Source organism: Miscanthus floridulus, chromosome 8 (assembly GCF_019320115.1).
Source record: "Miscanthus floridulus cultivar M001 chromosome 8, ASM1932011v1, whole genome shotgun sequence".
Lineage (NCBI taxonomy): Eukaryota > Viridiplantae > Streptophyta > Magnoliopsida > Poales > Poaceae > Miscanthus > Miscanthus floridulus.
The window spans coordinates 45,859,589-46,001,772 of record NC_089587.1 but is presented as its reverse complement, the minus strand read 5'-3'; the positions used below and the strand labels follow the sequence as shown (position 1 = coordinate 46,001,772).

Sequence of the window (142,184 nt, the reverse complement as noted above, 5' to 3'; positions counted from 1 at the left end):
GTTTCTCATTGACTTTTCTTTTTTCAGATTATTTACACTGCCAATTTTTAGTGGTTCCGAAATCAATGAGTTGAGATTTTCCCATGGTTTTTGTTGGCAATGGTTATTATATGTTAATAATTGGTTGAATAATTTTGTCACAGCGGTCAAGGATGGCTAATAAACCTGGAGTTCTGATGTCCAGTGTTGCTTGGATTAGCTTTTAGTCTAGTGAGGGAATCAGTAAAGGTTGGGAATCTCCAATGGTTCTGATGTAGTGTTCTGGTGTGAGCTCATTTTAAGCTGCCTTACTGTTGGGAACTCATTGAAGCTGTTGTACTCTGCAACAATTTTCTTAGTCCGCTGTATCTAGTCTTGTTTTTTTGCTATATTTTGCCCTATGGCATCTGATACTGACTGCTAGATTATTGATATCCCTGTGCAGGCGGTACCAAATTTGATGCATCACAGTATGCTTTCTTCGGCAACAATGCCGTGGAGGAGGTTGAGCTAGGTGGATTGGATGATGATGATGGTGGTGGTGATGCTGCATTTGTTGAGCATGAAGATGAAGAAAACCCCCTTTATGGGAGGGATAATATGTTGGAGGTAGTGTAGATGATCTTTTTTTTTTGTGCTTCACAGAGCTCACATATGTTTGAAGTGATAAATGTTATCGATTTTTTTTTGTTGTTGTTGAAAACAAAGATGACGCAGTGAATAAGTTCTATGTTTGTGACTTTATAATCCAAAGAAATGTTAGATATTATGAAGCTTCGTTTTACATGAGAAGGTAGCATCCTCACTTTTCAATTTAGAACTTGAGGGATGTGACTTTAAGGAGTTAATTTGACCATTCTTTGCTTGCTCTCTATTATCATTTTGGTTTGTGTCATCTGGAGCCTGGTAGAGGATACCAACAAATTTTTTGTTATGATTTTTTTTTTTTTTGAGAAGGGCAGGCTTGGTGCAGTGGTGAGAGCTGTCTCACTGAGTCACCAGGTCGTGGGTTCGAAGCAGCCTCTCCGCAGATTTGCGGGGGGAAGGCAAGGCTTGCCTCGGTTTTTCCCTTCCCCATACCCCACTCATGTGGGAGCCTCCGGCACTGGGTCTGCCCCCCTTTTTAAAGTTCTTTTTTGAAACAAATGTTATGAAAGTTCATACATGCTGGCATTGTCATTTTTTGTGATTCTGAAAACATTCAACGCTTATACAGCTGAAAGCCTGGGAAACAACAATCATATTTTTGGGGTTGGTATACATTACCAAAAATATATCGCCTTGAAATTTAGGAAGGTGGCATTGTGGCTTTAGCAATAATACAGTCGTTAACCATTATTATGATGCAGGCAGCTAAATCCTGTGTACCCTAGAATTACAAAGCTAATGATGGTGTTGCTTTTCTTGTACTGGAGCTAGTTCCACTTGCACACTAAGCAACCTTTAGCTGTATATTATGTCACGAAGCGAATATGGCAATTTATCATTTAGGCTGTGTCCTGTGAACTCTTGTTCTTCTTTTGTTTATTATACCCATGGAACCTCAGTTGCATCCAGTAATGTTTTAGGCATGGTGTACTGCTTCTTTTTTTAGATTTCAAGCTGCAGGCCTGCAGCATAATTTCTTTATGTCAACACAGGAATGTATCACTACTCATGTTGATGAAAATTCGTTTTTGCAGGAGGGTGTAGGTTCATTTACTGACATTGATGATCTTGCTGGAACTTTCTCGAAGGTGTGCCTTATTTGTTAAATATGTACATGCATAAGTAAATATATGTAGGTCTTGAGATTTATTCCTTAGAATAATGATGCAACTGAGTTCTTTCGAAAAATATTATAGCACATGGATTTAAGTACTTATAAGCCATCACATGAGCTAAAAAAAATATCTGTTTTTACTTGTACCTCAACAATTGTGTACAATGTACCAAATTTACATGTTTGCCTTGTTGCATTTACTCGTTTTTTATTGTTATATAGATGATTTACTTATTTCATGTTTCTCCATTTTCAGCTGACCAGAATAGTCAATGAACCAAAGCAACCAGGATTAGTTAGTCATAGGGGATCTATTTCTAGACAAAGTAAGTAGCTCTCTGTATAGTTGGATTGGATTGCCTTTAAATTCTTAAGTTGTTGCTGATATGGTTCCTCAGTCCATATGAAGGCTTCATTTTTCCTTTTCTTCATTTGTGGATATGCTTGGTCCATGTATTATGAAATTATAAATTTGTGTTTCAACAATTAATGTGTAGGTAATTTGTTCAAAAATAAACCAATGCCACATGCTTGGTAGATTTATGTGAATTCCTTGCAACTTCTACAACAGCCGCCATCTTGTTTTTTTTTTCCAAATTATAAGGCATGCATATAGTTTCAATGTCTTTTCCTCATTAATCTTCTCTCCACTTATAATGAACGCCTACACAACTATATCCTCTCTTGTTCTGAAGACCATAAACCCCTGAAACATATGGTCATTTCTCTCCACTCCTCTCTTGGTTTCATACCTTAATCCTCCTGCTGAACCAGAATATGTGTTATAAAAAGACAACTCTCTTGGTTTCATACGTTAATCCTCCTGCTGAACCAGAATGTGTTATAAAAAGGAATGGCGGGAGTACTTAAATGATTCTAATCTTCTATTGCTAGAATGACAATTTCAGTTAACCAGTGATCATGATAATCTTTGTTCTCTTGTCTGTTTTAGGCACTAGGCAATGCTCTCCATCTGCTTCTTTAATTAATATTTATTCTTATTCTGCAATATATAGGTTCTAATGCAGAGTGGGCGCAAGAGTCTGGACCTTCATATTGGCCTACACAGCCTGTATTGGACACTGATCACGGGTTGGATAAGAAGAACTGGTGGTCCCAACAACCCCATTCAGTCAACTTCATTGACTCTAGACTGCAGAGAACATCGTCGTCCCCACAGCAAGATGCTCAGTACAATCCTGTTGAACCTATTCTTGGAGCAAAGCCATCTCCTTTACACAGAACATCATCGTACCCACAACAAGAGCCTCAGTACAGTAATACTGAACCAATTCCTGTGCCTAGGTCATCTTTCATTTCGTACCCACCATCTGGTGCAGCATCTCATTCTTCACCTAGTCAACCACATCATGTGAGCATGCCATCTCCTCCCACTGCATTCCAGTTGCCTATGTCTTCTGCACAAAATGATCTACCCCTTCCTCAGTTCCATCATGGAGGTACCCCTCCAGGACCTCCATTTGGTAGACAGAATCATGTTTTAAATAGCGGATCAATGCATGGGAACGGTCCTAGGTTTATGCCAGGTTTGATGCCTCATCAATTGCAACGTCCCAATGGACTGATGCCACCTCAAATGCAGCCACCTGGTCAACATGGAATGCTGCCAATGCAACAGTCCTCACCACAGTTCTCACAACTACATGCACAGATGATTGGTCCCCATCATTCCCCACCACAAAGCATGCAGATATTTGGTCCTCAGCATCCTTCACAAGTGATGAGTAGATTTGATGCAAACTTTGCTATGCCTGACTTTAGTGATCCAAGAGCAAGATCAATGTTGCAACATGGAAGGCTGGGACAGCGATATCCTCACCAAGGTTATGAGCTCAATAATATTAGGATGGATAATGGATGGCCACGGTTCAGATCCAAGTACATGTCTACTGAAGAAATCGAGAACATTGCAAGGATGCAGCAAGCTGCCACACACATCAATGACCCATATATTGATGATTACTACCATCAAGCTTGTTTAGCAAAAAAATCAGCAGGCGCTCAACTAAAGCACCACTTTTGTCCAACCTTGATTAGAGATCCATCTTCGCGTGCACGCAGTAAGGATGAGCCACATGCGTATCTACAGGTTGATGCTCTTGGGAGGCTTCCATTTTCTTCGATCCGTAGGCCTCGTCCGCTTCTTGATGTTGAACAAGCCTCTGCACCAAGTGATAATGCTGAAAAATCTGTGTCAAAGCCTCTTGACCAAGAACCCATGCTTGCTGCTAGGATCACAATTGAAGACGGACTTTGCCTACTGCTTGATGTTGATGATATTGATCGTCTGCTGCAATTTAGCCAGCAGCAAGATGGTGGTTTGCAACTGAGAAACAGAAGACAGGGACTCCTCGAGCAGCTTGCAGAATCACTGCAGTTAGTTGATCCCCTTGCACCAAATAAGAATTCACCTCTGTCTCCATATGATGATTTGGTGTTTCTTCGCATAGTCACTCTACCAAAGGGCCGGAAACTACTTTCCCGTTACCTTGAACTTGTGACATCAGGCAGTGAGCTTGCAAGGATAGCTTGCATGGCAGTCTTCCGGCATCTAAGATCCATATTTGGAAATATGCCCTCTGATATCAGTGCAGCGGAGACAATGACTAGACTTGCAAGAGCTGTATCCACACGTATTGTTCGGATGGAGTTGAGTGATCTCAGTGCTTGCCTTGCTGCTATTGTCTGTTCATCATTGCAACCACCTCTTCGACCCCTTGGATCCCCAGCAGGTGATTGGGCTTCTGTCATCATAAAGTCTGTACTGGACAGAGCAACAGTTCTACTCACTGATCAGCACGTGGCTTCTAACTACAGTATGCAGAATCGAGCTCTATGGCAGGCATCATTTGACGCCTTTTTCGGGCTTCTTACACAGTACTGCATGAGTAAGTTTGATAGTGTGGTTCATACTGCCCAATTGCAACCTGCTGCGGCAGCAGTTATAACCAGGGAAATGCCAGTAGAGCTTCTGCGTGCCAGCCTCCCCCATACCAATGAGGATCAACGGAAGCAATTGCTCATTTTTGCTCAACGCACTGTGCCTGTTGGCACCCATAGTTCTCATGGGTCTGGTAGTGGACCCATGACATAAGATTCTCAGAAGAAATGAGTGGAAGCATCGAGTTCTTATTAGTAACGAATACTCGCTAAAAATGGCTCTTTAAGGGGCCTGTTATGCTTTCCCCTGAAAGAAGAGAAGGTTAAACTTGTCATTTTCCCCTGAAAGGAGAGAAGGTTAAACTTGTCACTAGTACTATGAATATCAAGAAACAAGAGTAAAGATGGCTGGAGCATCAATGGTAATACACAGCTTCAAATTTTGTGTCACTCAAACATGTCTGGTATTGATTACTTTTGTAGGGTAGCCAGATGTCTGCATCTATTTTGCCAATACCTGTGTTGGTTATTGCAAAATGATTCCTGTGGGTCTGTTGCTCTTAATAGGAAACCCCAATTGGTCTGTAGCTGTTACTTGAAGACACTGTTTAATTGCTCTTCAAGGTGGTTCTTTTCATGGAGTAGTTGCCTTGGCCTCAAGATGTGGAAGTTGGCATAGCCATAACACGTCCGTGAGTCATTTTAGTTCTTCAGGAACAATGCGGTTGCTATGGAAGTTGTAAAATGGTTAGTATTGTTTTGGGGACGGCCTTTTGCCTTTTGAGAACATCATTACAACTGATGTTGCCCGTTTCTCTATGCTTGATGTGCAGAAAGTGGATAAGCTTGCAAGTATTATCCTTACTGAATTGTGACTCTTTTATTTTTAAGCACTGATTTTGTACGGAAACTCCGTGTTTGATGAACATCTTGATCACAGCATGATTTAGGTATCAATTTAGCTGTTTTGATATCATACCTATGTCATTTTTGTCTCTGGATTGTATTGTACTTGACTAGGGTAATATCTGCCGGCCACAAACGGAGACAAACAACATTTTACTTTATAATGTCTTTTCTTTTTCCATCGCTAGTATACCAAATCAAGGGGTGGCTGCTGGAATGATGGGCTAGAGACGATTTGTATCTGAATTCGTATATTTTTTTAATTTAAACCAAAGGCTAGCTTAACTGTAGCAATAGTAAATGCCCACTCTGGACGCGAATGAAAGAATTGAACAAACTTACAATAAAATGTTTTCTAAAAGTATTCTTCAAGATGATATTTGAATAGTTAGCGATCGTGAGAGTTGCAAGAATTTTACTAGATTTTTTTTTCGGAAGCTAGAAGCTTAGTATTTGTGAATGGAGGGGGGATACATTTGAGTACTCCTTCGTTCACAAAAGGATATAACTATAAAATTTGTGTACGTTAAACTTGCTTAACTTTAATCAAATTTATGGTGAATAGCATATTAGCATTTGGCCTTGGTAAGTCAAGAATCATGAGGTACAGGAGCCAAATTTATGTCATTTTTGCACAGTAATTCATTTGACGCCTTCAAGATCTGTTACAGTCAAGCTTTACAAACGGGAAATAGGTGTGGCAGGCTCGTCTTCACTTATGCAGCACCAACATGGTGTTTGGTTATTAGCTTGCAGCGTTCAGGTGTATCAATTACAGTCACTACTGGTTGAAACATATGGAAATAGGCGTGGCATTTGTGAAGCTGAGAGTATAATCTATGATGCAATTTTTATTGGTGCAACTGGATGTTGGATTGCTAAATCATTGTTGTTGGTTGAGAGCAAAAATTTTGCAGTCACATATATTGATATGAAGACTTGGTCGGAACTCAATTCGACATGTCTTTGGCAAGCATCTGAAATCTACTTCTTCACTGAGGACCAATTCAACAGCTAGTAACTTGAATATTTCTGAGACTGAGGTTATCGCCAAACTGCAACAGCCATAGCCAACTCCTGAAATACTTCATGCTAACATTAACAATGAGTTGGTTGAGACATGTTCAGTTGCCAGCCAGCTGCTTGTTCTTGATCGTGTAGTGGTGGCCAAAGTTCAACTGGAGATCCATGTCTGATGGAGCTAAGCTGCTGCCAACACCGTGGCTCTCTTTCAGTTCTATAGATACCATCAAGTTGCAGTGAAGTTCTTCGAACAATTGACATGTGAAGAATTCAATTACAGGAATATGAATTTTGTTCCAGCCACCATGGCAGTATTAGCATCAGTGGAAGCTATGTTCGTGGACCATCTTGTTAAACAGGTGGAGGATTCACCATTGGATGACCCAATGAGATGCTTTTCCCAAGGACATTGCTGGTGGCATTGTGATCTTTGATGAAAGTTTCTCTACATTGGCTTGAGGGCAAGCCAAAATTTAAGAGGGAGGGGATGTTAGTGACTATGTACTAGTGGGCCAACACTGCGCCATGGGCCGACATGTACAACCCGCAAGCCCAAAGCGGGAGCAGACAAGAGTACAAAGGAAGAGGTGGAAGTCATCGACGTTATTCAGAAACAGACTTCCTGTTCCTCCTCCTATACTACTATTCCTCTTCCTCCTCCAGATTTCCCTTCCAGCTACCTTTCCTGATGTATCTCAGTCTATTTCTTTGATCCTGTGCTTGCTCTCTTCTCTATTCTGTCTCTCAGATTGTATCAAATCATATTACCAGTGTGTTGGATATTGGATTGTGTGATTAGGTTGCTAACAGATACATATTGAACACATGGATAGGCTATTTAGAACACTATATCAAATCGGTAAAAGAGCTTGCAGTACCAGCTACAAGACGATAACAACGGGGACAGCTGAAATTCGAACTCAATGGCCTGTGGCGCAATATATAAAATTCGTAGTTGAGTAAATAGAAGTAGCATAACCTAATTTTTTGCACTTGGGCTACTGATTGACACAATGACATCCCCACCGCACCAAGATAGCTAGATGGAGACAAATCGAAGTGCATCCTAATTCATCAACCCACGATAAGAGTTGAATTAGGCAGTTAACTTACATAAACCTTATGGAACGGTCACTCAGCCTGATCAAGTGCACCATTCAGTTGTGGGAAAGTAGGAGACCATTTACCATCATAAAGGGATGGATATCAAGGTCCAATATTTCAGACTCCTGCAAGTGATGCACCTTCTTCACCACCCTGCTCCTGATATGCATGTAGAATACCTCAAGCTCTATTTGCGAGAACACAAAATCAGTATGGTCCCCGACGGCAGTCACTCGAACAGCAACACCCTGTACTAGCCAAGTAGAATTGGCAAGATCACCGAACACCTGATGCAGGCATATGGAATCGACCAGTTCCCAATTGCCATTGCTGCAGCCTGTGCTATGGAGCCATACATGGATGTGAGTGGCATCCAGTGAACTTGTAGAGCTCTGGGACGGCGGAGGAAGGCAGGGTCGGAGGCCTGGCGGAGCCACCATTTGGAGACGGCGGCGGCGCTGACGAGGCAGGTGGGCAAGTCAAGGCGGAGGAGAATCTCGCGGAGGAGGTCCCCGTTGCCGAGCACCGAAGAGATCGCACCTGGGCCTGGGTGGGCCGGGCCCTCTTCCTCTTCGGGTGCATTGCGAACACGCCGCAAAGATCGATGAGGCGGGACGCGTTTGGGCGAGGCCGTGAGGACAAATTTCAATACGGAAACGCTAGGATTACGACGACGTCCGGACGGTTATCCATGCGTCGGACGTCCACCGGTAACTCCCCAGTCCCCACTCCCCAAGTTAATAAAAAAAATCCCCACTCCATGCTCATCAGATGCCTGCATATCCTCCTTTTCCTGCTTGCTCTGTGTGCCACTGATCCATCATGTCTTCCTCGCCTCCATAGAAGGCATTTGTACGCACGGATGAGGCTGCACCCCCGCGACTCCCCCACCCGCCTTCTGCACCACCGAGGTACGCGCCGCCAGCGAGCACACTGGCAACCTCCACGTGCCGCCCACCTGCCCTATATGCCACAGACGCCCATACCACCCCCACCCTACCCTCTGTGCGCCGCTTCCCCAGCTCCGCGTTGCCGGCGAGCTCCATGCTGCCGGCGAGCACACCGATGACCTCCACGCGCCGACGAGCCTCCATTCGTTGAAGCAACAAAGAGATGTTTTGCGCTGAAATCGCATGTTGCGACCGTATATTTCAAGTGTTTCAGGTGTTTCAGAGGTATGTTGCAAGTGTTTTATATCGATGTTGCAAAGGTAGATTAAGATGTTGTAAAAGTAGATCGGGATGTTGCACATATTGCAATGGCTATACACGTATGTTTCAAGTGTTTTCAGACGTATGTTTCAAGTGTTTCATCTGGATATTGCATATATATGCAAATTACAAGCGTATGTACCAAGTGTTTCAGATGTTTTATACATATGCTGCAAGTGTTTTATCTAGATGTTGCATATGTTTTGCAATGGCTACACATGTGTTTTTAAGTATTTTTAGGTGTTTTTAAGTGTTTCAGATGTACATTACAAGTGTTTCAGTTGTTTTGAACATATGTTGCAAGTGTTTCATCTAAATGTTGTAAAAGTAGATCTAGTGTTGCACATGTTGCAATAGGACCCACTTGTCGGCTTGTCGCAGCTACCTGCAGCTGCTGAGGCGCCGTCGTGGGTGGCCGTGCGAGGGCCCGAGGCTAGCAGATGCATCCACGGCACGCATCTAGAGGTGGGACAGGTGACTCGCCCCAGAGGTGTAACATGCAGACCGTGCTAGACCCTCGCACTAGTGGTTGGGTTATGACTTACGCCCGCGGGTCAGGACTCGTGCGGTCGTGCGCAAACAAGGAGGGGAGGCCGGTGCAGTGACATTACCCACGACCGCGATTGGATCGTGCACAGGCCGTGTGAGCTGATCGTCCGATATTTGAAGCTGCGCCGGATGTCTGAACGCCATTAACTCCTATTTCAATAGTTGACCCTCAGTCAATGCGTCTCTTAATATTCGACATCCAATTCGCATGTCTTTCGATATTTGATCCTACGCACGCGAATTCCTTGGATTCAAAAGATTTCTCACATTTTCTCTCTTTTTCTATTTTCAATATTCTCTTCTCTGTGTTGGGCCACCATAAAAAGACCGACGCGCCGACACCCGAGCTCCAAGCAGAGGTGGCACGTCTACGAGACGACGTACATGGACGGCAGCACAACGGGAACCCACTGCTATGCTGCTGCTCCAACTACTTCGCAGTGGCACACCCTCCTCGTCGTCATGGTCCAGCAGTAGCCTCTCGTAAGTCATAGGTGGCGTTGCCGAATGCGGCGATCACCATGACTGGGCAGGCCAGAGGCGGGCAGCGGCCGGCGCCTAGCAGGTCACTGGGCAGGCGGCGACGAACTGTGGCCTGGCGCGGTCCTCGTCGCGACCGGTGAGTGGCAGCCAGCACCCAGGTCGCTGGGCAGGCGGCGGTGAACGGCGGCCTGGCACGGGCGTCATTGCGCTGCTCGAGCGGCGGATGGGGGTAGGCGGTGGACGGTGGACCGGCGCTGGAGTAGCCGGGACCAGACGGCGGCTCGAGCGGCGCGTGCTGTGCGACTCGTGACCCCATGATTGGTGTTCACGAGCAAACCAATCAAAGCCTGGGAGTCTTCTTTTCCATGGAGGTGCAGTGTTCGCGAGCGAACCAGGCGGACCCTCAAATTCAAAGAATTCGCATATATTTTGAAAGGCTCGTGAATTTGGTGTCAAATCTCGAGAGGCGCACATATCGAGGGTCAAATATTGAAATTTCTAAGTCGCGAGAGTGAATTTGTTATGATGCCGTGCATGTCTGTTTCTTTTTTTCTGTATATTAGTAAGTTTTTTTAAACCAAAATATCATGGGTTATGGTTTTCACTTTAGCCCATGACACGACAAAATTATGGGTCAGTTTGACAAAGCTTCTTCAGAGTGGATTTTGTAGATCTCTACAAAACACATGAAATTCAACTAGATTCTTATGCAAAGGTGACGAGAATCACTTCTCTATTTACACTATAAGCTGTGAGCTTAAAATATGTACTCTCTACTGCTCCTCATTCAATCACACTATAATCACTTCAGAATTGATTCTCACCCGCTCTCTACCCTGCTGAATGCTCCACCAAAATAACTTTATTGAAGAATAAAGAAGTGAAGTTCGAGAATCGAGAAGAGGAGCTCTGCCAAACTGGTCATGACTTTTTAGAGCTACTCCCTGAGCCTTTTTATATCCTACAAAAATAAAGATTTTGGTGAAAATATACTCTCCCAACAGCATGTTTAATTTGATCTCTCAGTGTCATACAAGAACAATCAATCGTGGCGGCCCCAGCATGGCGAAACCTGGTAGGGAGGCCCTGATGCGGGTGCAAACCCTACCCCCTCAAGCGATGCTAGCCCTAGTGCAGTGGCTGCCCCCAATCAAACCTCGAGCACCATCGCCCCCACCATTGTTTAGAGCACGCAGGTGCCTACATCTCCCCCAATTTCTCTTTTTCTCTCAGATCTCACCGGATTTCCCTCACCCTCTCTCAGATCTAGTGGCGCCATTATGGCACGAGGAGGCAACATGAAGAGCTAGGAGATGGCGATGGTGTGGACAACGACTACTGTTCGTAGCTAGATTTTATTCTGCTTATCACCGATGGTGATGAAGATTATCATCACCGTCCACTTTTACCACCGAGGCCCAAAACCGAGGGTGAGCTATTTGGAACCGGTGGTGATGAGTTTTATGTAGTAGTACATTACTTAAGTGCATCTAGCCCTTTAGTGGGTTTTGGTAAATTGAATGACAACATAATTAAAAGTCTAATAAGTTTAATAAGTGTTGAACAGGAAATTGAGTCTATTACATATACTTGTGAGTTGTGTATTAACAAGTATATACAAGGTTCAACTAGTAGGCAAACTTGATGATATGCCATATTGTGTTAAAGTGAATGCCAAACTGTGTATTATTGTATTGGAAGTTTTTGGAAGCAATCTAGTTCAAGCAAAAGACAACAATGCAAATGGAATCAATGAAATGGCTTCTATGTTATGGGATATCATAGCATCATGTGAAAGCAAACATACTTGGTAAATGACAATGTATAGTGGATATAAGTCGGTCTCTACATTGGTTTGCTTACATAGATGAATATATGAAAGATCAATTGGAATGTCAAGCCAAAATGAGAAGGGGATAAGGAATCGTGAATTAGCTTGACCATATTGATGTTGATCCATGTATGTCTCTATGTGAGACAAACTAAAGCTTGATTAATCTCAACATTCATATCTAGAAAATATTCAAGCAAGGATCAAAATATTGAAAAAAATGGTTTTCAATGGATGCTTAATATAATGTGACTTAAGTATGGCTTGATAGGGTGAAGATAGCAAGGAAAGGGCTTCGAGGTACTAAGCGAAGGTGAAGGGCAAGCGACGGCTTGGTGACCGAGGTACTATGGCTAAGGTGAAGAAGAGAGTACTTGCATTGAGTTGAGGTACTATTCAAGCTATGAGTAGTCATATTGTGTTGAGGATCAAATCATTAGTGGAAGTGACTTGAAGCCATGAAGGTGAACTCATATGTATGGAAATGGTTCAAGTCACATAATCAAGGTATAATGAGAATGAGGAAAACATATTCAATAATAGAAGTCCTCAATTGCCAAATAAAGTGGCAACTAGCTCAAAGGCATTTATATTCTTTTATGCTTTGAATTTGAGTTTAGGAAAAGTCGTACTATAAAGAGAGATTCTAGTACAGTTGGTCAACTGTGCAACCAGATGCTCAAAACTACAGATCTATATCCTCTTACCTAGATAAAGCAGCCAACCAAAAATCTCCAGATTCTACCTATTTTGGCTAGGGCGGCAGTACCGCCCTATGAGGGCGGTAGTGCCGCCCATAAACGACTGTTGGGACCCAAAAGATATAAATACCATTTGGGCTGGCCCATAACGAGATCCATCTTCTCCAACGGTTCAGTTTGAAACTGAATAGACCAAAGCTCACCTCACTTTCCTCCATTGTTGCTCCTTCATCCCTCAAGCAAATCTTTGATTCCAACCATCAAAACTTGAGAGAAAGGCAGCAAAACTTGATTGGAGAGAAGATCCACCGATTCCCAAAGTCTAAGAGCATTTGGTTCATGTTTGGCTGGCGGTTCTAGGGTTTGTTACTCTTGGACCTTGCTCCTCGCTGGCTAGGCGTCGCCCTTGTGCTTGCCAACTTGTGTGGCAGCCTTGGGAGATTTGTAACCTCATCCTGCAGCTAAGAAATTACCCCTCACTTTAAGAGTTCATTCTCTTGATTTGAGAATGAGGGCAAGGCAAGCCTTGGTGGTGAGCCAATCTTTTTGTGGATGCCTCGTCAATGTGGACTTAGGCAAGCCTTGGTGGCGAGCTGAACCACGGGATAAATTTTATGTCTCGCGTGCTTCACTTTGTGTTCTTGCTGGCTCAGCTCTTTGCTAGCTGTTGTTATGGTTTGGTAGCTCGATCCTCTCTTGTGTGAGATTTCTATGGTATCCAGTCTTCGAACTGGATTTTTTTGTTGCAGGATTAAGCAGTCGAGAGAGTTAGGTTACTATCTGTGAAATCTCAACACTATCTGCTTTATTTTTGAAGAGCGGTAGTGCCGCCCTATAAGGCCGGCAGTGCCACCCTCTGTTCTAACAGAGTTTCGAGTTGAATTTTTACAGGCCTATTCACCCCCCCTCTAGGCCTCCTAGGCGACATCAAGGTCCTTTCAATTGGTATTGGAGCCTGGCTCTCAATTTTAGGCTTAACCGCCTTGAGAGAACGATGTCGACAAGTGAGGAGGTATCTCTAGAACTTTTACTTTTAGATAGCTCAAATTATACATCTTGGTCTGCTAGTGTGCTTGATGTTTTTAGGACCATGGGTCCTCAAATAGAGCAGATTGTAGATATGAGCATTTCACCTCCTCATGGTGATTTGATCTACTTATGTAGAGAGGAAGTGAAATGCTTACAACTCAATGCTCAAGCTGCTAATGTCTTATTTAGTGCTTTGAGTGAAGATGTACTTGATGATGTCATATTTGGATATGGTAAACCACTTTTTGATGCTCATATCATTTGGACCTCGCTCAAGGAAATGTACGGCAACTCCAAATGTGAAGAGAGCAACCTCTCATTGGAAAAACCACTTGAGGAATACTCAACTTCATCGACAAATGATGAGCCTCAAGTGATTCTCTCAAAAGGCCTATTTGATCATGTCACATCCACTTCCTCGCCAACATATGACTTATTGGATGGTAATGAAATAGTTGAAGCTTGTGATCGGTGGAAGCCAAATGATGAATCCACCTTACCAAGAAGCTCAACTCTCTATACCACTTCACATATCGGTCTCATGGCAAAGAAAGAGAAGAAAGTGGCAAGTGAGAGTGAGAGTGACAGTGACAGTGGTAGTGATGATGATGAGATCAATCAACACCTTGCACGTCTAAGCAAGAAAGACAAGTTGATAGTGATCAAGTTCATAGAGAAGATTCAAGAGAAAGAAGAAGATCTCTACAAGCAAGAAGAGCTTCTCGTTGAAAAGATTAAATGCTTAGAGAAGTTGACCAAAAAGCATGAAAAGCTTAAGTGCTCTCATGCTAGCTTGATCCAAAGGTATGAAAACTTGTTAATTGAGCAAACTCATACTATTAACTCTCTATCTTGTGTTGCTCAATTAGAAGATCAGAATTATATGCTCAAAAACAAGTTGGAAAGGCTTACTAGCGAAAATGAGACTTTGCAAGAAAGTCATGATGGGCTTTTGTGCTCTCATGAGAAGCTTATGGAGTCTCATCTCATGCTAGAAGTGGCTCATGAGGTTGTGGTAACAACAGTAAAATCATACCAACCTCACACTCACAAATGCACATATACACAAGTTTCATCTATTTTATCATGTGCTAACAAGTGTTGCTCTCAAGCAAGCCAACCTTCCGTTGAGCATGTAATTGTAGAAACTTGTGATGATTTCATTGCAAAAGAAAATGAACAGCTCAAGGAAAAAGTTGAAATGCTAAAAAGGAACTTGATTCAATGGAAGGGCAAGTGCAATGCTTAACCTTCTCAAGATAACCATGAAGACATGGTGAAGAAGCTTGAGAAGGGATCAACCGATGCATGCATCAAGCCTTATCAAAAGGGTTACAAGTCCAACAATGGCAAAGTGAAGGGGATACTTAAAGAAGTGCAATCTGTCTAGAATGTAGTAGTTCAGCTAGCTGCACAGACTACGGCAGTGCCGCACCCCAAGGGCGGCAGTGCCGCACCTAGACAGAACAGGAAAGTTCTCATGGCCATCAAGGTGCAACGTTAATCAAAGAAGACTCTCATCACTTGCTTCAAGTGCAAGAAATACGGTCACCATGTTAGAGATTGCCCCTTGAAGAAAGAAGAGAAGGGCGTGAGCAAGATCCAAGAGAAGAAGAAGATAGCTCATGTCAAGTTCTCCAACATGGGACACAATGATTCTATGTGTTCCAACAAGGTCGATGATCAAGCCACACTTCCAAAGAACAAGACAAGAAAAAGCAAGAGGAAGTGTTATGGTTGTCATGAGAAGGGACATGAAACTGGCTCATGTCCTAATAAGAAAAGTGAAGGCTTGTCATCATCAACAAAGAGGTTCATTAGCAAGGTAGCAAGCAAAGTGCAAGAAGAGAAGGCTAGAAAGAACAAGAACCGTCTATGCTACACTTACAAAGGAAAGGGACATTTAAGTAAAAATTGTCCCATGGGTAACACTTCTAAGCTCAACTTGTCAATTGATTTAAATATGCTTAGGAGGCCCAAAAATGACACTTGTGCTAGAAAGGTGATTGGTTCACCATGTGCTAGCACACAGGCCATTTGGGTGCCTAAGTCTCTTGTGACTAACCATAATGGACCCAACATAGTTTGGGTACCAAATTGTGCTTAGTAAGTGTTGTAGGTACTTGAAGGTGATATGAAGCTTCAGGATGCTTGAGCAAGTTGATTGAAAATATTCACTCAAGCTATCAATCAATTCACATTACATATTCTTATATGGTTGACCCGAAGATGAATCAATGGAAATACTTCAAACTTTATATTAACCTCGGTAACTAGTACCTAACCCTTGCTAGCTATCCACTTGACATGTGTAGTCTCTAATAGTTCACAAATATATGTGTGTTTGTGAATTATTAAGAGTGGCTAGAGTACTTCAAGTCTAAATGAATCATTTGCCATATGATGCTTTTAATGGCTCTCTAGTAGAGCAAGATCTTATTTATGTTGTAGATAATAAGGAACCACCTTGTGGGGCAATCAAGAAAATGGCCATTGATGATATAAGACCACAAGAAGTACATGCTACAAAAGTAGAAGCTCCTCAAGTTGATGCTATACCAAATTCCACTGACAACTCTGATGCAGAGGTGCAACACACCCCTGCTGCAAATCAGCAGGGTGGCAGTGCCGCACCCAAGGGCGACAGTGCCATCCCTCCTACATAGTAGCAGCTGACTCCACTCTAGTTTGTGGACAAATCTACAACCTTCATATGTGCAAGATGAAGATGAAAAGACCACCTCATCCATTACAATCAAGAAGGGTGGTAACATCTAAATCTCAAGTGCAATTTATTTGAAACTAAACTCCTTTGTATCTTGTGTAGCCACTTAGGATAATAGAAGCACTTGAGGATATTCATTGGTTGTTGGTCATAGAATAGAAATATAATCAAAATCGAATTGATCATCCATATCAAGCAACATAGGTGACTTGACTTTCCTTTGTGGACTTCAAACCAAGAAAAACAAGATGAAGCAAGTTTATGTTCGTGCACATTATGAGTTGGTTTGATGGATTTGGAATCTTGGTACACATTGGAGGATACAAGTAGATTTCAAAATGGCCAAGAATAAAGAATCAAGCTCAAGTCAAGTAAAAGGACTTATTACTCACAAGTCAAGAACTTCCTACTTGATGGAATCTTGTCATATGTTAGATTGTCAAATTCTCATTCTCATCTTATGGGCATCTACATGCTATAATGGTTGTGAGTATCTCTTGGCATAGTTCAAATTGATTACACTATTGTTGCCATGACCTAGACATAGAGTGAAAATCTCAAGTTCTTAAATGAATAAAGTGCTATGTGAGAAATTCAAATACTTAGAGCACTTATAAAAGGAGACTTTAATCTATGGCTAGAGTTGTGAGACTAATCTTTCTCTCTAAGTGATTTATGTAGTCTCACTAAATGAGAATGTGTTTCTCAAATAGAGTGTGCTATTATATGAAGGCTATCAATCCAAAACCATGTGATGTATTTTCTCTCTAGCTAATTTGGATTAGATTTGTCTATGTTAGCCACTCACCATAATATGGGTTAAATCTGCCCTTTGGACTTAAATGACCAACCATGCATATTTACATTTCCATTCCACTTAAAAGAATGTGCATAAGACATCAAGGGAGATTTAGTCCATGTTATGAGGTTTCTCCATTTTGGTAACCCACTTGTCATCCACATATAAATGGTTACTAAATGGAAAACTAGTGCTTGTGTTACTAATGTCTTTTTGTGATTGAGCTTATTCATAGAAAATCAATAAGAAGATGTTATGCTAATTTAATTCACAAGCTTCAAAGTTATTCTTCACCTAAAGAAAGATATTGATGCTAAAGGCTATTTAGATCAAAAGTTTCAGTTTCGCTTGAATCAAGTTTGAGGTTGATTTGAATAAGCTATACAAGAAGAATTCACAAGATTATGAGTGTTGATGAGAGGACTGAATGGATATAACATCTTGTATGTATTCTCAACTGAAATCACCTCAAAGATTGGACAGGAAAAGAAGAAGAATCATCGATCATCAAATCTGTCTAGAAAATTACAAATCTGAGTTGACTGCCTTCAAGCATGGATTTAGAGATTCAAATACTAATAAATTGACCTGAAACTTTGTGAGCATGCTATACACATCTAGTACTTGTTGCTGTACAATTGGTATGAAGATTGGTTTTGAAGAAAATCAGTTTTGAGTTGGTTTCTGTCAGCTTCAACAGTGCAGTTTTAGATTTGAGCAGTTATGGTAGAAAATTATTTTCACAGACCAAATGGAGTTCAAATGAGCTAAATTTTTTAGAGAAGTTAGAGGACTCATAGATGAAGATCTCTACCAAATTTCATGCATATTGGGCTAGTGGTCTGAGAGATATGGATTTCTTTTTCCTTTCTGAGGATGACAGAATCTGAAAACTGACTGAATGGAATTGGATTGTATTGTGGCAACAAGATTGAGTTAGCTCTCAAGTTGGTCATGAAGAATCAGTAAATATGAGAAATATAAATTTGGTCTAAAGGAGTTTCAATAAAAGAAAAGAACTCACTCAAGGGTCCAAATAAGTTGCAATCAGAGTACAAGCAGCAGCAAGTGATTGCAGCTGTTGGAACAAGAAGTAATCAGCTGAGACTATTGAATTGCAAGCAGTTTCAAGGAGTTCAAATCAGTTGAAGTATAGTGCAAGTCACTCCCTTGACCTCATACTGTTAATGTGCTTAAGTAAACTTTGTGTACTCTTGTATGCACAAATTTAGGGGGAACTTAGCCTATATCTTGTGGGATTATTGGTTTCTTTCAAGTGTTTGATGTGCAGTCACACACATAGAAAAAGGAGGATGGGTAGTTCCTTTGGATTCTCTAAGTGTTTCACAATTATTCTAGGAGGTCTCGGTCTTTATAAACCAAGTGCTCCTGGTTTAAATGTTGAATGTCCCAATCCTTTAAATGGACCTAGATTTGGATGAGATGGAGAAAATAATTGAAGAGTGGGCTTTCATTGCTATTTCTCCTCTCCAAGTGCTCATCAAGTACCTATGATCCATCCCATTGATCTCCCATGATCTTATCAACAAAGAGTGGTAACTCCTAGTTCATAACTTGCAAATTTCATGAATTTTATCTTTGCTCTCTGTGTGAGTTGCTCTAGGTAAAGAAAGAACTAGGAAACTAATATGGATCTTGGATGATCACAAGAGCTTAGTTTTACCACATTTCATCAAGTGAGAACTATAGCCATCCAAATCATTGAAGTCTCACCTATGATGGTCATATCGATGAAAATTTATGTGGTGATCTATCTACCTTGGTGGTGGTATATTTCCTTGGCATAATTTCAATTGTTGCAAATTTATCATGCCTTGACCAAGATATAGGATGAACTTCCCTCGACTCTTAAACCGATTCTAGTGCATTTCACAAGTAATTCAAGCACTTGATGCACATATTAAGGGGGGAGCCCATCCTATGCCTTGTGTCTTTTAAGACTAACCTTTTCTTCTAGTGAATTTGTGTAGTCTCTTGCTGAGAATGAGTCTCTCATGAGTATGCTACATTGACTCAATCCAAATTGGTTATCTCTCATATTCACTTGGATTGTATTTTTATCTCTTAAGTAGCTACTCTCCATAATATAGCTTAAATTCCCTTGTTTGGACTTAATTGACCAAAAGTGCCTATATTCTTGCCTTCCACATGTATATGTATGCACTATCAAAAAAGGGGATTTTAGTCTATGTTATAAGGTTTTGCAATTAGTGATCTACATGCCTTCCACATCCAAAATGATCACTAGTTATGAAATTCTCTTGTGTAATTTAATGCTATCTCTTGTCTTTATGAGCATTTCCTAGGTGACATTATAAGATACGGGCATTCTTTCCAATTGGCATCAACTAGTGAAGATCCTTTCAATAGAACAACACTCGCACTTGTTGATCTTTGGGATTTCTCTTGGTTGGGCTGGATAGCTCTCGAAACAAGCTTTCCAGAAAGTCCAAGATCACTAAAAACGGAGTTCGGAGTAAAGAGATATGACGTTTTCCGTGAGGTGACCTGTGCTGTTTCTGAGAGCTGCGATAGTGCCGCGCATAAGGGCGGCAGTGCCGCACTTGTACAGGTCTTGATGGCTAGTTTTTGAACTCCAATGGCTAGTTTTGGTTTTGGGTGTATATATACTCATCCCATGGCCCCTGGACTAGCTGCTGACGACCAAAACATTACAAAGCCTTGTGAAGACTCTCAATTGGTGTCAAAATTATGACGATCATATTTCAATTGGTATTGATTGATAATCTTTAACTTGGTATATCAAGAAATATGTCTTCAGCTGATATCTCAATATAACAACAAGAGCTAGCAATGGACTTTCAATTGATATCAAGCACAAGTTTATGATATCTCCTTGAAGATGATGATGATGAGAGATGGGCACAAATGAAATTATCTTGCATAAAGAAGTACTAGTCCCATCAAAGCACTAAATCTAAGTATTGAAATCATCTTCATAGTGGAGATTATGAGGCTTAGAACAAAGGTATATCGCTCCATGAACTCATGTATTAACTTTGTGCATCTAGGCCTTTACATGCTAGTGTGTGCATGTGTATGCAATATTTGAGTCACACCATAAGTTTGTTCTTGTGGTGGCGATTAGAGAATTCTTTAGATATTTGGTTGATACCTCTTGTGGTTATGGCATGAGTTTGTCTCATGTTATACTGTCATCTAAGTGAGGTATGAGCCAAATATGCTAACCTCTCAAGAATCTTGACCTAAAAGTTGCATACTTTGTTTGGTAGAAAATAGGTGAGAAATTCTATATGCTAAACTTTTACCTCTCTTGCCCTCACTTGTCGACCATCATTTCTTCCTTTTGGTGGAGAGATCCTTTTTGGAGATTAATGCCAAAGGGGGAGAAATTTTGGAGAGAATGTAAGGGGAGAGAGATTAATATGAGGATGGAAAGGGGTAAAGGAGAGGCATACATATAAGGTTTAAAAAATATATATATTATTGTGGTGTGTGCAAGGATAGTTTAAATTGATGCTCTTGATAAGGACTATTTATGCTAGTGTGTGGCATTCATGCCTTGAGTGGTGCTTGTTTTCTCCTGTGCTGGTCAGGCAGGTGCGGCAGTGCCGCCCTCTACTGGTCAGCAATCTTTGAGTGCATGAACTGTCATGAGCATCACAGTTATCATGTTACACCTTGCATCCCATGGATGCTAAGATATAGGAGAGTTCTCACACTTTATCTTAAATATGTGCATTTGGCATTTGAGGCCAAAATTTAAATTCCTTCAATGCACATATTTAGGGGAAGCTCACTATATAATAGGATTCAAAATCTTAATGTTTATCAATCTCTTGTAAGCTTTAGTTGTGTTATCATCAATCATCAAAAAGGGGGAGATTGTAAGTGCATCTAGCCCTTTAGTGGGTTTTGGTAAATTGAATGACAACACAATTAAAAGTCTAATAAGTTTGCTAAGTATTGAACAGGAAATTGAGTCTATTGCATATACTTGTGAGTTGTGTATTAACAAGTATATACAAGGTTCAACTAGTAGGCAAACTTGATAATATGCCACATTATGTTAAAGTGAATGCCAAACTGTGTATTGTTGTATTAGAAGTTTTTGGAAGCAATCTAGTTCAAGCAAAAGACAACAATGCAAATGGAATCAATGAAATGGCTTCTATGTTGTGGGATATCATAGCATCATGTGAAAGCAAACATACTTGGTAAATGATAATGTATAGTGGATATAAGTCAGTCTCTACATTGGTTTGCTTACATGGATGAATATATGAAAGATTAATTGGAATGTCAAGCCAAAATGAAAAGGGGATAAGGAATCGTGAATTAGCTTGACCATATTGATGTTGATCCATGTATGTCTCTATGTGAGATAAATTGAAGCTTGATTGATCTCAACATTCATATCTAGAAAATATTCAAGCAAGGATCAAAATATTTAAGAAATGGTTTTCAATGGATGCTTAATATAATGTGACTTAAGTATGGCTTGATAGGGTGAAGATAGCAAGGAAAGGGCTTCGAGGTACTAAGCGAAGGTGAAGGGTAAACGACGGCTTGGTGACCGAGGTACCATAGCTAAAGTAAAGAAGAGAGTACTTGCATTGAGTCGAGGTACTATTCAAGATATGAGGAGTCATATTGTGTTGAGGATCAAATCATTAGTGGAAGTGACTTGAAGCCATGAAGATGAACTCATATGTATGGAAATGGTTCAAGTCACATAATCAAGGTATAATGAGAATGAGGAAAACATATTCGATAATAGAAGTCCTCAATTGCCAAATAAAGTGGCAACCAGCTCAAAGGCATTTACATTCTTTTATGCTTTGAATTTGAGTTTAGAAAAAGCCGTATTATAAAGAGAGATTCTAGTACAGTTGGTCAACTATGCAACCAGATGCTTAAAACTACAGATCTATATCCTCTTACCCAGACAAAGCAGCCAGCCAAAAATCTCTAGATTCTACCTGTTTTGACTAGGGCGGCAGTGTCGCCCTATGAGAGCGGCAGTGCCGCCCATAAACGACCGTTGGGACCCAAGAGGTATAAATACCATTTGGGCCGGCCCACAACGAGATCCATCTTCTCCAACGGTTCAGTTCGAAACTGAACAGACCAAAGCTCACCTCTCTCTCCTCCATTGTTGCTCCTTCATCCCTCAAGCAAATCCTTGATTCCAACCATCAAAACTTGAGAGAAAAGGCAGCAAAACTTGTTTGAAGAGAAGATCCACTGATTTCCAAAGTCTAAGAGCATTTGGTTCACGTTTGGCCGGTGGTTCTAGGGTTTGTTACTCTTGGACCTTGCTCCTAGCCGGCTAGGCGTCGCCCTTGTGCTTGCCAACTCGTGTGGCAGCCTTGGGAGGTTTGTAACCTCATCCTGCAGCTAAGAAATTACCCCTCACTTCAAGAGTTCATTCTCTTGATTTGAGAACGAGGGCAAAGCAAGCCTTGGTGGCGAGCCAATCCTTTTGTGGATGCCTCAACAACGTGGACTTAGGCAAGCCTTGGTGACGAGTTGAACCACGGGATAAATTTTATGTCTCGCGTGCTTCACTTTGTGTTCTTGCTGGCTCAGCTCTTTGCTAGCTGTTGTTAGGGTTTGGTAGCTTGATCCTCTCTTGTGTGAGATTTCTATGGTATTCAGTCTTCGAACTGGATTTTGTCTTTCTGTTGCAGGATTGAGCAGTCAAGAGGGTCAGGTTACTATCTTGAAATCTCAACACTATCTGCTTTATTTTTGAAGAGCGGCAGTGCTGCCCTATAAGGCCGACAGTGCCGCCCTCTGTTCTAACAGTGTTTCGAGTTGAATTTTTACAGGCCTATTCACCCCCCCTCTAGGCCTCCTAGGCGACATCAAGGTCCTTTCAATTACCCATGCTGTTAAGGTCAAGCACAAAGGTACCACAGATATCTACAGATCGCAAATGCTCAACATTTATACATGCAACAATTTAGGAACAAATTAAACCCTAAGTGCACAAGTCTCCATAATGCTCACCCGATGAGGACATATACTTATCCCAATTATCAATGATATGCAAGATTATTTAGCTAGTTACGAGAGTACAACATAGGGGGGTATGCTAAGTCCTCCGGAAAATATGTGATAGTTCGAATGACCCCCGACCGACTCTCCGAATATATCAGTCAGGGGCTCAAGGGTTGTACCTATGGGGTACGCTCGTGCGTAACCTCTAGCAGAATAAGCCAATATTCTCTAAGAAGCCTGTAAAAATAGGCTAGGGGTCAGTGCCGATCCGTCTTGATGGCATTCAGGCATGTTTCACCGTAGACAAAATAAACCAGGTCATTAAAGAAATGTGAACCAGCCACATCCCTAGACCAGAGGGTTTCAATGATCTTTTCATTAAGAAATGCTAGACAATCATCAAAGAAGACTTTCAAAGGATGTACATAGATTTTTGCAATGGCAACCTAGATCTTGGCATTATTAACAGCTCCCTTATCACTCTGATTCCCAAGAAAAGCAACTGTGGAACTATTGATGACTACATGCCAATCTCTTTACTGAATTACTCCATGAAAAGCAATTGCCAAGTTGATGTCAACTAAACCCCAAGAGGTAATCCCACAACTAGTGCATAGAAATCAGTACGAGTTTGTCAAAGGTAGAACCATACAAGACTACCTAGCTTTGCCTTCTAATTTCTGCACCAGTGCCACCACTCTAGAAACTAATTGTGATCCTGAAACTTGACTTTGAAAAGGCTGTTCGTAAATTGGAACACCCTGTAATCTTCAAGTGTTTATGCACGAAAGCTTCCCTAAAAATAAATCAAGTGGATTGAATGTATCCTCAACTCAGAGACCTCCTTGGTCCTCCTTAATGGAATTCCAAGTAAAAGCTTCAAATGCGAAAGGGGATCCCTCCTCTCCTGTTTAATCAACGTATACTTAAAATCTTATACGAGACTAAAACTATATTATACCATAGCATTAAATATGAACCTATAATTTATTAAATTGAATTGAACAATATATTTGCCAAGCCCACATTAAATCCAAGAGTCTTTTACGTGTGTGCCATTATAAAAGATTGCGATTGCCTACAAGCATTAAAAAATTCGAGCGGTCACAGGTGCTACTGCGCTAAACTTTTTTTTCTTCCACGTCATTCTGTCCACTTTTACATCTAACGGTGAAAAACTGTAGTGCAAAAAGTCTAAAATGCCCTCAGATCTGGGAGCCAAACAAAATTTCGTTGTTCCTCTTGTGCCACCGACTTCCGCAGCACCTCGAACGTGGACGCTGGCTGACGGTTGTTGTGGCTGCCGCTAATGTGTGAGCTTATGCTGTCCGTTGAGTGTTTGACGAGATTTTGTACAAAAGATTTCTCACATGTGTATGCATATATATTTGCTATTAATTAATGAGAAGCATTTTGTACTTAAGGAGAAGAAAAATAAATAGGCAATATGTGCATGTATATTCACGTGCGCTAATTAAATGGAGAAGAAAATAAGAAGCAAGCAAACTAGCAGCTAGCTAGCTGCATGAAAACAAACGTGCATACATGCTAGCAAATGCGTATCTGAACTCACGCTACACATATCTGGACAGCTTTATGGCGTCCATGTATTTCTCTCTAAGTAAGTCGTAGTGTCGTACGTCGTATGTATACGCGGAGCGATATACGGCGCGAGAATTGAATCCGCTGCCAACATATGAGCTAGAACACGAACTGGCCGGGGCATGGCACTAGTTTGATGGATGGCTTGATCGATCATACGAGCTATCAAGAAGCGAGAAATCGGGAGAAAAATTAAGAAGAAGCTAGCAAGTGTACGAGCTTCTATGTGATATACGGTCTCATGCATCTATGTGAGCGTTCACGATGTGCTAACTGCTAAGCTAGTATAGCAATGCAAGTGCTTCCGGCTAGAGGCAGTATAGCAATGCATGTATGTGAGCGTTCACGACGCGCGCTGGAGGCAGGCCCGGCTCGGACCATTCTAGAAGCCTTCGCCATCTACGCACAGCCTGTAGATACTCAGGCTGGCATAGTCCGGCTTTTGGAGATCGGCGCCCCCGCCCGATTGACGGTGGCCGTGAGTACAAAATCGACGTGCCGCCACGGCGTTCCTTTGCCGGCGATCATCGAGGACCTTGGCGGCCACACGGACACGGCCCGCTTCCCCGTAAGGCCTTCCCGTCGGCCATCAAGCGCGCGAGACGGAGCACGCGGGACGCGGGTCGCGCATTCGAGAAGGAAACGACGCGCTGAGGGCTGAGGCGGTCCGCCGGTCCGAGGTTGTGGATGATGAACGACAGTACGACACGGCCTGTACGACCAGAAACAGCTTCTGGCCACGCATACTGTTGCTGAAGTCGATCACTGTCACGAGGTCGAGCGGCGCTCGCTTCTCGCCGCCGACCAAAGCCGCGGCCGCCGGCTCCGGTGCCCTGGCGTGCAGAGCACCCCGAATCTGCCCTTGGACGCGCCATGGTTTTGAGACACCTCGTCGGCCGCCCAGTCCAGGTCTTGCGCCGCATTGACGCTCTCCTCCACTACCTGTTCGTCGTCGTCGTACGAGGCAGGGAAGGAGGCCTCGCGGGTGGACCATGGCTGGCATGCGATGCCGCCATGGCCTTGGCAAGCGGCCAGGAGCGCCGCCACCCTGCCGCGGCTGCATCCCGTGAAGCATCCGGCCTCCTGTGCCAGCGCGCCACGCCCGCCCGCGGACGTCCCCTCCGCCGGCGCCGGAGGAGTCGAGCAGCTCGGCCACCGCGCGCGGAGACGGTTGCGCCCGCGGAGGACGCCGGCACCGCGAGCGCGAAGCACGCCAGCTCCTCCAGCGCGGCGGCGCGGGAGGCTGCAAAGTCGCAGACCCAGACGGAGCCGGGCAACGAGCGCATCTGCGACCAAGGCTCGCGCGGGCGTCTGAGCGCGAGAGAGAGGACAGAGGTGGGGGAGAAGTGCATTTTTAGACATCTTTGTTAGGTGGGCCCACGTGTCAGAACAGTTAAATGATAAAAAAATCTAACGGAAGATGGATGAAACGGTGTGGAAGACCAAAAAAAATTAGCGCATGATCGCTAGAATTTTTTAATAACTTATAAACAATTACATTCTTTTATAATTACAGATAAAACTCTCTAAATCCAACACTTCAATCCCGATGCTAGTAAAAAAAGTTTGTTGTGCTTTGTCAAGTTTGGCTGCTTGCACTCGAAGACCTTTTTGCTTCTTTTCCTAGCTATGGTTTTCGGAAGCTGCCAGTATACCCAACGTGTTGTAAATTGTTTTCTTATTTATTTTTTATCCATTTATTTATACTTTAGGTGTTGAACAAAAATGGCCAGTGGCACTGCCCCAATTTCCAAATCACGGTTCACCAGCCATTTCCAAGACACGCCGCCGCACGGAATGGAAACCGAGCGTCCGCCGCGACGTCAGCAGCCATGTCGACGGTGCTTGGCGACGACAATCTCCTGCACGAGATCCTCCTCCGCGTCTGCCTGCCCGGCAGCCTCCTCCGCGCCGCTCTGGTCTGCAAGCGCTGGCTCCGCCACGCCGCCGACCCGGCCTTCCTCCGCCAGTTCCGCGGCCGCCACTTTCCCTACCTCCTCGGCGCCTACCTCTCCACCGCGGGAGGCGCTACCCCACGCCCTCGCTTCCTCCCGATCCAGCAGCTGCCCCGCGAGTTCGCCGCAGCCGCACGCCGCGCTGGCTCCTTCTTCGACGCCTTGTTGACCGACGACTCCTCCGCGTCCATCCGCGACAGCCGCGGCAGCCGTCTCCTCGTCACCACGCTCGAGACGAATTACGGCCACTACGACTCCACGCACCAGGTGTGCAGACCGCTGTCGTCCTCCGCGAGGGAGGACACGGTGGTGGTGGTCCCGCCGCCGACCCCGCCGCTCCCGAGGATGGTCACCAACCCCGAGGTCGAGGACAGCATCGTCTACGGTCGGTCTGCGTCCTATTCCTGCGTGCTGATTGCACCTGTACGAGCTGCAGGACTGGTGCTGGGTCCTCAGGGCCTCGGCCGCCGCGCAGCTCCGGGTATCGCCGCCGAGATCAAAGGTTGTGCTCGTCGACAACACCAGGTTCTACATGTTGTCCACCATCAACAAAATTCTCGTATGCGATTTTCTTTCGTCGAGCATCTCAGCCATGGAGCTCCCGGACGGGGTGGAAGAAGGTCACACTGGGCGCATCATGCTGTCGCGGGGAGATGTTCTGGAATTTATCTGAGCCATGTCGAAGAATCTCATCTTCGTGTCTTCCGCAGCGATAACGCGGGGAGCTGCTGGACGCTGGAAAATCATATTAGCTTCCAAGACCTGTGCGCAACTCTGGGAATTGCATATAGGCCACCAGTGGAAGGAAATGGTGCTGGTGTTAAGATACACGCTGTTGGGGACAATGCCAGGTTTGTGTTCTTGGAGATATTACAGGCAAGCAGGCAAATAAGATTTATGAGATGACTCCAAGGATATTGTTACCTTCCGTGAACACAGTAAGGGGAAAACGACGTCAAAAAAGTCCCCTGCTGTGATACTGTAGCCGCTGTAGGTGTAGGCGTCGAACTGTTCACCTGCAGCACTGTAGGCACATGCAGTGTTCGGCGCAGAGTCAGCCCTATACGTTATCTAGTTACTGTTACAGCATGTGCGCTGTACTAGGACTAAATGGATAGAGTTGTATAAATAGACTACCAAGACAACTCAGTACAGAGAGTTTAGATTTACCATCTCACAGACAGGGCTTCGGCCAACGTTGGTGTCTTGTATTATGTGTGCTTGCTCTGTTCTCCCTTCTTCTTCTAGCTTCAGCCATAGTGTGTGAGGACGGACAACACTTGTTTGTGGTCGGCACGGCTAGTGGGTGCTTGGCAATACTAGCGGGTGCTCGACAATACTAGCGGGTGGTTCACTCACCTGAGCCGGTGATCCTGTGGGCCAACAGGTAGTATCAGAGCCGTATAAGCGTCGTCGCCAGACTAACCGCTGGCGATGATGGACGGTTCGAAGATGGGCAACAGCAGTGGCACGGCTGTGGTTGCCCAGCCACGACCGGAGGTCGTTGTTCGTACAGTGCGGGAGGTCAACGGCACCAGTTGGCCGACGCTGACTCGCACCAACTATGGAGAGTGATCGGTGACCATGAAGGTCAAGCTCAGAGCCCGACGGCTCTGGAATGCTGTTGACAAGGGCATCGACAATGAAGAAGATGACATTTCAGCGCTGGAGGCTATCCTCGCTGCTGTACCGGCGGAGTACAGGGAGCCGTTGGGGGCGAAGAGCTCGGCTAAGGATGCGTGGGAGGCTATTGCAGCGATGCGCGTCAGTTCCGACCGCACAAAGAAGGCAACGACCTAGCTTCTGAAGCAGGAGTACGTCAACCTCAAGTTCAAGGATGGTGAAACGGTGGAGGACTTTTCCCTCTGCCTGCAGACGCTCATCAGCAAGTTGAAGAGCCATGGCGTCACCATCGACGAAGAGGAGGCGGTCTCCAAGTACCTCCACTCCGTGCCGGCAAAGTACATTCAGATCGCTCTCTCCATAGAGACGGTGCTGGACTTGCCCACCCTCACCATTGAGGATGTGACAGGCCGTCTACGGGCGGTGGACGAGCGCCTGGAGCAAGCGACAGCAACGAAGGATAGCGGAAAACTCGTGCTGACGGAAGAGGAGTGGGATGCTCAGAGGGAGTCCGGGAAGGCAACCTCCTCCAGCCACGGTGGCGATGGCAAGCGCCGCGGCAAGGCTTCTTTGAAGAAGAAGCAAGTCGACCCCAACGCTTGTCGACGTTGCGGGAAGATGGGCCATTGGGCACGGGAGTGCCCAAACCGCAAGCAGGAAAAGAAGACTCAGGCTCACTTGGCGCAAGCCGATGATGAGGATGAGGTCACTATCCTGATGGCGACGTTCTGTGCACTGAACGACGTCGAGGCCGAGGAGAGGGAAGAGGCGACGACGGTGGAAGGACCTGGGAAGGCCCTGAAGACCATCAACCTCGACGAACCATGCGCCTAAGTTCACCTCGGACGTGTGGGCGTCGACTAGGAGCAGCGGTGGTATCTGGACTCTGGTGTCAGCAACCACATGACGGGCTCCAAGGCATCCTTCTCCGAGCTCGACGACGATGTTACCGGTACGGTGAAGTTTGGTGACAGCTCAAGGGTGGCTATCCAATGGCACAGCACCATCATCTTCAGGTGCCAGAATGGGGAGCACCGCGTGCTAATGGATGTATATTACATTACGCAGCTGCGTTCCAGCATCATCAGCATTGGTCAGCTGGATGAGCGCGGTAGTGAGGTACTGATCAAGGACGGAGTCCTTAGGATCAGGGACCGGGAGCAACAACTTCTTGCCAAGGTGAAGAGGTCCCTGAACCGATTGTACCTGCTCGACCTGAAGGTAGAGCAGTCGGTGTGCTTGGTGGCAAGGCACTCCGAGGAACCGTGGAGCGGAAGTTCTTATAGGCAAGGTGTCAGTTGCCCGCATTCGCCATCGGTTCTCGGCTTCCAGTGTATAATAATTCTCATGTGAGGACTTTGTGTTACATGGATGCTCTTTTCTACGGTGAACATGTGTTAGGTTCTGTGTGGATGATATGTGGTTGGCACATTCATTTGTCATCCTGTTGTCTCTTCGCTTTTCTTTTTGTTCGAATTGGAATGTGCTTCGTCCCCCTAGTCTTGTGCTCATGGGTGCGCATGTTAGCCTAGGGACTGGCCCGCACGGCTAATGGGTGCGTGGTCTATTGGAGCGGTGTGACGTTGAGGGTAGATTGAAGATCCAGTATGATACGAAAAGAAAGAGAGCGAGAGGCTCATGGCTTCTTTCCTTTCGTTCCCTTTGCCTTGAGCGAGCGAGTTCCCCATTTCCTTTCAAACTCATGTGTGGGTGCCTATTCTTGCCTAGGATTTGGTCCGTGAGGCTTGGCTGGAGCGACCTTTACTGTGAACGAGAAATCAAGACTCGGGTCACTAGTTCATCGCGGTGAGGGACACGGTCGAAAGAAGTTTGAAATGGGTCGGTCGCTAGGACGATGACAAATAGTGCTATGCTGTGGGTCATGTGTATGTGCCCCGTATGAGTGTAGCCCCCACGAGCGAGTCGTGTCCGGTTGTGAGCGCGAGTTGGATCGAGTCACCAGGGAGTTAAGCGCTATTGGGATGAAGTGTATGGGCATCATGCTATCTGGTTTGCTCTATGGGTCAGCCCTAAGTTTCTACAACTATTGGTAGGCTCGTATATGTATGTGGACGTGCTTAGGTAGAGACTCTAGGGTCAAAGCGAATGTGACTGACCGATGTGCCGAAAGCTATCATGGGACTGGTTGCCGTTGCTCGGGGTGCGGTGAGCCCCCGAGCATCAGCTTGTGACGAAGTTGTCATAGCCCCTGGGCCATGAACTGATGGGGACGCTTCTTTATCGCTTGGAGCGGTCGTATCCGATGTGGGTCGACCTTTCGGACGTCCTTGGGTCGACCTTTGTCAGCTCATCATCTTTGTCGGGCCTACGAGCCCCGGGGATAACTTCTCCGCGTCCAGCTTGTTGTAGCTTTTGGACGGGAGGGCTCATGCGTTCCGGTGCTTGAGTCCTCCTGGCATGACGACATCGCTGTCGTCGCGTCTCCACCTCTAGGTGTAGTTGTTGCTCTCGACGGAGAGCTGGCATGACTTGTCGCTATGAAAGCTGGCTCTGAGTGCGACGCGGTTTGATCCGCTCCCCATGGCGCGTGGTGGGCTCAGGGAGCCTGCTTCCTCAGATGCACGTGCCTCCGAGTGACAGCTGATAGTTTGCTGAGACGTAGCGAACGGTCTATTCACCGTGCAGGACTGGGTCCTAGTTTTGAGCTTGGCCTTGCAAGGCGTGGTGTCGGGTAGCCACCTGATACTAACGATGACACTGTGTGGTGGTGGGTGATTTTGTTGTTCATGTGGGCCCTAGCACGCTGTGCTCCACTAGTTGTGGAGACGCAGCTCGGGTCGTGGTTCTCCAATCGGACCTAGGCTTTCCATGCGGTTGGCCTAGACAGAGTGAGAGTTGGTGATGAGCGCTAGCCCATTGGTTGGAGCGACCTCATGATTCCCTAGAAGGATGTGGTCGCCACGAGCCATTCCATGGGTGAGCTCGCCATGAGCCACGGGCCTCTGGCTTCCTAGGCGGAAGTCTCGGCCATGGCCAGTGATAAGAGAGGATACTAGCCCCCTACGTAGGTGAACTCTGGGTGCAGCACCTGAGGGCAGTTCCAAGAGTATGTCCGCCATGGACCATGGGATCTAGATCTCTAGGGTGGAGGTCCGGGCCGTGGCCAAAAGCGGACGCGGGCGCTAGCCTTGTGACGCTGACGAACTCGTAGTTTTCATGGCGGATGTGGCCGCCGTGGGCCATTCTGCGAGCGAGTCCACCGACGGTGCGAGGAGCCATCGCTTTCTTCTTAACAAACGAGAGTGTGCGACTGTCCCCTACCTGGCGCACCAACTGTCGATGTTTTATAAACCAGACTAGTAAATTTATACGATTGTCGCGCTCCTCTAGAAATATGATGGTAGCATCGAAAAGACATGAGAATTTATACTGATTTAGGCCGGAGCCCTACGTCTAGTCTCAGAGATGATCGAATGCTTATTCCTCGCTTGAATGCTCTAAAGTTCTTACAATGGAGGGTGCAAGAATGGTCGAAGAGGAAGAAGAGCTAGAGCTAGGAGATGGGCTACCCGAAGGAAAGCTTCAGGAGCCTTACTACGATGGAGAATGAGTAAAATAGTAGAGAATGTCTTGAGATGGTGCCCTGGTTGCCCTTATATAGAGTCCGGGGCCAGGGCACATACAAAGTAGTAGGTTCTCCCGACCGAAGGGTCGTGAACCTGAGGAATGGCCTAGCTAACTTGGTTTGCAAGCTACGCCATCTTATGGAGCATGTCCGGGCTTGGCTGTCGTCATGGTCTTGTGGCCACGTCACGGCATGGTGTGGCGTGGTGCTACTGTGCTGGCCATGGCAGCACTGTAGGCACGCTTGAAGTTCAGTAGCCGTCCTATGTGACGTGGTTTCCACCGTGATCTTTGTCATCGTCTCCTGGTTTTCTAGGGCGTCATAAGGAGTTGGTAGCTATCCCCAGGTCATCGATCGCCTCATTGGCTTGAGGAGCTAGGGACCACGATCCCAATCATTGGGGTCGTGGCTCCCACCGGTCTGGATGGCGTCTAAGTCAAGACCCTCGTCGTGGATCCCATCTCGTAGGTGGAATCGTACCTACGCAGTGTGGTGTTGTCTTGTCTGTGCAGTATGGCATAGGGATGGCATCTGATCGGACCGAGGTGATTGTTGTTCCCTCGGTCCTTGCGGGGTCAGTGTGGCATGCTTGTTCTTATCAGAGCAGGCATACTTGCCTGGGCTCGACTCTCCCCGTTCCTCCCAGGGGTCGTGATGGGGGAGAGGTCGTGCGCCTCCGAGCGTCGTGTGGCTAAGGCAGGAGGAAAGGGTCGTGATGGACCCCGGCCTTGGCGTCCGGCCTAATTCGCTTGGCTTAGCTGGGCCTCGGTCGTTCAGGCCTTCATTAGCAGATATATTGTGGGCCGCATGGCCTGCTAACTAATCGATGGCCTGAGACATCCCGGGTTATAACCCCGACGCATAGCATCCCACAAACATATATCATTTCAGACACACACATAGATAGAAACATACACCATCGAAAGACATATATAATCTTTACCAATTAATAGATGGCATGATAGCTGTCATCTACAAGTTCTAGATAAACAGTTAATAATAATAATAGATGTGTTGACAACCAAAATTGTTTAAAGTGCATAACGGTCTCCATCATCATTTTTCTATCATCAAGATGGTCCAAAAGCATACTTGGATCATTGCATTTGGAACCCGGGCGAAGAAAACAACTTTTTGGAGATTGGCCCAGCCAAAATCGGCTTAGCCGACTCCTTCCCAACTTTCTCAAATACAGGAATGGACTGCATCATTGAGTTCCTTTCGTTGAGCTGATCGAAAAACATATATGGTTCACCTTATTTGGAGTCCCAATGATTTAACTATGAATTTCAAAATCTCTTTGCCATGAACCTACGGGAGTCGGCTTAGCCTGACTTTGGCCATCCTAGATCGGATTTAAAACGTGTTTTTACGTGTTTTGCAAGTACTTTCGACCCCTTATGGAATAAGGCAACCCTTACGTTATAAATATAAGGTTCACGACCAATTGAGGTGCGCCCAACACATAAACCAGTCTATTTTTATCTCTCTTTGCCCTAGTTGAGAGTTCCAACACTGATTGAGAGAGAGGAATGAAGGTGCAGCGGTGAATATTTTATCTACCATATATATACATATATACCCTTATTTTTTATACCATTTACTGCCTCCTCAAATGGCCACGTCGACGCTTTGTTTGGTCCGTCCGATCTTCGATTCAGGCCATCCACTGCCCTGCCATCTGTTTATCCCCCCCTCTTTCGACATGGCCAGAGGTTCCCAAATTGTCAGGTACTCCAATTTTCCCTCTTTATTTTTCTATAATTTCACTTTGCCGCTCTGATTTTTTAGAACGACCACTCTAATTTCCCCCACCAAAATCTTATTGCTATATACCAAAATTTACTTGGTTTACTATTGTTACTCTAGGGTTTGGGCTTCCATGCCTGCTGTGGCGCTATTGGCCACCTCCGTCCGTCTACTAAGAGGCTGTGACCAATTGAGAGTCCAGAGTCCAGAGCTCATACGTAGGTGCTCTCATCTGAAACACCTCACACCCCTTTTACTTTAGTTATCTGTTGTCTTGGTGATGCTCCCCCCTATGTATGGTTTTAGGGTGCTTTACTGAAATTGGGTTACGTGATGGAAATAGAATTGTAGTGCTTCTTTCATATGTCAATTTATAAGGAAATTGTCATTGTAGCCCTGTTTGATTAGGGGTATGCCATTACTGTGATTCCATAATTCTGTGATACCGTGCAAAACTCATAATCTCATGTAAATGTCAACGAACTCCTGTTGCAGCGTGGTATATTGTGTCCTTCGAACTAATAGAATCCTAATATCTATTTCCTAAAATAGATTGATTTGAAATGCTTTATGGATCCTCTACTCATAATAGATAGCATTTTTGGGGGTTTCTGTTTGTGCAGGTCATTAATGATTGCTCCAGTTCCAACTATGACAAAGACCAGGTCGTCTGCCGCTGCTACTGGCGAGCTGTTTGCCACACAATGTACAGGTCAATTGTTTGGTTCTATCCAATCATATCGAGGTGAATTATCGAACTCTACAAGTTTTTGTTGGGTCCATCTCATGGAGTGTCAGACTCTCAGTTTACATATGCCTCCATGTTCCAACATTTGCTTCAGTGCTTTCCACAAGATGACTGAACATTGCCAACTTTACATAGTCAACTTTGGTACAACCATCTCCATGTATTATCAGAATTTAGAAACAGTCCAGTCCTCAAAATTAGTAAAATATGTTTTCAAATATAATTTAAATCCCTTGATCCATTCATATTAGTATAGTTTCTCAGTTTAACTTGAAGCCCAACTTGATTTACTAATATATTAGCTTCACCATTTTCGAGAGTACCTATAATGTATCCTTCACTCACTTTCTTTTTGCATATTTAGGCTTTTTACCCATACTAAACACACACATCTCCAGGATTTTGATTTTACTTCCTGTCACTTTTCAGATATGTCAGCGAAAGCTTCCATTGAGCCATTACCTACAATTGAGTTTGTTGCATAGCTGCTGAATTCTGAAATTTACTCCAGCCCACTCTCAGATGCAGAACAGGTGAGGGTGTTCTCACTGATATGTTATTTTCCTGATATTTCATCTCATACGAAGAACAATTGCTCAAATGAAATGTTGTGTATTGCCTTCAGCGTAAAATGTATAGTTATCGATGGTTGAATCTAAAATTGTTCGGACATAAAAAATAGGCAGCGCATGAACTTAATATATGCATTTCCTTTTTGGTGCAATGAAAATTGGGGGTATGTCCACACACCAGTGCTCTAATTTTTTGTTTCTTGACGTTGACATTTAGTATAATGTTTCATACTGTTTGTACTTACGATTGTTAATACAAAGTCATTACCTGTGTTTCACTCATAACTTTTTGTAACCAGAATTGTGGACTTCAAACTGCCGAGCCTTTTCCTTTTGGTACTCATATGTATCTTAAATACATGATCCCATTGTTTAAAAAAATGCAGAGCTTTGCATAAGTGATTCGACTTTTGCCTTTTATTTTTTTCATCACATGCAGCCTCTTGCATAAATTAGTTACCAAAAAACTTCAGTTAATGATTAAATCTATCTTTTTCAGTTCAGTTGCCAATTTGGAGTTGCCAATTTGATCCATGCCAGTGTCAAGAAATCAGATACTTCAAAGTTACCATGATTACTGTGCTACTAAGTACTTCTAGATCGCCTAAACATTTTCCTTTTATAACAGGTCATAAATTTATCCATGCTGTTCCTTCCCAGATTTAGTTTGTGTATTCTCTGCTGAATCATTTCCTTTCATACTGGAACTTCCTGATTTTGAAGCTATCATTGTGTTCCAAAAAAGATAAGGGGTTATCTTGCCTCTTTAAATCTCATATTTTTCCCTGTGTTGATCGAAATCTTAGTGTTTGCCTATGTGTCGTCTTCGTGTTCTCATTCCTCCCAGAGCACGGTAAGGTCCCTAGCTGCTGATTCCTCTGCCCACAGCACTTAGTTCTTGAACAAATACCCCCCAGGACTAAAGCCTGCTTTTTTAGCAAACAAGGCCGTGTGTTCCATGCCAAAACAAAATCAACGCAGATTAAACTCTTCGTTTCCGCTTTTTGTTACTCGGTACTTTAGTGTGTTTTTCATGATCATCGTAGGTTATCTAGCTTCTCGGACAGATTTGAACATAGAATTACTATTTTTTGCCATAGCTAAAATAGGTAACCAATAGAGGAATTACAAACTAAAATAAATCTAGCGTGTTATCTGAAGCTGCTGACCCTATATGTGCATATATAAATGTCTTAAACATCTTTTGCTAATGTCTGTGCTAATCTTTTCATTTTGCTTCACAGGAAAATCAGCTCCATAGATGGTGCCCTATTTTATATTCTTCGAATAGAGACTGCTCCAAAAAAAAGGTGCCTAATGTTTTACTTTTGCTTGCTAAATTGACGTATTCTTCATCTATCGTTTACCTAAATGTACCTTTTTTTTGGAAGTACCACATTTCTCATTTGAATTACTGTCCTCCTGGTAGTATTCATTTCTAATTACGCTGATTGTACAGCAATCTGATCCCTCATGCTATTCAGTTCAGTCAGTTTGGATAAACATAATCTTCATGCAGTGTGCTACCTTACATCGCCATACAGTTTAGTGCTCACTGCTCAGCCATGGAACTTTTCGCATTTATAATTGCTTTGGCACCTCACAATATGTCGTGGGCCACTGAACTTTTCACTCCTTTACAGGTGCTCTTCAAAGAATACAAAGACTGCTTCGCCTTTTACTGTTCAATCAGCGAGTGACGGCAAGATGCCAGCCTGAAATCACCTATACAAGATACCATTTCAAGACTTCGCTTAGATCTCTGTCCAGTGTCCACGTGCGAAACTTTGGGTTTGGTCCGAAGCTGTCCAACTTCCATCCTTCTGTTTGTGCTTCAGTAACCATGTAGTTTAAACCTTTTATCATCTTTTTGAATGTCAATAGCTAAGATATATAGGTTGCTAGCTATTCTCGCTCCTGCCCGCGCAATGCGCCGGGAAAAAAGTGGTAGGCCCCTTAGGGGGTTTTTTCAAAGTGCCTCGGTAGATGAATGTACGATCTCTAAAGTTTACATTTTTTGAGACAATGTCAATATTTTTATGTTTGAAGGGCGGACCTAGTGCAAGCGGTAGAGTCTTACCGCATGTGATAAGAAGGTCCCAGGTTCGAGTCGCGATCTCCTCGTATTGCACAGGCGAGGATAAGGTTTGCCAACACTCTTCCTCAGATCCTGCACAGAGCGGGAGCTCTCTGCACTGGGTATACGCTTTTTTTCTATATAAATAAAATTGCCTATCTCCCGAAATCCTACTGCCACTTGCGGGCGGCGGCGATTTTTCCTATTGCCTCGTGCTCTCACCCGTCGCCACCAATGCGTGTACGTCTAAATTCATCGGTGATGAATCTCCTTTCAAGTAATTCTCATCCCCTAATTCGGGTGATCAATTGAAATATCTACTACTTTCATCCCAATACATGCTCATTTTGCTCCTAATCCAAATTGAGTGCGCCTTATAATTCCCAACGGAAGACATTCGGCAGCATTAAGTTGTAAAAATATTACTAAACTCGGAATGCTTGAAATTTCTACATCTTGTGTTTTTTATATTGAAAATGCCATGGGTAGGACGTCCGTTCCTTCGGAGGCTTGCGTTGGTGGGCCTCGATGTCCGCCCGAACAGCCAAGGTCACACCTATCTTGGGTTCCTAAAAAATCTTCGCTCTCACTTTCCTCTCGAAACATAGCCGCGCCCACAACCATTCTTGAACCCACTCTCGAATTGCAGCCGCGCCCGCACCGCTGCAGTGTGATCCACAGCGACCGCGTTGCCTTGCTCGCACTGCCGCGACGTGCTCCACTCGCCTGGCCGAGACAAGGCCGGTGCTGGTGGCACTGGTGGTGCTCGATGCTCGCGCATCGCCGCCGACATTAGTGTTGGTGGTGCTTGTTTCGCCTGTCGCGCGCGCCGATCGGCCAGCCGAGCCAAGCCTGGTGCCGATGGTGATGGTGCTCGCACGCCACTGGTGGTGGTGCTCGCGCGCCACTGCTCGCCGCCAGCTCCAATCCCGACAGCTGGAATCGACTGGCCATGGCCTCCTCCATGTTGCAAAACACATGTTTCATGTGTTTCAGATGTTATATAGGTATGTTGCAAAAGTATATCGAAATATTGTATATGTTGCAATGGTTGTACACGTATGTTGCAAGCTTATTCTCAATGTTTCATCTGTTTTTTCACATGTATGTTACATGTGCGTTTATCTGGATGTTGTTGTAGGTGTTTTATCTGAATGTTGCGTATGTTTACAATGATTTCAAGTGCTTTTTATTTTCAGTTGTTTTTGCAAGTGTTTCAGACGCATATTTCAAGTGTTTACGTATGTGTGCAAGTGTTACATGTAGATATTTCAAAAGTAGATCAGATATTGCATCTTTCTCCTCGTCTTTTGCTGCCTCGCCTCGGTGTCTCCTCGTCCCGACGCCGGTTGGGCATCCGATACGACGCTTGTGTCGCCCCTCCCCTTCTTTTCAATGTTGGTGGGCACGTCAAACGGAGTGCAAGCATGGGCTTCTGGACGTGGGCGTCCGTTTGGATGTCCGGACACTAGCACTACTGTTTCTATATATTGTGTTAGTTTTGTACCAATTCTAACATGTCTAGCTTTAACCATAACTTTAAAAAGTCAGTATAGTATAGGTTACCAACATAAGATTTGGCCTTAAAAAACAAGATAAGCTTTATATTTTTAGATTTACTATGAAAAATATTATGGTACTATATATTCCCTACATCCCAAATTATAAGTCATTACAAGAATCTTGAGAGTTAAAGCATCTCAAGTTTGACCAAATTTATATGATAAGATAATAACATTTATGATATCAACTAAGTATCATTAGGCTCTTCATTAATTATACTTTCATAGTATATTTATTTGATGTCATAAATATTTGATTTTGATCAAATTTGAGATGCTTTGACTCTTCAAAATTTTTAGAATGACTTATAATTTAGGATGGAAGGAATAGTTTACATATTCTAGTATATACTACATCCGTCTCAAATTATAAGTCGTTCTAGCTTTTTTGGAGAATTAAATCATTTCAAGTTTGACCAAAATTATAGAGAGAATTACAAAAACTTATGACATCAAATAGGTATACTATGAAAACATAAAGAATCTAATGATACTTATTTGATATCATAAATATTATTATTTTATTATATAAATTTAGTTAAGCTTGAGATGCTTTGACTCTCGAGAAAGTTAAAATATCTTATAATTTAGGACGGATGGAATAGATTTTTTTTAAACTGACAGTTAAACTTAGAAATACTTATTTGACGACATGTGTAAAATAACGGAAGGAATATTTGAGGTGTTTACCTGCAATGGCTGTTTGTTGGTGCGTGGTGCGGTTGTCCCTTTCAATTCCCCTTCCTACCTGAGGCTGAAGCCTGGGGTAGCCGGTCCACCCGAAATTCCCAAACCCGTCGCCGCACGGAAATGGAAATCGAGAGGCCGCCGCAGCCGCCGCCGCTCGCCGCTGCTGTGGCTGCGGCGGCAGCCATTTCCACGGTGCTCGGCGACGACGACCTCCTGCGCGAGATCCTCGTGCGCCTCGGCCTCCCCACCAGCCTCCTCCGTGCCGCTCTCGTCTGCCGGCGCTGGCTCCGCCACGCCTCCGACCCGGCCTTCCTCCGCCGATTCCGTGACCTCCACCCGCCCCGTCTCCTTGGCGCCTACCTCTCCACCTCGGCGGGCCCCGCCCCGCGCCTGCGGTTCCTCCCGATCCGTCCGGTCCCGGAGCTCGCCGCCGCCGCCCGCCGCGCCGGCTCCTTCTTCGACGCCTTCAAGGGATCCTCGGCCGCCGTCTACGATAGCCGCGGTGGCCGCCTCCTCGTCACCACCTTCGACGACCGCCACGACTCCACGCACCAGGTCTGCCGCCCGCTGTCCCCGGGCGGGGACACCACCGTGGTTCCGCCACCCCCGCCACCGCCGCCGATCCAGCTCAACAACGACGAGGAGTGCCTCATCTACCACTACGGTGAGTTCCTTCGCGACGATGGCGACGGCCGCTCCTACTTCTGCGTGGTGATGGGGTTTAGCGAGCTGCAGACCACCGTGTACTTGTACGAGTTGCACGACATCAACTGGGTTGTCAAAGCCTCGGCAGCCGCGCAGCTCGCTTTATTGCCACCCAAATCAAGGGTTATGCTCTTCGATAGCGCCAACTTCTATATGTTGTCCACAACCAACAGGATCCTTGTGTGTGATTTTCCATCCTCAAGTATCTCAGTCATGGAGCTCCCCAATGGGGTGGAGAACAAGCCCGGTGGTTGCATCATGCTTTCCAGGGGAGGTAGTTCTGGAATCTTTCTGATCTATGTTAAAGAGTCTCAGCTTCTCATCTTCCACCACAGGATGGGCGCCAATGATCCAGGCAGCTGGTCCCTAGTGGATTCTGTTTCTTTGCGTCAGGTGTGCGCTAATCTGGATACGGCAAGGTGGCCATCTGTGGATGGACCTAGTGCTGGTGTTAAATTATGTGCTGTTGGGGACAACGCGGAGTTTGTGCTCTTGGAGATATTTGGTACTATTGTATTCTTGGATATTACAAACAGGCAAGCAGAGAAGGTGTATGAGCTGACACCAGAGGATAAAGAGTTGGTCAGTGTCCGTCCCCTGATGTTGATATGGCCTCCAGTTTTCCCTCAGTTGAAGAATGCATATTATGACCAAAAGGGGCGATGCGAGGTTTGCTTCTTTGTTCCTTATGTACTATTGGTGTCTCTTATCCAGTTCATGATGTTTTGCATTGTGTTTTGTGTTAGTTCCTTCTCTCTTTTTTATGATTTTTGCTGATGTGCATAGTTTGCTTGACTGCTATATTATCTAGCTTACAATGTGTATATCGTCGACTGTGGCAGAGGTTTGGATCAATGCCACACAATAGGTCAGGTGCAGAAAAAAAAATGGCATGGCTGCATTGTTAGTGATTAAAAAACCATGGTATTGTATAACCATGCAATGGTGTAGTGTAGGTGGAGGCAAAATTCGCAATGTGGTTTCATCGTTAGTCTAGTTGTTGATGCTGACACAAATGTGTTGGTTGTTGGAGCATTTGATGGTATTTTGTGTTCTTAGAGGAAGTTGTGCCTGGAGTGTTAAAGACTGTACTTTCCTGTTTTCGTTTTAATATGATATTTTACCCGAGTTAGCCTTATAGTTTTAGGTGTTGTTTCATGTGGATGACCTTATCGATCTGGAGGAAATATGTCGGTACTCCGGAGGCTAGGCTGGAGCAGCAGTCGTGTATCCTTGTCCACTACTTGTGTGGCAGGCCCAGATTAGGTTCGTGGCTAGGCCGTGTGCGTGTGAGGCTTTGGCCTCAGATATATCATATATGTGTGCCTGAGTCCGTTCAGGAGAGCAGACAAGTTTTGTAACCAATTACCTTCTTCAGAAATTTAATCGTCTCTTGCCTAGCTATGTCTCTTCTGAATCCCTTGCTGTCCTTCTCGATTCCCTCTAGGTTGTTAACAAAATGCATCAGCTGACTTGATTGACAGATACCCAGATGGAAATGGCAGTTTGTCCAACATTTTAGATCACTCACATCCAATTTTTGTACATTTTTAGACCAGAAATGATTAGCACTGTTTTTCAGTATTGTTTTTGGGTTTCAGTTGATGTAAAAGTCAAGAATATTAGAATATTAGATCGCTTACTAAGATCAGCAATTGTTTCATTCAGCGCACTCCTTATGTACTACCCCTTATTTTTTTGCCCCTGTGGCAGGCTCAAAGTACAGCTTGAGAGCAACCAGATCAGTATCAAATTCCAAAGCTCAACCTGCAGACCAAAAGATGAGAAGCATAACAAGATCACTGAAGGACCAGCTTCATGACGAGCACACCATGTTCCGAGGTGTAGTAAAAATGAGAGAATAAAGGGAGGCTAGTTCATGTAAATAACAACTTTGAATAAAAAATAGGTGTTATATTACTTGTTTAGATCAGATCATTGATGTAAATGATGATTTATCTAATCCCGATGTCACTTTCTGATTATTGGTATGTCACGCTTTGCTTTATAATTGATAATAAATCTTCTTAGATCGTCAAGTGTGCAGTCCATATACTACAATGATAAAAAAAAATCGCTAAGGGTATGTTTGGTTCCCATGGAATGGTGGCCTGGAATAATTCCTGGCCGGATTCTTTGGTGAGTATTGTCTCACTGAGTCACCAGGTTTCGGGTTCGAAACAGTCTCTCCGTAGATTTTGTGGGGGAAGGCTTGCCTCAGTTTTTCTCTTCTCCAGATCCTAATCATGTGGGAGACTCCGGCACTGAGTCTGTCATTCTTTCTCTAATTTGTATAATCTTTGATGAGCTGGATTGATTCCTGGTTGAAATCCTGCTAACCGAACAAGCCCTAAAGTGATAGGCGCGGTCAGGCCCTGCCTAGTTCCTAGGCCGGCATTTCTGCTTTCTATGGACAATTAGAGTAATGGAATGGAATGCTAAATAAAGGAAATTTAGCATATTATAGAACAAAAAAATAATATTATCATGCACAATTCATTCTTCTCCATCTATAATTTTGTCCTATTTTCATACATACGTAAGTTAAAAACATATCTACGTGGAAAAAAGCCTAGATAAAATGTCTAGGTGCTAGCGCTGGTGCTGGTGCTGTCTTTTTAAATAAAATTTTCATCCATTTTTTGTAATGCTTAGATGCACGATTTTTTTAATATCCTTTCAATGCTTACATGCACGTCATTGTTAACAGTACAGTCAAATATTTTTTATTTTTTTTTCGAAATCTAATTGCGCTATGTAGCTAGAAGAATTAAAACTAGAACGTAAACTTGCAACTGATGAACCCAATGATTTTTGCAAGCAAAAAACTATTAGTGCAAAAGGTAGCATGATGATCTATTATGAATTCTTCGGTAAGCAATCTTCTAACCGCTAGAAATCAAATTATCAAGCCCTTATTCAAGCAGAAGTTCCAAATTTAAACACATGCTTATGGGAGTGAAAAGTTTCCTTAAAAAAATTATGTACCTCCGTAGGAGAGTAGTGCTCACTAAAGATAACCTAGATAAGCATAATGGGTGGAAACAGAACTTGCTGCTTTTGTATAAAAAAGAGACAATTAGGCACTTGGTTTCTTATTGTCGTTTTGCCTGATAAATTTGGTTAATAATTCAGGTGACTTCAGGTCGTCGACAACAAAAAAATGTGTCACACATATTTGGGACATGGCAAAGAGGGAGCTCAAACCTTTACTGCTGTTAGGAGCAGCCATTACTTATTGGTCACTTTAGTTACGTAGGAATGATCATGTTTTTGAAAAGAAAATCTTCTCAACTCCTTTATAGGTTATATTTTTGATTGCTCACTAACTTTATATATGGCTATCCTCTAGAAGCCAGGCTCACAGGACTGAGTTGTGACGGCTTCGGGGTGTTTGGTACCCGAGCTAAGGATATATTCTCCTGGGTACATGAGTGATGTTCTACTCTTTGGATTGATAGTCACTAATAGGTGTGTGGTTCTTCTTTTGTTGGTTGTGTGTCTCTTGTGTAAGTCAAAAGTTAGAAGAATTATTTTCCAAACTTTGTATCAAGCTGTTGATAGTTCTGTCATGCCAATAATCTAATGACCACAATTTAATAGGAGTATTACTCCTACAAGCTACCATAATACCATTCAACACTCCTACCGTTCAGTCATTCATAGACCATTTGGCAGGGCTCCGCGAGCTGCTCCGGCTCCGACTCCTACCGAAGCCCTGCTAAACGGGTAAACGGAAGAACACCTCCGCCGGTGAAGCCCAAAAGAGCCGGTGTCTTTTTTCTACTCCACCAACAAAGCCACGAAAATGAGCTTCTCTTGGCACCTCCTTCGTTAGGGCGCAAAAGGACGCGGTTGTCCTCCATCGCTGGTTCAAGCGCATCACAGTGATGCCGCCCCATTTCCCTGCGTGCTTGTTGTAAGTAAAGAAAGAGGAGGATTTGCTACCAAGAATAGGAAAAAAGATAGGTTCCCAATGCCATGGTTCCCAATGCAAAACACAACTTGCTGCATTGGGAACCTATTTCTCTTCTATTCTGGGTGGCGGTGCCTGTTGTAACTAAAGAAAGAGGAAGATCTGCTACCAAGAATATGAGAAAAAATAGGTTCCCAATGCAAAAGCAATGGTTAGTTTCTCCTGAAATTGATCAAATCGCCTTGTACAAGTAATACGTAATAAATCACAGAAGTATAAAAAAAATGTAAAACCATTTTTTAAAGATTGGATTCAACTAGATCTACACCGAATAAAAATAATAAGTGAGGTATTATAAACATTTGCCATCTTCCATCTATTCCAGAAAAACATGAATCATTTTACCAAACATTTTTTTTTCAGAACGGCTTCAGCTCCTTCAGATGAGCCACTTCTTCACACGAGCCAGAGGGAGCTATTTTTGGAGGAGCTAGAGCCCTGCTAATGCTCCATGTAGGGCGCCCGTCTGTCCGGATGCTTCGCTCAACTCACTCCCACCCGCGTCGCTCGCTCACTCCCACGCCGCGCGCTCTCGCCCTGTCCGCGCCGCGCGCTCTAACCGCCACGGGTTTCCATCTACCCACGTCTGCTCTTGCTCGCTCGGATATGATGCCTCAACCTCGCCGCACTCGTTCCGCCCATCGTAGCTGCTCCATCCGTCTGCGCCGCATTGGGGCGCATCCATCCGTCTCCACCGCGTCAGCTGCCACCATCCGCTGTCGCGGCCACCTCCACCGCGTCAGTTTTGCCACGCCGCCCACATCTGAAAACATGTGTTGCGAACATATGTTCCAGGTGTTTTAGATGTATGTATGTTACAAGTGTTTCATATGGATATTACAAAGGTAGATTCAGATGTTGCACATGGTAATGACTATACACATACGTTGCAAGAGCTTGTTCGAAATGTTTTATCTGTTTGAGACATATGTTGCAATTGTTATATCTGGATGTTGCATATATGTTGTAATGACTATGTTACAAGTGCATGTTTCAATAGGTTTCAGACGTATGTTGTAATTGTTTTATTTAAATGTTGTAAATGTAGATCTAGATGTAGGGTTGTCGAGCATGGAAGAGAGCTAGCGCACGATGCATAGTGGCGTCGATAGGTAAGCTGGCAGCAGCGCTCTACCGGAGGACGCGTAGGGTGACGTCCACGCTGGCGTTCGCGGTCCTGGATTGGGTCCTCATCGTGTGCTGCTCAACAGCCTGCTGCCCTACACCATCGTCATGTTCGCGGTCTACTTCGGGTTTCGTCGGGCACGACCAAAGGAGCTTCGTCGGGGATGGACGCCGCGTCCGGAACCAGACGAAGATGGGCGCCCTTGCTGCGTCGGGCATAGACACGGAAGCTGCGTCCGGACGGACGGGGACGTCAGACGCTGGTGCTGCCGGCCAGAGCCCTGCCAAACAGCCCTCTCCCTCGTAAACCGTTGACACGGACCGCTACAGACTACAGCCCAGGAACCAGTTGGGCAACCCAAGCTTCGAGTCCAAAAATGAAAAATCCACAGATATTTGGGCTGCTTCCATTCGATTCATTCATTCCACTCCACTCCAGACTCCACCCCCTTCCCTGCACGAAACCCCCAACCCACTCTTCCATGTCAGCCGCCGTCCGCTCCCGTGCCGCGCTCTCCGCCGCGCGCCGCATCCACGCAGGCCTCGTTGCGGAGCAGAAGCAGCAGGGCGGCAACAACCCTGGCGCCCTTCGCCGACCTTGGACCCTCTTCCGGCGCCAGCAGCAGCAGGAGCAGAGCCACGTTCCCCGCGCCGCCGCTCCTGTCCTGGACGCCGTCGCCGACCACAGGGCCGGCGGCTCGGACGGTGGGGAGCCCCCAGAGATCTGGCGCCAGCCCGGAGAAGCCCCTGTCGCGCCCGCCGGTGCGGGCGCCGTCGGGAGGATTGACGTGGTTAGGGTTGCGGCCCCCGGTGGGGAAGGCTTTGATGGGAAGGACGGGGCCGGGGAAAGCGGGGGCTGGGGCGGTTCTAACCTGGGACGACGGTTTCCCACGCCCAAGGAGATTTGCCGTGGGCTCGACAAGTTTGTCATCGGCCAGCAGCGAGCCAAGAAGGTAAATACTAAACCTCTCGGAGATTTTGTATCTGTTTTTATCTGATTGGAGTTATCTGTTTGGTATCTACTCAGGTCCAATACATGTGTTTTACCCATTAATATCTCTGGAATTTCTTTAGAATATAGTCATTTGAAAGTATCTGTGATGGCTAATCTACTAACACCCATCTGCATGTATCAAATGTTAATACTTCTGTGCATATTGATTGTCGAAGTTTCTAAAGTTTCACCATGTATCCCTAAGCGTTTTATGCGATGTGGATCACCACACAGCCAGCAAGTTGTATTACTTCATATTTGTTCTCCTACCATTTTAGTGACCCTAGGCTATTTTTCAGATTGTTTAATAACCCTGTTTTTCTCTCTTAATGCAGGTGTTGTCAGTAGCAGTTTATAATCACTATAAAAGGATCTATTGTGAGTCACTCACCAGCAGGTAGGTTTTTGTGTAAACATCAGTTTTCTGAGAGCTGTGTAGCATCAGGTGGTAAATTGGACAGATCATGTGGGCTGCAGGTCTGCTTCAGATTGTAGCGAGAGCGATTCTTGCACGACTGACACTGACATGGTAGAGCTTGAGAAAAGCAATATTCTTGTCATGGGGCCAACGGGCTCGGGTACATGCTCTGACCTTTGACTACATTAATGTTGTATTTTGCAATCATCTAACACTGTCCATAAATAGAAAATGCGTCGAAATTAATCATATACTTAAAAACTTCGTTTTGCACAGTCATTTCTCTCTTTTTTCTCTGTTCATGCAGCTATGCTAACTCTGTTTTATTAGAAAGTGTTTTAGCTTTGTAGAGACATGCATGTCTAAAACAAGCAACTATTGTGGTGGTTATTAACACACTGCATATTAGCCATGCAATCATGCACCTAACGTAAAGTGATATGCTATATGTGGTAGAATTTCAAGCAATCCAAGTAGTACACATTTGAGATATTCTGAACAACAGGTGAAGGTATTATATGATGTCTGATTTATTTGAATTTGAAATTGAATTTTCATCTTCTTTTCTCTCTTAAAATAATTGGTACATTCTGGTTGGATGAAACAAAATATGCGATAGTATTGCTGTTGAGTATCCACCTTTCATTTAACTTGTTTTATGCAATCATAATCTTGTGGTCCTTATGTTATGAATGTCTTACTTATTATTCTAAAATCTTTCCCAAAGTCAGGGAAAACATTGCTGGCAAAAACACTAGCAAGATTTGTGAACGTGCCTTTTGTTATAGCTGATGCGACAACCCTCACTCAGGTATACTGAATTATGTCTGTTTACTAATTCATTAACTTTGTTCCTGCTGTTAGTCCAGTACGTAGTTTGTGTATGGATTTTGTTCGTGCTACAAATTTAAGAGCACATGATTATAATTTTAGTATCTTTAAGTATAATTTAAGAGCCTGAACCTTGATTGCTTCTGATTGCTTCTGTTGGGTTTCAACTCTAGCCTACCCCAACTTGTTTGGGACTTAAAGGCTTTGTTGTTGTTGTTGTTGTTGTAAGTATCATGTTTGTTATTATCCTTATACTTAATTATGATTTTGTTAATTCAGAACTTCGTTCTTACTGTTATTCCAGTGTACCAGTCCGATATTTAGTTCCTGCTACAAATTCAAGAGCAGATGATTATAATCTTACCATCTTTAAGTTTCATGTTTCTAATCCCTTCGTTGCTGACATTGAGACTAATATCCTGATATTTAAAACCATTGTGTATGCTCTTGTGAAGGTTTCATCTGTTCGATTCATATTTTATGATTTGTGATCCAGTTCTTTATTCCACTGGAGAGTTGTAGTTGATTGCTTGCTATTTTTTTATACGATTTTTTTTTCTTGGACAGCTGCTCTTTTCATGGAGTGGGTATTATGGCACTAGCATATACTTCTTTTACTAACTTTTCTTGCATAAGATCTTTGATTATGATCTGTATAACTAATACTTCTGTTTGAGAGTGTTGCGCTTGCACCAGCTTCATAGACTTCGTGTGTTCAACTGTTGGTGCTCAGAAGTTCACCTTAGTTTGACTGTATTTTTTCCCCATTTTTGTAGGCTGGATATGTTGGCGAGGATGTTGAATCTATTTTGTATAAGCTCCTAGCGGTACCTCTCAACTCTCTATTTATATATGGACCTTGCATTTTAGTCCTTTCTGCATTGTGATTCTAACTTGAACTAGAGAACCTTCTCCCCTCCCCCACCCCCTATTTTTGCTCTTGAGACCTTTTTGCATGATAATAATTGAGCTCTAGAGGATTTAAGCAAGTACCAAAAGTTCAAAACTAGAGGTTGTGTTCTCAAAGGGAAAAATAGTGAAAGCACTTATTTTAGGTTACACCTGTCATTGCAAAGCCGAGGTCATGTGCTGTTATGTGCATTGGACCGGCCCTGTTGGGGAATGGGCACTGAGATGGTCAATTCCTTTCCTCACGTGAAGATAGGATTAGAGTTGAGTTTGCTATCTTCTGGATATAGGTTGTTAGGACTTGGAGTAGATTAGATCCTTCCTTAGGAGTCAAGTATAGACATCTCTATGTGAAGAGAGATCTAACTCTCAAAGTAAGCACAACAATAATCTAGTTCTCTTATGTTCATTCCCTAGCAGCCACTGCCGCTCAGCCATCCTTCAGTGTTGTCTATCCTGTCATGGACATGGGATGGGATTTGGCATATGAATTATGTGAAGATCGTAAAAATTTATATAAAGTATAAACTTTGGATTTGTCTCCAAGCCAGGTAGAGTGAAGCATACAAACAAAAATAGAAGTGAAGTATGTTTATCGATGCTTCTGCTACTAATTATATTGGAGAAAGCACTGCATAGGAAAAAAAAGGGTCATTTTTTCTGAAGGAGAAGAGTCTCAGTTTTTAACAAAGCCATAAAAGTTTAAATACAGAACCATGCTTGGGTTACCAGCTAGATAGGAAAGTGCAACAGTTGCCAACAACTAGCCTATTACATTGCAGCAATATCGACTACATTCGAAATACCATTGTTGCTAGGGACAAAGTTCCTCAGCCAGTTGATCATGGATTCAGTCAGCTTGTGCACTCGAGCTTCATCCTTTTCCTTTAGCATCGCACTCCACTTTGTTTACCGATGCTTCTACTCACCTTTTTACGTTTCTCTTTTGCACACTAGGCTGCTGATTTTGACGTAGCTGCTGCCCAGCAAGGAATCGTCTATATTGATGAAGTTGATAAAATAACAAAGAAGGTTTGTTCATAAGTTAATTTAGGCATCTGTCATACATTTTACCCTTTTTTCCCCTTTTATATGTCTGATTGCAATGCTTTTCAGGCTGAAAGCATCAATCTTAGCAGAGATGTTTCAGGTGAAGGTGTGCAACAAGCACTGTTGAAAATGCTTGAAGGAACGGTAAGTTTGTCAACCTTTGAAGCTTTCCATTAGTAATTTTTATGCTCGGGGAGCTCCTGTAGAAGAAACAAACCTAGTGATTATTTATCATTTTGCGCTTTTTATCTTTTTGGAGAGATTTTCATAGTTGTTGATGTGGAGTGGAGTCAATTTCCAATGGATTGCCATTATAGAATATACTAGCCATAGTTTAAAAACAGTCTAACAAATCTGATTTGGTTGATTTGTTTTTGGTAGTGATACGCGATCTGGTCTAGGCTATGCAAGTATGCTGTTCCAAAACCAATTGTTTGCTTTTAATCCTATGTTGAGCTTTAAGCTATACAGTACAAATACCATTGAATAATGCATTAAAATCCCATTTTCTAGCATGTAAGGGGTCCCGGTATATGAATTTGTAACTTGTACAAAACACTTTGTTTGCAGCAAATAACTGATTTGTTTCTGAGCAGTGCAAAATGAACTGCATAGGCTGGGTCGCTATTAATATTAACTTATTAAAGGAATTATGGTAGTGTATTTAAGGAATTTTTGAAAGCATCCTTTTTAGCAGACAACAGCTTATTCAGTTCCATGTTTTAGTGGCAAATAAGCTGTTCAAAACTTCAAATTCCTTTTTTTATTCATTTTCAGTAATTATTAAGTTTGTAAGTGTCTTTTTGGTCCAATTTGTGAGATAGTGTCTTCTATGCTTCGTAATGCAATATATTTAAGATGCATGACAACATAATTTCTTATTTATCTTCTTACAAGTTATGTTTATGCTGTCAAGATAGGTTGTTAGTGTTCCTGAGAAAGGGGCCAGAAGGCACCCAAGAGGTGACAATATCCAGGTATCCTTCCATGCAAGCTGCTCTTTGGTAGTTATCAGAAATCAGAGTAATACTAGTACACTGTTTATGTTCCCTGTACATACTAGGAGGATAAATGTTCTCTTGCTGAGTAGTGAAAACAATAGTTTTGTTGTTATTCTCATGCAAAAATATTTTGGATTGTCTGGTGGTGTTCTTGTTATCCTCTGTGATGTGTACCACGGGATCGAAAGCAGGGCATGCCCAATTTTTTATGATTACTTTTCCTTTTAAAGTTAGAAATGTTAATACGTTATTTAGTGTATTCACAGAATTTGAAAAACGCAAGCCAGAGGAAACAATTAAACACATGAGGACAATAGAGCATGAGAAATTGACAGTTAGTGATACTGCTGTTATGTCGTTTGGTATTGATAATAGCATGTGTCTGAGGTATTGTTTAGTATCTTTCATGTTCTTTTTCATCTATAACATTTGATGTTTTAAATAGCGGGGTAAACCATTTAGCGGTCGCTACCTCTAGATGCTAAGAGGCACATAATGAGCTAATAGTGGCATTAACAATTTAGTGGAATTAAAAAAAAAACATTCACTAATCAACTCGTCACAACTCACAGCATGCATGCACGTGGGCCTATTTGTACCTGGTCTATAGCAGCAAGCCTCGATACTCCTTGGTTGCCTACTGCTTTGCTCCCAGGCCACTACATCGATACAGCTTTCGGCCTGCAACTGCTGGTCCACACCCCACGCTTGCATGGTCTGCTGGCCTGGGCAGGAGCTGCTTTTGCTAACAGCGCAGTCATGTGGCTGCTGACCCAGCATACTCATGCTACAACCAGCCATGGCATTACCATCACTAAACTCCAACATCCACTACGGTATTTAGTGGCGCTAATCACCGCAATAGTGAGTGTAGCTTCAGTAGCAGAAGAAAGGACCATATTTACAGGAGGTCCTCTGGGACACTAGCACCGCTATTTGAAAAAGTGATAACATTTGAGTCAATGCTTATGATCCCTCGTCAACTTTAGAAAAGAAGAGATTAATTTGAAGAGTAATTTTTTCCCCATATCCCTTTCACTTGGAACATGTTAAACAAGAACCATTATTTTTTTATCCTGACATACAAGCGAGCCAAAAGGCTTGTTTATTAGTACTTGCATATGTTTTCATCAGTGTTCAGTCAATAGCTAGACCTGCAAGAGAAAAATATGCAGATTTTGATGTTCATTTGTCTTGCATTGCAGATTGATACAAAAAACATTCTCTTCATCTGCGGTGGTGCTTTTGTGGACTTGGAGAAAACTATTTCGGAAAGGTTGTGGACAGTCTTTGTGTTTTATGTTTTGGACTTGTGATATCACAAGCTTTTAATAACCAAGGTTTGCCTTGTTTTTTTTTTCTAGGAGACATGATTCTTCAATTGGTTTCCGAGCGCAGGTTCGTTCAAATATGCGATCTGGTGGTGTCATAAATGCTGAGATCACATCATCGCTACTGGAATCAGTGAGTAAAAATTAGAAAATGACTTCCATGTAGTATTCTCTGCTGGCCATTGGCTCCTTTCCAAATAATATCGCTATTGTCTTCTGCTTTGCTTTCATGCTAGAGTCTTCATAGTTTTTTTTGTAATTATTTGGACGCTATTTCTGCAGGTTGAAAGTGGTGATCTCATTGCATATGGACTAATCCCAGAGTTTGTTGGTAGATTTCCAATTCTTGTTAGTCTATCCTCCCTCAGTGAAGATCAGCTTGTTGAGGTAACTTTATCATTCATGCACACCTTTATCACTTTCATGTAACAGGCTCAGCTTCCATTTAGTGGTGTTCTTAAGATAGCCCCTATATTTTGTTTGTTGCCACTATTTCAGCGCATTTGGCCAGTTCGCTTGAACTTATCAGCCGGCTTATCAGCTAGAATCTACAGTATTTTTCTCTCACAATAAAACAGCTTCAGACGGCTTTAATACCAGCCGAACAGGCCCACCCCATGCATATTTCAATTTAGTTATTTATGCAAAGTTGATCAGATGCATGGTGAATCTATTATTAGATTTGTACCAGATGTACCTGTTACGAATAAAGAGAGACTCAACTGGATTGATACTATTGAGGCCCAAAGGGGGACAATATATAGAGTACATAGGGGAAACCCTAGACTAGGGAGATTACACTAATGCCTTTTGACTATTATACCTTAACACCCACTCTTCAAATGCAACGACATTGCATTCACGTTGCATTTGAGAGAGGGTGTTAAGGTATAATAGTCAAAGGGCATTAGTGTAATCTCCCTAGTCTAGGGTTTCCCCTATGTACCCTATATATTGTCCCCCTTTGGGCCTCAAAGTATCAATCCAGTTGAGTCTCTCTTTATTCGTAACATGCTACCAAAGCTCTACGTTTTCGATCTAACATTGCATTTGAAGAGTGGGTGTTAAGGTATAATAGTCAAAGGGCATTAGTGTAATCTCCCTAGTCTAGTGTTTCCCCTATGTACTCTATATATAGTCCCCCTTTGGGCCTCAATATCTATTAATCCAGTTTAGTTTCCCTTTATTCGTAACAGTACCATCATCCGGGACAGATTCCGGAATTGGCATGCACTATGCCAAGACCTTGGTGATTACAGGCTAGTGTTAGCAATTATACCAAAGATGACTACTGTACTGACAGGGGGCTCCTGTATGTTGTCCTAACGATTGCTTACTTGTTACTTTATTAGTTAGGGCTAGGTTGTCTTATTACCAGGGAAAATATTGAGATCATCTGAAAAAAAAATCTGTAAAATCACTATCCATTACGCGCTATCATCTTTCAAGGCTTGCTTCTACATATCATACAACAACAACAACAACAACATAGCCTTTCAGTCCCAAGCAAGTTGGGGTAGGCTAGAGTTGAAACCCACCAAGAGCCCCAAGTCACGGTTCAGGCACTACGCCCCAACGGTTTTCTTTTGGGTTTCATCTCCATTAGAATGGCTAGATTTAACGTTGGCTCGCCACGCCTATCACAACCCTCCTTTACCAGGGCTTGGGACCTGCTATGTTGAGACAACATAGGCAGAGTTTGCTTCTGCATATCATAAATTTTGCAAAATGCAAATGTTATCTTCATATATTTATTGAACACTCTTTGTTCCTAGGTACACAACTTATATTACCTTCAAAGCTAACACAGCTGTGCTCCTCTCTGTAGGTTCTCACAGAGCCAAAGAATGCCCTTGGCAGGCAGTATACCAAGTTGTTTGAAATGAATGATGTAAGAATTTGTTTGAAATTCTGTTGTCTTGAATTATGTAATATGCACCTTAATGCCCGTGTATTTATCTTATAACTTGATTGTTACTTAGGTCAAATTGCATTTTACGGAAGAGGCTTTACGGCTTATTGCCAAAAGAGCAATAGCGAAGAATACTGGGGCTCGTGGTTTGAGGTCCATATTAGAAAGTATATTGACAGAAGCTATGTATGAGGTATACACTCTTCTCCCACCGGCACCATTGTGAAATTCATTAATTGGGTTAGGAAAACCGTTTAGTAGGAGATTTGTTGCAGCACATTGGCAAACATGCAGTACTGGTGTGATGAGTAGTAATAATTTTGTTCTTACTTTTTTGAAGTTTCTGTCTCTAAGATTGTACAATAAAAAGGGGGAAAAAGACTTAGAGCCTCTAATAGCATGTACATCCATATCCATTTGTGCCAAGAAGCCACGGGGGAGAAATTAGTTAGCACCCGTGCTAAGAAATGTGAGCGACTAAGTATGGATGCTAATGCTAGAATGCATGGTATCAATGCTAAGGTTTGCTACTGGTGCTAAGGCTACTTTTTTCTAACAAAACTAAATATTCTAAATTACCTGAGCAGCTATTAAGGGGTGCTAAAGTACACCTGAGCAGCTATTAAGGAGTGCTAAAGTAATAACGTAGAGGTAACTAAGAGAGAGATGATGCTAGATAACTACCTTTTGCACCTAAATCAAGAGGCAAGTGGAAGTGCACATGGCCTCCTAGTGGGTTTGGTGACCTAATGACAAGTAATTTAGGAACTAACCATGTGAATGAAATCTTATGAACAACATAATAGAGCAAATGGTTGGCTATGGATGCTCAACGATTCCTCAAAATGAAAAGGATGACATGGAATTCAATGATGTGTTTATTTGTTTTATATTTTGAATTTGAGTTTAGGAAATGCCATACTGTAAAGAGCGATGTGATTCTAAACGACTTAGGGTAGAAACAGTGCTCAAAATATCTAACATATCCTATGAGAGATACAAAGTGCACAACACATGCACTTCGGTCAATGTTTTAGATCTTATAGTGCTACTTCTGGCATGTCCGGAAGTTCTAGACTCCGGAAGTTTTGCTAGGGTTTGGAAGTTTGACGAATGTGGTGGGGAGTATAAATATCTCTCCCCATCTTCTCTAATGGCCAACCACTCCATTATTGCGACCTACCTTGTGACAAAAGCCCTCTTGAGCATTCATAGCACTCTTCTCACCACTCATCTTTGATTCTTTTGAGGGATTTGGTGAAAGATTGAGAGAGGAGAATGGAAAGTGGTAGAGAAACTCAAACCCATCATTTGAGCACATGTTGGATTCACATTTGTTTGTCTTGGGGCTTTGTCCTTAGACGGCTAGGCGTCGCTAGTGAAGCTCTGGGAGGTTTATATTACCCTTGATTTCTAGTGGATTTATTGTGCTTGACCTCCGTGGTCGCTTGAGAGGAGGATTGGAGTTGAAAGAGACTCTAGACCTTTGTGGTCACCTCAACAACGAGGACATAGGCAAGCCTTGGTGGTGTGGCCGAACCTCGGAATAAATTGTTGTCTCGTGTCCTTGTTGTGGTTTCGTTTGGTTTGACCTTCCCCTTTCTCTCTTGCGTTGATCTTTAATATTTCTAATCGATCTTTCTTAGTGACGTTTCATGTCAAGGGAAAGGGTACAAAGGGGGTCTACCAGTCATAAGGATGTGGTAATTCGGCGATCTAGTTTCCGTTGAGATTTGGTGCTGGTTTCGTAGGTCTTTGGAACTTCCAGACAAAATCTTCATAGAGTTCCGGACTTGGCTAATCCGCTACTTGATGTGTGAACGAATTTCCTTTCAGTGAGATGTACATGCTCTAACTGTGCTTATTGGATCATACAAATCCATAATTAAAAACAAACCTAAGTCCCTATTCAAGAAAATGAGCCTAAAGCTAACCAATGTGCGTAGCCATATTACTGTTACCGTGGCAACTAAAATCCATTCTTGGTATGTCTCTTCATGTTTCTTGAAGCTAAATATTTTTAGGTCTGGGATACCCTAGTATCTATTCAAGTATTAACTGAACCTAAGGATTTGGATCCAAAAAAATTGATGTTTTACAGGAAACATGAAGAGACATACTTGAATACTTGAATTGGCCTCTAGGCACAAGTTTCCTGTATTAACTGTAGCTAAAAAAAATGAAGAGACATACTTCCTGTATTAACTCTAGGCAATTCAGGCAATTTTTAGGTACAGGAAACATGTTAATACTGAAGCCAATTCAGGCACTGAAGCCAATTCATGTTTCCTGTATTAACTGAAGCTAAAAAAATTGATGTTTTACAGGAAACATGAAGAGACATACTTGAATACTTGAATTGCAGTAAAAATTGATGTTTTACAGCACCCTAGTATCCTCCATGTGGCCTCTAGGCCTTCGTAGTGAACCAAAAACCATCAAATTGGCACCACATTTTTTTATTGTTACAGGAAAATTGATGTTAGTTGTCTTGCCTTGAATTATATTCTTGGTGGATGATTTGTATCATTGTGATGTTCAGTTAGCTTAGAATGCGTTTTGTCACAATATTCCATGAGTCATTTTTCCACTGTTCTGAATTAAAATTTTCTAACAGGTTCCAGAGACGCGAACTGGAAAAGATAAAATAGACGCTGTGGTTGTTGACGAGGAGTCTGTTGGATCTGCAAATCAGCATGGAATTGGAGCTAAGATTCTTTGCGGAGAAAGAGCTTTGGATCTCTATCTGGCCAAGCACAGTAATAAAGAATCAACGGTACATATCATTTTAATTTTAATTTTCACATAAATCGACTGCATTGTATAGTTGAATCAAAATGAAGGGCTGGTCATCTTACCTATTGGCTGATTGACATGTAGTGTTTTACAGAGCAGTTACGAGATATGTTCATGTCATTGTTATTTTTTTATGATGGGCTAGAGGCATGGTATTATTTTTCAAGCAGGGCATCTCCACAATCACTTAAAATATTAAGAAATACCCATGTCTATGTTTCGTTAGTCATAAAATTCCTTATGCATAGTGGTGTACGTGCAAATGTACAAAGTGGTCAATGTGCCTAACCAATTAGTGAAGTGACCGGGCACTTGATGGACACTTAACATAAATAAATTCACTTGCATTGATGAAAAAAAAAATTAGGTTCTGGGACGTTGATTTGCTGTTCTTACGCGGCTTGTTATTTTTGCAGGGTCAACACCAGGAGAGATCGAACGGGGAATCTGAGATTGATACAGAAGCCCCCTCTCGAGTGGCCAGCATGTAGAGGGTTCCTGACAACAATAATTATGTATATAAATAACTTGTTGTCGGCCTTGTAACTGTAGCCAATTCAAATGTAAAGTAGGGCCATATAAATTCATCATGTATAAGGCCGGCGCTGGGGTTGTATGTTGAATTTGGGGGGGGGGGGGGGGGGGCGCTGAAGCTTGATCTTGCCGACTTTACGTTCAAGGAAAGTAAAGGGGATAGCTTTGCATCTTTGGGCAAATCAAGGAGGGAGGGGAGGGTTGGGCAAATTACTGAAATTCGTGAAATTTTGAACCCTGCGTCAGACTGCCTGGCTAGGGCAACGATCGAAACAGCTCTAGTGGCTCCTGACAAAGCTGGCCCCATTGGTCGGTGGCGCAACCTAGCGGCCCCACCGAGCGACCCCATGGTCCTGCCACCACACGTGCCCAGCACACGAACAAAGTTCACGTCCCATGTAGACATCCGGCCCAACAAAGGACAAAGGACACGTCCAGTGGGATTTAAGCCCAATTCATCCACTTTGCAACCTTTTTGGTAAAATAGTGCGATGGGCAGCTCCGGTGGCCCAAATCTGGTGCACATTGCTGTGCAATGTGTGGATCAACTTGCAAACTTGGCGACTCCCGTGCGAAGGCCGCCTGGCGGTCTGACCATGAGCTTCGCTTGGGCCAATCTAGCAGGCCGCGGCCCAACTCCACACTAGAGGCCACATTGGGCACCTTCGGTGCCTGGCGGTCTGACCGCCAGAACTCCTTCGGTAGCCCAACATGATCTTTTCTTCACCTTTTCAAATGTACCAACTCTCAAGTGTTTTCACCAACTTGTGCACGTGAGTTAGCATTTTTCAAAATATTTTTCAAGGCATTTTCTCATAATCTCACCACGTCACTAGGCTTAATGCATATGCAATGTTAATCCCACCCAGTGGCACTAGATAACCATCTTAACTCTAGAGCTCCATTCTTAATAGTACAATTATCTATCCTAAACTCGATCACGCACTCTATTGCATCTTAATCGGCAAAACCAACACCCTAGCTTATACCTTTCCTTTCAATCCATAGGGTTTTGTTTTTCTCTTTCTTTGTTTCCAAATATTGAGCATTTGATCATCTTGTGGCCTCCTCCTCCATCACCTCCAAGGATGCCATCTTGCTCAACCCTTGGTGTCGGGTTCATAAACCCGGGGTCCCTCATGGACCCGCTTCTCAGTAAAAGCTCAGCCCAGCAGACGACGTTGCGAACGACGCGTAACTCCTGGGTCAGCCCAAATACCTAACGACAAGCCAGAAGGACGATCCAATCTCCGACCGGAAGGCCTGGCCAAGGAGGAACGACGCCCGCTTCCGATTCTGGCCCGCCTCTCCGACCAGAAGGCCTGGCCAGGAGGAACGATGCTCGCTTTCGACTTCGGCCCGCCTCTCCGACCGGAAGGCCTCGCTTCCGACTTCGGCCCGCCTCTCCGACCGGAAGGCCTGACTGAGGAGGAACAACGCTCGCTTCCGACTCTAGCCCGCTTCTCCGACCGGAAGGCCTGGCTAACGCCGCTTCCGACTCCGACCCGCGTCTTCGACCGGGGATGCACTGAACCTCTGCTTATAGCTCTTCTTTGACTGGCGTAGTCGGAGCCGACTGGGACCAACCAACCGGGGACGCCCGCTCGGTGAGGACCCAAGAAACGAGCGGAGCAAGTAAGGCAGGGCACACAAGTCAACCGTAATACCAAGGACCGTACCCTAAACACCTACAACACAGTACCGACAGGGCATATCAGAAGGGTGCCCTACCACCTTCTAGGCATGTTAGAGCCCCAACAGTGTTGTGGGCGCCGACGTTTGCCCTACAGTGTTGTGGGTGCCCTCAACTCCTATACTAGGCGAACATGGTAAAACCACCCATATGCCTCTAGGCATCAACAATGTGGTAGGCGCCGACATCTACCATACCAGAAGAAGACAACGGAACCTCCCACATGCATCTGACATTAACAGTATTATGGGCGCCTACAACCATCTTGTACCCGACGGCGTGGGTAATAAGACTTAGTAGCATACATACGCTCTCTCTCTCCCTCTCTCTTGTAAGGTCGTCCCCTTCATCTATAAAAAGGGATGCACTCTCTCCCAATAGGGAGGACTCTCAGACGATCAATCTCACACTTTAGACACTCTAAAGCTACATAGAGCACACGCTCGAATACTTAGTGCACGTAGGAGCTCCTGTCACTCTTGGCCCTTCGGTCTAGAGTCTGACCGGACCTCTTGCACCCCCATCTTACTCCCTTCCATTTGTAACCCCACAGCAAACTTCGAGCACTTGGGCTTAGAAATAAAGTCATCGACCAACTCAAACTGGACATAGGGCACGTTGCATAAACCAGTATAAACCCTGTGTCATTGAGTGCTAGGCCACATCCGATCACAACGTATGGAAAAACTATAAATATTTATATGTTGGTCACTTTCTGCAATGACAGTTGACACCCTCCATGGAGAGGATGCTGTACGTTCACACTTTTGGTCATCGGATGGCCCACCTTTCCGCCATCTTCGCCATGGCAGGCTCAAGCGATATGACTCGCTTTGGCTCACTAGAGTTTCCCGCACTCCCACCTGTTGGGATGTGGGATCCTCCCATCTTTGAGCCATCCTAGGCCTTCCTCTTCGAAAGCCTAGACTTCATCGTCGACTGGTTCGGCGTACTACACCTCCGCGAGGAGGCACTTGTTCCGGCGCCCATTGAAGGGGCACCCTCCGTCGGCTCCAAGACTCTCGGCGATTTCAACAATGAGACGCCTGCGCTTCGCTCCGAGCCCACGCTGGGCTCAACCCAACTATGAGTAACGTACGCTTTGTTCTTTACTTGCTTTTTACTATTTTTCGCCGATTCTCCGGAGGGACCTCGTTGTCCCTGCTACGACCGCCATGTGACAGGTTTCCCTATGGCCTCACGTCCCTCGTGGACGTGTATGCCCGGGGGCTCCGAAGGATGCTGGCGCCGCCCTCTCTCACATCTGAATTTGTGGGGATGGAGAGCTATGCTCCTGCCTCTTTTCATGATCTCATGGATGATGATGTTGAGAGCGATGGCTCCAGCATCGGCGACGTCGTGGCACCTAGCCACCCTCTGTCTTGGGAGTGCGCTATGGCGAACGCTCCGGGATAGCCACTGGTGGTGGTGGAGTCTCTTTAGACCCACACACCTCCAAACCCTCGCGCGGATGCCCTCACGTGTGCCTAGGTGCACAACGAGGAGCTACGATAAAAGCGGCAGAACCAGCCGCCACCTACGCTGGTGCGCTTGGCGTACCATGATGCGCCCTAGGCGCGTAACCCGGTGAGCGGTGCCTAGGGTCACGCCCGTCAGGTCCAGCACAACATCATGGATGGGGGGAACGATCTCCCACAATTCACTCGGGCCAGCCAGAACATCACCGCGGTAGCGATGCTTCTGCACGGCCTTCCCGAGCCGAACAACCCCTAGGAATAGGCGATCCACTGGAACCTCCGGGCACTGGTGGAAACCGTTGCCGTTCAATAGGTGGAAAGCTCCATGTCATGCCACCGACTTGCGACATCTTTCCCTACTGGGGGAATAGGGGCGTGCCAGTCTAACCGCTCCATCCGCTTACCACTACGGCCGTGGGGCATGGAACAGGAGGCGTGATTGTACCATAGCCTAACCCGGCACCTGCTCCACATTGACTGCTTGTGCGCGAACACCTTGGGCCGAACCAAGACGCTCGTAGCATCATCAGCAACTGGCGTCGGGCCTAGCATGGTGATGGCGTCCATCGGGCGGTGGTGAGAGCAGGCAACATGGGCTCCGATCGAACCATAGAAGGGACTGGTGAAACGCACCCTAGGCATGGTCACCGACCCAACGATCAGAGTCCCTACCCAGATGGCCCGAGACCACGGGCCTTTGGCCAACGCATCAAAAGAGCGCCGTTCCCACAGCACTTTCGACCGCCCACCAACATCACCAAGTATACCGGGGAGACAAACCCTGGTATATGTCTCAAAGACTTCTGACTCACCTGCCAAGCCAAAGGAGTGGATGATGACCACTTCATCATCCAGTACCTCCCCATCTGCGTGGGAGAACATGTTCGAGCGTGGCTCAAATTCCTCCCACATGACGGCATCGCGACTGGGCGGACCTCAAGAGGGTCTTCGTCGGGAACTTCTAGGGGACATATGTCCGCCCTGGAAACTCCTAGGACCTCAAGAGCTATCAACAAGAGCCCAACGAGTCCTTATGAGACTACATCTATAGGTTCTCAAAGCGGTGCAACTCCCTTCTTGATGTTATCGATGCGGACGTCATCAGCGCATTCCTCTCCAGGACCTGCTCGACGTTGCCATGAACCACGCCTCCAGCGAGGAGGCGGTCGGAGCAGTCTTCAATGAAGGCTGGGACAAGGGCAAGGCCAAGCACGAGGACCAAGATGAGGGCCCCTCCACGCAAAGGGGCAAGAAGAATAAGAAGGATCGGCACCGACTGGCCAACTCCGCGTTGGTCACCGTGGCTGATCATGTGGGCAAGCAACCCTAGTAGGGCCTGCCTGACCACTTCGACAAGGTCATGGATAGCCCATGCACCAACCATGCCTACCCTATCAAACACCTCTATAAGGATTGTGAGCTCCTCAAGCACTTCCTATGATAGGCCGGTGGGCCGAAAGAAGGAAAGGGCAAGGAGGCGGTAGCCAAGAGAGGGGGCGCGGTGAGCAAGGATGGGGACGGCATTCCTGATCCTGAGGAATGCATCATGATCTTTGGGGGGGGTCTGATGTCATCTACTCCAAGCACCAGCACAAAGTGGGCTACAGAGAGGCAAGCGTCGCTAAAACGACCGTCTCCACCTTCCTCCGCTGGTCAGATTCTTTGATCACTTTTGATCAGAGGGACCATCCATCCCACGTCGCTAGACTAGGGTGCTACCCGCTTGTCATTGACCCCATCATCCGCAAGAAGCGCCTAACCAAGGTGTTGATGGACGGAGGCAGCGGCCTCAACATCCTCTACGTCAACACCCTTGACGTCATGCGCATCCCCCGGTCGAAGCTCCGCCTGGCGAGCTCTCCCTTCCATAGCGTGATCCTGGGAGCGCAGGCATACCCGCTTGGGCAGATTGACCTACCCATCACGTTTGGCGACTAAGCCAACTTCCGCTCGGAGGTGCTGACCTTCGAGGTGGTGGACTTCCTAGGGTCTTACCACGTCATCTTAGGGTGGCCATGCTACGCCAAGTTCATGGTGGTCCCTAACTACACCTACCTGAAGCTGAAGATGCTGGGACTGAATGACATCATCACTATGGGTAGCACCTTCTCGCACACCTTCATGTGCGACCGTGAGCATTTTGAGCTCGCCACTGCCATCATCAACTCATCTGAGCTCCCGCGGCTCGGGAGTCATCGACCCCAGCAATCCCGGATAGCAACAAACCAACCCCCTCGACGGCCTTCCACCCACTCAAGGAAACTAAGGTGATGGGGATCGACCCCACTAACCCAACCAAGATGGTGCGGATCGGGACCCAGCGCCTAGCCAAATAGGAATATGAGCTCGTCGACTTCCTATGCACCAATCGTGGTGCTTTCGCACGGAAACCATCTGACATGCTAGGCATACCGCGGGACATCACCGAGCAAGCACTACGCCTCATCCTAGGCTTAAAGCCCGCCAAGCAGTGCCTACATTGCTTCAACCACGAGAGACGTAGGGCCATAGACCAAGGAGAAGCACAAACTCTCTCCGCCATGGGAAGGACCTTATATGGTCACCAAAGTGATCCGACTGGGCGCCTACCAACTAAAGGATGACAATGGTGATGTTCTCACCAACACTTGGAACATCGAACAATTATGTTGTTTCTTCCCCTAAAATTCGGTCTTTACCATTTTTCATTCAATGTTTGCTCCTGCAAAGCACCCTGGCCCGAACACTTTTGGCCCGGGTCACTCAGGGGCTCCACAAGGGTATAATACCACCTCTTTTTTACTATCTTATGGTAAATATTTTTCTACCCAAACAAAAGGGTAGTCCGTTTCTTTAATTACCTTACGTAACTTTGCTTTTAACATTCTGACCGATCGCACCTCGTCTCTACCTACAGTTATGAGCAGCTGAGCCTCGTGGGCCATGCCTAGGCTCTTAAGGTTGTAGCCTATAGGACGAATGGGTAGGTGTAAAAAAAGAAAGAATAAAAACAAAGTTATGCTAGGGTAAAAATAAGGAACGAATGGGACAAGCTTCCCCGAACGAAGTAATTCCATCACAAAAAATGAAACTAATTGTATTCATTAATACACAAAAACGCTTGCATGGGGTCTTCCCCATGAACTCATCCTTTACATATGCTAAGTACTTCTACTTCACATACTATTGTGGCTGCCCGACGGCATTGGCTGCTGGCGCGACCGGTGAAGGTAAGGGCTGCTCGCTCTCCGACATGGCGGCACTAGGCTCAGTCAGAGGCGGGGCATCATTTGCTTCTGACTTGGGCTCTAATCCATCCATAGACTGGGCGATGTCCTCCTGATGCGTGCCTTCGGCCGCATTCGCACGGCGGGCATCCATCACCCACTACATGGAGACTTGCTCGACCACCAACTGTGCGTGTGGCAACAAGCTTTTCACGAGTGCATGGATGGCCTCTAGGCTCTAGCCATTGGCGTACCTACTATAGATGGCAGCGAAGTCCAGGTCCGGGTGGTGCGTCGCCATCGAAGTCAACACCCCCGACGTCCCGCAGAACATTATGTCAGAGATGAGGGCCCAAACCTTATCTGGAACCTCCGCCAGCCGAATGGTGGGTGTGCTGGTACTTGGCGCTGACCCAAAAACATCCGAGACAACGAGCTGGGTGACATTGCACATCTGGTCAAGTTCCCCCTCGAGAGCACATCGCTCTTTAAGGGACTTGGCCAGTGCCTCTGCATTCCAACCAATCATCGCCTTGGCCGTCTCCAGGTCCTGCTCCAGCGACCCAACCTTTCCGCCTAGTTCTCGAAGAAGGATGACGAGCTTAGAAGCAAGTTAAAGGAAAAATCAAGACATCAACCAAAAGTAGAAAAGGTACGTACCGAGGCGGGTGTTCTCGAGGATGGAGAGTCCTTCCTCCTACTGAGTCACCTGCTCGTATAGCCAAGCATTCGCCTTCTCCATCCCGAGCACCCGGCCTCGGAGCACGAGCACTTCCTGGTCGACCTCTGATCGGGCCTTCCGCTCTGACTCTAGGACCTTCTGCTCTGACTCTAGGGCCTCTAGGGAACTTTAGAGCACCACCTTGGTGTCCGCTAGGGACTTCTATAGTGTCGCCTCATTCTCCACCTGGCTAGCCTTCACCGTGTCAAGCCCTCGCTCGGCGGCGGTCGCCCGCTTCATCGTGAGCACTTCCACCGCTTGCGCCTTGGTTGCCTCCATCGCCTGGTCTTAGGACTCACGGCTGGTGGACTCTAGCTTGTGCTTGAGCTCAGTGACCTACCACAATGCCATGACTTCCCGCTCCATCCGGACATGCTCCATCCGGAGGAAACGAGACTTGCGGCTTGACATCTCCTCCAGACCCTACAAAACAAGAAGCAAGCATGCTAAGGCAACCGATGAAAGACCAAGGAGTCAAGGATGAACATAGAAAACTCACCTCTATGATGTGGGGCAGGTCGACCGTGATCGCCTACTGGATGGACTTGACCCACTCCAGGGCCTCCTCTAGCTTCACCCTAGTTTGGGCGAGATCGGACTCCATCGCAAGTCCTCTCCCCCAAGCACATCCCAATGTTGATCCTCCTACTCATCCCAAAGGATGAACCAAACCTTCCTTAGGTCCTTAAGGCAGGGCCACACCAGGTCGGTTGCCCCTAGCCCGCTGGAAGGCCCGGCTAACGATTGGACCACTACCAGCTCCTGCGATAGCGCCGATGGCTCCACCCTATCAATTGCTTCGCCATCGGAGGAGACCTCCACTACCTCGATTTTGTGGCCCGCTGGCGGACGTTCCACCTCTAGCCTGGCCACATCCCCCCCGACACCTCCAGCTCCGATTGGGAGGGTGAGCCATGTGGCCCTCCACCTGGCGAGGCAGGGAGCCCAGTCTCCCTCTCCTCTTCCGCCATAGCCGGTGGGGGAGGGACCGCTAGGGTCACCTCTAACATAGCCTTCGCCGCCATTGGGATTGCCACCTTCACCTCTACCACCACCGTACTTGTGACCAACTAGGAAGGCACCACCCCTAGAGGGGAAGGACATGCCACCACCAACCTGCTCTCCCCGCCGCTCGTCATGGCTCGATGCAGGCTGGGTGTCCACTCCACCTGCACAAGAGCCAAGGCGATACTCAACCCTGTCAACATCTGCCCCTGTCAAAAGGAACAGGTCAGTCACACTCCAAAAACTCAACTATGAGATAAAAAAGAAACAAAGAATACATACCGGGATGTAAGCGGTAGAAGCCCCAACCCATCGGTAATGGGCCCGCTAGACAAGGACCATTCACGGGTGGCAACCCGCGCCCCCTCACTTTGACTAGGGGGGAGTTGATCTGGCCAGCTCATTATCGGCCCATGAATCGCTGCGCCCTCCGGCTCAGGGCGCGCCGACCAGAGCAGCTAGCGGGGCATCCTCCTAGTGTGGGTCGCACGCTAGCACCATCCCCGATAACACAGGTGCAAGCCCGCTCCTTCGACTGCTTGGCCTACCCCGCCACACCTAGAGCAGGTGGAGACAAGGCCGGCAACGCCTCCGAGGAGCACGGTGACCGCATCTGCTTCGTATCCCACTCGCTGATGGTGTCTGAGCTCGTGGCATGCTTCCTTGCCATGGGAACATCACCGCGCCTCTTTGCCTCATGCCCACCGCTAGCAGACGTGGCCATAGGCTCATGACACACTACCGAAGTCGTGACCTCCTGGCCTCCCTCCTCCTCGAAGGAGATCACGTCGTCACCCATCTTCGTGGGGTCCTCTGACTCAAGCTCCGCCTTGATGTCGCTCCAGTTCTCCCCAGCCCGCATGCACTGAGCGATAACCTGCTCCTTCTGGTGCCTCCTTCAAGCCTTCTCAGCTCTCTTCTTCTTCCAGCCATCCGCACCCTCCTTCAGGGCCGCCTGTCGAGCTATGCCCTCCGCCCCTTTCAGAAGATGCGGCCGGGACTTGTAGCGCTCGAGTCCCTATGAAACGGATGTCTCGAAGCCAAGATTATAGGAGAGCAGTATCGAAAGGGACATGAAATAAGGAAAGGAGACCGTACCAGGATGGACAACTTCGAAGCGTGAAGAGCTCTAGGCTTTCCGTTGAGGGACTCTTTGGGCCTCAGTCGCAGCACTCGGTCGAGTCAGCTCTAGACTTCGTCCTTCGCCAACTCCTTTGGTGACGCACGGTCGGGGTCCGTTGGGCCAGTGTACATCCACATTAGCCATGTCCTTTCCACCAATGGGGCGACCTGACGGTGAAAGAAGGTGTGAAACACCCGCACCCCGTCAAGGCCCTGCTGCACCAACTTCTAGAGCCCTACCTCAATAACCTCCAGCTTGTTCTACTAGCTAGAAGGGCCCCACAACTAGCTGTCTTGCCTCTCTGGCCTTCTATCGGTGAACGACAGAAATGGCACCTCCACCAGGTTCCCAATGTAGAACCACTCCCCGTGCCACCCCTAGTTGGAGTCATAGGGGGAGTATGCGGGGTAGGCGCCCAACACACTTGGCTTCTTCTGCAACGTGAAGCCCCCTACCGGTGCGATCCTGGTTGGGTCCCCCTCCGACAAGGCTCGCTTAGAGAAGAGCCATCAGAAGAAGTCCACGTGTGGCTCTATCCCGAGGAAGGCCTCATAGATGGTGACAAAGCTAGCGATATGTAGCACCCTAGTCGGGTTGAGGTGCTACAGCTCTAGCCTCTAGGCCCCACTCATTGAGGAGCCCATGTAGGAACTAGTGCATGGGTTATCCTAGTCCACGCTCATGGAAGGTGAGGAAGGAGACGACCTCGCTGGCTCGAGGCCATGGAAAAGCCTCCCCCGCAGGAGCCCTCCAGTGCGCCACCTCCTTTGGCGGTAACACCCCCATCTCGACGAAGGTGGTCAACACTGACTCGCTCACAACGGATGACCTCTAGCTTGACATTGCACTCTGAATTCACAAATGGATCTATGAGTTTCTCCTCTTCCTCACTCTCCCCTTTTTCTCCTAGGAACCGCCGCACATGAACGCTCTTGGCAAAAAAGGAGGAAAGGCGGCAGTTGGGGAATAGGTGGAGGAACGGGACAAAAGCCCTCTCCCTTCCCCTATTTAAAGAGGAGGCGTAGCAGCTGAGGAAAGGCGAAGGATTGGGGCAAGAAACCCTCTCCCTTCCCCCATTCAATATGGATGGGATATGATGGGACGCACCCTGATTGATGGGACGCACCCTGCTCGATGAAATGGCGCCAGGTTAGACGGGACGTGGCCTAGGCATGGCCCACCACTACCGTATGCTGGGCGTAGGGAACAAGACGCAACCGCCCCTAGGCAGCCCTCCGCCTTCCTAGGTGGGACTTAGAAAGGCCCAACTATAGGATCTCCGCCCAGGAGAGACCAACGGGCTTCCTGAGTCGATTAGATGGCTCAAATGAACACCGAGAGATAGGTAAGGAGCAAAGGGACACCCCATGTGGGCCATGCCAACTCCATCATGAACGACGAACGTGGATCCTGATCGGACATATCCGATAGGAGGTCCTCAAACCCCGTCACTTGAGTCATGAAGGTAACTCTACCAATCCCCCTTACTTTGTTTGATTTTCTAAATGCATAAACATTCATTCATTCATTCTCATACATGCATTCACACATTCATTCATACAAATCATTCATTCATCCCATACATCCAAAGCATCGCATGTGCAGTTAAATGCATCATAACGCTCCATGTTGTGTCATGAAGCGGCAGTTGCCTCATTCAACATGAGCAACGGCCGACCGAGGGTCGAAGGCTGGCCCACGAAGGGCTCAAGGCTACCATGCATCAAACAGAGCCAGGGGAGAAAACACAGATGAGCCCCAACGGCCCTCGCCTAGTTTGCTCCGAAGCAGATAGGGTCATCTCAACCTTTGAAAGCTTTAGTTTGGTTTTGGTGAATTGATGAAACCCTATGTGCTAACCTAGTTTATTAAGTGATCATGAGATAGGTAGCACACTCTAAGGTACGAAGCAAACAAAGATCATAGCATGATGAAGATGATGCCATGGTAATGATCAAGTGCTTGGACTTGGAAAGAAGAAAGAGAAAAACAAAAAGCTCAAGACAAAGGTATAAACCATAGGAGCTATTTTGTTTTGGTGATCAAGACACTTAGAGAGTGTGATCACATTTAGGTTTGATAGTCGTACTATTAAGAGGGGTGAAACTCATATCGGAATGCGGTTATCAAAGTGCCACTAGATGCTCTAACTCATTGCATATGCATTTAGGATCTAGTGGAGAACTCACACCCTTGAAAATGTTTGTGAAAATATGCTAACACATGTGCACAAGGTGATACACTCGGTGGTTGGCACATTTGAGCAAGGGTGAAGAAGTTAGAGGTGAAATGGAGTTGGTCGCAAAGATGCTGGCGTCGGTCAACTGACCGGACGCTGGGTCGCTAAGTGACCAGATGCTGAAGGACTGCATCCGGTCATATTGTCGGTCAGCACAGTAAGAAGTTACAGTGTGACTGGACGCTGGCAGGGTCCGATCGAGCATGACCGAACGCGTCCGGTCGGCAAAAGTTGGTTTTGGAACCTTACTGTAAACGACCGGACGCTGGGTGTTCAGCATTCGGTCAACTGAGGCACAGTGTCCGGTCAAGACTGATGACCATTGAAGTTAGGACACATGGCTAACTACGAGCAACCAAATGCTGGGGGCTCAACGTCCGGTCAACTGATCGGAGCGTCCGGTCAGCCCGCGTTGTGCCCAATGAAGGGGTACAACGGCTCTATTTTATGGGAGCTTCTATTTAAGCCCTATGGCCGGTTGAAGCTCATATCTTTGGCCATTTTCATTGACATAGCAATCTTATGAGCTTAGCCAAAGCCCTCCCACTCATCTTCATCATTGATTCATCATCTTTGTGAGATTGGGAGTGAATCCAAGTGCATTGCTTGAGTGATTGCATCTAGAGGCACTTGGTGTTCATATTTCGCTGTGGATTTCACTTGTTACTCTTGGTGGTTGCCGCCACCTAGATGGCTTGGAGCAGCGAAGATCATCGAGTGGACGTTGGTGATTATCTCTGGCTCCGATCGTGGTGATTGTGAGGGGTTCTTGACCTTTCCTCGGCGGAGAGCCAAAAGGTACTCTAGTGAATTGCTCGTGGCTTGTGTGATCCTCATCTTGTGTTGGTTGTGCGGCACCCTATTGAGGGTTTGGCGTGTGAACCTCCAAGTGAGTGAATCGCCACAACAAGGACTAGCTTGCCGGCAAGCAAGTGAACCTCGGTAAAAAATCTTTGTGTTCATCATTGATTCTGAGGTGATTGGTCTTCATTGTTATTCATCCTTGTGATTGATTGGTTCCTTCATCTACACGGTGGTATAACCTTCTTGATCACTTTCATTACATTACCGCAAACTAGTTGTCAAGCTCTTTAGTGTACCTAGTTGTGAGAGCTTGCTTGGTTGGTTGGTGTGGCTCTTTAGTTAGCTTTTGAGAGCACACTAACATAGAGTAGCATCATAGCTATTGTGAGAGTAGATACTATCTAACCTAGAATTGTGGTAGGAGGCTTTCTTTTTTAGTAGGCTAGCGCAACACTTGCTTCGCCTCATAATTGTCTAACTACTTTGTTAAGTGTTGTTGTAGAAATTTTATTAGGCTATTCACCCCCCTCTAGCCATTAGGACCTTTCAACCTTCTCATTAGATCCTAACCTCGAGCCATGCCTATAGAATCTCCATCAAGGGGAGGCCAGCGGGCCACCTAGGTTGGTCTTCGGAATGACCCAGGCATCTGCCAGGACGTAGGTTAAGGAGCAGTGGAATGCCATATGAGGGCTATGCCGACTTCATCACAAACAACGGACCCGGATTTCACTCGAACATGGCTGTTAGCGAGCTCACTAAGCGCGTCACTCAAGCCATTGAGGCAAGTGATGTTAGCTTAGCCCCTCTGGTTGCAGAAACTATGGACGGGGTAACACACGAAACTCAACCAACCCCTTCCGAGCCCAACGGGGCTTAGGGGCTCGAGACGACCAATACCTCGGCACGACCTTGGCTACGCCTAGATCCGTGACTCTGACTCGCCCAATCCCTCGGCATGCCCAATGTCTGGATCCATGACTCTAACTCGCCTGATCCCTCGGTGCGCCCGACGCCTAGATCCATGAGTTTGCCTCGTCCGATCCCTTGGCGCGCCCGATGCCTTGATTAGCGACTCTGACTCGCCCGATCCCTGGATCGATGACTTGATTCACTCGATCCCTCGGCTGCACCCGACGCCTGGGTCTACGAGTCCATCTCGCTCGATCCCTTGGCTATCCCTCGGCTGCACCCGACACCTAGGTCTGTGAGTCCATCTCGCTCGATCCCTCGGTTGTCCCTCGGCCTCGACCAAACGCCTAGGACCGTGCTCCTAGAAACGATGGTTAGAAACTAGAAAGAGGAGGCTACGCCCACCAAGGTGCACACACTCACACCCGCTGACAAAACCCACCAGGCGATTCTACCCGAATCGCTCTGGGGCTCGAGGGCTACACCCGTGGGTGCGCTCGTGCACACCCGCTGTCAAAACAAAAATCATCTAGACGATTCTACCTGAATCGCTCGGGGCTCGGGGGCTCCTGCCAGATTCATAAACCTGGGGTCCCTCATGGACCTGCTTCCCAACAAAAGCTCGACCCAGTAGACAACGTTGTAAATGACACGTAACTCCTGGGCTGGCCCAAATACCTAATGACAGGCCAGAAGGGCGATCCAGTCTCTGACTAGAAGGCCTGGCCAAGGAGGAACATTGCCCGCTTCTGACTCCAGCCTACCTCTCTAACCGAAAGGCCTGGCTAGGAGGAATGACACTCGCTTCTGACTTTGGCCTGCCTCTCTGACTGAAAGGCCTTGCTTCTAACTCTGGCCCGCCTCTCCGACCGGAAGGCCTGACCGAGGAGGAACAACGCTCGCTTCTAACTCTAGCCCGCTTCTCTGACCGGAAGGCCTAGCCAACGCCGCTTCCAACTCTGACCCACGTCTCTGACCGGGAATACATCAAACCTATGCTTATAGCTCTTCTCCGACTAGCGCAGTCAGAGCTGACTAGGACCAACCGACCGGGGATGCCCGCTCGGTGAGGACCTAAGAAACGAGCGAAGCAAGTAAGGCAGGGCACACAAGTCAACCGTAATACCAAGGACCATACCCTGTACACCTATAGCACAGTACCAACAGGGCATATCAGAAGGCTGCCCTGCCACCTTCCAGGCATGTTAGAGCCCTAGCAGTGTTGTGGACACCGATGTTTGCCCTACAGTGTTGTGGGCGCCCTCAACTCCCATACCAGGCGAACACGGTAAAACCACCCACATGCCTCTAGGCATCAACAGTGTGGTAGGCGTCGACATCTGCCATACCAGAAGAAGACGACATAACCTCCCACATGCATCTGACATTAACAGTATTGTGGGCGCCTACAACCATCTTGTACCCAACAGCGTGAGCAACAAGACTTAGTAGCATATGTACACTCTCTGTCTCTTGTAAGGCCATCCCCTTTATCTATAAAAGGGAATCCGCTCTCTCCCAATAGGGAGGACTCTCAGACGATCAATCTCATAAACACAGAGAACATCATCAACTCTCCAAGAGAGGACTCGAATGATTTGAACGACCAACGATCGATTCACCCTCTGTTAGCTTTAGACACTCCAAAGCTACATGAAGCGCACGCTCGAATACTTAGCGCATGTAGGAGCTCCTATCACTCTCGGCCCTTCGGTCCAGAGTCCGACCGGACCTCTTGCACCCCCTATCTTACTCCCTTTTGTTTGTAACCCCACAGCAAACTTCGAGCACCTGGGCTCAGAAATAAAGTCACCGACCGACTCAAACTATACTTAGGGCACGTTGCCTGAACCAGTATAAACCCTGTGTCATTGAGTGCTAGGCCACATCCGATCACAACATACGACAAAACTACAAATATTTATGTGTTGGTCACTTTCTGCACTGACACTTGGTGTGGACATCACCTAGCTTAATCAACACTTAAGACAAAGGTTAGTCCACTAGTTGCCACTCAATTACCAAAACCAAATATAGGGCTTTTAGTTGTCTCCTGCTGTCCTCATTCTCTCCCGTCTCCGACCATCCTCCGACGTTCCTCCTCTCGGTAGCTCTGTCTTCTACCTATTTTCTCCTATTTCCCTTCCCTATGTGAGGCCCTCATCTCTTATGTGCTCCTACCCTAGCTTTTGTTTGTCTTTTGTGATCTTTTACTTTTAGCACATGGCTGCAACAAAAGCAAAGAGGGTTTACCTCACATGGATAGATGAGATGGACATTGCATTGTTGGTTGTCCTTGTTGAGCATCACAAAATGGTGATAATTCCCAAAATGGATGAAAGCCACATGTGTACAATGTTTCTATCAATAATGTATGTGACAAGTGTAATGTGGACATCACAAAGGAAAACATATCCACTAGGTGCAAAACTTTGACAAGCATTATGAGATCATTAGTAAGATACTTTCCTAGAGTGACTTTGGCTAGGATTGGGAAAATAGTAAGCTATCAATTGATAGCGAGGATGTTTGGTCTAGATATGTGGATGTCAGTACATGTACATTTGGTTATTTATGTTCTACTTTTGTAATAAAACAAGATTCTACTTTTGTAATAAAACAAGTCTCCTTGACTGTGAATGTGTGTCTTTTGTGCAGAGTAATAAGGCAACAACTTGTTACAAGAACAAAGTAGTGAAGAATTGGTGATGGCCTCGAGACAGTTGTTGAAAGTTCTTAAGATACACCTAAACAACCAAGTGAACATCCCCAAATTTACCCCAAAAGAGGCAACAAGCTAGTGATGAAATTCTTTACATGCTTGGAGATACGAAGACATCATTTCAGGATGCTCTAAAATCCATCGAGCAATTACCAATGCCTTAGGTTACTCACAAAATACTAGATGTGAATAGATGTGACATTTTGCAGTCTTATGTTAAGCTTATCCTTAATAAACACTTATTCCAAGCACTTATGGAACTCCCTATGGACTTGAGAAAATAATGGATCCTAATGTTAAAATGAGAAGAATGGTTGTTGATGTTGTGTATACTTGTTACGTAATATAATATTATGAATCTTTTTACGCTAATTAGGTGGTCTACTATGGGTACTTGTAAGAGACTTGGAATGTTGATCAAGCATCGACTCTATAATGGATGCTTGTGATCAACATTTATGAGATGTTCTAATCAGTATTTTTTACCATTTTATGATATTGCTGCAATTTTGACTTTTTCTTTTTGAATATTTTCATGTTTTTGAGTGTAAACTGATATATAATCATTACAATACATGTGCAAGTTACAAAAAATATATTTTCATGCATGTAAAATTAAACAATTTGGACATCCAACTAGGAATTGGAATTGTCGGCTTCCTTCTGATTTGAGCTATCAACTACTTGCACATAAAAACAATGACATTGGTATTCTAGGCCATTTCCATTTCCAGTCAGCTTTGGTATTCCAGACCAATCAATTCCTTCCTCTGAATATTCACATCCAAATAGAGCACTATGTTTTTCTTTTCTCTTGGTTTAGTTTAGTGTTTTTGTCACGCAATTAACGCACATAGACAGGAATATATGGGGTAAGGTGTCCCAATACGAGGTTTAGAGCGCATACGATGCACATGAGTAATTTTATTAATATTCCGATCTATATCCTAAAATATTATAATACTACAATCCTACCGAGTATCCTAAATTTTATAGTATCCTGATCCTACCTAAAGGCTCCACACGATCCTACATAAATTTCATAGTATTTTGAAACTAGGATCCTATGATACCATGATATCAATTATAAACGAAATTTTAAATGATTCTATTTTGATAAAATACTATTTAAAGTTAAGAGGTGTTGAAATAATACAAAAAATTATAGCCTTCAATCTATGCAACATATTACAAAATCGTACATAAAATATATAATTTCCTTCAATCTATGCAACATATTACAAATCATACATAAAATATATATAATTTATAAAACCCGATAGTATCCCGATACTATCGTATAATTCGCTATTGTTTGGCAACAAAAAATATACTACTACCTAGGATCCTAATCCTGATAACCTTGCACACAAGTAGTAGCTTGACATGTACATTTCAACACAAGTGGCCAAGGGAGAGAGGTTGCACCAAAATGGCGAAAGAAGAGAGAAGAAATCCTAGAATCCTTGGCCTTGTTTAGTTCCAAATTTTTTTTTCAAAAAGTGTTACAGTAGCTATTACATCGAATCTTGCGATACGTGTATGGAGCATTAAATGTAGACGAAAAAAAACTAATTGCACAATTTGGTTGAAAATTACGAGACGAACGTTTTGAGCCTAATTAGTCTATGATTAAATACTAATTGCCAAATAAAAACGAAAGTACTATGGTAACTAAATTCTCAAATTTCACCAAACTAAACACATTGTATATAACCAAAACATTTGTCCTATGTACATGGTGCATAGCCACACAGCTAATTCGTGTGCGGTGTGCCCCTTTGTCCCCCGGTCCAGTCCACGACGGCACCGCAAATTCCTGAAACAGACGTGTGCCCCGGCGGTTGTCCCCGGCGCCGGCCAGCCCACGCCCGCTGTCCTCCTGCGTCCGCCGGGCGACAGGTTCAAATTTGAACGTGCGCCGCACCACACCGCAGCAGGCTGCTGCAGCCCGTCATAAAACCCGCCCGAAAAAGGCACCACGCCCACGCCGTGCTGGGTACCCGACCCCATCGCATCAGAGCACAATCAAGTGCCCCCACCACCACACGCCGCAACCGCCGACCCCACACACATCCCCCCCTCTCCCCAATTTCCTCCTCCCTTCACCATCATCCCCTCTGCTCCGCTCCGCTCCCCTTCCCCTCCTTCGCAGCCCGCGCCCGTGGAGTTCTTCGATCGAGTCCTCGGAGCCCGCAGCACCTCGTCCAACGATCCGGGCCCGCCGCGTGGAAGGGGAGAGAGAAAGAGCCGAATCTGAGCCTCGCCCCAAGTTGGGCACCCGTCAAGATTCCGCTCGATCTGCTGCGGGACATGGAGCTGGACAGCATCGAGTGCGTGTCCTACTCCGACGGCATGGAGGACGACGACGACACCGCCGCCGTCACATCGTCCCAGCTCCCTCGCCCCTTCCTCAAATCCTCCTCCACCGCCGGCACCGCCGCCGCCGCCGTCAACGTGGTCGTCGTCTCCGACCGCGCCGGTGCCGCCGGCCCGGTAGCGGGGGCGGGGCCGCTGGTGATATCGCCGGCCACGGGCGTGCACGAGCTGCTCGAGTGCCCCGTCTGCACCAACTCCATGTACCCGCCCATCCACCAGGTGCTGCGCCCCGCCCCGATTCCTTTCTTGCCTTCGTTTCAGGATCTTAGCATGTTAGCCCTGCCAGGGTTGCGTGATCTGCTCCTACTCCCAGTATAGGAGTAGGATCTTTGTTGCTTGTGCTCGGGGTTCTTGGTCATGGGGACACCTGGCCGCTTAATTCCCCGCAATCTTTCTGTCCCCAGGCATGCGTAATCGGTACATTTGATTGATATATGAAGGGAATAACTTTTGCTTCTTCAACTATCACAGATGCTTGGCCATGCGTCTTGCTCATGCTCTGCTTCCTGCGAACCGTGTAGCTAACTGTGTAATAATTGCAGTTTAGGTACAGAGAAACATAAAATATGATTGTAATTGTCGCTTTGGCATATTGATGCTATCTATCTCAGTCTAGTTTCCTCCCGTATTTGTTAGTAGTAAACTAGTAATGGATTGTGTGTAGCTGTTCCACCGAGGTCTCTAGTCTTCTGAGTGAAATCAGTGTGCCGCATCGAGTAGCATCTCATTTGAGTGAGTTTATGCTTGTGCCTGGAATCAGAATGTGAGGCAGAGCATTAGCAGATGAGTATTGAATTAGCCTGGTCATTCATGGCATTCGTGCATTCGATGCTTGTAGTGTATTTAACACTGAGAAGCAAAAATGAGGGTTAGGGCAGATGTTTACAGAGTGCTGGGTTCCTTTGGAAGCAATATCTATTCCCTTCCATATATCTAATAAAAAAAGTCCCAACAGTTTCCATTTCTAGTTTATTTGTGCTTTTAAGGATGTTGTGTTTGCATGCTTTCATGCCCATATACATGAGGAAGGTATGGTTTTTGCAAACTAGAGATGTCCTTTTGATTTAATGGGACCATTTGTTCTTTAAGTTACTGTTGTGTATTTTGGATTCCTCTGAGCCTACAGAATTCTTTGTGGATTACTGCTATATTGCATAGTTCTCACAGCAAATTTTGTCTCTCCAAAATTGAACATTTCAATAATTGTTGAATTGATTTACTTTACGTTCCTTATATATTCCTCACCGGAGTGCGTTTCAATAACCTTAGATATTGATAAGGTTTTATTGATGTTCTATGATTGTTTCCTGAATAGCGCACCATGATTCCAATATGTGTCTTTTTGCAGACACAAATAACACAACATTCATTCAACCATGGGATGCTCTAAAGCTTTCATGTTTGATTCTGAACTGACCAATAAAAATCTCGACCAATAAGTTTCCTGTTGCTTGATGAGTTATGCAGTTCTCTTTAGTAGTTTGGTTGCTGACTAGGCATCTTCAAAATTTGTTTCTGAGCTCATTTACTCGTTCCTCTATATTAATTCCCATTCGGAAGTGAAGCGGAAAAAACTCAATAACAAGTACTAGAATGCTGCAGTATTGTGCATTTTCTTTTCGTCTACCTTCCTATTTGATTTCCTTTTCCTTTACTCTTTTTGTGTGTTGGGGGTTGTGTGTGTGTGTGTGTGGGGGGGGGGGGGGGGGGGGGGGGGGTTGAAGTTTCTTTGTTTCTTACTCACAGGGCTTAAGACCATCTTAACATATTTTCATAATTTTTTCCAATTGGGTGATAACTTGCCAAAGCACACAAAGGATTTCTTGTATAAGGATGGGGCATTAGGATACACATCTGTAAGAAAGGTTAATTAGTTGTATATTCAATTAAAAGTATTGCAATTACGTGGTGTCCTTTTCTGCAAAGTTAGCTTGTTTGGAGCTTTTAGAATTCACAAGTCAAGCAATCTTTCCAGTACACCAGTAAAGGTTAAAACAAAGTACATACCAAGTGTTGCTGTGTGGTCTGAATTTTATAGTATGGCACATAAATCTTTAAGAGATGAAGCTGTGTGTACGCATCTTTCATATCCATTGTATTAGTATAATCCTTTTTTGTCTAGTACATTGAACAATATATGTTTGTTGATGTAACTGTTTTCCATTCCTGTTGTTCATCTCTTCTAGAAACCATGTAAATGAAACCATACATCCTAGTTTTAGTATTTATTATATGAAACTTTGAATTTTCTAGGTTTAGCATTTGAAAGTCATGACTCAACAATCGACATAAAAATTAGCTTGTAGCAGACTGATATTTTTCCCTATGTTACAGTGCCAAAATGGTCATACTCTGTGTTCCACCTGCAAAACTCGGGTGCACAACCGCTGCCCAACTTGTCGGCAAGAGCTCGGTGACATCAGGTGTCTGGCATTAGAAAAAGTGGCTGAATCACTTGAGCTCCCCTGCAAATACTACTCTCTTGGATGTCCAGAAGTCTTCCCATACTACAGCAAACTCAAGCATGAGTCACAGTGTAATTTTAGGCCATACAACTGCCCTTATGCTGGTTCTGAATGCTCAGTTGTTGGGGATATTCCTTTTCTTGTGGCACATCTACGAGATGATCATAAAGTGGACATGCACTCTGGATGTACATTTAATCACCGCTATGTCAAGTCCAACCCAAGAGAGGTTGAAAATGCAACCTGGATGCTAACTGTAAGTATCCCCATATATTTATAATTTTCTTGATCTCTTTATTGCTTTCTTTATTAGCCAGTTAGATAAGATTTATAGTAGTGCAGATGTTTTTATATCTTACCTTCTGTTGTCTTGAATGTTCCTCATTGGAAATAAGTCAAACCGCCACAGCTAAGGAAACAATTTTTTTTAATCATATTCTACTATATGCTTTATCTATGTTTGAATTAAGTTATAGTGGTCACTTGATGCCTTCATGCCTTGTTTTATCAGTTTATGTTAGTATAGATAATAGATGTTTACTTATCCCATCATCAGTTATTTTCAACATCCCACATTGGAAATACGTGAATCAAACACATGATATGCATTCAGCTAGTGAAACAAGATTTTCTGACCACATTTCACTAGTATGATGATATAAGGAAGTTGTGCTTTATCTATTTTTGAATCAAGTGAATTTAGTCTGATACTATCTTGTCTCCTTCTAGGTTTTTCATTGTTTTGGGCAGTACTTTTGCTTGCACTTTGAGGCCTTTCAGCTTGGAATGGCACCAGTATACATGGCTTTCCTACGGCTTATGGGTGATGAAAATGATGCTAGGAACTACAGCTATAGCCTTGAGGTTGGTGCAAATGGCAGGAAGATGATATGGGAGGGAACTCCCCGCAGCATCCGGGACAGCCACCAGAAGGTTAGGGACAGCCACGACGGCCTAATAATTCAGCGCAACATAGCTCTCTTCTTCTCAGGCGGAGATAGGAAAGAGCTGAAACTGCGGGTCACTGGCCGTATCTGGAAGGAGCAGCAGAATCCTGACTCAGGAGCCTGCATCCCCAATTTGTTCAGCTGAGCTCAGTATAACAAGGATGGATCCAGGTGTATATTGATACGGCTGATGTGCTTGTGTGCGGGTGTGTCTGTGCTTTGTGTTTTGTCCTGCCATTGCAGCCCGCCCTAAATTAGTTAGGGCGTATTTACTGTTGGCAGGATAATGAAAATACTGAGTTCCTCCATTTGTGGGCTGTGACTAAGCTCCCATGAATCTCATGATAAGCATTTTTCTCGATCCATTGTGCTTTGTGGTGTTATGTTTGTCTCGGTGTATTTTTGTGTCTGCAAATAAACTGTTGAACAGAAACTGGGTACCTTGCATAAGGTCTGGTTGGCTTTCACTTGCCTATGTTTCCCCAAGGTAATACGTGCATGCTAACTTATCTGATCACTCTGTGATGGACGTGCAGTCGTGCATCATGTTTAATGCCACCGTGGCAATGGATTTATGTTAAGATAACATTGATACTAGAGAGAGCTAATACTAATTCAGATAAGAAAATATGCCTTACAATGGACGGAGGGAGTGAAATTTTAGGCCATTAATTTGTGGACCTTGTCCAACACACTAATTTTTGGTTTCTCCTTCAATTTACTACAAATTCTTTTGGCTCGAAAAATTCATAGAAGAAAGCAAGGACACAGACAGGAAGCACCCACCAACTTATTACTACGGGGCACAGGGCATTTATGCAAGATGAAACAAAAACATGTGTCACTTTCTGTGCACCAACTTGTTAAAGTCAAGGGGCACGGTGAAGTGTGGCGGGCCACCATTGCAAAATGTCAGCCTGTTCGCTTGCTCGTAAACGATCGTAAATTTCCAGCCGGAAACAGTATTTTTCTCTCACACCAAACCAGCCAGCAGTAAATAATCCACGATACGATACGGCCTCCCGAACAGTAGCAGCGGCTAGCTTGGCGGCCTACTCCGTCAGGTACGACTCGTCCCAGAACCAGCATTGCAAGCGGTTCTCGCACGGCCCGTCGCTGAGATCAACGGCCATGCAGTCCAGGGGCTTCCGCAGACACTCGGTACGGTCACAAATCCTTCATCTATACCGTACCTGCAAGCAGGGCGAAGCGTAGCGCCACTGAGATCGAGTGGTATGCCTGCAGTCTATTCTTTGAAAATTCACCCACAGCAAGGAGGGGCCGGAGCTCAGCATGGCTCCAACTCTTGCACGGGCGCATCCAGCGGCCAGCGCGCAGGCGTCAGCACTCGCGTACGGCGGCGCGTCCGCAACCAAGCCGGCCATCGGGTGAGAGTGAGAGGTGCGTGCTCGGTGCTCCGACCGTCTCTACCGGTCGTGACTCGTGAGGGAGGAGTCGCGGTATCAAAGTTTCCTTCTTTAGGCGAGCACCTGCCCTGGCGCATCAGTCCATCATCGACTCGACTGGACTTTTTTTCCCCCTTCATTTGGATTAGATCTCTACACCTCTTTTGATTTTGTTTGTTTGGTCCATAAATTCCTATTCCTATGATTCTCGATTTGGTGATTCCTATTCAGTCTACCCTGTTCGCTTAAACTTATCGGTGCACAACAAATTAACTTTAACCAACTTATCAGCAGCAGAAACCATCGTCTAAACAGGGTAAATCGGACTTGAGCATTGCTCATGCGTTATAGGCCCACTTGTCAGTGAAGAAAATTAATCACTTCTAATACTAGAAAAAGATGACAGATTATGATTAATGTATAAACCTGATGATGATGCTCTTTCCCGCCCCAAGTTTCCGGTATGTCTAGTCAACCTACAGTGACCGAGTGACGTAACCGCTGATGCCCTTCAAATACCAAACCTACAGTGACGTAACGGATGATGCCCAAACGCCTATTTTCCGACGGCTACGGATGCTTTTATGATCCCCCCATCCGCGTCTCTCTTTCCGTCACAGCGCGGCGGCTGCCTCAGAACTCCTCACTCCATCCACGAAGCAGGGGAGGGTCAGGCGCAACGCAACAACACAAGGCGACGGTGATGAGCTCTGCGGCGGCGGCGATGACGGGGGCGGGGAAGTTGGTGTGCGTCACCGGCGCATCAGGGTACATCGCGTCCTGGATCGTCAGGCTGCTCCTCGACCGCGGCTACACCGTCCGCGCCACCGTGCGGGACACCGGTGCGTGCGCATCCCGGCCTGTCCTCCTCCCCATCTCTTCCAGTCTTCCCTTTCCCGCTGATAGCTAGCGGAATTGCTGTGGTGTTTTGTGAGATTGGTTTGGTTAGACTGGGAATTGATTAGTTCGCTGGGGACCAGATATTCTACCTCGGTAAATTTGGGATGGTAGGTTTGGTACTACGTATTTTGCTTATGGATCCACTTGCCGGAGGCACCCCGAAATCTTGATTGCAACTGTAGACTGAAAAATTCTGCTACCGATCAACTTGGCTGGTCAGTTTATTGAGGAGCACTTTGTATCCCCATACATATCACGTTATCACCACACCAAATTCCAAAAGGGAGAGAATAAGCCCCTCTTTGCGGAAAAAAAAAGGAACAGTAGAGGAACTCTGTTTCCTATGTAACCCTCAGGAACAAAGGAATGTGATGAATATCGGCTGAAACATGTGGCTCAAGTGTCCAACCTCATGTTCACTCTCTTCAGTTTCATTTGTATTTCCTACTTCCCTTCCAAGTGGCTACGTATAAACGAATTTTATGGGACTCTGCAGTTCTCTATGTTGCGTTTGCACTTCTACCAAACTCTTGTTTCTTTTTAAAATTTTTACTATTTTCGTGCTCTTTGTTTTTCATTTCACACACACCATAATTCTTTAGCAATATTACCTTTGACATACGGTCATTGTTGTTATCTTCACTTTTCAGCTGACCCAAAGAAAACATTGCACCTGACTGCGCTGGATGGAGCTAAGGATAGGCTGCACTTATTTAAAGCAAGCCTGCTAGAAGAGGGCTCTTTTGACGCTGCAGTTCATGGATGCGACACCGTGTTCCATACTGCCTCTCCCTTTTATCACAATGTCAAGGATCCTAAGGTTTGTTTAATGGAAACAAGAGATGCCGTCTGCTGCTAGATTTATCACACATTTACAGTTTTTTCAGCTTCAAGATGCATGGTGTCTTGAAGGCATAGAGTATTCATGTGTGTTGAGCTTCTGTACTTCCCATCAATTTATTATTGTTACTTTGCACCTAGTATAGTAACTAACATGCCCTTCAGGGTTTTGCATTGAGCCATTCCCTTGGCTGATATGTTGGAGCATTGTACTTCAGTCTGCACTTTTCTTAGTATTCCTTATTGGATAGGGTCACTTTTTAATCCCAAAATTCCTCTTAGTGATTAGTCCATGACCATCATGCCAATACCTAGACCAACTTGTTTACTCTATATTATGTTTGTAAGCCCTACTTTTATTTTTTTTTCTGTAAGTCAAAATCCGAAATAATGGTTTAAGTAAAGTTACAAGGATTCTAAACAGAGGATTATTAAATTACAAATCAGGATTTTACAAGTTTTGAACAGAGTAATGTTTTTACAATAACAATTGACATGTGCCAACATCTACCTATCTACTGATTTCACCTTGTTGGAGTTGGACCCACGTATTACCTTTAACTACCCGAGAAATTACAAATTTTACTAGCTATGTAAGGAGTTATATGTTTCATTATTTTATCTGTATCTCTGTTCAGGCTGAGTTACTTGACCCAGCAGTTAAGGGAACACTCAATGTTCTTGGTTCATGCAAGAAAGCTTCTATTAAAAAAGTGGTTATCACATCATCTATGGCTGCTGTTTCCTTCAACGAGAAGCCGAGGACTCCTGAGGTCACGGTTGACGAGACATGGTTTTCTGATCCACAAATTTGTGAAAAGAATCAGGTATGTTCCTCCTTTCTACCATAAATAATTATTTCCTCATATAGCTTTTGTATTATTGGTAGTATTTTGGTTGGTGGAGTAGTAACTATTATGATAGGTTTTGCTAATCCTCGTTCATTTATATGTCCAATTATCTGAAATCTGCATGCTTCGATGCCCTTGTTTGCTTTCATATCAACATACCTTTTTCTTTGGAATATGTTTACCTTGTTCATTCAAAATAATTTCTTTAAATGGTATTGTATTGTTTATTCTGGTTATGTAGCCCATGGGCATTTTGTAGGTTTTAGCAGAGATGTATATCGTCCGGTACACCATGACCAGTAATCGCATCATTTTGTTTCATATGATAAAGGGCTGATGGCTTCATTTTTTTATGGTTGTTACTTTTCTTAGTCTCAGCATATTATTCACTCTGAAACCAACAAAGTGCATGATGCATGAACCATTTGAGTTAGATTAAAATTCATTGAATATCTTGCTCTATGTGTATTTCAATCTCGTTTGATTTTAAGTAGTTCAATGAATTGGTCATATTATGCGGTAGCCTCACAAGATTGTGTAGAGACTAAATAGTTTGTGTTTGGTTGCCAGCATTAGGCATTAGCATGTATCCAGACTTGTGCAGTGCAGCTTACTAGTGTTAGGTTGCCCGCAGAGGCCTATATGTAGGCTTCCATAGTGTTCAAAGAGACCTATGGCTGCAATAGCCAGTACGCCAAATTTGGTCGTATTTACCTGATGGGGTCCACAAAAATAGAATTTCCTCGCCTCCCTTACCTCTACTAGAACATAGAAGTGGGATGATTACATGTAATACAAGTTAAAAAACAAACATAACATTACTGAATGCAGCTTGCATGTGTTGAACAACCAAATAACAACACACTGCATAATATTTTGCTGTCTTGGGTTGTGCTACTTGAAGCCTAATACAGGATAAGACTAATGTAAACAACCAATCACAATTTCTTGTGAATGCTGAAGTGCTTCACTACTGATCCTGCTTAATTGATGTTACTCTTCTCATTTGTCATTAGCATTACATAATTATTGCCTAATTTGAATATATATTCAAATCCAATCCTGACTAGTAGTGCAACCTTAAGAAACAGTCCAATAATTATTGCCTAATTTGAATATATATTCAAATCCAATCCTGATTAGTAGTGCAACCTTAAGAAACAGTCCATCCAACATTTGTAAGTCTGATTGGCTATTGATTATCGAACATTCAGCAAAGTTTGATTTCATTGTCTTATATCAATGTCTCAAGCTATCTTGTTATTTGTTTTATCATTATTAGTTTATTTTCTAAGTCTACATTCTTTGGCAGCAATGGTATGTTTTGTCCAAGACACTTGCAGAGCAGGCTGCTTGGAAGTTTTCAAGGGATAACGGATTTGAAATTGTTACTATAAACCCAGCAATGGTTATTGGTCCCCTGCTGCAGCCTACACTAAATACCAGTGCTGAAGCAATCCTGAAGTTAATCAATGGTATGATGCTTGTCTAATTAACTTTTAAGCTGACCTGTTTGTAGAGTAGAAATTATAGCAACCACATTCGTTTTGGGTTTGCTATTTGTTCAAATACCTGTAAGGACAGTAGGGACGCAGGACGCTTGTGCTTAGTATTGTGTATTCTAGTTCACAGATTTTATGCCTTTTGCTGCAAACCTTGGAAATACTTTGGAAAATTTACTGTCAAGTCTGTCATTCTGTTAATAATGATGTGTCCTCAAGCCACAGATCAAATAAAGTGTAAAATCATTCTCTGAAGCTATGTGAATGTGTAGATATGATAACTGCTATGTTGGCTTTTAATGTGTTACTCCTTAGACCAACAGCTCTATGATAACTGTTATGTGACTTTGCTTACAACTGCTACTTTGCTCATGGCACCTTCCCTAATGTCCTTGCATTGTTTTGTTCTCGATTCATCCGGGCAACAAATTGAAGATCATAGCATCATTTTCATTTTATCTTTTGAAAGTTCATCATTTTCATATTATTGCAGGATCATCTACATATCCCAATCTTAGCTTTGGATGGGTTAATGTCAAAGATGTTGCCTTGGCCCATATCCTTGCATACGAGGTTCCCTCAGCAAATGGAAGGTATTGCATGGTAGAAAGAGTTGTTCACTTCTCAGAGCTAGTCAACATCATCCACAACATGTATCCTACCATTCGTCTTCCGGACAAGTAAGTTCATATATTTCAAATGTGATGCCTCTTATTCACAAATGCAGTGCAATGTATATATATGGTTTGTTTGGAACAAGCCACTCTCCTGTGTTTTTACTTCGTTAAATATCTTTAGGGATAAGTGTTTTCCTATGACTTCAGACCATCGTGATATGATTGAAAAAGCATTGTCACTTTAGCTGTGTCACGGTTTTTTTTTTTTAAGGCAAAAACTGTGTGGGAGATCCCCACAGCACTTCATTTTATAAATTTAATGGTAAATAAAACAGTACAAATTTACAACAGGAATTAACTGTAAGCATCTAGCCAAAAACAAAAGGCTGATCTTAGATCATCCTTAAAGCGAAACGACTGAAGCAGACACTGGTTTTTGAAATTTGCAAACCAAATGTCGACGTGGACTTGGCCTTGTTGAACACTCTGTCATTTCTTATCTTCCATATCGTGTCACGGGTTGATGTTCCTCAATCAGTGTTCTGTCTCAGAATGAATAAAATACTACTTAAACCTATTAGTTCATAGAACGAATTAAGAAACTAAGAGTATGTTCCTCTTGGCAGGTGCGCAGATGACAAGCCATTTGTCCCAACCTACCAAGTATCAAAGGAGAAGATAAGAAGCTTAGGCATTGAATTAATTCCAGTGGAGACGAGCATCAAGGAGACTATCGAAAGCTTGAAAGAGAAGGGATTTGTTAGTTTTGACTCGAGCAACCTGTGAAACAGAAGTATTACTACTACATGATAATGCATTAGAGACATGCATCAGACTTTGCAGTTCACAAGTTACTTGGTGCCTGTTTAGATGCATTTGGAATGACAAAACTTTTGGCCCTAATCTTTTACTGTAAATCTTTAGGCATTCAAACTTTACATCTTGGTGTTGAGATGCATGGCAAAACTTTAGCACTGTGCCAAATAAAGACATGATTTGTCCTCATTTAATGACTGATTTGCTTCATTAATTGTCAGCCATGCATGCTGCATGCGGGCGCCTAGCTGCTGCTCGCCGAGCTGCTGCACGCCGGTGTTGTTGCCATGCCCGGCGGTGTTTACAAACAATAAAAAGTTACACTTTATTGCACAATTATTAAATAGTCCAAGTACTGTGTTCAATTGTCCTCAACCATACAAATCAAGCAAACACGTTACAATTCAAATACACAATTTAAATTGTCACGATCTATTTAACAAACCAATGGCTATTTGGTCACGGAAACCATTCATGTACGCAGATTTATCCCTTGCCGGCGGTTGACGAGTCCGTGGTTGAGAGGCCGATGTCTCATGTGGAACATAGTTCTCATCACGATCAAAGTCCCTATCCACTATTCCACTCGATCGAATGAAGTTATAGAGTGTCATGCATGCAACGATAATTTGGCTTTGCTTGTGAGGTGCATAACTTGGCATATGGAACAAGATTCTTCACTACGGTCCCGTTCGCTTGTCTTAAATTTGGCTTGTTCGGCTTGTTTTTTCAGCCGGAACAGTGTTTTTCTCTCACAACAATTCAGCCGGAACAGTGTTTTTCAGCCAGTTTCAGCCAAAGTTCAGACCAGCGAACGGGGCCTGCATCTTCAAAACTCCAAACGACCTCTCGATGGCATTTCTAAGAGATGAATGTGTGTAGTTGAAGATCTCTTTTTTACCTTGTGGCTCTGGGCCGTCTTGATACTTTGAAAGATGGTACTTGGTTCCCTTGTAGGGCACAAGATAATCCGGACGGTTTAGGTAGCCCGAGTCTACCTGGTAAAATTTTCCTACACAATGCAACAGTTTGTAAGTTTCAACTACTTGAACTAGAAGCTGCAAATGCAACATTGGAAGGTGTTTACATGTAGGTGGATGTGGAAAGATGTGGCAGTACTTGGTCATAGCATTAGTGAACACTCTCATGTCATGTACAGAACTAGGCCATCCAGCAAGAATTTGTCATAGTGAATATCAAACAAAAGCATACCGTCCATAAATTCTCTGTCATCATCATCAACAAGAAGTCTAAACAGTTCCTCGTCACTTGACTCATCAGAATTGTCCCCATCCCTTGTTGAATTATCATCCTGACACATAAATGCATCACAAACTCAGTTACATATTCCAGATGAAAGTGCACATGCTCACATCACAATCATAATTCAAAGTCGTCACACAGTACAACAACACATTCATAACAGACATAATGCAAATGCCAGACATAGTGCAAATGCCAAACATAGTTCAAATGACAGACATAGTTCAAATCACACACTTAGTGCAATGACAGACATAGTTCAAATGACATGCTAAGTTCAAATGATAGACTGAAGTTAAGATAATAGGATCTAGACATATTCCTCAATGAAGGCTAGCCTTCCTTCTGGTTTAGATTGTAGGGGACCGTGACGCCTAAGAGGGGGGGTTGAATTATGCAACTTAAAATTCGAACTCTAAACTATGACCTCTTTTTCTAACCTTAGCGAAACCTATGCAAAAGATAAAAAATCTAAATGTGCAACTACGATTTTGCTAGTGTGTTGCTATCTCTACCGCAAAAAAGAGTTATGCAAATAATGTAAATACGAAAGCTAAAGAACAAAGTAGAGATATGCAAACTCCCGTCGATGACTCCGGTATTTTTACCGAGGTATCGAGAAGCGCACAAGCTTCCCCCTAGTTCTCGTTGGAGCCCCTCGCAAGGGCCAAGCTCCCGGTCGGCTAACTCCGTGGATAGCCCTGGGCCTTCCCCACGCGCAAGTGGGTCTCCGGTGTGCCTTCTGGCAAGCCTCTCCCGAACCGCTCTCCACTGTCTTCACTATCAATCTTCCGGCCAAAATGCCGCGGGCCTTGTTCCCTTCGGTACACGGTGGCGGCCACACCACAAATACGGTTGGTGTGATCTTGCAAGACTACAAGCCCCTTCAATGTACAACAATGGTGCGCTCAAGCACCGATTGGTAAGAGGTATGCAAACCTCACTAAACACTAGGCCTAAACCTAGAGCAAGCGCATAAGCGGTGGTCTAATCAACCTAAGCACTTCGCAAAGCACCTACGCTAATCACCTAATGAATCACTAAGCACTATACAAGTGGAGATCACTAAAATGGTGTATCAAGACCCTTGGTATGTTTCCTCAGCTCCACTCCCCTCAAATGGCCGGTTGGGGGTCTATTTATAAGCCCCATTGAGAAAGTAGCCATTGGGGATGAAATTCCGCTTTTCTGCTATTGACCGGACGATGTTGTCGTCCTGACTGGACGCGTCCGGTCGTCTCGATCGTTGAGCGCATGATCAACTGATTGGACGTTGATGGCGTCCGGTCATGTTCCACCGAACGCGTTCGGTCGCAACTTCGCCGTTCTGGAACATCTCTGTACTTGATTGGACGTTGCAGTTCCTACGTCCGGTCGATTTGTCGCCAGCGTCTGGTCAGTACTGAGTGTGTTGCCAGGATGATGAACAATGCCAACGGTGCATCCGGTCACTTCTAGTACTCAGCGTTCGGTCACTGCTGCTGATGCCTGCTGTCGTCGAGCCTCTTGATTGGAGCGTCCGGTCACTGTAAGGGTTGTGTCTGGTGCTACGTCCGATCACCACTATGAGCTTATTTCTTCGTGATCTTGCGTCCGGCTTGGTTTCAATCTTCGTGCTTGGACTATGCTTGATATCTTGGGTCTTTTCTTGTGCTTCTAGGGTCTTGCTTATGGTGTTGATCATCGGATCATCACGTCGCCTTCGTCTAAGTCACGTTTTGCACCCTATTGGACTACAAAACAATCACTTGTAAATTCATTAGTCCAGTTTGGTTGTGTTGGTCATCAAACACCAAAATCCAAAGTAAATAGGCCTAGGGTCCATTTTCCTTATATAGATGTTCCAATGAAGAACGCCATACTGCTTTCTTCATTGTATCCTGTGTACAACAAACCACATCGGTCGGTTTGTCTCCTCTACACCACACTCTCTAGCCAACTACTGCACTAGCTTAATCTTTTCAAATTTGGTAGCCTCTTTCTGTTGCTTCGCTGCCTAATGTTGCGTGAAGTACTCATTCCTCTGAGCTTTGAATCTTAGTGTTGTCGCTCATGTACTTGTTCATGGCCCAAACTGCTGGGCTCTTCTGTTGCTTGCACGGACTAGAGCTAGTGGTGCTTGTGCTGCTTGCTCTCTTGTAGCTACCGATGCTAACTGGAGTGTGCACATCAGGGTCCTCAGCTACATCCTCCTCCTCTTCCTCATCCACAATGACACTTTCTCCAGCAATAAATGAGGTTGAGCCATCTACAGCTACACCATGGAACATTTGGTCCAATTGATCCATGTACTCTGGCCACCCCCACTTGCATTTCTTCCAGTCTGGATGGCCCTATAGAACTTAAGTGTACAACTAACTAGATATCAAACATCAAACAAGCAGTTTGGCAAGTACCTTAGTGCCCACCATTGATCGGTGGCATCAACAGTGCCATCATCTCTACAGCCTAAGCCAGTGTCATTGCGCGGTCTTTGTATGAATTGCCATAGTCCCTTCAGTTGCCTAATCCTATTAGCGATCTGCACTCTGTCATGCATGTATCAAATTGGTTGCTGCAAAATACCTTCCTATTACCTCCCTCATCCCTGTCTTGCTCATGGTTCCTTTCACACAGTTACCCTTATTAATTTGGTCAACCCACAAATCACATAGTGTCCCGGTATTTGGTTCTGACCAATTTCCCCTATCCACTCTAGACTAATCCATGCATAACAAGAATACATACATACATTACGAAAATGACAAAATCCAACACCAAGCATATTTTTCTGGGTTTGAGAATATACTAGGCCTTGAGCGTTTGGAAAGATCTCTTGGATCTCGTCGTCTTCAGCATCATTCTAGTGGTTGATGTCGAAGTTGTCTTCCGCAATAGCTATCGTCGTGGGTCGTCGACGTCCACCGTGGCTCCTGGATCCGGCAGGCACGCCGGATGTAGATCCACGCGAGCAGCGCACACCGGTGGTCACAGGAGGCAAGGTAGGGCCACAGCCACCACCGGAGGATGACGACACAATGTGAGCGGCCGTGGAACCTCCTCCACCTCCACTGCGAGCCACGCGTAAGCCGAGGGTATGACTGCCGCTGCAGACGCGAATGGGAGGGGGCCCATGCTGCTGCCGATGCCTCCATCTTGTGGGCCAAAGCGAAGGAGGCCCTCATAGCCCGCCATTCCGGGCCACCCTTCACCATGGGAGTTGAGGTCGAGTGCCGCCATGCCCATTCGGGGAGCATTGATGATGCTCGAGCCTGAAAAGGGATATGCTTCGTCGGAGAAGATGCCGTAGCCGCCAGCGGGGGAATACGAATCAGACTGCGACAGGAAGTCCCTAGTGCGGTCGCCGTTGCCATAGCCGTCGTTGTTGTAGCCGTCCATCTGCGACGCGCGGATCTAGATCTGGCGATGGGAAGGACAAGCTATAGCTACGCAACGGGGAGGAGCTGGATCTGGGGGCCAGAGAGGAGGAGCTGGATCTGGGCGGCAGTGGAGGGCGAGAGCAAGAGCGGCGGCGTCGGGCGAGAGCGTGAGCGGTGGGAGGGGGGTGGGAGCGGGGGAATGGATAAGGGTACCGAGCGAGCGGGGTGGGTGGATGCGGGGGTAGTGGGCGTCCAGCTTGCGCCCCAGGCATTTTTGCCTAGTTTTGGGCCTCTTGGGTAGCAAATGGCAATAAATTAGCAGCCTAGGATTTGCTCTTTTTTGCCCGTAGTGTTTAGATCTATTTTGCCAAGAGATGAGCTAAAAGTGCTGGCCAAAACTTTAGCACAAAGAAATAACAGGGCCTAAGGCCTAAAATAAACGTTGTAGCTTTGGTCCCTAAAGTTACCTAAAATAAACGTTGTAGCTTTTGGACATGTTATGTTTTGGTCGACTTGAGAATCGTGATATATAATAATCGTTGCTGAGAAATGTGGTACACTCTATTAGAGAAACTATTTTCACTAATAATGCTTCCTATCTTTTCACCGGCCACAAAAAATACAGGCGTCGCTGTAGAGCAAACCTGTAGATGGGTTTGTAGCCACTGACTACAACCGTAAGTGATCAATTTGCACAGGTCAATTTCCAATGGCGGTTAACTTAGCCTATCGCAATTTGCATAGGTCAATTTCCAATGGTGGTTAGCTAGACTGTCGCAAATCGAAATGATAGGCATTTTCACCTGTGGAAGTGGAAATATACCTATTTCTACTCGCTTAAGTCGAAATAGGTATTTCCGCCCGCAGAAAGTGAAAATATATCCATTTCTACTAGCTGCTGTCTTAGTGAACGGCCAATACAAATGTAGCTATAAATATCGCTTTGCTCTCTGAAATGTAACTTCCAACCTGAAATTTTGTTGGAGTTCTTGAAGGATAAAATTTTGCCAATTACAAGAGGGAGGTTTTAACCTTCAGAGTACCTTACCCACCTTCTGTGAGGGAACGACTCGAGATCAAACTCTCCTCACAAGTGATTCTAGGATATCCTTAAGTTTTCCAGTAAGTTGAAACCAGTCTACTCTATAATTCCAACAGAGAACAAAACAAGGTTAAGCCCGCTAGAGCGGCAATATGCTAAATGATGATAATTCAATAGAAAAATATTTAATGACATCTTAAGCCAATTGTTTGCTCGATAACGACGTTAGAAATGTTTGTTGGGTTTTCTTATGCACTAGTGTACTTTGTCGGTCAATTCCACGAGCACACAAAATTCTGTTATAGCATTTTACATAGGAGTGTTTTTATCCTTGAAGAATCTCTAATGACCAAGATTAGTCAATAAAAGATTTCTTGAATATATCACAAACAACGACCAGGCTCTAATAGGGATTAAAAATAATATGGTAGTGCGACACTTGAATGACTTCAAATAAAAAGATAAGATAAATGGTGTAGTGATGGGAGGATAGTGCGACACACGAAGGACTTCAAATAAAAAAATAAGATAAATGGTGTAGTGATGGAGGAGGACAACAAGCGAGTAAAGATTCCTATGGACTCTATTTGAATCAAGGCAACTCCATAATAGATACTAGTAGATAAATGTAAATGACTTCAGGAAACCAATACTTTAAAGTTGTAAGGACAATGACAACTAGTAAGGGCCATATATGATTCTGGCGATTGTAACTAATAATGAAGTTTGCTATGTACAAGGTGTTTTATTCAAATGGACACAAGGATGGCTTGGACAAAGAAGGCAACATGAAGATCAAATGATCAATACCTGAAGGAAGGTCAAGGAGGTCAATTAAAGACCATAGAAGACTTGCATTGGATGAAATCCATGACACCAAGAGATCGAAACCAAGATGAGAAGACCTGGAGGAATAGAGCTCATTGGGCTCTGCACAGGAGCGCCAAAAAACTACGGTGGTATTCATGGTAGAGGGACCTAAGCTTAGGGTCTGGTCAGGAGTACTAGTCTAATCATCGCTATAATCACCAAAAAACTCCAGTGGTATAGAGTTGATCAACACCGTAGCTTAGGCTCCAGGCCAACAATTAGGCAATAATTTTGTAGAAGGTTTTAGCACACCGAAATTCTTCTGTGGTCTACAAGGGGCGGCACTTGAAGAACAAGTGCGGTCCAAGAGTTTTTGCAGATGGTTCAGAGGGGCGTCCGAATCCTCTGGTGGTGCATTGGATGAAAGGTTCGACTAGTCTCAAACGGGTAGCTGACGTGACAGGCATTGGATTTCTTCGATGATCTGATCGGACCTTCCGATTCTTTCGCTTGAGCAAAAAGGGAGTGGCCTTCTTCTTTGTCAACCCAATTGGTGCAGGTGTCGAAGATCATGTTTTTTGTTTTTATTTTTCTTCTTTTCTCCCCCTTTCACCTTGCATTCATAGGACTTGTGCCTTTCTTATGAAAAGTGTAGCACACCACTGTTCCTCCCTCATCCAACTTCTTCACGCCTTTGACAGTGTTATCCTGATGAGGTTAGACTTGCTCACTCTTGCCTTTCAACATAATCAAGTCCTTGGTGAGGCGATCCACTTCTTTCTTAAGCACCACATTTGTCCATTGCAACTTCATTGGTGCATGATCAACAACAACATCGTCATCAGATATACGTTGCATAACTTCACCATCGTCGGAGGAGGAGGTGGAAGCTAACCTTGATCATCTTCTTCATAATCATCATCTTCTTCTTCATCATCATGGTCCTCACTTGAACTTAAGCTTGATGATGATTCTACTTGTTTGCCCTTCTTCTTCATCTTTTCGTGCTCATCCCAAGCGACAACAATGCTTTGCTTGCTTGATAAAGAAGCTGCTTGATCCATTTTCCTTGACATTTCAAAGGTTGCAACCTTTCCAGTGACAAGTGCGGGAGTCATGGTGCTCAAGTCGTCTATGTTGTGGAGGATGGTGATGATGGAGGCATACTTGTTGTGTGGTAGCATGGAGATGATCTTCCTCTCCACATCCACCTTGATCACCTTGGTCAAACCTATAGCATTAAGCTCATTGACAGTTAGGTCCACCTTGACCACCTTCGTCAAACCTATAGCATTAAGCTCATTGACAGTTAGATTCAAACGAGAATACATGTCTTTGACAAGCTCATTTGGAAGCATAGTGAAAGCATTATATGTTTGTTTAGTTAAGCATTATTATTTTTTGCTCACAACTGTTGTTAGAACTATCATGAAGCTCTTTTAACCAAATTCGATTAGCCTTGGTGAGGGTGAACACTTGATTAAATACACCAACGCTAATTAATTCAAAAAGGCAATTTTTAGAATGAGTGCTAAAATGGATTCCTTTTCGTCACTAGAGGTGGGTTTCTTAGGATTCTTTTGGTGTTTCATCCCATCCCTAGTGAGTCTTCAAACACCAAAATCTATTGCTTCAAGGTAGGAAGCCATTCTAGCATGCTAGTAGAAAAAGTTAGTGCTGTCAAAGTGCGAAGGTCTATGAGCAACTATTATTCCCACTCTAAATAGTGTTAAGACTCAATGACGATTAAGACAAGGTTAAAATTTGAGATAACTGGCTTTGATATCAGTTGAAGGGATCGTGACACCTAAGAGGGGTGAATTAGTCAATTTAAAACTAAACTTGGCCTTGAAAGAAACTAGGATGACTAGAGGGGGTGAATAGCCTACTAAAAAGTCTTCTAGAAACCACAATACTTAGGCAAAGTGATTAGTATAATTGTGGCCTAATAATAACTACTTTGCCTAGCCTATTTCACTACAGAGCAAACCTCCTAAATAATTCTAGTAGCAAAGCTTATACTACTACTAGAGCACCCAAGACTAGAGGTTGGCAACTAAACTAGTTGAGCTACACAAGAAAGCTACTCTAACAACACTACTCAACTAGAGCTACACAATCAACTATAACTACACAAACTACGAATGTAAATCACATTTACCAAGAAGTCAAACAATATCAAGTTTGAATAAAATTATATTAATATTTATGATGCGCAAGAAGTATCATTAGACAAAGCATAATATATAGTTTTATAATAAGGGAAATTATTTTTTACTCCCAGGGAGTAGTTACTCCCATGTGTATATCTCTAGATTTAGGACGTATATGGCCCGACGAAGTATATGTAGATAAAGTATATGATCATATTAAACCATCTAGGATAATATGTATGTCAAGTATGCAATTATACATAGAGTATATGGATACTTATTTTATATAGTACTGCAGTGGTATTTTAGTAATATATTAAAAAGTATGCGCTCTTTTGAAAAAATTTCGCGTACTACGATTTGAAGTATCTTAAATTGAGTATATAAACATACTCAATCTGATAAATTAGTATGCACACATACGTAATGTGGTTTTTTGAAGACGGGAGTAACTAACTCCCGGGAGTAGAAAAATGCACCCTTTATAATAAATATATTTTAATATATAAATATTCCTACTTTTTTCTATAAACTTGGTTAAACTTAAGATTCTTTGATTTATTGGAAATCGAGATTTATATTTTTTTTTCTAGAGGAGGCAGTAATAAAACACAAGATTTGTCCGAGGTTGGATTCCTTCCCAAGAATGGATCCGGCTTTAGGGATCGCAATGTCTGGCCCAACCCAACCCAACCCACCCAGGCAAAACCCTATCTCCGCCTGGTCAGGACTCAGGAGGCGGCACGCGCACGTCGTCTAGCCGTCGACCACGCCCATGCCGAAATCCGCCTCCGTGTCTGCCGGATGAGCAAGCTCCACGCGCACGCCGTGCCTGCCGTCAGCGTCAGCCCGCAGTCCGCAGCCACACTTTCCCTAAACTCTAGTAAAGATACGAAGCGCGAACGCTTGCCCTCATCCTCGAATTCGCCATGGCGATGCCCACCACCTCCTCCGCTTCCCCATGCCAGGCACCATCGCCCGCCGGGCTGGGCCTCCCGCTCCTCAGCTCCCCTGGCGCCCGCGCGAGCATCCTCGCCTTCAGCCGCCGCCTCCGCCCCCGTGGCGCCGTCATTTCAGCACCCACTGGTGAGGACGCTACTTCGACCCTCTTCTGGTTCTCTATTGCTTGAGTAGTTGATTTAGTTGACATAAGGGATAGGAAATTAGGAAAATTCTTGTATATTGGTTGCCGCGGGCTACGCTAGATCAAAATTACAATTCTGCCTTTATAGATTTGTCCTGGCTTAGGTTGACAAATTGCATTTGAATTGTGAGTGCGCGGATCGAAAAATTACATTCTGCAGTGCTGATGATAAATCCAATAGATATTCTTAGTCTGCCATTTGTCTGAAGATAATTCTCAGAGTGCAGATAGAGAAATCACCCAAATCAGGTTTGCAAAGATTGTGATTGTTTAGATGTTGAACTGCCTGCTGTGGGCACCTCCTGCATGCAGGTTGAATTTTTGAAAAGAGTGGATTGGTTCCTTTTCGTGCTTGATTTTGTCTATCACATTGCTGGCTGTCCTTTTTAGTCAAGATGGCCAAACCCTCATAGGGCTATAACTTGGGAGTTGGGACACTCAGTTTATAAACTCTAATTCGAATAGACTTTTCCTATTCTTTCTCTTTCCTAATCTACTAGCCAACTTAGTGGCTTCTGTAACCTACTTGGCTACTTGGGCCCTATATGTGCGAGCTGAATAAAGTCCAGAACAGGGGCCTTTGTATTCACGCAAAATTATCATGATGTTGATCAAAACTGTAACCATTACAATAGCTAGTGTTGGTTGTTATGTATTCGCAACCGCTGCTATTGTCAGCCCAAGAACTAGATTCATATTATTTTTAATGTATTTTGGTTGTGCAAATAAAAAATACATAAACAATAGGTAATGCTAAAAGAGGAAGATAATATATGTGGTTTTTGACATAATCTTTTGTTTATATCTCTGACAATGTTCATATTAAGATATGTGTTGTCAATTGTTGTTGATTTCTTCTGATGTCATGTCCTTGTATAATGAAAAAAAAAGAATGGTTGAACATAATCATGAGATTCATGGCATGTGAGGAAACGAATATGTGGATTTCCACACATCAGGGGCAAACATTGTGCTTGTTCTGTTTTCCTTTTTTTCCCCGGAGGCCAAGGCTGGTATGGTGTTTTTTTTTCTCTCGAACATGCAGGGGAGCTGCTTATCATTGTATTAAGAAGAAGAATAAAATGGGTAGATAATCCTTACAAACAACACTCAACACGAGCCATGTTCAAGTCCAACCCACACTAGGGATCCAAGGATCCCCCCTTGTTGGAACCAAAGCACAGGTTTGGGGCTGAATTTTTGATTTCATTAGCCTTACCACAAACCATAGAAGTTTGGGGATACATATTGGATAGCTTGCTTGCAACTTAAGAAAGCTACAACATATTCCAACTATTAAAGTAGATGCTAAAGTAGGATAAGATAGATGATAAGGGCGCTGACACAGGCACCAACTACTCTAGATAAACACAAGACTTATAGACCAAGTCTATCATTCTCCCCCTAAGCCTTGTGTGGCGCCTTCTGAGGAACTTGAACCATCCCAATCCTGGCGCGAAGCTCTTGGAACTTGACCCGTCCAAGGGACTTGGTGAGAAGGTCGGCGAGCTGGTCCTAGGTGTTGATGTAGCCGGCCTTGATGCTCCCCTCATCCAAGCAGCTCCTAATGAAGTGGTACTTGATTCAGATATGCTTGCTGCGCTCGTGGAAGACGAGGTTCTTCGCCAAGGCCAAGGTGGACTTGCTGTCCACCCTGAGCTTCACTGCTTCTGCGTCTCTGCCCAGTAGATCGCCCAGCAGCCGAGCCAACCAGAGAGCTTGAGTCGAAGCGGTTGTGGCAGCGATGTACTCCGCCTCGCAACTGGACAGAGCCACCACTTGCTGCTTGACTAACTGCTAGTTGATCAGACACTTGCCGAGGAAGAATAGCGTCCCGCTGGTGCTCTTGCTTGTGTCGATGTCGCCGGCGAGGTCGCTGTCGCTGTACCCGATGAAGTCCGTAGTCGGAGGTGCCCGCAACATAGCGGAGGATCCTCTTGACGGCCTGCTTGTGCTCCATCGTCGGTCGTTGCATGAACCGGCTGACGTAGCCAACGGTGAATGCCAGGTCCGGCGCGTGTGGACGAGGTAGCGAAGTCTGCCCACAATGCACTGGTACCACATGGCGTTGACCTCCTTCGCCGTGCTGTCGCGGCTCAGCTTCAGCCTCTCCTCCATGGGAGTGTGGGTTGGGTTGCAGCCGGTGAGCCCGCCCAACTCGACGATGCGATTGGCGTAGGCGGTCTGACGAAAGGAGATGCCGGAGTTGTCTTGGTGGACCTCGATCCCCAGGTAGGAGAGAAGGCCTAAGTCGCTCATCTGGAAGGTGGCCTTCATCTCTTCCTTGAACGTCTCCACCTCGGCCTCATTGGTGTCGGTGATCACCAAGTCATCGACGTAGACGCCTACCAACAGGGCATTGCCTCCCTTGCCCTGCCGGTAGACTGCAGCCTCTTGAGGACTCTGCTGGAACCCCATTTGCTTGAGGGTGGAGTCCAGCTTGGCGTTCCAAGCTTGGGGCGCCTGCCGCAAGCCGTAGAGGGCCTTGCGCATGCGAAGAACCTTGTTCTCCTTGCCGGGGATGACGAATCCCGGCGGCTGGTAGACGTAGACCTCCTTCAGGTCATCATTGAGGAAGACATACTTGACGTCCATGTGGTGCACATGCCAACCCTCCTGGCCCGCCAACGCGAGGAGATGAACAGACTCCATCTGTGCGACGGGCGCGAAGGCATCGTCGAAGTTGATTCCCTCCTAATGGACGAACCCGCGCGCCACCAGACGCGCCTTGTGCTTGATCACCGCCCCGGCCTCATCCTTCTTGAGCATGTAGACCCACTTAAGGGTGATGGCGCGGTGGTTGGCAGGAAGATCTGCCAGCTCCGACGTCCGGTTCCACTCGACCACATCCATCTCCTGCTGCATCGCGACGCGCGATGCCGCGTCTCCCTCCGCCTCAGCGAAGGAGCAGGGCTCGCTGTCCTCGTGCGCCAGGTGCAGCTCCGCCTGAAGTCGTGCATCGCCAGTCTAGGGACAGACTGATCACCGAAGATGTTGTCCAAGGTGCGGTAGCGCAGAGGCTCGTCGTCGTGGTAGGCATCAACGCGGTCCTCGTCGTTGGACAGCGGAGTGGCGAAGTCCACCGTGCACTGCCGGTCATGGACCGAAGCTGCTGGTCCCGATCTCGGAGGTGTGGGCGCCGGTGCAGGAGATTGGGGAGTAGGTATAGGAGAGCGGGGCGTAGACGGTGGTGCAGGTGGTGGACTCGCTGGTGGTGTTGGCGGTGGAGGACTCGTCGGAGCTGATGGCAAGCCGGGCGCTGAGGTAGACGTGCTTGGTGAAGATGAGCTGCTAGCTCCCCCGACTCCCTCGAAGTGGACGTAGTCGACGATGAAGTCTCTGAGAGTCGAAGTCGAGCCGTCGTCCACCGCGTTGTCCCAGGCCCAGCCTCGCCCTTCGTCGAACATGACGTCCCGGGAGATGCGGACGCGTTGTGTCATAGGGTCGAGGATGCGGTAGACCTTGACGCCCTCCGCGTAGCCGATGAAGACCCCTGGCGTGCTCCGGTCATCAGCTTGCCGACGTGGTTGAGCTCCTTGGTGAAGGCGAGACAGTCGAAGACGCGGAGGTGGCTCACCACTGGCTTGCACCCGTGCTAGGCCTCGTATGGTGTCTTGCCGTCGAGGGCCTTGGTGGGCGAGCGGTTGAGCAGGTGAACGGTGGTAATCATCGCTTCACCCCAGTAGATTGCCGGCATCCCTCTCTGCTTGAGGAGGGCGCGGGCGGTGGCCACCACGGTCTCGTTGCGGCGCTCAACGACGCCGTTCTGCTGCGGGGTGTATGGGGTGTAGAAGTGGCGTTGGATCCCCTCGTCGGCGCAGTATGCTGTGAACTCAGCCGCCGTGAACTCGCTGCCGTTGTTGGTGCGCAGCACCCGAAGCTTGCGGCCGCACTCCTCTGCAGCAGCTTGATGGCGTCTGCGGCTGCCGCCTTGGTGTCGAGCAGGACCGCCCACATGTAGCGGGACACGTCGTCGACGAGGAGCAGGAAGAAGCGCCGGCCTCTAGGTGTGGCCGATGTCACGGGGCCGCAGAGGTCGCCGTGCATGAGCTCCAGCTTCTCCTTGGCACGGAAGCCTGCCTGGCGGGAGAAGGGGAGCCGCCGCTGCTTGTCGAGGACGCAGGTGTCGCAGAACTGCTCCACGTGCTCGATTCGCGGCATGCCCTGCACCATCTCCTTGTTGCTGAGCTGCTTTAGGGCCTCGAAGTTGTCGTTCCCAAAGCGCTCGTGCAACCGCCAGGCATCGTCGTCGTGGCGGGCTGCAAGACACACGGGCTGCGCCACCTACACGTGAAGAACGTAGGCGGTTGGCGCCTCTGTTCACCTTGGCGTGAAGGCGACGATGGCGATCCCAGATGCGCAGGACCCCGTGCTCGATCTCCACGCGCGAGCCGTTCTCATCCAGCTGTCCCAAGCTGATGATGGAGTTCCTCAGCGCCGGGATGTAGTAGACACCGGTGAGCAGCCGGTGCTCGCCGGTCTTGGCGGTGAAGACAATGGAGCCGACGCCCTTGATCTCCACAGTGGGGACGTCCCCGAACTTGACGGAGCCTCGAACGCTGGAGTCGAGCTCGGAGAAGAACTCCCGCCGCCCGGTCATGTGGTGGGTGGCGCCGGTGTCGAGGTACCACCCGTCGATCTTGTCGCCGCCGGACCCGTTGCCGAGGAAGACGTGGGCCTGCGGCTCGTCGAGGTAGAGGAGAGCGGCGGCGGCCGACGCTGGAGAGGAGTGCGGCTCGATGCTCCCGTGTATGAAGAACAGAGCTGGCTGGTCACCCTTTTGTGCTTGCACGACGTGTGCTTGACCGTCGCGTTTCGCCTGCCGGCGGTCCTTGGCCCAGTGGCCGGTCCTCCCGCAGTTCTTGTAGGTGTCGTCACGGGTAGCCTTGCGCTCGCTGTCAGCACCGTCAGGAGCGCCACCACGCGCCTTGTCCTGCTTGCGCGACCGACGCTTGCGGATGCTCGACGAACCCGAAGCCGAAGAACCCGAGGCCTCCCCCTTCTTCCACTCCCGTTAGCGGGTGAGCCACTGCTCCTCGGTGAAGAGAAGCTTGCCACCGATGGTGACCGGCTCTGAGGGAGGTAGCAGCTCGCGGTTGTCGACGGCCTTGAGGTGACCCGTCACCTCCTCGATCGACAGCTCGGAGAAGTCCAACAACATCTCGATTGCGATGGCGACCTGCGAGAACTTCTTGGGGACGACGCGGAGGAACTTCTCGACAGCTCTCTCCTCGTCGATGTCGTTGTCACCGTACCGCGCCAACTGCTGCATCAGGGTCTTGAGGCGGAGAGCGAACTCGTCGATGTCCTCACCCGGCTTGAAAGCCAGGTTCTCCCACTCCTGACGCAGCTTTTGAAGCATGGACCTGCGGGTGCGGTCGCTGCCGATGCGTGCCGCGGCGATGGCGTCCCAGGCATCCTTGGCGGTTCGCTTGTTCGCGAGGGAGGAGTGCATCTCCGTCGGAACAGCAGCAAGAAGCGCCTCCAGTGCCCGTCGATCCTCATCGAAGTCGCTGTCGCCGTACCGTACCGCGTCCCACATGCGCCGCGCGTGCATCTTCACCTTCATCACCATGGACCACTCGGCATAGTTGGTCTTAGTGAGCATGGGCCATCCGCTGCCGGCGTCCTTGACGACGGTCTGCACGACGGGAGGGGAGCCGGGCCAGCCACGGCGATCACGGCGCTGGTTTGGGGAAGGGGAGGCGCGCGCCGCCTGTGAGGGCTCCGCACGCCAGCGTCCTGTCCGCCCAGGTCCCGTCCACCCAGGCCGTGTCCATACCGCGCCCATGCATCGTGTCCGTCCAAGTCCCGCGCCGCGCACCGCTCCTCCAGCTCCAGCCAGGTGTTGGCGTCACATGCCGCCCGCTCGTCCCGGTCCCGCGCGTCCCGGTCGAAGTCGCGTCCTCGTCGTCTGTGGTAGCGGCCCGCGTCGCGGTTCCTTGCGCCCCGCAGGCCCGCGGCCGCGTCGCGGTCGCCAGCCACGCGTCCGCGCAGGTCCTGTGCGTCGAAGCCTCCTGCGTCGGGCCGGACCCGCTCAGCGTCAACGCGGCCTCCCGTGCGATCTGCGCCAGCGTCCGCGCCGCGCCCATCGTAGTCGAACCGCTCCGCGTCGTCCTTTGCTCGCAGAGCAGCCGCGGCCTGCCTGGCTGTCTCAGCGGCGCGCGCGGCTTCCACCTCAGTAGCCACGAGTCGGGACGCCCGTGAAGCCGCACGCTGCTGCGCCTCTGCCTCCTCGCGTGCCTGGCGCGCCTCCCGCACAGCCGCCCGCGCCGTGCGCTCGGCGTCCCGCGCAACTCGCACCGCAACAACCGTGTCGAGCTCGTCCGCGCCGCCAGCCGCAGCTGCCGACTGCCTGCTCCGCCCGCTGGAGGTGGTGGAGCCATTGGAGGAGTGGGAGGAGAGGGAAGGGGAGCGATTGGACCGGTTGGACATGGCGACCGGATTGAGGATGGGTAAAGGGGAAAACCCCCAGGTAAGAAACTAGGCTCTAGATACCATTTGTTGGAACCAAAGCACAGGTTTGAGGCTGAATTTCTGATTTCATTAGCCTTGCCACAAACCATGGCAGTTTGGGGATACATATAGGATAGCTTGCTTGCAACTTAAGAAAGCTACAGCATACTCCAACTACTAAAGTAGATGCTAAAGTAGGATAAGATAGATGATAAGGGTGCTGACACAGGCACCAACTACTCTAGATAAACACAAGTCTTATAGACCAAGTCTATCACCCCTCACCCGTGGTCCAAAAGAAAAAGGAAACCGACCAATATCAACCCCAAAATCTGACCTAGACTTCCTCAGGTGCTAGGGCAGTGAGGTAGGAAATACCACTTGCCCCACTAAACCCCAAAATTTCAACTCATCTCTAACCTGGACCGTGTGATCGAGGATAAACTCGGTGATACTCATAAAAGAAACACTGGTTACGGAGGTTCCAAATAGACCAAGCTCCCAAGATGATCATTGAATTGAGTCCCTGTCTAACCTCCCCATCAACCTTGGAACTTGCATCAGACCACCAATCATCAAAGGATGGGACTGTAGGCTGCGGTGAAAGGCTCTGCAGCTCAACCCTTCGGAGCAACAAGAACCAGAATCCTCGGACAAATACACAACCAACAAGCAAATGGTTGATCATTTTCAGGCTCCTGGTCACAGAGGGGGCAATTGGCTGGGTGTGGCAAACCTCTCTTTTCAATTCTATCAGCTGTCCAACATTTGTTTTGAGTCACCAGCCACATATAAAATTGACATTTGCCCAGTGCCCATGATCTCCAAATTCTGTTATGGTGTTAATCCATCAGATCTTGTTTTGAAATCAGCTCTCTCCTAAAGTTTCTTTAAAATTTTAATTACAAGTGATTATGGTAAGAAGCAAGACAGAAAAGGACACAACATAGCATATATTCAATAGAACGAAGAGTATGCCTTGCACTAACAGAAAATTCTGTTCCTACCAGTGATTGCCATTGTCATCTTGAATCCTGGCACACACTACAACTAATTAGTCTAAAGGTGCTACCGAGCGTGTCTGTAGTCCAGTAATGCATGATAAGTTTTATATGTAGTCTAAGTTCAGCTCTTCTTAGTTCCTTGTAGAACTTGCTCTATACAAAAGGTTCTTTTGAAGCTTGCATTAAATGAAGGCTCTTTTGATGAATTGTATTTTCCTGTCATCCTGTGACCTCATTCATTTGTCTTTTATTATTTTAAGGTCCTTTGTGCATTTTCCTTCAGATAAACTGAAAATTAGAATTTGCTTTTCTTTTGCAATTTGTATGAAAAATTTATTGTAAGTTTTAGTGACAAAACACAAAAGGAAATATTTGTATCAAGGCATCAACATTCTAGGTAGTAAAGAATGTCAATTGAAAAAATTCACTTGCCTTCTTAGTTTTATTCTATCTTTAGTGTCTTCGGTGTAAATTTTTTCCTTGAAAATAGGTAAGGTGATACAATGATCTCTTGACTGTGTTTGATGTATTCGTTGTAGATTTTATATACTATATGTATTGACTATCTTTCTGTCTCTGTAGTAGCATTTTTGAGCGCTTGTTCTTTTCATATGCTTAAAGCATTCCTCTTTGCTTTTGACCTCTATCACCATCTTTAATATGTGTAGGAGCTGCATTTGATACTAGTCTAGTCAGATGCTTGGCTACTAGGCATACACGAGTCTCTTGACATTGCAGCGATATGTATTTCGGTGTATCTAGTAGATTGAGTTCATGAGGTTCCTTATATCTTGTGCTTTATCTATTCTTCAAAGGTTTATTCTCTGTGTAACAGCATACTTTCTTTTTCTTGATCTTAGGTTGTCTGTTCCTTGGTCTTCCCAAGTTGTGCTGTTCTATCTCAGCCTTTGGTGATGTGGCAGCGGTTTCTGATGATTATGTAGAAAGCTCGCCATCAAGCAGTGGATATCTGAATAGTGCTATGGATACTTCATCTCATGAAGATAATCAATCAGAAAGGGCTGTTAAGATGAACGAAAACACCAGAGACAATAACAAAATGATTAAAATATGCGATAAGTTAATTGGTGTATTTCTGGTGGATAAACCTACACCAACAGATTGGAAAAAATTACTAGCTTTTAGCAGGGAATGGGACAACATAAGGCCTCATTTCTTTAAACGCTGCCAGGAAAAAGCAGATACAGAGCTGAACCCTGAGATGAAGCACAATCTTCTCAGACTTGGTAGAAAACTTAAAGAGGTCATGCATTTACTGGTTCACTGCAGGCATGGTTTACCTCATTATTTGATTTAGGATTCCTCATAACAGATATTAATATAATTTGCCCCCTCCTTTTTCAGATTGATGAGGATGTACAGAGGCATAATGAACTTCTTGAAGTAGTAAAATCCACACCATCTGATAAACTTGGTGCTATTGTTGCTAAGCGGCGTAAAGATTTCACAGTGGAATTCTTCAACCACCTTTACTATGTTGCAGAGTCTTATCATGATGAACCTGAAAAACAAACTGGTGAGGCGTTTTAGTACTGAGCTATGATGTCTGTAACTACCGACCCCCCCCCCCCCCCCCCCCCCCCCCCCCCCCCACAACAACACACACACACACAAAAAAAAAAAGGTATAACATATTAATTATAATAGAGAAACATATCAAATGTGAAGGGCAGACCTGGTGCAAGCGGTAGAGTCTTACCGTCTGTGACCGGAAGGTCCCAGGTTCGAGTCGCGGTCTCCTCGCATTGCACAGACGAGGGTAAGGCTTGCCACTAACACACTTCTCCAGACCCCGCACAGAGCGGGAGCTCTCTGCACCGGGTACGCCCTTAAACATATCAAATGTACAGATGTACTGGTTTGCTTATCTGCAATATTATAGACATAACAGTGGCAGTTAACTATATGTTAGTTCTTGTGAGTTTATGCACTCCGATACTATAAATAAAATAGAGCTATATCCATTGTACAACTCTTAAGACCCTAAACAGTTTCATTTTTAGAATGTATTTTGATTAACCTGCACTGTCATAATGAAGTCCTACTCTTTGCTCTCAATTATTGAGTAATTTCTGCGAAATTGTTGTGGAGTTTTGAATGTCATTAGTTGTTTATAGGCATGTGGACAGCATTAGTGCTGATCACTGATCTGGAGATAAAGATTTTCATTTGCCATTTGTGTTGTTTGGCCAATTGGATTCTACCGATTTATATTTTGTAGCATGGACCTTTTTATCCTTGTAGAGTTGGCAAAGCTTGGAAATGATTGTGTAGATGCCCTACAAGCTCATGATGATACAACAGGGAGTCTTGAAGCTTTGGATGCTGCAGAATTGAAGTTAAAAGATATACTTAATTCACCTTCGGTGGATGCTGCTTGCAGAAAGATTGATGACTTGGCTGAGAAGAAAGAACTGGATTCTGCATTAGTGTTGATGCTTTCGAAAGCTTGGTCAGCTGCAAAGGGCACTGACATCACGAAATCTGAGGTAAATGATTATAGCATTCAGCAACCACATATGTGCTTGAGTTTCTATACTTTTTAGCATCTTGTAGTTGTGCTCTAGTGCTCCAAATTCTTCTTTGGGTGTTTCCTGATCTGCAATGCATGTCACAGGCAAAGGATATAATGTTTCACCTATATATGACTGCGGTGGCCAATCTCCAGAGACAAATGCCGAAGGATATCAGAATACTGAAACATCTTATAATGATAGAGGATCCAGAAGAACGGTTAAGTGCACTTAATGATGCTTTTATCCCTGGTCCTGAACTTCTAGGGGACAATGTTGATACATTATACACGTAAGTATTACTGGTGCTCTGGCGATGATTTTGTCTACGCTTTCTTTTGTTTTAATGTTGCTTGTTGCCTGGTGGATTGTAGGAGTCCAGAGGCGTTGCACACTTGGGCAAGAGCTATAGTTGATGCATATTATAACAGCAGAGAAGGCACTCTCCTTGGGCAAGCAAGAGACATGATGAATCCTAAAATCATTAAGAGAGTCGAAGAGATAGTGAAGATAATCAAGGACAAATACCTTTAAGTTTTGGTCATCATAAAATTGGGGTTTAACATTTCTACTGATTGTGTAAGTCTTGTGCCATGACCTTAGGATGATGGTCTTTTACAGACTGCTCCCTGCAAAACTACTGCCATCATTCCAGTTGAACTCTTCACCACTGCCGAAACAATCAGTGGTTCATAGATTAAAGGGAATGCAAGTTGTTGTAACTCGTTACAGTGAAAAGGTTATTGTAGCATGTGGTATCGGTTAGATATTAGGGGAGTACTAGTAGCTGTCATAACTGCTAACAATGTTGTAACTGTACTAATATAGAACCAGGAGTCATATGTATGTGCCCAAATATTCTTTTGATGAGCTAGTGATCTCAACAATTGTACGGCTGATGCTGACTCAAACCATTTAAGACTTGTTTCAGGAAGCCAAATGTTTCTGGACATATTTGAGCTGAATAATGTCATAATACCTGGTTTTTGCTGATGTTTACAGCCACACAGCTTACAGCTATGTTACCCATGTGGACATTTGGTATAGTCAACAAGATTGAGAAGTGGGTCCATCTAACTAACATCTCAATTGATATGTTCTGTATTGTCAGATTCTGCTGCATTCTTATAAAAATATTGTTCTCTCTGCTTGCAACTGCAGAACAAAGATTTTCCACACTCCAATGGAGTAGAAGCCACAAGCACTGGTCTGGTGCTTGGTGCTGTGTGCATTTACATATCCTAAATCTATATTGCCATATTATATTCACTGAACAATGAGTAAGAGAGATCCTTCAGAAATCTAATTTACATTGTTTATAGCTTATTTTTCAACCTCCAATAATAATTTCAATTTGAGTCTTGTTTGATGTTTTGTGTTATTCCCTGTTTATTGTGGTTGACAGTTAATACAAGATTTGCGTGTTTACTTCCTGAGATAAACAACCGTTTATTCATGCAAAAGTCATTCCAAAGAAACTAAATGCATGCAACATGAAAACTTCGACTTGCTGTTAACTTCTGGGGGATTTAACCAGAGAATGTGCTGATTGCACTGGCAAATCCAGATTACCCGTAGAGAATTTTAATTTGGTTTGGTTACAGTCGAGTCCCTTCATCCTTTGATCCAGTACATCTATAACCACTTTTGTATAGAAGAATGAGGTTATAGGATATAATGATTCAAAAATGAGTTTCACCACCAGTATAGATGCAACCCTACAGGTGAAGGACCTATTTGGAATGTACAAAATTTTTTCCGTAGTCTTAAAGGAACTTGGTTTGAATATCATTTCTAATTTTCTATGAAGTTGCCATGTTCCTAACAGGGTCGAAACTTTGCAGCCCAAACTTTTGAACCCGGTCCTATATCTTCTAAACAAGGGCTGCTCCTGCTCAATCCACGTTTTGACTCAGCCCAAGAGCACGTAATGTAAGCTATTGCAGAGTCAAAAAAAGGGCAACGGTAAAGTTATACACACATTGCCCCAGCGTATGCATCATCTATTGATAGCAGCCGGTTCACAATTTTATTTGGAGGATCATTATCTGCTTCCTTTTCATGTTTATCAAATCATATACAGCTAAATTTTTTTCAGTGTCTTTGCAATTACAGCTGAGGTTCTTTTAACGACAGTTTGATGAAGAGTTTCGATTTTGGGAAAAAACACAGGATAAGGAACAGAGAACTCAGAAAAAATTACTGTGTTTGTCCGTTATCTATAAAAAGGTTATAAAAAATCAAATTAGTATATCTTTTAACTCTTGTGGGTTTCTGTGCTACAATCCATGTAGATGAATGTCAAGTATCAGACGTGCAATTTTGAACACATTAAGCACTTGCATTTCTAGAATATATATTTGATTAATCTGCACCATTGTAGTTATGGTCCTCGAAACAAATGGTATATATCCATTCATGCTTATCAAAGCGGTAAAGCGAGCAGTGGCCTCCTTTGCCCGCTCGAGCTCCTCCTTAGTCAACTGCCTGTCTGCCTCCTCTGAAAGTCTGAATAGCTTGAAGTGCACGGCCTCCTCGGCGTTGGTCTGAAGCCACTGCGCGCTTGTAGGTACTGAGCACAGACCGTGAGGCCTCCAAAGTGTCAATGTGCTAAGGAATGTTACAGGGTGCACTCTTTTTTTTTGTTTGGTTTATAGAATGAAATGAGTAATCTATTATCATCTCATTCTTTATAAGCTAATAATTAGTACTAGTATGATGAATGAGGTTATTTGATCAAATTTAAGAAATGGATTCATGCTGCACCGTCTCATCCTGAACGATTTGATTCCAGCCAAATAGATAGCATATGATGTTTGCATAAGACATCATAGTCGGCCCTTGAATCCATTGTCCATCCACTCATTCCACTCTTTAACGAGTACTACCTCTGTCCTCGAAATGATGTAACTATGGGTTGCGTGCCAGTTAGAGTACTTCATGTTTGATCAAGTTTCTAGTAAATAATATTCACATATATGGCTCTAAATTAATTTATTATGAAAATATATTTTGTAATTTATCTAATGATATTTATTTGACATTATAAATATTCATATTTTTTTATCTATAATTGGTTAAACTTTATATACTAAAACATGACACAGTTCCAGAATTGCATTCTTTTGGGAACTATATCACAACTCCATGAGTGCATGGTTAAATAAGCAACAGCTATACCGGCATCCAGACGCACATGTCTTTGCCGCCGTCCAAACAAGCTGCCAAGTTATCTCATGTTACAACAAAGATTGACCTCATATTTATGGCTTAGGTTAGAGGTCCGACTCAAACCCTATCTTAACCCTAATACAACCCAAGTTCGATTGTAATTATAGTTATATTTAACACATATCTAACAAACTTCACCTTGCCAGATATGCATGCATTTTGAAGTCTTCTATGTGCGAGCGTCTGTACTAGAACTTGAGTCACCTTTGCTGCTCCAAGAGAGCTGCCCGACGAGTCTCATGGTAGACCCACAGTAAACAAGGGTCTCCTTGGAACTCCATACTAGATGACTCTACTTGCAGTTGTACACCATTCTCTTTTATCAGTCTCAATCAAGTAGAATTAGATTTCTCTCTAGCCCTAACACACGTCTAACTCACTAGAGCGTCTGCTCCCTATTAGGCATCACGCAAGCTAATTGAATCTAATACCATGCTCGAACCGACTGCATGCGTGACATCGAGGACCTCATAGCCACTATTTGAGTCACATAGAAATTACAACATGAAAATAGGCTCTGTTTTTAGACACGGGTCTCTTAGGAGCCACATCTCTGTTAATAGACTTTAGGATGTGGTAGTTTGCTAGGCTGTCTCCATAAATGAACTGGACACATCTAGAAATAGTTGAGTATTTTAAAGGTTGTAGTAAATTTTGACTATCCCCATAAATAAAATGGGTTGTCTTCTAAAGTTAATTTTGCACTAGTGGTTGTAAGTTGTATCTCGTATCATCAGCATAGGTTTTAATATTTTATTTAATTTATCTGAAGTCATATCATGTGTCCAAATATTTTTCATAAGCTAATTGATTTGAGATTTTCCACTACAACTTGTCAAAGGATAGGCTTTGTGTTTCTTCCTACTCTGTTACATTGTTGCGGGAAAAAAAAATATAAGTATATTGTTGTCTATGCTTGCATATGCAGAACAAAGATTTTCCACGCTTCGATGGAGTAGAAGCCTCAAACGCTAAGTTGGCACTTCGTGGCGCGACCATGTGAGGATATCCACAATCTACATTATTGGCATATTATATTGGCTAATTAGTAAACATATATTTCGAAACCTAATCTTACATTGTTTTTGCGAGTTCAGTTTCCCCCAATAACAATTCCTCATGAATTGGTCACCTTAACCATGCTGAGCCATCTGTTTTTTTTTTCTGACCGTGTCTTAGCACGTATTTCATTAAGAGGTAAAGAATTACACGACGCAACTATGAGGGAACTCTTGTAGCGCAGATTACAACAAGCAAGGTAGTGGCAAACCTGGAACAAATTACAACAGCAACGGCAAGGGACCCTCAGCTCAAAACCTTAATCGACTAAACCCGTGAGAAAAAAAAATACATCAACACAATGGTTGCCTACAGAAAAGACATAGCTGTGGTGGAAAAGCATCCACCCAGATAAGACGAGACAAGCATCCAGCAGCAATAGCGGCAAAGCATCCACCAAAGGAGAGACCAATGCGATACCTTGACGACGAAACATTCGGCGGAGAAGAGTCCAAAGCTGCCTTGGCGGCAAAGTATCTTCTAAAGGAGAAGCCAACGTGACAACAGTGATCAAGCATCTGCCAGAGAAGAGACCAACAATGACCAAGCATCCGACGAAGAAAAGACACCAACGGTAGCGGCAAAGTCCGCCATCCTAGGCTAAATGGCAACCTCCATGTTTTAGGGTAGTACCAATGGGTAGTTTTCGTATCATTCATTAGAATGCTAAGTAGGCAAAATGCTAATGTGGCATTGGAATTAATAAAAAGAGAGAAGGAAATGATTTTTTTTATACAAGAAACTACTCGCTCCGTCCTGTAATATATGGTATCTAAGCATTCAATTTTCACTTAAATTATAAGAGATTCTCGGCATGTACAAACTCTCAAAAAGTCAACATTCACAAACATACCTACCATTGATATCTAGCATCAACCAAATATGGTAATTAGGAAGGGTTATATGCATAATTTGTTTTACCACATAATATATCCTAAAATTGTTTGGATGCATTGTATTTTGGGACGGAGGGAGTATGTCTCTCTAGGAACAAAGACAAAAAAAAAATTATGATAGAAGAGAGAAGGTAGATGGTTGGATAAAAAGTTTTCATTCTGAATATATATACTTTTCATTTGTAGTTTCTACATTAATTGTTAAGTATGGAAACTATGTTATGGTTTCATGTTTGAAACTGCCCTTACGCTGGCACCTACTCAGTGTCTGGCCACTCCCCATGTGTCGAACACGTGGTGCTCTCCTATAGACATGGAAATTGCTGTTACCCGGACATGCCAATGGAGTTTGAGCGTGGAAGTCGAAGTGCAAGGAGCGTGATAAGAGCAAGTACAGTAACGGGAGCATTTTTGTTCACGTGGAGGAGAGAACCAGGCTGGTCACTGAAGCAATGGCATCTGTGGGCCTAGATAATAGTGTACGCGAGGAGGAGTAAGAAAGAGAAAGTAAGACATAGTACCACATAATAATAAAAAAACTTTTTTATAGACAAATAAAAGATAACTATTGTATGACTTGGCTCTTATAACTTGACTTATAGCCAAGCACTTGGCTCTAGTATTGACATTGCTCTAAGATGTACCGGCTGAGGGACGGTGGAGGTGCTGACGAGGTCTACCAATTTGAATTCTATGAGTGCTCTCTCGCGTCCCAAAACCAATAAGTGGGCCCCAAATATGTTAAAATCGATGTGCCACAACCACTATGCACATAGTCCAATGTCAGATCAAAACTACCTCTGAATGGTGCAAGGGCTTAGAACTGAGACGTAGTAATTGGTTTTGTCAAAGATATATGTTTTTTATGAGTTTAGATTAGAGTACAAAGTTTGTGTAAACACAAAGGGAACTGCTCCGGCCTATAAGGAGAAAATTCGGGCAGATTCTTTGGAAATTTTTGAGAAATTAGTGGCCAGCTCTGGTTCTCTTTTTCAGTCTTTTGCATACTTATGTTATGTCCTTGCACCTGAAATGGCTCTGTCTCATGATCTTTCAACTTTTATAATTGTACGAATCGAATCTGCATTATACTTCGCACTTTAGTTGGATGAGCACGCAGCATTGCAACTCGCAGGTGCATGACGGCATGATGAGCAAGCCTGAACAGGACGAATGGACAATCGAGTGGCGTCTGTGTGAGGAGTGACGAGAGGAGACGAGCTAGTCGGAAGTCAGCAGGCACAGTGACTGACGCGGACAAGACGAAGCTCCTGAGGTTTCACGTCGAGATGCGACCTGTCCAGCGCCGCGGCGACACCCGGTATCGTATGGATCGCCGTCGTCGTCTGGGGGCCGCACGTAGTACGCGTGTGCACCGGAGGCTGACAGCTCGCGGGTGATGGCGGACAGCGGGGGCGGGTGATGTGATCGATCCGGTGCAGCTGGGACGAGGTTGAATGGATGCCTTATTATTTGGTAGGCCCGCCCGAGCCCGACATTGCATTCACAGAACCTGCTGGGGCTGACGGGCGAGAGGGATGAACGGACGAACCACGCGGCATCTTTCTTGGATCACGCTCCGCCAATAATTGTTTTGTTCCTTTAGTTTTAGGATGTGGTTTCGAACCGAGAAAAAGAATAGTTAATATTTATTAGAATCTATCCTTCCCAACTTATAATTTATATAGCAGTTTTTATAGAAAAGATGACTTAAATGCAACACACAAAAAAAGAAGTAGGGGCTGTTTGGTTCGGAGCCGCGCTCCGCCACGCCATGCTGTGGCCCGCCATCATTTATTTCCGCAGCGTTTGGTTCAAACGTAGAGTTTGGCAGTCACCGCACCAGCACTCACAATTCTCGCCACACTATGTGGCGATGAGTTTGGCCGCCATGGTTGTGGCGCCGCCGCAGGGACGTTGTAAAAGCTGGCCCACAACCAAACAGCCCCGTAGATCACCTGTCGCCAGCAACCATATAGACTCATATGCACAATCGGCACTTTCTGTATCAAACACAACTATGCATAATTATCCAGAAATATGCACAGTCGCTTTGGGTTTGTTCGCTTGAATTTATCAGCCGACTTATCATCTAGAATCTACAGTATTTTTCTCTCACAACAAAACAGCTTCAGCCGGCTTTAATACCAGCCAAACAGACGATCTCCCTAAAGACACAGCAAGCAACTATGGACAGTTCTATGCTAAACCATAAGGTAGTTGTTGAACATCGATTAACAAACCAAACTATTCTTGGTCAGACTGTTATTTTCAGATGCAACTGACAGACTATACACAAAACTAGTAGAGTATTATTTAGTAGTGCAAATAATATTGATTATATTTCGGCAGGTGGAGCAGATGCTGCAACAGCAATGACGGCGGCAGCACTGGCGACTGAAGGAGATGCTGTAGCAGCAAGGACGGCGGGAGCACCAGCGACCGAAGAAGATGCTGCAGCTGCAACGGCGGCGGTGAAACATCCTCAATTTTCCGCGAAGGGAAAATCCACAGAATGAATTATAATATGATGAAACCATTAGTTGATTCCATCATATTATCATATATCAGTCGATATCACTGTCATACATCATAAGATTACAGGAATACAAGACATTACATCACTGGGGAACACACCTATTACAGAGTTAATCTAGCGGAAGACTATCGAGTGAAGGCTCCTCCTTCACGGGCATCATAAGAGTTGGCGTAGTGCAGCGTAGATTCCATCTCCGAACCAAACTTGAGCGTAGGCACGAGATCTTCTAATCCTTCTAAAGTCAGCATCTCTGAGAAGCAGGAAATCTGCACACCGCCAGATGTGTGCATGCCATGGTCAGCACCGATAAGCTTTAGTGAAAAAGATAAACAAGGGATCTGGCGATCCTAATATTTGGCTGTAGTTTGCATCCTTAGCGCATGAGAAGTAAATAACATTAGTAATATAATAATAATAATATCCAATTTTTAACACATTCACCACCACACCATCCATATCCATCCGTCAACCATCCATCCCAAACCATCTCCACACCACCACACCACATCTCATCTCACACACTCAGGTCGACAGGCCAACTCCCTCTCGGCCTTGTCTCAACGGCCCGCAGCCCCAAGGCTCACGATCGGGTAATACCCCAAACCCTGGAGGGAGGAAAGAAGGACTCATCTCCTATCTAGTTTAAGCGAAACCCAGGAAAGGTCCATAGCCGACAAGTCGGCATATGTATCGATCGATCAACCAAACACTCTGCAGAGGTTTTACATACCCACAAGATAGCCATCCTCGACAGTGCCCCGTCTAGGCAGATTCCGGCCGCTTGCTAGCCTAGAACGATGCCACCCTACCTCTCAGCCCTGGAACATCCCAAGTCTAGTCTGGGATGGCTGATACTGTGAGTCGTAGACAGAGCCGAGGCTCTCCGGATGTCAAGAGCCGGGTCCACAAGGCCTCCTGAAGTCTCAGAAGGGTGTGGGGGAAAAATTGTGCGTCCCATACCTCCTTGCACACGTTCGCCTAGCAGTAGTGGCATCGCTCTACCAAGTAGTTCGACCGTCCCGCACCATATAGGGCGAGTGGGATGTAAGGATTCCCGGTGAGTCTGAGTACTAGTAAGTCCTTAGGGATTGACCAAGCCAGAATGTCTTCATCAGGGTTTCCATTTTACGTGCCACCACAGCACCTCTACCCCGGGCTCCACCTGTCCGAGGTTCACACCCAAGGACACCTCCAATTACCATTTACCCACCATAGGTATTCCATATCCAAGTGCCCAGGTAGCACCACATAGCAAGATTCACCCCAGGCTCATCGTTATTCCAGCTCGGTTGACACAACCCTCACTCTCCACGCACCCAAGACATACGCAGCATGCTCACACACCACCAAGTCCGACACCCATAGCCAAACCATTCCCAGGGTGTTCACCACCAGCATCACATCCCCGATATAATGCGAAGTGGAGTTAATAATAAGTATAGTGGTGTAATATGCAAGCAAGCAGGCAAGTAAGCATATATAAGCGAGCGAATGCGCAAAGCAGGGTGACGTGGTAGAGTGGGTTGCATCAGGGTAATAATGGCTCAGGTAGTAGCATTCATCAAAGTACTATCAAAGGAATAATTATAAAGCGCTAGCAGTTCTAGATATTATGCAATGTCTAATAGGATTCTCTAAAAGAGGGTGCTGCCATGACACCCGCGATGTCGAGGTAGTAGTGGTACAAATCTTCGTTAGTTGATGTAGTCGATCAGTAAGGTCTCCTCCTCCCAGGGTCCTGTCATCGATCACGTTCTCCTCCTCCATCGGGTTCTGATCCAACGTTGTCCTCGAGGCAATTACCTCCCAAAACACACTCAAGGCAAGAGAACAAACAATATTCCCAAAAAGGCAACAAGACCCAGAAGGAACACAAGGAGGAAAAGACTTGGCCCTCTCGGTTGATGTCTGATCCCTGGGCCAAAGAAACACGAGTGGTGGTATGCTGAGCACAAGCTTAAGTCATGGCCAAACCAGTATGGCTTTATGATAAACTGTTTAAGCCAGAGCTCATCCAGAGCAAACACCACGGCTCACGATCTTTTGATCCGGTGTCATTGAATTGACAGGGATTGGAAGTCGGGCCCCAAGAAAGATGAACGACGGGGATTAGCTCTTATAGCCTTATCCTGCAAGTCACCATTGGATACAAGAAGCAGACAAGAACGAATAACACTATTGTGACTTGGCTCCAATGTACTTTGGCTCGTCCGCTATGGTAGAATGCAGTAGCGCAAGGAGTTTGGATAGCAACGGGTCCTCTCGATCCACACGACATAATAACATCGGGAGCCGAGAAGAGAGTTGCTCAGCAAAACACAAGGAGCGGGAGTTAGCTAGGCACATCCATGTCATGTTCTCAGACACATCTTCGGGAAAGATGGTTTTAGACGACCGATCGGGTCGACATGCATGGGTCCGAGGTACGACATAAACCATTGCTTTGCTAACTAAAAGAGATAGTCCGGTCTTTGATCCAATCGCCATGGACAAGGCGAGATCAAACAGAGCGGGCTAATAGGGCAATAATAGCAGAGAACGGAGGTCTACTCCTTTCGGCACACACGCCACGACAGAAGACAGGGCATCAGAAGGAGCGACTCACTAAAGAATACAAGTGCGCAAACCACCCATAGGGTACCCGACCTGGGTGCACTGGCACTAAGTCATCTCTCTAATTCATAACGGTGCGGTTGTCACCGCGAGAGTCGATGAAACACGATGGTCGAATGGGGTACCAACACACAAGGGCTTGGGCACGAAGAAGCAAATGAAAGAGTGAGGCATAGCTCCATGGTCATGGCGAGGCAAACTCGCGGCCACAAGCTATACCAATGAGTTGGCATCCATCGTTCCATGATTGTTATCTCCCAAGTCATCTCCCACAGGACTTGGTAATGGAGGACTCAAAGCGTGCGGGTGATATCCGCATCGATGTTAGTATCGACATTGAATCCATCACGACCATGTTCTAGGGCCAAAGATAGGAGCTAACACTCGTGATACTATGAAGTCAACTAAAAAGCAGGGGGTCGAGTTACACTCGGCATCACGGTCATGGCGAGACGGATCCTGTGATCGTAGCATCCGAATGAGGTACGATCCCTCAGCCAGCTCGAAAGCTCGGCACACAGGCAACAACACAGCGATAAGAACCAAACACGACCGAAAGATGCAACAACTCGACACGACTGCGGAGTAGCACATTCCATAGCGAGGGGGATGGGTAGACCTGCACAAGGGCACGGTGCAGACAGATATAGATAGATTAAGATCACGTATTGTAAGTGTACGAACGAGTATAAGAATGAGCAGGAAGGGGCTTTCGTCGGTGACGGGAATGGCGTTCGACTAGGGTTCGACTTTGTGGCAAAGATGTGGAGGCCCAAGGGCTGTTGTAACTTGTCCCGGAGGGCTATGGCTGCCTCTGGCCAGCTGCGGCCAGCTACGGCCTACGGTGGCTAGCTGTGGCTTGCTGTAGCTTGCTATGCCTGGCTATAGCTAGCTGCAGCGTGCTATAGGTGGCCAAGGGTTGGTTGTTGCTGGCCGGGCATGGCAGCAGGTGGCCAGAGGGTGGCTACTGCTGTAGGACACAGCTAGGGTTGGCGACGAGGGTATTCGGCCATGGCGTCGGGGCCATTTGCAAGTCTAAAAGAGAGGCAGATCTCGGTCTTGAGTTTTGCAGCATGAACAGCAAGTGGGGACAAGTCCACCACGTAGAGCTTGATTTTAGAAAAATGTGGGAACTGGTTTCACATTTTTCTGAGGTCGTATGAATTTTCTATGAATTTCTGAAGTTAAATCTATTTTCTGAAAAAGAAAAAGGAAGGGGTGAACCGGGGCTTGACACGTGGCAGCGCAGGATTGGTCTAGCGGTAATAGTGGCTGACAGGTGGGCCCAGTCAATGGTCAATGGGGCTAGCCCAGTATGGGCTTAGATGGGCCAGGTTGGGCCGGCCCGGCCCGGACACGTGTCGGCTGGTTAGGCGGTCCGCGTGGCGGCGCTGGGCTCCTACTAGGCTCGAGTCCACGAGCGTGGCTCACGGTGCACCGTCAGGTAGGTCCAGTGGACCGAAAGTTCGGTTCATGGTGGTCCAGGTCCATTTCCTTCTCCCTCGGTCTATGGCTCACGTAAACCGGTGCACCACGCTGCTGCTCCCCCCTTTCCTCTTGCTCCTTTGTTTCCCGATGGAGTCTCCCACCGACGGCGAGCTGACGAGGTCCCTACAGAAAATCCACGGCATGAAGGCTGGACACATGGAGGGGTCATCGGCCTTGGGCCGGCAGCAGGCAAGTGTTGGAAAGGTCTATCTTTTGGTTGTCTCGTCAAGGGCTTACAGACGGCGAGTCGCTTGACGCGGGTCGGGCTCGATGCCGGCAACGTAGCTACATTGTTGTGACCGTTCGCCGGGGGTTCGGTTCAAGGCTCGCCATAGGCGAAGTAGAGGATGGTCACGGTGTCTAGGTTCCATGGCTCTAGCACGACGGAGTGGTATGCATGGCTATGGCCTCAGACTCGTAGCGGAAAATGGTCAGGTTCATCGGTCAAAAGCAGGGAACGAGCTTGGCTAGGAGGAGGCTTACCCTTGCTACAATGATGGCCAGGGCAAGGTCACGGCTCGTCAGGGTTGGTGAGGCAGGGCTGCTAGTTGAGCATTGGCTAGAGTGGAGTGGGAAGGCAGCCTGGTGCTCATGGTCATGGACGGTGGGGCTGCTGTGCTCCACCAAGCATGTCGTGGTGCGATCGTCGAAGGCTCGTGGTACAGCTCGATGTCATGCTCACGGTTAAGCTCGAAGTAGAGGGCGTCGGTGTGGTTGGGTTGAAGTAGGGGCGTCGACGCGTCGCTGATGAGGTCCACCCTGATGGTGAGGCAGGGCTCCTACGTCACGACGTCGTGCTATGGGGAAGAAACAGAGCAGCGCAGGAGCCGTCGTCTCGAGGTCATGTCCATGGCAGTCGACGGAGTTCTAGCTCGGTGGCCTAGCGCTCGACGAGGACAAGGCACGGTGAGCTGGTGGAGGCATGGAGACAGTGAGGTAGAGGTGGCGCAAACAGGATCGGCATCTGTGGCTGGGGACACAGGCTTGAGGTAGCGACCGTGGCGAGCGTGTGGCCGGCAGTGGCGGGACCGTGGCATGCGGTGGCGGCCCAGCGTGGCTACGCAGTATAGCAAGTGGTGCAGGGAGAGGGAAGGGGAAGGCAGCAGCTACAGGGAGTCCAGTGCTCACCATCGGGCTCGGCGTGGCTGCGGCCGAGGATGAGGCGCGGAGCAGAGGCTCGAGGTGGACATCGACGTGCTCGTGTCACAGGCAGGAAAGAGCAGGGGATCGTGGTCGGCGTCGCCATGGCCAGGGCTCTAGCGAGGCAGGGACGGGCTCCTGCCGGTGGCTTGGTCACGACACGGAGTAGGGAGGCGGCGCTGCCATGGTGCGCCTCCAGCGTGGTGAGGCTTGGGGCGAGGCCATGGTGAAGGCGGCGGCGGCTGGAAGGAGCTCTAGAGCGAGGCAGTGCCGGGGGTCTTTATAGCGCGCTAGCTAGGGCTTCTAGGAGGTGCCGTCCATCCTCGATGTCCGTGCCAGGGAGAGGGACATGCGGCGTGAATCACGGGCACCTAAGCCATGGGGCGCGGTCGGGATGCGGGTGCAGGGGCGCGCTGGCATGCGAGCGGCGGAGGCGTGGGAGCGGGGTCGCGGTGCACTCTGCCTAGGGTTCCGGAGGGGCGTGCGGCGCACCTTGGGCCGGCTGGGCAAGGAGAGGGGGGTGAGAGGGGCGGCCGCAAGGGGGCAGCTAGGCCGATCTTACTGGGCTGCTTGGCCGTGCACGCGCGAGCGGGCCGAAGGGGAGGAGCTAGGCCGGCCTGGTCTTGTTTTTGCTACTGCTTCGCGTGGGCTAGAAGAGGATGGGGTGATGGGTCAGGCTGACTCTGTTGCTTGGGCTGGTTGGTCATGTGCTTGGGCCAGATTGGCTTTCCTATTTTCCATATAAACCAAGGCTCCTATATTGTATACATGTGTTGCCAACTTGTACACTTCCTAGTGGGGTCCACTAGAGGTCAACTAGGGGTAGTGGGGTCCATGTCAAGGGTTGGCAATTCACGGGCATTGAGTTGATAAAGATAGTTGGTTGATTATAGAAATTAGGTCAAGGGATTCATGGGAGATTCCAGAAGGAGTCAAAAGGATTGGCTACGAACTTGTGCTCTCCAACACAAAACCCTAAACCAAATAAGGAACTCTGGCAAGCTCCTACAAGCATCACTATATGTATGCAACAATTTATTTATAAATTGTTCTTTGTTTGACCTAGCATCTACATGCTTCACATATTGCAGGAAATTTTTTTAAAAAGTTCGTATTTTTGGCTTCTCCAAAAACCCAAGTTGTTACAGGCGGGAGCACCAGTGCCTTGCCTGGAACTCGATCAAAGATTTGCGATGAATTAGAGAAAGCTAGATTTAGGAAATTTGGGGCGCACCTCTACTGACTTCGGCGAACAGGGGCTTAGAGACGGAGAATTTAGGAAGGACATCTGCGGGCGTGGGAAGGAGATATGTGGTGCGGGCGGGAGCGCGCAGGCGGACGAGCGCTTCGGCGGCGACGCAAGGGATCCAGAGGGAGGCCGGTAGAAACTACCAGCGTCTCCCCAACGCGGTTTGCCCCGTTTCTTTGTGTCTCCATCCTAGCGAGGACTTCGTCCGTTGAAGTAGAAACCGTTTCTCTGTTTTCTACCCTCTCTCTAAGAATTTTTTTTTGTGCATACTGTATCCATAGCTACACCATGCATACATGGTGTAGATGTCTGACACGTGTCGGACTTCAACGATCCAATGCTAGTTAAGGAGTGGTCCTCTGCTAAAAATAGACTTGGCTCCAGCCAGGCATGTTCACGCATTTACCGCATGTCTGCATGCACCATAAAGACCAACACGTGTCATGCATCCACGCATGTATGCGTAACTATGGATACTGTTTCCATAATTTTTTCCCTCTCTCTTCATTGATACAACCGCCTCATCAGCAAAATGGTGAGCTGTTAACCTAATTAAGATAGATAGAAACTACAACTAATACTCTATTGGGCTGCCCTTACCGATCAGCCAATACAGCCAGTACTACTTGTTTTGTTTCTTTCAATCTTTCTTGCCGCTTTATCAAGCAACCAATTGGAGAATCTTTATGTTCGTCTATTTACCACTTTTAACTCACTGGTACTTCTTGAAATATTCTTCTTCTTCTTCTTCACCTGCAAAAACCAAATTCAAAATAAGTTCATATAACTTACGGGTTTCCTTAATTTTTCAACTAGTTTAGAACCTTGATGGGCGTTTCTCTGCCTCTAGCTAGGTTTAGGCAAAAGTTACCAAAAGGATATGAAAATACATGATCACTATTTCCAAAGGAAGGCATATTCAGGCTCTGTTTGGATCCACCCCAGGGGCTGTTTGGATCATCTGGCTAATGGGTGAATATTGACTCTATTGCCCCTTTCTGCTTCCTCCCTCCATACCCATTGCGCCTAGCCCAAAGTGTAGCACAAAGGTGATCTCGGCCTCCTTCTCATCGATCATCCGGATGAGCAACTCCGCCCACCATTCTACTGGGCATGTCCGCCCCGCCACGAAGCTCGGGCGCAGTTCTCGCGGATCTGCTTCTTCCTTTCAAGTCCCGACCGCACAGAAGGAGGAGGTCGTGGCCACGGCGGGCACGGCCAGCGGGCGCGGTGGAGGAGGATCCTGTGCGGCTGGATTGAGCGAGCGGATGCGAAAAAATATGCGAGGGCAATTTGGTCTTTAGCCACAAGCAAATAATTGATGAAGGCGACACTCGATCAGCGACATGGTAATGGAGTAATCACCGGTCAGTTTGATATCATCAACATACAACAACAGAATAGCACGTCCTCGAGGATAAACTGATACGAACATGGCCGAATCATGATCACTCTGAGCAAACCCTGCCTAGATAACCACTGCGCTTCAAAAATCGACGCTTTCAGGGCTTGTTGAGACCATAGATTGCTTTGCGTAAAGGACAGACAAGAGAAGAAGCCAAAAGGGCATAACCTAGAGTCCATCTTTTCTAGGTGCGCATCTCTATCTACTAAAAGTAGGGGTGGTTGCCATAGATAGATTGGGTCATTCGTAACCTGAGCAATAACCGATGCTACTACAGCAATAACGGAAATAACCGATGCTACAGCAGAAACTACAGCTATACGTGGCGGCCCCACACGCAGCTTTGTTTAACAAGCATCACCCTTCCTTTCTTTTCAAATGCTTCCTCAGTCAATCAGTAGCTTATTCGGTTCCTATTCTTATTAAACATCTGATATAGATGGTGGGAACAATGAAGCAGATTCTTCATTTGTAGGTTGCAATCCGTATGTTTTCTTCCCGATCTCCTGCTTGTGTTTCACCTCGCACCTAAGCATCACGCTCCTAGGGAGACATCTGCGCTCTAAGGCAATCATAGTACTGCCAGCATGGTTACATCATTGTGCAGGCAAGCTTCAACTTAAAAGTCACCTGATTTGGCACCAGCCAAAGGAGTAGGAACAGCTGCTGGGCCATTACCATCTATGGGAGGTTGAATAGCTACATAAGTAGTAGTAGGAGCATGGGCACTGGGAAAAGATGAAATCGATCTGGTAACAAAGCAGTAGGCAAGCCGCTCCATACCGCCCGAGACTTTTTCCCCTTGAAGCGCACCATGGGATGCTTTGTGAACAACCCCTTCTGTTCAATACTGATACCTATCAGATTCCATAGCTGATGAATCTCTTTCTTTTTCCACTCTTTTGCCGTCACACAAGACGCTTTTCTGGCACAAACCTAGTAGTTATTTGTCCTGCTGATCTTGGGTGAACTGATGACACTGATGCTTCAAGACCAAGAGTTTTCACAGCCAAAGCTATTGAAGCTGCTCCCTCCCATGAATCATAGCTTTCTGGATGCATTGCTTGAACACCATGGAGCAAGATAGTGCTCCTATCCTAGTTGATTGAGCTGAACCCAACCACCGCCGGGCAGGTGCATCAGCCTCTTCTTTCTAGTTTTCGACAGGGCTACCCGCACTAGCCTCGGACCTCTACTCCAAAAAGGGAAGGTGAGGGGCTTACTTAGAGACGGGTAGATAGACTAGACCAAGAAGAAGAAAAGAAAGCGCAGCTATACTAGGTTCCACCCATACCGACCGATTATCGCTTTGCTATCTTTTTCGAGTGTAGTGAGTTAAGTTGCTAGTTAACCTTACCGAGGCTACAACACCTTTCTTAGGCCTTTGGGAAACGAATATAGGATCTGTAGGCCATCGATCAGCCTAATGCGTCCCATTCCCCTGCTTGCTGCCGAACTAATAGATTCATAAATCTTTCCTTCTACGATTATAATCCACTAGGCTTTCTGGGGCTACCCCGAGATCTAACATAATAATCAAAGCTAGGGCGACGAAGCCTATCATCTGAATTCCATTTCTTTCACCACTTGGAAATGGGTAAGTAAGCTCCTCGAGGCCCATCTACGAGTCTGTATCAGGTGGCATATCCTTGCTAGCTAGCATCACAATCTGCATGACCTTACCAATGCGCCCCGCCTGCTGATCAACCAAGTGTACTTTGTCCATGACTACTACCTCGTGCTTTTGCTCCTCACTCAGTTTTTTGGGTATAGAATTCTTTGGCAAGAGACACTTCTTTTGATCTTCCCCTTTATCTCAATGGATTTGGAAATCTCGAATCATTCGTATTTGATCTAAGCATGTAGGTTCGTTCCCACTAAAACTTAAGCAGCTCTATCCATAGAATGCCATGGTGTAGTGTAGGAAATGCCTTCTTCTCATTCTATCAAGCTACGAATAGGCCATGGTACCTTTCTATTTATTTTCAGCACTAGACTCCACATCAGGATAAGCTTCTTTCTATTAAAGAAATGTCGATTTTCCTCTGTTTGAGTAGGCTCGCAATAGATTAGATTATACACATGAGGTAGTAAAAGCGAGTTATAAGCTCTTTTCTCTAAAGAAAGTAGGCTTCTAGCAAGGCCAACTCTATCATGCTCAATCCCATGCTTATCATTTTCATAGATATGAATTCAATGTCATATATTAATGGAAATGGTTTTCTCCTCCACCTTTCAAGAATCTCGCTATTCAAATAGCACAGTATCAAATTCAATCCATAAGTCATGTTGGTCAATCATTGACAATGATAAGCTCTAAAAAGAAAAGAGTCTATAGCTCTTCGACACGTTTTATATCTACTTCAGTCATACTTTATTGGAGGACGCAAAGGAGGAAGGAATAGAGATTAGGATCCTAGCCTTGTTCCGTTTGAAGTTCCTAAGAAAGGTTCCAAAATAAAGGGATGCTAAAAACAAGGATTTAGAGTCTTATTAGTCCATCAATCTACAGAAAGGTAGGGAGGCATACCTGTGTGAAAATGGAGTGTAAAGCATATTCTAGATATTTCACTTCGAATTAGTTTCTCTTAAAAGAGTCAAGTCCCTAGGGTTCCATAAATTCCACTTGAATCAAGTGGGATCGGGAGATCGTTGTTCATTCGGTGCTTGTCCTTCCCCTAATAAGTACCTACCAAGAATTGGGACAGTTAGTTCAAGCGGTACTGAATCATAAAGAACAGTTGAGTTTTCTAATTCATCTATTATTATAGTTTTTTTCATTTCTAGAATAGCGTTGGAGATGGGACACACATTTCTGCCAGAGTTCAAACAGCAAACCAAATACGTTATCGTGGAAAATGAGCCAACACAGAAAAGTTTCAGTGCTTTTGATTTGAACATGAGTTTCACATATGTCATGCTTGGTTGGGAGGGCAAATGAATCTATAATCTTTCTGGAGACAATCACTGAACCAGAAAATGGCCACTATCGTCACATAGAAAATACTATCTTGTGGACAAACGCTCTACCTTTATCCTAGGCTTTCTTTCTCCTTACCATGGGGAGCGGTACCACTTGCGTGATTATAGAGAAGAAGGCGGTGTCCCGACCACAAGAGCGGTTTAATTACTTGCACTCATCATTGAGAAATGTTATCGAGAGATGTTTTGGTGTCCTATTTTCCTATTCTCATGGACATGCCCTATTTCTAGTGGAAGCTGAAGTACATTGCACTTGCCCGCTGTGTTATCAAAAACTTTATTAGAGTGGAACCACTAGCTCATGATAATTTTTTTGAAAGATGCGTGCAGCCTTATTTTTTATGATTAGAATGGAGTTGGAGCTAGTTACATCAGCAGAGCATGAGGTGGAATGTGTGAGTTCAGTCGATCTCCATCGCAAGAATCATTTTCAAGATTGATTGGCACAACAGCAAAGAGAACTACAATTCCAACTGGATCCAATGTTCTAGCGCCTCATTCTTGACATCCTTGTATTACTCTCTTCCTTTCCTCCTTGCCCTAACTTGAACTGGCTTAAACAAAAATGGTCGGACTTTCTAATGATGGCACTGGCTCGGCTGGATCGACATGAACTTCTATTAGGACAGCAACTGGCTCGTTTGGAGTCCCAAGAAAGTAAACTAGCTAACCCTCTATTGCTTTCAATTAATAAAGAATAAGAGATGACTTTTTTAGTGCTTCCATTGAGCCAGATACAGATACCCGAAAGGTAAAGATTGATACTCGCTTTACTGCCTATAATCTCACGAACCTTTATACATCCCCATCAGACCCTAACGATTGCTTGCTAACAGCTGATATAGCTTTTGACCTATAACCCCTAAAGCCAGCTCTCTCTAAACCTATCATTTGCTAGATTGACCTTGCCAACTAAAAGAGGGATTCCTAGAGCCTTCCACTGAAGAAGAATACTACTTTAGACTCTCATCCTAGCCAGAGATAGACTACCTCTCACCCATTCCGACCTTGGAATGTAAACAAAGAGTCCTGTCTTGGGGAGAATCCTTCCTCATTGCCCTTGGAAATAAAAGAGCTTCAAAACTAGATTGAAAAAGTATCTTTACTGGGAATGGTCTTCCCCTGACTCATACTATCCACTATAAGGACCATGCCTTTTGGCACTATATCCTTCCTTCAAGACTTTTACTACACTATGAGTATCATCTTTACGCATAGACAACTACATCCTTGGGCAAAAGGTAGACTCAAAGAGCAGCTCACTAACACAACGTTGGTGATTCAATAGCCACAGTCGAACATTTACTTTTTACACTCACTTATCTACATATTGGCAAGTAGCAAGTAATATATATGCTATGCTTAGTACTCGAAAATGAGCTTAGCTTCAAAATGGAATAGGTGTAAATGCCTAGGAAAAGATCTCTATTTAACAAAACCAATCCTAGACCTAGCAGACAAGGCGGGTAAGAAGCATACTACGCACCCTTGATCCTTTCCCCTCGCTCTGAACCTGTGTCTGCCCTTTACCCTACAGCCTGGAGGGGAACTTAGACTGGCACTTTAGATGGCCGGGCACTCCTTATTTTCACTCCAAAAAGCTGGACAAGTAGTTGATCTCGGATAGCCTAACAAGTTTTTTTGCCCTCGAAAAGGGAGCTACTATCCCTACTGGATTTCTAGAAAACAAAACGTACCTAGGGAACCCTATTGATCAGATCTGAGACTAAACCTAGTGATCTTTCTCCTGCTGGCAAGCATCGATACCTGTCTCCTAAGGAATTGATCTTATCTTTCATATACTAGGATAATAACCCTGAAGGACTGCAATTGGAAGGAATTAGCACTCACCATAAGCAACCGCAGAGAAGGAAAACGACTGGCCTTAGACGGAGGAAAGAAAGAGGTAAAGATACTAGCTTTTCAGAATTACTGATTCTGGCTTGCCCAAGAGGTCAGATACTAAGGCCCTCTTTGGTGCAGCTCCTGGGGGCTCCGGCTCCTCGCCTCGTGGAACTGTAGCTGCACTATAGCAGGAGCCGTTTTGAAAACTGAGGTAGAAAATGAACTGGGGAGAGCTGGAGCCGGTGAAGCCACGATTTGGAGCTCCTCTGGCTCTGTGCTACAGTACTGCTACAGTGCCCGGAGCTGGAGCCGGTGAAGCCCTGCCAAAGAGGGCCTAATAAAGGTTATGGATAGTGAATAACTACTTAGGAATAGGCAAACACTCCGGATAGATAGGCAAGAACTATTCCTTATCCATAATCAAATACAACTTACACATAGTTTACTACATCTCCGAAAGAGAACAAAGATAACTACTTAGACTGACGCTATCAACTACTTGAACTCTATTACAGTAAAAATGGAAGAAGTAACTACTTATGATTATGACATACCTCTTTAAGTAGCATCTACTACTTCTAATATTAGACTTTACTTGAGGCGGTAAAAGGGATTTAGGAAACTAAAGGATAGTTATTGACAGTATAATACTCTAGAAAGGGAATATGCACAGAGAAAAGGGTTTTTCTTTCGCCCAAGGCTTTCCTTAGATGACTAACTTTACTTTTCTTACTTAGACACTGGTGAAACTGCCTTTCCTGAACATGCTTTCCTAAGCTTTTTTGAGAAACTCTAACTAGTCTTTTTTTTTCAAGGTATCTCCGTAAGGTATCCTATCTATTACTACTGGTATTATAAGAACTGCTAAGCCCTTTAGATCTATATCTATCTTACTATCAAAAAGTGCTTCTACTCCTAATAAGCAAATTCGCTATTTTTGTATCATTCCTTCCATGCTCAAGGGCTATTGGCCATTCTCCTAACAGTGCTAGGGTATTTAATACAATGATAGAAGTATTAGGATTAAGACTAAAAAGAATACCATTCATACCAAACTATCCTGAATAAGGTGGATTGGCTAAGGAGGCGGAAGTTCCTAGAGAATAGGTCCTGGTCAATCCCAATCCCTCATTCTAAGAATAGTGGTAAAAGCAGTTACTTTATAGTCTAAATGTCAGAAAAATGGATCCTATCCTCCAAAAATTCCATAAGATAAAGCCTACCAGTTGTAGTTCCTAGTGAATATGGATAGTAGTCTAATTCCCGGCCCACATTGTCAACTTTGATTCTCGTAGCCCTTTTTCTAGATTGAATCCTCACTTTACTTTGGTCGTAGATAAAGAAGAGAACTTGTCGATTGGTCAAGCGATTCCAGATTCTTCTTCATTTGCAGCAGAGAAATAGCTGCCCAAAGGGGATCATTGAGCCGATTACCGGTGGCTAAGAGCCTTTCCTTTTCCATACAAAAAAGCTTTCGTTGAGACAAAGCAGGTAGGGCAACTAAACCCAAGATGGAAGGAGTTCACCCCTTTCCTTTCTTTATAGACGTCAGGATTATATAAATCCTTTTTTATATAAATCATAGCCCTCGTGAGGGAATCAATCATGGGAAGATGAAGTTCCCATGCTGCTTTTCAAAATAAGGAAGAAATGCGTACATGAAGGATGGGCTCCGGGTCACTCTCTTCACTGATGCTTCGAAGCTTCCACCTTTAACTCGTCAAAGCAAACCTACTAAATGTTGAATCTCGATCGATGTCAGAAACCAACCGTAGAAAGAGAGGTCGAAGCACCTGATCACTCGTTTAGCTCATTTTTTCGCTTGTGCCTGTATGAATTGCATAAGTCATTGTGTTTTGGTGGTGGAGAAGTATAGAAGTAAATAATGTGTTAGTATTTAGTTGTGCGAAGCGTTGTTGACAAGACTTACTCAACTCACACTGCTTTCGGTGACAACTACCACTCTCTTATGAATGGGAGGGTAGAGTACCAAGACATAGGGATTAGCCAGCGAAGGCGGTTTATTTAGTACCAAATATACGTATTTTGAATTCTTTTTAGTCAGGACAGTTCAAAGGCACGGGAGACAAGGAAAACTGAAAAGCTTCTCAAACCAGAATAGGAACTAGATCAATCGCTATCAATGCTAGAAGGCAGATCAAGATTCATGGGAATGAGAACCTTTTCCGAGAAGAGTCAAGCGAGGGATAGGATAGATGAATAGGTTTAAGCCTTTATCCCCTTTTAGGGATTCATTTACAATTTCTAAGGCTTCGTTTTTCTCCGGCAAGCTGCTAGGGAAGCATTTATTCCTAAGCGATAGGGCTTATAGTTCAGATTGATGCCTTAGTCCACTCGAAAGATAGAACTAATAATGGAAAAATATATGCTAAGGAACTCCAATAGTAAGTTGATCAGTTACTATCGGTAGGGATGGGAGACAAAACTGCCACTGATGAGAAAGCAATAAGAAGCCTGAAAGCGATTCTTACACAAGATACGATGATAGGAAGGGAGTTCGATCAGGAATGGAACCGGAGAATATGAAATTGGCTCTCGACCCAGGCCTTGCTTTGTTTACCTATCCTATCGTATCGAATAAGGTTTCCTAGCCTAGCCCATCACGATGTCTGCTACCAAAAGAGAGAATAGGTCTAAGGGCAGCATCTACTCGTTCATCGCTTGCCTCACCTCGAAAGAGGCATGGCTTCTCTCTTCACTCACTTGCCTGTTCGCCTGCTTCAATAGCATGGAAGGTGTTCTAAGAACATAGTTTCACATATACATGGGGTTCTTTCCATTTTCTTGATCAATAATTCACTTATAGAAAGTAGAAAGACTCTTATTTCGAAGATCTATATCTAATCCCACTTTGTTCATAGCGACTGCACTTCCCATGCGCGCTCTATTCTTCACTCTTGCTCACCTCTCTTCTTCAACAAGGATTTGCCGTTCCTATTTGTTTTTCAAGGTAAAAGAAGGAGCCGGCCAAATCAAATGGGGCTGCTGTTCCTAATGGTTTCATAGCTTTTGCGCGTATCGTAGGATTCGTACGTCTATAAAACGTAGTCCTCTATGGCTATTCCTGAATCATGGGAAAAGGTATGCGTATACTTAAATTGAATTGGTCGTCCCTATTTCGGGTATAGAAATGTGTTCAGTCTCCTTTCTCTTTTCGGGAGCAGAGCTTCAAAAGATGGACAATAACAATTGCGTAAAGGAGGGCCCGCTTACTAATACGGAGAGGGTTCCGCATGAAAAAGACAATCCTAAACTTCTTCGTTTCATTGGTTTTTCCAAGGTCTTTTCTTTTCTATTTTTTTGAACATGAACGGAAGTAGCGTAGGACACCCGATCCTCGATCAAACCTCTACTTCAATGAACCACGTCGCGTTCTTTATCTTTCTCACTCGTCGTTTCGTTGGAAAAACCCACGCCCAATATCATATTGACTCTCTCTCGTCCAATAAGAGTTTCCGAGAGTTACTTTATGCAAATTCTCTCCTTTCCAAAGCTCCACAAGGCTGACAAAAAGAGTAATAGGACAACAAGCAATCTTGCTTTCATTTATTTTGAGTTCTTTCTTTGTTGAGATGGAAATCGACGTTCTTTTGAAAAGGGCTAGGTAGTTTGCATGTAGGCTTCTTCATGAAAGGTAAAAAATAGACTTTGATTTCATCATCAACATGACTAGTCGTTCGTTTGAAGCCTTAAGAAACCGACAGAGAAAGCGGTAGTTTTTTTTCTGAATGACCTGATTTCGAGAATCAACTAATCAACAAATCCATAGCCCAGGTGATTCACTGCCTCCCTCTCGCCAAACCAAAATGGGATGAATCTTCTCATGCAACTTTTTTCTTATTCAGGGCGCTGCGAAGCCAATTTCCATCAAGGCAAGGGGGTAAATAAAATAAGGGGGAAGAGGAGTTGTCACGATAGAAAAGAGAAATGACTATAAGGAACCAACGATTCTCTCTTCTTAAACAACCTACTATATACTCCACACTTAACCAACATTTAATAGATTATCCAACCCCGCGCAATCTTAGTTATTGGTGGGGGTTTGGTTCATTAGCTGGTATTTGTTTAGTCATTCAGATATTGACTAGCGTTTTTTTAGCTATGCATTACACACCTCATGTGGATCTAGCTTTCAACAGCGTAGAACACATTATGAGAGATGTTGAAGGGGGGCTGGTTGCTTCGTTATATGCATGCTAATAGGGCAAGTATGTTTCTCATTGTGGTTCACCTTCATATTTTTCGTGGTCTATATCATGCGAGTTATAGCAGTCCTAGGGAATTTGTTTGGTGTCTCGGAGTTGTCATATTCCTATTAATGATTGTGACAGCTTTTATAGGATACGTACCACCTTGGGGTCAGATGAGCTTTTGGGGAGCAACAGTAATTACAAGCTTAGCTTGCGCCATACCAGTAGTAGGAGATACCATAGTGACTTGGCTTTGGGGTGGTTTCTCCGTAGACAATGCCACCTTAAATCATTTTTTAGTCTCCATCATTTACTCCCCCTTATTTTAGGGGGCGCCAGTCTTCTTCATCTGGCTGCATTGCATCAATATGGATCAAATAATCCATTGGGTGTACATTCTGAGATGGATAAAATAGCTTCTTACCCTTATTTTTATGTAAAGGATCTTGTAGGTCGGGTAGCTTCTGCTATCTTTTTTTCCATTTGTATTTTTTTGCTCCAAATATTTTGGGGGCATCTCGACAATTATATACCTGCTAATCCGATGCCCACCCGCCTCATATTGTGCCAGAATGGTATTTCCTACCGATCCATGCCATTCTTCGCAGTATACCTGACAAAGCGGGAGGTGTAGCCGCAATAGCACCGGTTTTTATCTCTCTCTTGGCTTTACCTTTTTTAAAGAAATGTATGTGCGTAGTTCAAGTTTTCGACCGATTCACCAAGGAATATTTTGGTTGCTTTTGGCGGATATAACCTGAAAAATCATCTATATCAGGCATAGAGGAAGCTGGTTGGGCCGGATAGAATTGAGTTGAAGACCCAGGACAAAGCAATTTAGTACTATAAAAATAAGAAAAGAAACAAGGCGCGGAGCAATGTGTATAGCCCATTAGGAGAACCTGTTAAGAAAGCCAGAGCGGAAATCCAAGCTTCTGGTAATTTATTCAATTACTTGTACTTGAACTGTTTTTTCTTTCTTTGTTGAATTATTTATTTCTCTTTTGGTATGTTGGTTATCTAAAAGCATCGATGACTTGTTTTAGTACTTTCGTCACAACTATCCGTACCACATTAGGCCACCCCATAGAGGACTGTTGGGTCTTCAAAGACAGGGTGGAAAGATAGTACAAGGCAGGAGAAAGAATTCTGTCGAAGAATGTGTAGCAGGATCCTTAAATTTGTGTAACCTATTGATGAAGCGTGTTAACCTCCACAATGGAGGCCACCAGGTATATATTGCCTTCTAGGTCGGTTACAGGTGAAGCCCTACTTGATCTCCTGAAGGAACAAACCGAATATCCAGCAACCCTTGAGACACTCGTTCATGCACAAAGTGGTAATCCACTTCTGTGTGCTTAGTTCGCACATGGAAGACTGGATTTGCTGATAAGTAGGTCGCACCAATATTGTCACACCACAAGCATGCAGCCCGCGGCTGAGCTATGCCTAGTTCCTTGAGTAAGGTTTAAACCTAAATAATTTCTGCAGTAGCATTTGCCAAGGCTTTGTATTCTGCTTCGGTACTTGATCTTGAAACAGTTGCCTGCTTCCGAGCATTCCAAGAAATCAGATTAGCTCCCAAGAATACTGCCTCCAGTGGACTTGCGATCATCTGGACATCGTGCCCAATATATATAGGATTAGATAATGAGATTCATGGGAGGATATATTGAGTATTATATGTATATATACAAGCTCAGAGCCACTGCTGGAGATGATGCCGGCTGCCGCGGACACGTAGTTGACGCCTTGTATCATCCCATCAATGTTTGTGAGGCCAACATCGGCGGCGCCCGTGCGCATGTTCTGTTCAAGGTATGGAGGCACGAAGGGGACGCCCAGCCGCTCCGCTGCACAAAGACCATCAATATAATGTCGCTGAACCAAAGGATGGAGAGGAGGCCGCGCAGCCCGGCCTTATTACCGATGTAGTCGACGGGGATGCGGCCGTTGGAGAAGCGCCCCGTGGGGCGGTGCGTGTCGAAGTCCCGGCCGTAGGGCTCGCGTCGGCGCGGGCGAGCGTGCCCAGGTAGTTGTTGGTGCCTACGTCGGCCGTGGAGTCGCCGATTACGAAGAGCGCCGGGACCAGCGGGGTGGGCCGCGGGGACGGAGAAGATGAGGACGTCGAGTTCGCTGCTGCAGCGGTGGAGCATTGGCGGGGACCGGAACCGGAGAGGAACAGCAGGAGTAGGAGGGCGAGCAAGGGCAAACACCGCCATTTCCGGCGCGCGCGCCGGCCCGGACGTCGTGTCGTGAAGTGGGTTGCTGGTCGAATCTTGTTAGGCCACCTTTTTTTATATCTTAATAATTAAAGATGATCATGGCGTTCGGCTGGTGGTCTCAACCGTGAATTTTGGATGGTTCTGGATGATTCAATAGTATTATGTGAGAGAGAATAAGCTGAAACAAGCGGAAATAATTCGGTAGTAGACCAGCCGAACACAGTGGATCTAGTTAGGGGTTAGAATTGGATGATGCACGCTAGAAGAGAAGCGTACAAGTGGCCAAGATCGTACAAATATATTTTAGGATGTATTTAGTATCCACATGCTCATACATTGTCACACTTTGCCAAGCTGTAATAAAGAAATAAGGAAGGAGCCAAGCAATGAGTTTTTCATGAAGATGCGATGGGGAAGATCGAGAGGAGCCAAAGCAATAATTAAGCTTTCATGCAGATACATTGTCACACTTGTTGCGCATGTATCTTCATGAAGATTGCTTGGCTGAACCAAAGGATCGAGAGGAGCCAAGCAATAAGTTTTTCATGAACATGCCATTGATCCTAAAAACTCTACAAGGAGATAATAAAGAACCTAGCATGAACATCCAACATTTTTCTATCGGAAACGCTTAGATCAGGGCATCCGAACGGTTCTCTTTTCATCGGACGCCACATCCACCATTAACGCCACGGACCGAAACGAGTTGGCGCACCGCCTCGGGCTTCTTCGCACAAGCCCACACGACCCTCATTCTCCACTGCAAGGGATGCATCCTGTGTCGCTGTGCGCACCCACCTTCCTCCTTTCCCTGCTCGCTCCCTGCGCCGCTGCATCCACCCACATGCCTTCCTCGCTGCCGTGCTTTGCTCCCAGGTGATCCCCACCAACATTTGTTTCCTCCCATGGAAGGCGTCCGTACATATGGACGAGTCTGCATCCCGCGACTCCCCACTCCGCCTCGTTCGTCACGGCTTCAACGTGCCGTCCTCACCCCGCCCTCTGTGCCACCGAGCTCCGCGCCACTGTCGAGCACACCAGTGACCTTCACACGCTGCCCACCCGTCCTCTGCGCCACCGCCGCCCGTGTCGCCCCCACCCTGCCCTTTGTACGTCGTCGCCCAACTCCACATTGCCGATGAGCACACCGGTGACCTCCACGCACCGATGAGCCTCCATTCGCCAAAGCAGTAAGGAGATGTTTGCGCTGAAAAGCGCATGTTGTAACTATATGTTTCAAGTGTTTTAGATGTTTCATAGTTATGTTGCAAGTGTTTTGTATTGATGTTGCAAAAGTAGATCGGGATGTTGCAAAAGCAGATCGGGATGATACACATGTTGCAATCGGTATACGTGTGTGTTTCAAGTGTAGGTTCCAAATGTTTCATCTGTTTCAGACGTATGTTGGAAGTGTTTTATCTGGATGTTGCAAAAGTAGATCTGGATGTTGCATATATATGAAAGTGTTTCAAGTGTTTTCATACGTATGTTGCAAGTGTTTTTATATGGATGTTTGCAATGGCTAAACACGTGGTTTTCAACTTTTTCTACTATGTTGCAAAAGTAGATCTGATGTTGCACATGTTATAGTGGGACCCACCTGCTGTAGCCGCCTGCTACAGCTGTTGGGCCTGCGTGCATGCGCGTGGGAATGGAGGGGGGCAAGCGACATGCGCGGGAAACGATGTGTGGGAATGGAGTGGGCGCATGCAAGCACGGAAAACGAAGTGCCATGGGCCCCCACGTGAAAGTGTGGCAGTGTGCGGACGCTAGCACCCCGAAACGGACGTCCGGGCGCTAGCAAGTTCATTTTTCAATTGCAGTGGTGGTATGAACCATCCAAAAATTGCTCAAAAGATACAGATGCATTCTGGTCTCTCCTTCTCTCGCGTAAAGCCTTTTCTAACTAGTATATACGAAAAAGGACTACAAATTTCTACTTTTCTTTGTGAATCTATAACATCCTAAATTTAATTTTAAAATAGTTTAAAATTTTCTACACTTAATTAGAGTTTTTTTATAACTCAATTGGAGTTAAGACCTAACCAATAAGAAGGAAACAATAATATTTTATAAAATAAATAAATTGGCACAGGTAATAAAATCTCGATGCATTCATGTTGTCATGTATAAGTTTTTCTATGCATTTTTTTGAAATAATTATGTTGCCTATGCAACATTCTTATCCAAGACTTCACCATCTTGCCATGGTCCAAGCCCTCGCCGACCATTCATGATCATGCTCATTCTCTTGGTCAGTTTTAGATCATAAACTATGTTGCTTTAGTGGACAAACATTCCCTATAATGGGTGAGCGATGAGAAACCCATCATCACCTCGACTTCCACCGTCTAAGCAAACTAAGCATGGATTAATCTAGTAATGAATGTGGACAATCAACATTTGAGTGGTGCGGGAACATTCATGGTATGAAAGCTCGAATAGGTAAACATAGGCATTCTAGTCATATTGTAACATATCAATGCAATAATTAACCATAGTCACATTGTGCATTTGCAAAAAGAGGGATGCATAGGGGCCTGCCTTGGGACTGCTCGGTTGGCGGTTCATCGATCACGTCGATGGTTTGGGTCTCCTCAAGTTGGACTTCCTTGGAGCCCTCGTCACCTAATGAATGCATGATGCACAATGAGTACAATGCATAAAGATAAATGACATGATATGATATGCATTGATGTTCATTACATGGGTTATAGGTAGATGTAACATGTGTATGTAGTGTAGTATCATTGGTGCCGTCGACTGTTCTGGCGGATGGCAGATCATCGGATGGTCCGTGAGAACAGTCCGCCAGAGCATTTGTGAAATTTTGAAGTGTTGGGTCTCACAGGCAATCCAAGGTTCAAATGGATGATCCGAGAGTGCAAACCCAAAGCTAACAAGTTCAATTTAAAGAATATTGAATTATAGTCAGAGAGTTCGATGTTCTCGCGGAGGGTCCATGAGAACAGGTCTGTAGGCTCTAAGTGTTCAAGTCTATAGCTTCTCTCTCAGATGGTCCACGGTGTCCACAGTGTGGGCACGAGTCCGCGGGAACAGAGCTAGTGAAGGGTGCTTTCAGGTCATCAAAAATAGGAACTTTGAATTTTAGTCAGATGGTCCCATGTTCTCGTGGTCAGCCCGTGGGAGCATCGACCAATTTGTCTAAGTGTTTGGTTGTGTTTGTTCTCACAGAACATTCTGACGTCCAGGTGGATGATCCACGGGAATATGTGCAGTGCAGAATAAAATATCTCGAAATGGTGATCTTCATCTAGAGTTTTTGCATGTCAAATCTATTGCTAGGGGTGTTCCTTGGATACTATGGAGCATGTCTAGCTAGTCAAATGAACCTACATTGCATCTATCCATCATCTAGGTCATTGGGGGACATTTTCTAGGTGATGAACATGTGATTTATGAATGAGTGATTTGAGCTCGAATCTTTCTCAGGAAGGATTGCAAGGGAGTGTTGCTAGGCTCCTCAACGCAGTGGAGAAGCTAGATCCACTCCTAGCTCCTTGCTCTCCTTCTTCTTGAAATCTCCTTCTCCTCTTAGCTCCAAATGGTTAGGGAGAGAGGGCTCCTCCCTCTTCTATCCCAACCCTTGTGGATAGCAGCACCTAGATGGCCTCTGGATCCATGGCTTCTTACTGCTGGTGTGGGATGTTGCAATCCCTTCTTCATCCCCTCCCCTTGCTCCCTCTTCTTGCTCTTGGTGTGTGAGAGTGTAGATAGATGAACTAGAGAGAGAGAGTGTGTGTGTGTGTGTGAGGGTGAGTGGAGAGTGAGAGAGTGAGTGTTTTGGTGTTGGTGATTCAGTCTCCCATGAGATGGTGCTAGCTGGCTTGACTTGTGGGGCCAGGAGAGCTCCATAAGTGACAGCTCAAATTGTGTATGAGTTGTTCCGCGGACGGTCCGCGTGAGCACCGGACGGTCTGTGAGAGCATGGGCAGTCTAAAAAGTTCTAAGTCTGTGTAAGTGTTTAGGTGGAATGTTCCGGTGGTGAGTCGGATGGTCCGCTGGAGCAAGTAGTGCCCAAAATGTGCAATTTCTTCACAACTAGTTTCCAAATTCGAATTTAAGATGCAAAGGATGCTCATGATGATGATGATTATGAACAAATGACGACTGTGTCATGACATCAATGGCGCAAAGAACAAACAACAAAATGGAGAAGAACAAGGACAAATAGGGACAAGCTGTTCTTGGCTAGATCTGTCGAGTCATGCTTGTCGCTGCTCACACTGAGGCTGGCTCACCCTCTTCTATCGCGCATCACCAACAAATGAGGGGGGGGCATCCTGACCGGTGGCAGGCTCGTGTGGTCATGACGACATGGGCTCGCGAGGGCTCGTGGATTCTGACTGTCTGATGCTCAGTCAATGCTCTCTACAACTTCCTCGCTATCAGTCGTCGTAGTGTCTCTAGATCTAGGTCCTAGGAGAATTGTAGATTGGAGAAGGCGAGACGCGAGAAGGTGATTGAGTAGTGAGGCTGGCTGAACGCTGGCGCCTAGGGTAAGGAATAGAGAAGGGGCTCTAGGGTTTTGAGTATATATACATATGGCACATAGTGTATCTTACATTTTGGACCCACTTGTAGGCTTCTAACAGGTCTGCCATTGGGGTAGGGGGGAACGTACCTATACTTGCTCTCCCCGATGGGGGAAAATACCCCCATTAGCGTACCCATGGGGGTTAAAAGGCCACATACCCACACCCTAATAGGGTTTTAACCCATCGGATTTGGGAACTCATTGTCATCCCTAGTCAAGTGTGTTGTGCATGGTTGATAAGCAACGACGAAGCAGTGGTGTAGCGGTTGTAAAGGTTTGAATCATATTTGATTAGAAGCCCAGAATGTGAACATTGAGTTCTCCATCAATCAATTCATCGTACCTTTGGGAAGATCTAGCGAACCAATGCCGCCATCATAGGCATACCAGAAAAGTAGTTTTTAGGAAGTGTGAAGCCCTAACAGTCATATTCATCAAATCTCTAGACATATTTTAGGAAGTGTCGATACTATTGATGGATTTTGGATACAACTTAAGCATACATATGTGTCCTAATGGTTCTATTTATGTAACAAAAAGATTTGTACATTCTTGTACATCATACTACAACTAAAAAAATACAAATTCGGTACCACGTACATCCAATTTTTTACCTCTAATTTTTATTGAAATCTCTTTAGACGTTACATCTATCTAGAAGTATCTGCTAGCATATATAATTCTGGTCACGAGGTAATTCGGTATCCTAACTAGTCCTAGATCAAATCTCATTACTGCCTAAAATTATTATTATCAACACATAACTTCATTACCTTTTAAAAATTTTGATGATGTCCTAATAACATGGTAATAAGAAAACAAAGAAATACTGTCACTCTTTACAATCAAAGATGATCATGATGATTACAACCAAGGTTCATCCGTTAAACTCCATATAGATGCATATCTATCTATTCACTAATATTAAAGAGCGAAAGATTTCATTACACTCCATCCAATGAGGTTGGATGGACTCAATCTCTATCGTGTGGGAATCATATCCAAACATAGTGCAAAGTTTGATTTCAAAATAAATTGGAATATGGAGTGTTTTCACGGTTCTCAAATCTTTTATGCCCATACAAGTTAAGTGTTAAGACATTGTGCGGAATTCGATCCTAAAACAAATTGAACATGTTACACGATCATTGATAAATCTCTAAACCTCTTATATCTATACGAGTTAGAGCAACACGACTTTAGGCACAATATGGAGTTTGATCCCTAGGCAAATTGAAATGCATGATGTGATTGCTAAATAATCTTCAAACTGCAAGTTGTCTACGCAACAAGTTGAACGTCCTATACAATGTACAAACATATTTCCAGACTAGCAAATATGACTGTGCGTGCAACAAAACATGTAACTCGTGTCATCTGTTTCAATACGTTATATGTGTTTATGCAGGATGACTAAAAATGCATGAATACGGGACGTGTTATATGTGTTTATGCAGGATGACTAAAAATGCATGAATACGGGATGTGAGTTCATATTACGGATGGGAAAGTAAATCAATTATAACTTTTATCTTTAATTCATCATGTACTGTACCATTTCGTACTAAAACTGGTCAAGATTCGAGGGAGTGGATGGATAGATGAATCAGAGAGTATCAAGGGTGGAAATTTGAACATATACATTTTTATAAATAGATAGATAGATAGATAAGATGGAGATGCAGACGGAACCGAACCGACTAGTCAAGCAGCCCAACGGCAACAAAAACTGGAGAGAAGAAATCAGAAAAACGGCCTAGCCCTAGTCTGGCAAAATAATAATAATAATAATAATAATAATAATAATAATAATAATAATAAAAAGCCTAGCAAAATAAATCTTTAACAAACTTCCAAATCCTCCTTGGAACAGTCAACAACCAACTCCCCCAGCAGGCCAGCACAAACCCACTCTCATCTGGCCATCCCATCCCATCCCAGAGCGGCGGCTTCCGATCTCTTCTCTTCCCTTTCCCTGCCGGGAAAGATCCCGGCTTTCTTGGTTCCACGGCGAGGGATAGGCCCCGAGAAGGAGGAGGGGCCTCCCGGCGGCGGCCTTGCGGTCGATGCGATCGGTTGACGCGGCGGGGGCGGAGAGCTCGGATCACCACAACCGCAAGAAGCCTCGCCTGGAGCACAGGACCAAGATGCCGCTGGCGGATGCCGTTGCGGCCGGTGACAGCGGCCGGGGTGTGGACTCCGCGGCGGCGGGCGCCGACTGCTTTGGCATGACGGTCGAGGAGATCGTGCAGCACCCGCTGCCGGGCTACGGGGCGCCTTCGGTGCTCAGCTTCAGCCCCGACGACCGCCGGGTCGCCTACCTGTACAGCCCCGACGGCACTCTCCACCGGAAGGTGTTCACCTTCGACACCGCGCAGCGCTGCCAGGAGCTGCTCTTCGGGCCCCCCGACGGTGACGGGCTCGAGGAGGGGAACCTCTCCGCCGAGGAGCGCCTGCGGCGCGAGCGCGCACGGGAGCGTGGCCTTGGGGTCACTCGCTACGAGTGGCGCGCTCGCCATTCCGGTGAATCCTCCTCTCGCTCCGGCATTGTCGTGCCGCTCCCATCCGGGGTAACTAAATTAAAGTTCTCCCTCGTGTCAATTTACTGGAACAAATCTGCTTGATCGATTGCAATATGTTTGCACTAGACTACTTGATTATGTATTCGTTGTTTGCAATAGAAAATTGTTTTTGGACATCCATTGGATTGAGCAGGTTGAAATTAATTATACTTTACTAGTTCAATGGAGGGGATTATGATGTGGCAAGATGCTTTTCGAGATGATAGTTGAACTTCCATGACAGATCACACTTTGATGGGTTAATACACTTAGGTTCAAAGCTCTCTCTTTTTTGTGTGTTGATTTAATGGAAGCTTGCAGTTGGTTTCGTTGAGCAGATTTAGCACATGGGACTATGGGAGCATGTACCATTTATATTCCCATGTTTTCAGAAAATGAAGTTTAACAGGACATACTGTAGCACATGGGACTATGAAAACCAAATTTGGAAAATGTGTTGTTTGTTTTCATATGTGGTTAGTTTAGTGTTAATGTGCTTGTTTCTAGGAAATTATGATGCTGAAACTGTTTAGCTGTTTCTGAAAATCAGGCAGATATGCTGTTTCATCAGAGTAATATTTGGCTGTACTTTCTACATCAACAGGTTTACTTCCAGGATTTATCTGGCTCCGAACTAGTGCTGAAACTACAAAGTTCTCCCACATCTCCGATAATTGACCCATATCTATCTCCAAATGGGAGCATGATTGCATATGTTAGGGATGACGAGCTGCATACCTTGGGGTTTTCCAGTGGAGAAACTAGGCAATTAACTTTCGGTGCAAGAAAAAGTAGGAAGGTAACTCCTTACAATATCATAATTGAACAATGTTATTAAAAATTATCTGGTGTTAGCCAGCATTTGCAAAATAACATATCGTGTTGACTTCTTAGAAGCATCAGAGTGCTTTCTTAGCATGTCCAATGTGACTGTGCTTCAAACTGCAATTTTATTTTGATATTCATCGTAACATGCATAATGCATTGTGTCAATCTCTAGGTATTTTGGAATTAAACCATCCAGCAAACTGTGGTACTGGTGCTGACTATCACAGGTCTATTTGATCCTGTTTAGTCTTAGTTAGCCATTGAAATAAGCTTAATCTGGAACCATTGAGCTGGTCTTTTTTTTTATAGCTTTAGCTTTCCGTTCACAGGTAAGCTGAACCTAGCGCGCGCATGCGCGCGTGTGTCTTTTGTCTTGTAGTGCTCAGATAAGTTTTGAAGATTTTACAAGGACACAACAGCCTTCGAGGATATTCTAGGTTTTTAGGAGCTGCCTTGTAACTATGTATGTAATGAATGAATAAGTTACTGTATATGATATAAGCTGCTAAATAGGCTTATATCATCCTTCCACAATGATGTATTTTCTTTATTAAACATACCTATCATATGCAACATGCATGTTCTTATGCTAGTCCATTCCTATAACTGCTAAAACAACAGATGTGTTGTTTATTTTAGTTGTCTGTGGTATATAAAAGTTCATGTTATATGTTATTGTTCTTGCTGCTTTAGAAGTTGACATCTTTGTTTTTTTTAATCTTTTCAGGTCCATGGGCTTGCCGAGTATATTGCACAGGTGCCCATGATGATCCATCAGTATTTGTTTCAAAATTGTGTTGGCTAGTAGCTAATATTTGCATTTATCTCATGTTAGGAAGAGATGGAAAGGAAGATGGGATTTTGGTGGTCTCCTGACAGCAAGCACCTTGTGTTTACTGAAGTGGATTCAACTGAGATTCCATTGTATAGAATTATGCATCAGGGCAAAAGTTCTGTTGGTCCAGATGCTCAAGAAGATCATGCGTACCCTTTCGCAGGAGCAGCTAATGTTAAAGTGCGACTTGGTGTTGTTCCTTCCCATGGAGGGGAAGTAACTTGGATGGATCTCCTTTGTGGAGATCCAAATGGTTCCCACAGTGACGAAGAATATTTAGCTAGAGTCAACTGGATGCATAATAGTGCTCTTGCTGTTCAAGTTCTCAACAGATCTCATACGAAACTTAAATTACTGAAGTTTGATATTACTACAGGTAAAAGAGAAGTCTTGCTAGAAGAGCAGCATGATATATGGATCACATTGCATGATTGCTTCACTCCACTAGACAAAGGAGTGAATAGTAAACATCCAGGTGGCTTTATTTGGGCCAGTGAAAAAACAGGATTCAGGCACCTATATGTTCATGACAATGATGGAGCATGCTTAGGACCTCTCACACAAGGTGATTGGATGGTTGAGCACATTGCTGGTGTCAATGAGAGTAATGGACTTATATATTTCACTGGCACATTGGATGGACCATTGGAGACAAATCTCTACCACACTAATCTCTTTCCAGATTGGAGCCTTCCCTTGCAAACCCCTAAAAGGCTGACTCGTGGAACTGGCCGGCATTCAGTAATTCTCGATCATCAGTTGCTGAAGTTTATTGATGTGTACGACACAATAAAATCTCCACCTGTGATCTTGCTGTGCTCTTTGCTTGATGGAAGTGTAATTATGCCCCTGTTTGAACAGCCATTGACAGTTCCGCCACTTAAAAAGTTCCTGCAGCGGTCTCCAGAGATAGTTGAAATTACAGCAAAGGATGGGACCAATTTATATGGCGCTCTCTACCTTCCTGACGAGAGAAAATATGGGCCACCTCCCTACAAAACACTGATTAATGTTTATGGTGGCCCCAGTGTCCAGCTTGTTAGTGATTCATGGATGTGTACAGTTGACATGAGAGCTCAATATCTACGAAGTAAGGGTATATTAGTTTGGAAGGTAAAATATTATATTCTTGTTTCTTTTGGTAGTTGGGCATAAATTTACTTTTGGAGATTGTGCATTTGTTTTATGTTAATTTATAAGTTGACCTATGAGAATTGCATGGCAATACATTACTTTAGAGAGTTGTTAAGAGTTGTAATTGAGCCAAGTGACGTTCCAAAGCAAATTGTCAGCTATTGAGGAGTTGATAAATGCCACCACCTCAATTAGTATAATTTCCTTGATTTTTTTTCTTGACTAGATATGTAATG

General features: G+C 45.2%; 8 protein-coding genes, 1 long non-coding RNA gene and 1 pseudogene across 19 annotated transcripts in view; 9 read left to right on the top strand and 1 right to left on the bottom strand.

Annotated features, from left to right (window-relative positions):
• LOC136476296 (protein PAT1 homolog) overlaps window positions 1-5,599 on the top strand; it is a 6,210-nt gene extending 611 nt beyond the window's left edge. For 2 of the 5 annotated variants that reach the window (XM_066474071.1, XM_066474072.1), the window contains 4 exons: window positions 425-588; window positions 1,662-1,715; window positions 1,998-2,067; window positions 2,758-5,599. In XM_066474071.1, the coding sequence (XP_066330168.1) occupies window positions 425-588; window positions 1,662-1,715; window positions 1,998-2,067; window positions 2,758-4,856 (2,387 nt within the window). In that variant the 3' untranslated portion in view covers window positions 4,857-5,599. Of the gene's footprint in view, window positions 1-143; window positions 265-424; window positions 589-1,661; window positions 1,716-1,997; window positions 2,068-2,757 lie in introns of all 5 variants that reach the window. The other 3 variants (XR_010763516.1, XM_066474073.1, XM_066474074.1) reach the window with 3 other exon arrangements.
• A 19,888-nt stretch (window positions 5,600-25,487) lies between these two features.
• On the top strand, window positions 25,488-27,475 carry LOC136468989 (uncharacterized; annotated as a pseudogene).
• Window positions 27,476-33,472: 5,997 nt separating this feature from the next.
• On the top strand, window positions 33,473-36,777 carry LOC136471862 (uncharacterized). Of its 6 annotated transcripts, XR_010762136.1 has the most exons (8): window positions 33,473-33,509; window positions 33,648-33,745; window positions 34,151-34,239; window positions 34,705-34,808; window positions 35,366-35,475; window positions 36,092-36,157; window positions 36,307-36,390; window positions 36,491-36,777. It is a non-coding gene; the product is annotated as an uncharacterized lncRNA (long non-coding RNA). The 6 variants fall into 6 exon arrangements; XR_010762138.1 differs by lacking the exon at window positions 35,366-35,475 and having other exon boundaries at window positions 36,332-36,390; XR_010762134.1 differs by lacking the exon at window positions 35,366-35,475.
• A 2,452-nt stretch (window positions 36,778-39,229) lies between these two features.
• LOC136471861 (uncharacterized) lies at window positions 39,230-41,920 on the top strand. 2 transcript variants are annotated; one of them, XM_066469608.1, is made up of 2 exons: window positions 39,230-40,550; window positions 41,608-41,920. In XM_066469608.1, the coding sequence occupies exons 1-2, from the start codon at window positions 39,297-39,299 to the stop codon at window positions 41,701-41,703; spliced, it is 1,350 nt and encodes a 449-aa protein (XP_066325705.1). In that variant the 5' UTR covers window positions 39,230-39,296; the 3' UTR covers window positions 41,704-41,920. The 2 variants fall into 2 exon arrangements, with proteins under 2 accessions (XP_066325705.1, XP_066325706.1); XM_066469609.1 differs by having other exon boundaries at window positions 39,231-40,550; window positions 41,595-41,920.
• A 3,258-nt stretch (window positions 41,921-45,178) lies between these two features.
• LOC136471860 (CLP protease regulatory subunit CLPX1, mitochondrial-like) lies at window positions 45,179-56,821 on the top strand. Its single transcript, XM_066469607.1, has 15 exons — window positions 45,179-45,935; window positions 46,312-46,373; window positions 46,454-46,554; window positions 47,126-47,205; window positions 48,002-48,052; window positions 49,092-49,166; window positions 49,251-49,328; window positions 50,105-50,161; window positions 51,391-51,461; window positions 51,550-51,649; window positions 51,799-51,903; window positions 53,345-53,407; window positions 53,499-53,621; window positions 56,046-56,204; window positions 56,641-56,821. The coding sequence occupies exons 1-15, from the start codon at window positions 45,360-45,362 to the stop codon at window positions 56,713-56,715; spliced, it is 1,776 nt and encodes a 591-aa protein (XP_066325704.1). The 5' UTR covers window positions 45,179-45,359; the 3' UTR covers window positions 56,716-56,821.
• Window positions 56,822-74,713: 17,892 nt separating this feature from the next.
• Window positions 74,714-78,815, top strand: LOC136476294 (E3 ubiquitin-protein ligase SINAT5-like). The gene is made up of 3 exons (XM_066474070.1): window positions 74,714-75,259; window positions 77,375-77,761; window positions 78,235-78,815. The coding sequence occupies exons 1-3, from the start codon at window positions 74,975-74,977 to the stop codon at window positions 78,595-78,597; spliced, it is 1,035 nt and encodes a 344-aa protein (XP_066330167.1). The 5' UTR covers window positions 74,714-74,974; the 3' UTR covers window positions 78,598-78,815.
• A 1,641-nt stretch (window positions 78,816-80,456) lies between these two features.
• Window positions 80,457-85,573, top strand: LOC136476293 (phenylacetaldehyde reductase-like). Its single transcript, XM_066474069.1, has 6 exons — window positions 80,457-80,700; window positions 81,409-81,578; window positions 82,237-82,425; window positions 83,762-83,924; window positions 84,445-84,631; window positions 85,195-85,573. Exons 1-6 carry the CDS (start codon window positions 80,562-80,564, stop codon window positions 85,352-85,354), a joined length of 1,008 nt encoding a protein of 335 aa, XP_066330166.1. The 5' UTR covers window positions 80,457-80,561; the 3' UTR covers window positions 85,355-85,573.
• A 9,146-nt stretch (window positions 85,574-94,719) lies between these two features.
• Window positions 94,720-106,083, top strand: LOC136471859 (uncharacterized protein At4g37920-like). Its single transcript, XM_066469606.1, has 6 exons — window positions 94,720-95,097; window positions 103,476-103,879; window positions 103,981-104,152; window positions 104,881-105,125; window positions 105,254-105,441; window positions 105,524-106,083. The coding sequence occupies exons 1-6, from the start codon at window positions 94,941-94,943 to the stop codon at window positions 105,681-105,683; spliced, it is 1,326 nt and encodes a 441-aa protein (XP_066325703.1). The 5' UTR covers window positions 94,720-94,940; the 3' UTR covers window positions 105,684-106,083.
• A 24,973-nt stretch (window positions 106,084-131,056) lies between these two features.
• Window positions 131,057-132,052, bottom strand: LOC136471858 (GDSL esterase/lipase At1g28600-like). Its single transcript, XM_066469605.1, has 3 exons — window positions 131,735-132,052; window positions 131,503-131,660; window positions 131,057-131,422 (listed from the first exon to the last, which is right to left on the bottom strand). Exons 1-3 carry the CDS (start codon window positions 132,027-132,029, stop codon window positions 131,282-131,284), a joined length of 594 nt encoding a protein of 197 aa, XP_066325702.1. The 5' UTR covers window positions 132,030-132,052; the 3' UTR covers window positions 131,057-131,281.
• A 6,423-nt stretch (window positions 132,053-138,475) lies between these two features.
• The window catches only part of LOC136471856 (uncharacterized), a 4,837-nt gene continuing 1,128 nt past the window's right edge, over window positions 138,476-142,184 (top strand). The window contains exons 1-4 of the mRNA XM_066469604.1: window positions 138,476-139,160; window positions 139,756-139,950; window positions 140,707-140,736; window positions 140,815-141,927. Of these exons, the coding sequence (XP_066325701.1) occupies window positions 138,657-139,160; window positions 139,756-139,950; window positions 140,707-140,736; window positions 140,815-141,927 (1,842 nt within the window). The 5' untranslated portion in view covers window positions 138,476-138,656. The remainder of the gene's footprint in view (window positions 139,161-139,755; window positions 139,951-140,706; window positions 140,737-140,814; window positions 141,928-142,184) is intronic.

Bases quoted from the DNA above. Each gene is read 5' to 3' on its own strand.
- LOC136476293 (XM_066474069.1), top strand. From the start codon at position 80,562: ATGAGCTCTGCGGCGGCGGCGATGACGGGGGCGGGGAAGTTGGTGTGC. The intron at 81,579-82,236 runs GTTTGTTTAATG...ATCTCTGTTCAG, and splicing joins ACAATGTCAAGGATCCTAAG to GCTGAGTTACTTGACCCAGC. The intron at 83,925-84,444 runs GTATGATGCTTG...ATATTATTGCAG, and splicing joins AATCCTGAAGTTAATCAATG to GATCATCTACATATCCCAAT.
- LOC136471861 (XM_066469608.1), top strand. From the start codon at position 39,297: ATGGAAATCGAGAGGCCGCCGCAGCCGCCGCCGCTCGCCGCTGCTGTG. The intron at 40,551-41,607 runs GTTTGCTTCTTT...CTCAAAGTACAG, and splicing joins ACCAAAAGGGGCGATGCGAG to CTTGAGAGCAACCAGATCAG.
- LOC136471859 (XM_066469606.1), top strand. From the start codon at position 94,941: ATGGCGATGCCCACCACCTCCTCCGCTTCCCCATGCCAGGCACCATCG. The intron at 95,098-103,475 runs GTGAGGACGCTA...TCTTGATCTTAG, and splicing joins CGTCATTTCAGCACCCACTG to GTTGTCTGTTCCTTGGTCTT. The intron at 104,153-104,880 runs GTGAGGCGTTTT...TTATCCTTGTAG, and splicing joins TGAACCTGAAAAACAAACTG to AGTTGGCAAAGCTTGGAAAT.
- LOC136476294 (XM_066474070.1), top strand. From the start codon at position 74,975: ATGGAGCTGGACAGCATCGAGTGCGTGTCCTACTCCGACGGCATGGAG. The intron at 75,260-77,374 runs GTGCTGCGCCCC...CCTATGTTACAG, and splicing joins TGTACCCGCCCATCCACCAG to TGCCAAAATGGTCATACTCT. The intron at 77,762-78,234 runs GTAAGTATCCCC...GTCTCCTTCTAG, and splicing joins ATGCAACCTGGATGCTAACT to GTTTTTCATTGTTTTGGGCA.
- LOC136471858 (XM_066469605.1), bottom strand. From the start codon at position 132,029: ATGGCGGTGTTTGCCCTTGCTCGCCCTCCTACTCCTGCTGTTCCTCTC. The intron at 131,661-131,734 runs GTAATAAGGCCG...GTCTTTGTGCAG, and splicing joins CATCCCCGTCGACTACATCG to CGGAGCGGCTGGGCGTCCCC. The intron at 131,423-131,502 runs GTATATATACAT...CACGATGTCCAG, and splicing joins CCAGCAGTGGCTCTGAGCTT to ATGATCGCAAGTCCACTGGA.
- LOC136471860 (XM_066469607.1), top strand. From the start codon at position 45,360: ATGAAAAATCCACAGATATTTGGGCTGCTTCCATTCGATTCATTCATT. The intron at 46,374-46,453 runs GTAGGTTTTTGT...TGTGGGCTGCAG, and splicing joins TGTGAGTCACTCACCAGCAG to GTCTGCTTCAGATTGTAGCG. The intron at 53,622-56,045 runs GTATACACTCTT...ATTTTCTAACAG, and splicing joins TGACAGAAGCTATGTATGAG to GTTCCAGAGACGCGAACTGG.